This window comes from Dendrobates tinctorius, unplaced genomic scaffold, assembly GCF_039654945.1.
Source record: "Dendrobates tinctorius isolate UK_male_01 unplaced genomic scaffold, ASM3965494v1 ptg000184l, whole genome shotgun sequence".
Lineage (NCBI taxonomy): Eukaryota > Metazoa > Chordata > Amphibia > Anura > Dendrobatidae > Dendrobates > Dendrobates tinctorius.
In genome coordinates, this window is record NW_027361851.1 from 18822513 (window position 1) to 18965644 (window position 143132).

Sequence of the window (143132 nt, forward strand, 5' to 3'; positions counted from 1 at the left end):
ACCGCTCGCCTTAGACAGCTTCGATATGCAATTGGAACTTAACTCCTTCCATGCTAGTCAGCAGAAATGTTACCATTCCTTGTGATTAAAAACTTGTCACACCACCCCAAAAAAGTCAATAAATAACATTTTTTATATGCGTACTTTTCGTCTGCATTAATTTTTAAACCTCCATTTATTTTATTTGGATATTAGAAATGTTAGATTTCTCACAAATGCGGTGATGCACCACATTTCTTCAGAAACTACTGTTTGGCCACACAGCAGGGCTTTGAAAGGAAGAGCCCTATTTGGGTTTTGCAATGCAGATTTTGCAGGAATACCTTGCAGATGAAATTTGCAGAGTACCAAAACAGCAGAAAACCTCCCAAAGTGACCACATTTTAGAAATTATTTTGCACAATGAGTTAATCAACACCTGCAATTACTATTGTCAGCCTATAGGTGTTTTCACTCTGAACCATCCAGCATTGCAAGTATGCCAGTTTAGTGCCCAGCTTTTGCTTGCAGAGACAAGCAACCCATACATTTTTAAGTGGGCTCTACTCACTGGAGCAATGTCAAATATGTAGATACTTTGTCTCACCATTAAAGTAGAAACCTCCTATATTTCAAATTAAAGATGACGGACCTGTGTTCAACTTGTGTTTTTTGCCTTTTTGACTTTGTCCACAGCATATTTTTTAAGGACATTTGTCTCAGTAATGCCTCAGTGTTTCAAAGTCAAACAAGCTGACTATAATCATTCAGCTAGTGTCTGATAAGTGCTGTCTGTTTCAGCTATCAGGTTACCTTTTAATCCTCTTACAGCTAAGTCAATCTGAAATAAAACAAAATAGAGGAAAAATTACTAAAAAACATTCATGTGTTCAAAAGGAAAAAGTTACCGTTTCTCAAATTTTTAACATTTTGTTTTCTGTAGATAGTTAAGATTTTTAGGCCTTTTGATCATGATCAGTCCATGTACTTTGTTTAATATCTCCTTAAAATGTAAACGGTGAAGAAAAAGCATTTTGCCGAAACCCGGGATTGGACCAGGGACCTTTAGATCTTCAGTCTAACGCTCTCCCAACTGAGATATTTCTGCCATATCTATACATTTTCTCGGGGGTTTGACACTCTGCAAATGTCAAGTGTCATACCTGGAGGGATATATTATAATTTTTCATTTGACTGTTTTTTGAAGCATGATTTCTATTTGAAACGCCTTCCATTTTGCTGTACATATTTAATAACATTCATTAACTATTTGTGAATGAGTAGAAAAAGACAGCAATTTTGCCATTGAATTTTTACATTTTCAGTTTGTCTCCATGCACCAGTATAATTCTGACCCTGTGCTTCTAGAATAGGTCATGGTCGCACATAAAACACAATTTGCATGCATAATGTTACATCAAGTTTTATTTTTTATGAGATGCAAACAATTGGAGCAAAAAAGAGACAAAAATTTAGAGAAAATATTTTATTGATTGTTAAAAGTGAGACCATTTGTCCCAAAATGTGCTGAAACATGTCAGAAGGACATGGGCATTTCACATTTTTTAAACTATGATTACCTACTTGTTAAGTTTTTGTTAATTAAGTATCATTATGGTCTATTGATGTATGAGGTGAAAACTATGAAAGTAGACTTACCAGCAAATCCGTTTCTAGATATATTTCATGACAGCACTGTAGAAGGTTGATTCCCTACCCTAATAGGGACAGAGAACACAAAGAGGTGAAATAGTCCCTCCTCATTGACTGTCCAAAGGATTTTTCTAGTGCCAAAAGAACAACAGACATATGCACAAAAAATCTGTTTGATGTTCCTAGAGTTCTTTTTTGAGAGGACAAATTCAGATTCACTACAAAGACTCTCAGGAAATTTTTCAAAACCACATTACATGAAGATAAAGTTTCTTGAAATTAAATGTTGATTTCAGAAGTGGGATTTGAACCCACGCCTCCAGGGGAAACTGCAACCTAAACGCAGCGCCTTAGACCACTCGGCCATCCTGACTTCGAAATGCAATTGGAACTTAACTCCTTCCATGCTAGTCAGCAGAAATGTTACCATTCCTTGTGATTAAAAACTTGTCACACCACCCCAAAAAAGTCAATAAATAACATTTTTTATATGCGTACTTTTCGTCTGCATTAATTTTTAAACCTCCATTTATTTTGTTTGGATATTAGAAATGTTAGATTTCTCACAAATGCGGTGATGCACCACATTTCTTCAGAAACTACTGTTTGGCCACACAGCAGGGCTTTGAAAGGAAGAGCCCTATTTGGGTTTTGCAATGCAGATTTTGCAGGAATACCTTGCAGATGAAATTTGCAGAGTACCAAAACAGCAGAAAACCTCCCAAAGTGACCACATTTTAGAAATTATTTTGCACAATGAGTTAATCAACACCTGCAATTACTATTGTCAGCCTATAGGTGTTTTCACTCTGAACCATCCAGCATTGCAAGTATGCCAGTTTAGTGCCCAGCTTTTGCTTGCAGAGACAAGCAACCCATACATTTTTAAGTGGGCTCTACTCACTGGAGCAATGTCAAATATGTAGATGCTTTGTCTCACCATTAAAGTAGAAACCTCCTATATTTCAAATTAAAGATGACGGACCTGTGTGGAGCTTGTGTTTTTTGCCTTTTTGACTTTGTCCACAGCATATTTTTTAAGGACATTTGTCTCAGTAATGCCTCAGTGTTTCAAAGTCAAACAAGCTGACTATAATCATTCAGCTAGTGTCTGATAAGTGCTGTCTGTTTCAGCTATCAGGTTACCTTTTAATCCTCTTACAGCTAAGTCAATCTGAAATAAAACAAAATAGAGGAAAAATTACTAAAAAACATTCATGTGTTCAAAAGGAAAAAGTTACCGTTTCTCAAATTTTTAACATTTTGTTTTCTGTAGATAGTTAAGATTTTTAGGCCTTTTGATCATGATCAGTCCATGTGCTTTGTTTAATATCTCCTTAAAATGTAAACGGTGAAGAAAAAGCATTTTGCCGAAACCCGGGATTAGACCAGGGACCTTTAGATCTTCAGTCTAACGCTCTCCCAACTTTGCTATTTCGGCCATATCTATACATTTTCTGGGGGGTTTGACACTCTGCAAATGTCAAGTGTCACACCTGGAGGGATATATTATAATTTTTCATTTGACTGTTTTTTGAAGCATGATTTCTATTTGAAACGCCTTCCATTTTGCTGTACATATTTAATAACATTCATTAACTATTTGTGAATGAGTAGAAAAAGACAGCAATTTTGCCATTGAATTTTTACATTTTCAGTTTGTCTCCATGCACCAGTATAATTCTGACCCTGTGCTTCTAGAATAGGTCATGGTCGCACATAAAACACAATTTGCATGCATAATGTTACATCAAGTTTTATTTTTTATGAGATGCAAACAATTGGAGCAAAAAAGAGACAAAAATTTAGAGAAAATATTTTATTGATTGTTAAAAGTGAGACCATTTGTCCCAAAATGTGCTGAAACATGTCAGAATGACATGGGCATTTCACATTTTTTAAACTATGATTACCTACTTGTTAAGTTTTTGTTTATTAAATATCGTTATGGTCTATTGATGTATGAGGTGAAAACTATGAAAGTAGACTTACCAGCAAATCCGTTTCTAGATATATTTCATGACAGCACTGTAGAAGGTTGATTCCCTACCCTAATAGGGACAGAGAACACAAAGAGGTGAAATAGTCCCTCCTCATTGACTGTCCAAAGGATTTTTCTAGTGCCAAAAGAACAACAGACATATGGACAAAAATCTGTTTGATGTTCCTAGAGTTCTTTTTTGAGAGGACAAATTCAGATTCACTCCAAAGACTCTCAGGAAATTTTTCAAAACCACATTACATGAAGATAAAATTTCTTGAAATTAAATGTTGATGTCAGAAGTGGGATTTGAACCCACGCCTCCAGGGGAAACTGCAACCTAAACGCAGCGCCTTAGACCACTCTGCCATCTTGACTTCGATATGCAATTGGAACTTAACTCCTTCCATGCTAGTCAGCAGAAATGTTACCATTCCTTGTGATTAAAAACTTGTCACACCACCCCAAAAAAGTCAATAAATAACATTTTTTATATGCGTACTTTTCGTCTGCATTAATTTTTAAACCTCCATTTATTTTTTTTGAATATTAGGAATGTTAGATTTCTCACAAATGCGGTGATGCACCACATTTCTTCAGAAACTACTGTTTGGCCACACAGCAGGGCTTTGAAAGGAAGAGCCCTATTTGGGTTTTGCAATGCAGATTTTGCAGGAATACCTTGCAGATGAAATTTGCAGAGTACCAAAACAGCAGAAAACCTCCCAAAGTGACCACATTTTAGAAATTATTTTGCACAATGAGTTAATCAACACCTGCAATTACTATTGTCAGCCTATAGGTGTTTTCACTCTGAACCATCCAGCATTGCAAGTATGCCAGTTTAGTGCCCAGTAGTGTTGAGCATTCCGATACCGCAAGTATCGGGTATCGGCCGATACTTGCTGTATCGGAATTCCGATACCGACTTCCGATATTTTTTCAATATCGGAATTCGGCATCGGAATCGGAAGTTCAGTTGATTGACGGCCTGACGTCATCATGATGCGCGGTGTGTGCGCATCATGATGCGCCGTCATTTCGGGCCTTCCGGGGGTCTCTGCCGGCCTGCCGGGGGGCTGTGCCGGCCTGCCGGGGGGCTGTGTGGACTGCCCGGGGTCTGTACCGGCCTGCCGGGGGGCTGTGCCGGCCTGCCGGGGGGCTGTGCACCCTGTGGGGGTCTGTACCGGCCTGCCGGGGGGCTGTGCCGGCCTGCCGGGGGGCTGTGCTGATGTCCGGGGGTCTGTGCAAGCATCGTCCGATGGGACTACAAGTCCCATCGGGCGATGCCTGCTACCATGACAGTGATTGACACATTAGCCAATGATGGGACAGTAGTAGTCCCATCATCCGGCTAATGTGTTAAATGTTAAAAAAAAAAAAAAAATACTACATGCATGCTACATACATACTACATGCATGCTACATATATACTACATGCATGCTACATATATACTACATACATACTACATACATGCTACATACATACTGCATGCTACATACATACTACATACATACTACATACATACTACATGCATGCTACATACATACTACATGCATGCTACATATATACTACATACATACTACATACATACTACATACATACTACATGCATGCTACATACATACTACATGCATGCTACATATATACTACATACATACTACATACATGCTACATACATACTGCATGCTACATACATACTACATACATACTACATACATACTACATATATACTACATACATACTACATACATGCTACATACATACTGCATGCTACATACATACTACATACATACATACTACATACATACTACATACATGCTACATACTGCATGCTACATACATACTACATACATACTACATGCATGCTACATACATACTACATATATACTACATACATGCTACATACATACTGCATGCTACATACATACTACATACATACTACATGCATACTACATATATACTACATACATACTACATACATGCTGCATGCTACATATATACTACATGCTACATACATACTACATGCATGCTACATACATACTACATATATACTACATGCATGCTACATACATACTACATACTACATATATACTACATACATACTACATATATACTACATACATACTGCATGCTACATACATGCTACATACATACTACATACATACTACATACATACTACATGCATGCTACATGCATGCTACATGCATGCTACATACATACTACATGCATGCTACATACATACCACATACATACTACATACATACAATACATTCATACAATACATACATAGACATACAGTACATATAACATAGAGTAACATACTTACCAATACTTGTCACATTGTTCCCCGAAGCCATTGTCTATTCCGGGATAAATATTAACATAACAAACCACAAAAATACTCACCCACGATCCGAAGCAGTCCACGAGTGTGTCCCACGACGATCTTGGGTAGAGAACTGCAGCATCAGATGATGCTGCCGTTCTCTACGGGCTGTAGGAATCCAATGACGGAAGGTAGGTATCCTTCCGCACTGTATTCCTCCGCCACTTAAAAAAAAAAAGTCCCTAGTCTCACTTTATGCCATTGCTGTGTGGGAATTTCCCACACAGCAATGGCATAAAGTGAGACTAGGGACTTTTTTTTTTTTAAGTGGCGGAGGAATACAGTGCGGAAGGATACCTACCTTCCGTCATTGGATTCCTACAGCCCGTAGAGAACGGCAGCATCATCTGATGCTGCAGTTCTCTACCCAAGATCGTCGTGGGACACACTCGTGGACTGCTTCGGATCGTGGGTGAGTATTTTTGTGGTTTGTTATGTTAATATTTATCCCGGAATAGACAATGGCTTCGGGGAACAATGTGACAAGTATTGGTAAGTATGTTACTCTATGTTATATGTACTGTATGTCTATGTATGTATTGTATGAATGTATTGTATGTATGTAGTATATATGTGGTATGTATGTAGCATGTAGTATGTATGTGGTATGTATGTAGCATGCATGTAGTATGTATGTAGCATGCATGTAGTATGTATGTAGTATGTATGTAGTATGTATGTAGTATATATGTAGTATGTAGTATGAATGTAGTATATATGTAGTATGTATGTAGCATGTAGCATGCATGTAGTATATATGTAGTATGTATGTAGTATGTATGTAGCATGCATGTAGTATATATGTAGTATGTAGCATGTAGTATGTATGTAGCATGCATGTAGTATGTAGCATGTAGTATGTATGTAGCATGCATGTAGTATATATGTAGTATGTATGTAGTATGTATGTAGCATGCATGTAGTATGTATGTAGCATGTAGTATGTAGCATGCATGTAGTATATATGTAGTATGTAGCATGTAGTATGTATGTAGCATGCATGTAGTATATATGTGTTATGTATGTAGCATGTAGCATGCATGTAGTATGTATGTAGTATATATGTGGTATGTATGTAGCATGCAGTATGTATGTAGCATGCATGTAGTATATATGTAGTATGTATGTTGCATGTAGTATTTATGTAGTATGAATGTAGCATGTATGTAGTATGTAGTATGAATGTAGCATGTATGTAGTATGCATGTTGTATGTATGTAGCATGTAATTTTTTTTTTTTTTTTTTTTTTTACATTTAACACATTAGCCGGATGATGGGACTACTACTGTCCCATCATTGGCTAATGTGTCAATCACTGTCATGGTAGCAGGCATCGCCCGATGGGACTTGTAGTCCCATCGGACGATGCCTGCACAGACCCCCGGAGCCTGCACAGCCCCCCGGCAGGCCGGCACAGCCCCCCGGCAGGCCGGCACAGCCCCCCCGGAGCCTGCACAGCCCCCCGGCAGGCCGGCACAGCCCCCCGGCAGGCCGGCACAGCCCCCCGGAGCCTGCACAGACCACCGGCAGGCCGGCACAGACCACCGGAGCCTGCACAGACCCCCTGGCAGGCCGGCACAGCCCCCCGAAAGGCCCGTACAGACCCCAGAGAGGCTGTACAAGGGCAGGAAAGGGTTTTTCTTATTCCGATACCGGAAGTCCCATAGACTTGAATGGGACTTCCGGTATCGGAATCGGCGATACCGATACTTTTTTTAAAGATCGGCCGATACCATCCGATACGATACTTTGAAGTATCGGACGGTATCGCTCAACTCTAGTGCCCAGCTTTTGCTTGCAGAGACAAGCAACCCATACATTTTTAAGTGGGCTCTACTCACTGGAGCAATGTCAAATATGTAGATGCTTTGTCTCACCATTAAAGTAGAAACCTCCTATATTTCAAATTAAAGATGACGGACCTGTGTGGAGCTTGTGTTTTTTGCCTTTTTGACTTTGTCCACAGTATATTTTTTAAGGACATTTGTCTCAGTAATGCCTCAGTGTTTCAAAGTCAAACAAGCTGACTAATCATTCAGCTAGTGTCTGATAAGTGCTGTCTGTTTCAGCTATCAGGTTACCTTTTAATCCTCTTACAGCTAAGTCAATCTGAAATAAAACAAAATAGAGGAAAAATTACTAAAAAACATTCATGTGTTCAAAAGGAAAAAGTTACCGTTTCTCAAATTTTTAACATTTTGTTTTCTGTAGATAGTTAAGATTTTTAGGCCTTTTGATCATGATCAGTCCATGTGCTTTGTTTAATATCTCCTTAAAATGTAAACGGTGAAGAAAAAGCATTTTGCCGAAACCCGGGATTGGACCAGGGACCTTTAGATCTTCAGTCTAACGCTCTCCCAACTGAGCTATTTCGGCCATATCTATACATTTTCTGGGGGGTTTGACACTCTGCAAATGTCAAGTGTCACACCTGGAGGGATATATTATAATTTTTCATTTGACTGTTTTTTGAAGCATGATTTCTATTTGAAACGCCTTCCATTTTGCTGTACATATTTAATAACATTCATTAACTATTTGTGAATGAGTAGAAAAAGACAGCAATTTTGCCATTGAATTTTTACATTTTCAGTTTGTCTCCATGCACCAGTATAATTCTGACCCTGTGCTTCTAGAATAGGTCATGGTCGCACATAAAACACAATTTGCATGCATAATGTTACATCAAGTTTTATTTTTTATGAGATGCAAACAATTGGAGCAAAAAAGAGACAAAAATTTAGAGAAAATATTTTATTGATTGTTAAAAGTGAGACCATTTGTCCCAAAATGTGCTGAAACATGTCAGAATGACATGGGCATTTCACATTTTTTAAACTATGATTACCTACTTGTTAAGTTTTTGTTTATTAAATATCGTTATGGTCTATTGATGTATGAGGTGAAAACTATGAAAGTAGACTTACCAGCAAATCCGTTTCTAGATATATTTCATGACAGCACTGTAGAAGGTTGATTCCCTACCCTAATAGGGACAGAGAACACAAAGAGGTGAAATAGTCCCTCCTCATTGACTGTCCAAAGGATTTTTCTAGTGCCAAAAGAACAACAGACATATGCACAAAAAATCTGTTTGATGTTCCTAGAGTTCTTTTTTGAGAGGACAAATTCAGATTCACTCCAAAGACTCTCAGGAAATTTTTCAAAACCACATTACATGATGATAAAGTTTCTTGAAATTAAATGTTGATGTCAGAAGTGGGATTTGAACCCACGCCTCCAGGGGAAACTGCAACCTAAACGCAGCGCCTTAGACCACTCGGCCATCTTGACTTCGATATGCAATTGGAACTTAACTCCTTCCATGCTAGTCAGCAGAAATGTTACCATTCCTTGTGATTAAAAACTTGTCACACCACCCCAAAAAAGTCAATAAATAACATTTTTTATATGCGTACTTTTCGTCTGCATTAATTTTTAAACCTCCATTTATTTTGTTTGGATATTAGAAATGTTAGATTTCTCACAAATGCGGTGATGCACCACATTTTTTCAGAAACTACTGTTTGGCCACACAGCAGGGCTTTGAAAGGAAGAGCCCTATTTGGGTTTTGCAATGCAGATTTTGCAGGAATACCTTGCAGATGAAATTTGCAGAGTACCAAAACAGCAGAAAACCTCCCAAAGTGACCACATTTTAGAAATTATTTTGCACAATGAGTTAATCAACACCTGCAATTACTATTGTCAGCCTATAGGTGTTTTCACTCTGAACCATCCAGCATTGCAAGTATGCCAGTTTAGTGCCCAGCTTTTGCTTGCAGAGACAAGCAACCCATACATTTTTAAGTGGGCTCTACTCACTGGAGCAATGTCAAATATGTAGATGCTTTGTCTCACCATTAAAGTAGAAACCTCCTATATTTCAAATTAAAGATGACGGACCTGTGTGGAGCTTGTGTTTTTTGCCTTTTTGACTTTGTCCACAGCATATTTTTTAAGGACATTTGTCTCAGTAATGCCTCAGTGTTTCAAAGTCAAACAAGCTGACTATAATCATTCAGCTAGTGTCTGATAAGTGCTGTCTGTTTCAGCTATCAGGTTACCTTTTAATCCTCTTACAGCTAAGTCAATCTGAAATAAAACAAAATAGAGGAAAAATTACTAAAAAACATTCATGTGTTCAAAAGGAAAAAGTTACCGTTTCTCAAATTTTTAACATTTTGTTTTCTGTAGATAGTTAAGATTTTTAGGCCTTTTGATCATGATCAGTCCATGTGCTTTGTTTAATATCTCCTTAAAATGTAAACGGTGAAGAAAAAGCATTTTGCCGAAACCCGGGATTGGACTAGGGACCTTTAGATCTTCAGTCTAACGCTCTCCCAACTGAGCTATTTCGGCCATATCTATACATTTTCTGGGGGGTTTGACACTCTGCAAATGTCAAGTGTCACACCTGGAGGGATATATTATAATTTTTCATTTGACTGTTTTTTGAAGCATGATTTCTATTTGAAACGCCTTCCATTTTGCTGTACATATTTAATAACATTCATTAACTATTTGTGAATGAGTAGAAAAAGACAGCAATTTTGCCATTGAATTTTTACATTTTCAGTTTGTCTCCATGCACCAGTATAATTCTGACCCTGTGCTTCTAGAATAGGTCATGGTCGCACATAAAACACAATTTGCATGCATAATGTTACATCAAGTTTTATTTTTTATGAGATGCAAACAATTGGAGCAAAAAAGAGACAAAAATTTAGAGAAAATATTTTATTGATTGTTAAAAGTGAGACCATTTGTCCCAAAATGTGCTGAAACATGTCAGAATGACATGGGCATTTCACATTTTTTAAACTATGATTACCTACTTGTTAAGTTTTTGTTTATTAAATATCGTTATGGTCTATTGATGTGTGAGGTGAAAACTATGAAAGTAGACTTACCAGCAAATCCGTTTCTAGATATATTTCATGACAGCACTGTAGAAGGTTGATTCCCTACCCTAATAGGGACAGAGAACACAAAGAGGTGAAATAGTCCCTCCTCATTGACTGTCCAAAGGATTTTTCTAGTGCCAAAAGAACAACAGACATATGCACAAAAAATCTGTTTGATGTTCCTAGAGTTCTTTTTTGAGAGGACAAATTCAGATTCACTCCAAAGACTCTCAGGAAATTTTTCAAAACCACATTACATGAAGATAAAGTTTCTTGAAATTAAATGTTGATGTCAGAAGTGGGATTTGAACCCACGCCTCCAGGGGAAACTGCAACCTAAACGCAGCGCCTTAGACCACTCGGCCATCTTGACTTTGATATGCAATTGGAACTTAACTCCTTCCATGCTAGTCAGCAGAAATGTTACCATTCCTTGTGATTAAAAACTTGTCACACCACCCCAAAAAAGTCAATAAATAACATTTTTTATATGCGTACTTTTCGTCTGCATTAATTTTTAAACCTCCATTTATTTTGTTTGGATATTAGAAATGTTAGATTTCTCACAAATGCGGTGATGCACCACATTTCTTCAGAAACTACTGTTTGGCCACACAGCAGGGCTTTGAAAGGAAGAGCCCTATTTGGGTTTTGCAATGCAGATTTTGCAGGAATACCTTGCAGATGAAATTTGCAGAGTACCAAAACAGCAGAAAACCTCCCAAAGTGACCACATTTTAGAAATTATTTTGCACAATGAGTTAATCAACACCTGCAATTACTATTGTCAGCCTATAGGTGTTTTCACTCTGAACCATCCAGCATTGCAAGTATGCCAGTTTAGTGCCCAGCTTTTGCTTGCAGAGACAAGCAACCCATACATTTTTAAGTGGGCTCTACTCACTGGAGCAATGTCAAATATGTAGATGCTTTGTCTCACCATTAAAGTAGAAACCTCCTATATTTCAAATTAAAGATGACGGACCTGTGTGGAGCTTGTGTTTTTTGCCTTTTTGACTTTGTCCACAGCATATTTTTTAAGGACATTTGTCTCAGTAATGCCTCAGTGTTTCAAAGTCAAACAAGCTGACTATAATCATTCAGCTAGTGTCTGATAAGTGCTGTCTGTTTCAGCTATCAGGTTACCTTTTAATCCTCTTACAGCTAAGTCAATCTGAAATAAAACAAAATAGAGGAAAAATTACTAAAAAACATTCATGTGTTCAAAAGGAAAAAGTTACCGTTTCTCAAATTTTTAACATTTTGTTTTCTGTAGATAGTTAAGATTTTTAGGCCTTTTGATCATGATCAGTCCATGTGCTTTGTTTAATATCTCCTTAAAATGTAAGCGGTGAAGAAAAAGCATTTTGCCGAAACCCGGGATTGGACTAGGGACCTTTAGATCTTCAGTCTAACGCTCTCCCAACTGAGATATTTCGGCCATATCTATACATTTTCTGGGGGGTTTGACACTCTGCAAATGTCAAGTGTCACACCTGGAGGGATATATTATAATTTTTCATTTGACTGTTTTTTGAAGCATGATTTCTATTTGAAACGCCTTCCATTTTGCTGTACATATTTAATAACATTCATTAACTATTTGTGAATGAGTAGAAAAAGACAGCAATTTTGCCATTGAATTTTTACATTTTCAGTTTGTCTCCATGCACCAGTATAATTCTGACCCTGTGCTTCTAGAATAGGTCATGGTCGCACATAAAACACAATTTGCATGCATAATGTTACATCAAGTTTTATTTTTTATGAGATGCAAACAATTGGAGCAAAAAAGAGACAAAAATTTAGAGAAAATATTTTATTGATTGTTAAAAGTGAGACCATTTGTCCCAAAATGTGCTGAAACATGTCAGAATGACATGGGCATTTCACATTTTTTAAACTATGATTACCTACTTGTTAAGTTTTTGTTTATTAAGTATCGTTATGGTCTATTGATGTATGAGGTGAAAACTATGAAAGTAGACTTACCAGCAAATCCGTTTCTAGATATATTTCATGACAGCGCTGTAGAAGGTTGATTCCCTACCCTAATAGGGACAGAGAACACAAAGAGGTGAAATAGTCCCTCCTCATTGACTGTCCAAAGGATTTTTCTAGTGCCAAAAGAACAACAGACATATGCACAAAAAATCTGTTTGATGTTCCTAGAGTTCTTTTTTGAGAGGACAAATTCAGATTCACTCCAAAGACTCTCAGGAAATTTTTCTAAACCACATTACTAAGTTTTGTTTGACCTCATCTAATCAATAAATGAAGATAAAGTTTCTTGAAATTAAATATTGATGTCAGAAGTGGGATTTGAACCCACGCCTCCAGGGGAGACTGCGACCTGAACGCAGCGCCTTAGAACGCTCGGTATTAGACCGCTCGCCTTAGACAGCTTCGATATGCAATTGGAACTTAACTCCTTCCATGCTAGTCAGCAGAAATGTTACCATTCCTTGTGATTAAAAACTTGTCACACCACCCCAAAAAAGTCAATAAATAACATTTTTTATATGCGTACTTTTCGTCTGCATTAATTTTTAAACCTCCATTTATTTTGTTTGGATATTAGAAATGTTAGATTTCTCACAAATGCGGTGATGCACCACATTTCTTCAGAAACTACTGTTTGGCCACACAGCAGGGCTTTGAAAGGAAGAGCCCTATTTGGGTTTTGCAATGCAGATTTTGCAGGAATACCTTGCAGATGAAATTTGCAGAGTACCAAAACAGCAGAAAACCTCCCAAAGTGACCACATTTTAGAAATTATTTTGCACAATGAGTTAATCAACACCTGCAATTACTATTGTCAGCCTATAGGTGTTTTCACTCTGAACCATCCAGCATTGCAAGTATGCCAGTTTAGTGCCCAGCTTTTGCTTGCAGAGACAAGCAACCCATACATTTTTAAGTGGGCTCTACTCACTGGAGCAATGTCAAATATGTAGATACTTTGTCTCACCATTAAAGTAGAAACCTCCTATATTTCAAATTAAAGATGACGGACCTGTGTTCAACTTGTGTTTTTTGCCTTTTTGACTTTGTCCACAGCATATTTTTTAAGGACATTTGTCTCAGTAATGCCTCAGTGTTTCAAAGTCAAACAAGCTGACTATAATCATTCAGCTAGTGTCTGATAAGTGCTGTCTGTTTCAGCTATCAGGTTACCTTTTAATCCTCTTACAGCTAAGTCAATCTGAAATAAAACAAAATAGAGGAAAAATTACTAAAAAACATTCATGTGTTCAAAAGGAAAAAGTTACCGTTTCTCAAATTTTTAACATTTTGTTTTCTGTAGATAGTTAAGATTTTTAGGCCTTTTGATCATGATCAGTCCATGTACTTTGTTTAATATCTCCTTAAAATGTAAACGGTGAAGAAAAAGCATTTTGCCGAAACCCGGGATTGGACCAGGGACCTTTAGATCTTCAGTCTAACGCTCTCCCAACTGAGATATTTCTGCCATATCTATACATTTTCTCGGGGGTTTGACACTCTGCAAATGTCAAGTGTCATACCTGGAGGGATATATTATAATTTTTCATTTGACTGTTTTTTGAAGCATGATTTCTATTTGAAACGCCTTCCATTTTGCTGTACATATTTAATAACATTCATTAACTATTTGTGAATGAGTAGAAAAAGACAGCAATTTTGCCATTGAATTTTTACATTTTCAGTTTGTCTCCATGCACCAGTATAATTCTGACCCTGTGCTTCTAGAATAGGTCATGGTCGCACATAAAACACAATTTGCATGCATAATGTTACATCAAGTTTTATTTTTTATGAGATGCAAACAATTGGAGCAAAAAAGAGACAAAAATTTAGAGAAAATATTTTATTGATTGTTAAAAGTGAGACCATTTGTCCCAAAATGTGCTGAAACATGTCAGAAGGACATGGGCATTTCACATTTTTTAAACTATGATTACCTACTTGTTAAGTTTTTGTTAATTAAGTATCATTATGGTCTATTGATGTATGAGGTGAAAACTATGAAAGTAGACTTACCAGCAAATCCGTTTCTAGATATATTTCATGACAGCACTGTAGAAGGTTGATTCCCTACCCTAATAGGGACAGAGAACACAAAGAGGTGAAATAGTCCCTCCTCATTGACTGTCCAAAGGATTTTTCTAGTGCCAAAAGAACAACAGACATATGCACAAAAAATCTGTTTGATGTTCCTAGAGTTCTTTTTTGAGAGGACAAATTCAGATTCACTACAAAGACTCTCAGGAAATTTTTCAAAACCACATTACATGAAGATAAAGTTTCTTGAAATTAAATGTTGATTTCAGAAGTGGGATTTGAACCCACGCCTCCAGGGGAAACTGCAACCTAAACGCAGCGCCTTAGACCACTCGGCCATCCTGACTTCGAAATGCAATTGGAACTTAACTCCTTCCATGCTAGTCAGCAGAAATGTTACCATTCCTTGTGATTAAAAACTTGTCACACCACCCCAAAAAAGTCAATAAATAACATTTTTTATATGCGTACTTTTCGTCTGCATTAATTTTTAAACCTCCATTTATTTTGTTTGGATATTAGAAATGTTAGATTTCTCACAAATGCGGTGATGCACCACATTTCTTCAGAAACTACTGTTTGGCCACACAGCAGGGCTTTGAAAGGAAGAGCCCTATTTGGGTTTTGCAATGCAGATTTTGCAGGAATACCTTGCAGATGAAATTTGCAGAGTACCAAAACAGCAGAAAACCTCCCAAAGTGACCACATTTTAGAAATTATTTTGCACAATGAGTTAATCAACACCTGCAATTACTATTGTCAGCCTATAGGTGTTTTCACTCTGAACCATCCAGCATTGCAAGTATGCCAGTTTAGTGCCCAGCTTTTGCTTGCAGAGACAAGCAACCCATACATTTTTAAGTGGGCTCTACTCACTGGAGCAATGTCAAATATGTAGATGCTTTGTCTCACCATTAAAGTAGAAACCTCCTATATTTCAAATTAAAGATGACGGACCTGTGTGGAGCTTGTGTTTTTTGCCTTTTTGACTTTGTCCACAGCATATTTTTTAAGGACATTTGTCTCAGTAATGCCTCAGTGTTTCAAAGTCAAACAAGCTGACTATAATCATTCAGCTAGTGTCTGATAAGTGCTGTCTGTTTCAGCTATCAGGTTACCTTTTAATCCTCTTACAGCTAAGTCAATCTGAAATAAAACAAAATAGAGGAAAAATTACTAAAAAACATTCATGTGTTCAAAAGGAAAAAGTTACCGTTTCTCAAATTTTTAACATTTTGTTTTCTGTAGATAGTTAAGATTTTTAGGCCTTTTGATCATGATCAGTCCATGTGCTTTGTTTAATATCTCCTTAAAATGTAAACGGTGAAGAAAAAGCATTTTGCCGAAACCCGGGATTAGACCAGGGACCTTTAGATCTTCAGTCTAACGCTCTCCCAACTTTGCTATTTCGGCCATATCTATACATTTTCTGGGGGTTTGACACTCTGCAAATGTCAAGTGTCACACCTGGAGGGATATATTATAATTTTTCATTTGACTGTTTTTTGAAGCATGATTTCTATTTGAAACGCCTTCCATTTTGCTGTACATATTTAATAACATTCATTAACTATTTGTGAATGAGTAGAAAAAGACAGCAATTTTGCCATTGAATTTTTACATTTTCAGTTTGTCTCCATGCACCAGTATAATTCTGACCCTGTGCTTCTAGAATAGGTCATGGTCGCACATAAAACACAATTTGCATGCATAATGTTACATCAAGTTTTATTTTTTATGAGATGCAAACAATTGGAGCAAAAAAGAGACAAAAATTTAGAGAAAATATTTTATTGATTGTTAAAAGTGAGACCATTTGTCCCAAAATGTGCTGAAACATGTCAGAATGACATGGGCATTTCACATTTTTTAAACTATGATTACCTACTTGTTAAGTTTTTGTTTATTAAATATCGTTATGGTCTATTGATGTATGAGGTGAAAACTATGAAAGTAGACTTACCAGCAAATCCGTTTCTAGATATATTTCATGACAGCACTGTAGAAGGTTGATTCCCTACCCTAATAGGGACAGAGAACACAAAGAGGTGAAATAGTCCCTCCTCATTGACTGTCCAAAGGATTTTTCTAGTGCCAAAAGAACAACAGACATATGGACAAAAATCTGTTTGATGTTCCTAGAGTTCTTTTTTGAGAGGACAAATTCAGATTCACTCCAAAGACTCTCAGGAAATTTTTCAAAACCACATTACATGAAGATAAAATTTCTTGAAATTAAATGTTGATGTCAGAAGTGGGATTTGAACCCACGCCTCCAGGGGAAACTGCAACCTAAACGCAGCGCCTTAGACCACTCTGCCATCTTGACTTCGATATGCAATTGGAACTTAACTCCTTCCATGCTAGTCAGCAGAAATGTTACCATTCCTTGTGATTAAAAACTTGTCACACCACCCCAAAAAAGTCAATAAATAACATTTTTTATATGCGTACTTTTCGTCTGCATTAATTTTTAAACCTCCATTTATTTTGTTTGGATATTAGAAATGTTAGATTTCTCACAAATGCGGTGATGCACCACATTTCTTCAGAAACTACTGTTTGGCCACACAGCAGGGCTTTGAAAGGAAGAGCCCTATTTGGGTTTTGCAATGCAGATTTTGCAGGAATACCTTGCAGATGAAATTTGCAGAGTACCAAAACAGCAGAAAACCTCCCAAAGTGACCACATTTTAGAAATTATTTTGCACAATGAGTTAATCAACACCTGCAATTACTATTGTCAGCCTATAGGTGTTTTCACTCTGAACCATCCAGCATTGCAAGTATGCCAGTTTAGTGCCCAGCTTTTGCTTGCAGAGACAAGCAACCCATACATTTTTAAGTGGGCTCTACTCACTGGAGCAATGTCAAATATGTAGATGCTTTGTCTCACCATTAAAGTAGAAACCTCCTATATTTCAAATTAAAGATGACGGACCTGTGTGGAGCTTGTGTTTTTTGCCTTTTTGACTTTGTCCACAGTATATTTTTTAAGGACATTTGTCTCAGTAATGCCTCAGTGTTTCAAAGTCAAACAAGCTGACTAATCATTCAGCTAGTGTCTGATAAGTGCTGTCTGTTTCAGCTATCAGGTTACCTTTTAATCCTCTTACAGCTAAGTCAATCTGAAATAAAACAAAATAGAGGAAAAATTACTAAAAAACATTCATGTGTTCAAAAGGAAAAAGTTACCGTTTCTCAAATTTTTAACATTTTGTTTTCTGTAGATAGTTAAGATTTTTAGGCCTTTTGATCATGATCAGTCCATGTGCTTTGTTTAATATCTCCTTAAAATGTAAACGGTGAAGAAAAAGCATTTTGCCGAAACCCGGGATTGGACCAGGGACCTTTAGATCTTCAGTCTAACGCTCTCCCAACTGAGATATTTCGGCCATATCTATACATTTTCTGGGGGGTTTGACACTCTGCAAATGTCAAGTGTCACACCTGGAGGGATATATTATAATTTTTCATTTGACTGTTTTTTGAAGCATGATTTCTATTTGAAACGCCTTCCATTTTGCTGTACATATTTAATAACATTCATTAACTATTTGTGAATGAGTAGAAAAAGACAGCAATTTTGCCATTGAATTTTTACATTTTCAGTTTGTCTCCATGCACCAGTATAATTCTGACCCTGTGCTTCTAGAATAGGTCATGGTCGCACATAAAACACAATTTGCATGCATAATGTTACATCAAGTTTTATTTTTTATGAGATGCAAACAATTGGAGCAAAAAAGAGACAAAAATTTAGAGAAAATATTTTATTGATTGTTAAAAGTGAGACCATTTGTCCCAAAATGTGCTGAAACATGTCAGAATGACATGGGCATTTCACATTTTTTAAACTATGATTACCTACTTGTTAAGTTTTTGTTTATTAAATATCGTTATGGTCTATTGATGTGTGAGGTGAAAACTATGAAAGTAGACTTACCAGCAAATCCGTTTCTAGATATATTTCATGACAGCACTGTAGAAGGTTGATTCCCTACCCTAATAGGGACAGAGAACACAAAGAGGTGAAATAGTCCCTCCTCATTGACTGTCCAAAGGATTTTTCTAGTGCCAAAAGAACAACAGACATATGCACAAAAAATCTGTTTGATGTTCCTAGAGTTCTTTTTTGAGAGGACAAATTCAGATTCACTCCAAAGACTCTCAGTAAATTTTTCAAAACCACATTACATGAAGATAAAGTTTCTTGAAATTAAATGTTGATGTCAGAAGTGGGATTTGAACCCACGCCTCCAGGGGAAACTGCAACCTAAACGCAGCGCCTTAGACCACTCGGCCATCTTGACTTCGATATGCAATTGGAACTTAACTCCTTCCATGCTAGTCAGCAGAAATGTTACCATTCCTTGTGATTAAAAACTTGTCACACCACCCCAAAAAAGTCAATAAATAACATTTTTTATATGCGTACTTTTCGTCTGCATTAATTTTTAAACCTCCATTTATTTTGTTTGGATATTAGAAATGTTAGATTTCTCACAAATGCGGTGATGCACCACATTTCTTCAGAAACTACTGTTTGGCCACACAGCAGGGCTTTGAAAGGAAGAGCCCTATTTGGGTTTTGCAATGCAGATTTTGCAGGAATACCTTGCAGATGAAATTTGCAGAGTACCAAAACAGCAGAAAACCTCCCAAAGTGACCACATTTTAGAAATTATTTTGCACAATGAGTTAATCAACACCTGCAATTACTATTGTCAGCCTATAGGTGTTTTCACTCTGAACCATCCAGCATTGCAAGTATGCCAGTTTAGTGCCCAGCTTTTGCTTGCAGAGACAAGCAACCCATACATTTTTAAGTGGGCTCTACTCACTGGAGCAATGTCAAATATGTAGATGCTTTGTCTCACCATTAAAGTAGAAACCTCCTATATTTCAAATTAAAGATGACGGACCTGTGTGGAGCTTGTGTTTTTTGCCTTTTTGACTTTGTCCACAGCATATTTTTTAAGGACATTTGTCTCAGTAATGCCTCAGTGTTTCAAAGTCAAACAAGCTGACTATAATCATTCAGCTAGTGTCTGATAAGTGCTGTCTGTTTCAGCTATCAGGTTACCTTTTAATCCTCTTACAGCTAAGTCAATCTGAAATAAAACAAAATAGAGGAAAAATTACTAAAAAACATTCATGTGTTCAAAAGGAAAAAGTTACCGTTTCTCAAATTTTTAACATTTTGTTTTCTGTAGATAGTTAAGATTTTTAGGCCTTTTGATCATGATCAGTCCATGTGCTTTGTTTAATATCTCCTTAAAATGTAAGCGGTGAAGAAAAAGCATTTTGCCGAAACCCGGGATTGGACTAGGGACCTTTAGATCTTCAGTCTAACGCTCTCCCAACTGAGCTATTTCGGCCATATCTATACATTTTCTGGGGGGTTTGACACTCTGCAAATGTCAAGTGTCACACCTGGAGGGATATATTATAATTTTTCATTTGACTGTTTTTTGAAGCATGATTTCTATTTGAAACGCCTTCCATTTTGCTGTACATATTTAATAACATTCATTAACTATTTGTGAATGAGTAGAAAAAGACAGCAATTTTGCCATTGAATTTTTACATTTTCAGTTTGTCTCCATGCACCAGTATAATTCTGACCCTGTGCTTCTAGAATAGGTCATGGTCGCACATAAAACACAATTTGCATGCATAATGTTACATCAAGTTTTATTTTTTATGAGATGCAAACAATTGGAGCAAAAAAGAGACAAAAATTTAGAGAAAATATTTTATTGATTGTTAAAAGTGAGACCATTTGTCCCAAAATGTGCTGAAACATGTCAGAATGACATGGGCATTTCACATTTTTTAAACTATGATTACCTACTTGTTAAGTTTTTGTTTATTAAATATCGTTATGGTCTATTGATGTGTGAGGTGAAAACTATGAAAGTAGACTTACCAGCAAATCCGTTTCTAGATATATTTCATGACAGCACTGTAGAAGGTTGATTCCCTACCCTAATAGGGACAGAGAACACAAAGAGGTGAAATAGTCCCTCCTCATTGACTGTCCAAAGGATTTTTCTAGTGCCAAAAGAACAACAGACATATGCACAAAAAATCTGTTTGATGTTCCTAGAGTTCTTTTTTGAGAGGACAAATTCAGATTCACTCCAAAGACTCTCAGGAAATTTTTCAAAACCACATTACATGAAGATAAAGTTTCTTGAAATTAAATGTTGATGTCAGAAGTGGGATTTGAACCCACGCCTCCAGGGGAAACTGCAACCTAAACGCAGCGCCTTAGACCACTCGGCCATCTTGACTTCGATATGCAATTGGAACTTAACTCCTTCCATGCTAGTCAGCAGAAATGTTACCATTCCTTGTGATTAAAAACTTGTCACACCACCCCAAAAAAGTCAATAAATAACATTTTTTATATGCGTACTTTTCGTCTGCATTAATTTTTAAACCTCCATTTATTTTGTTTGGATATTAGAAATGTTAGATTTCTCACAAATGCGGTGATGCACCACATTTCTTCAGAAACTACTGTTTGGCCACACAGCAGGGCTTTGAAAGGAAGAGCCCTATTTGGGTTTTGCAATGCAGATTTTGCAGGAATACCTTGCAGATGAAATTTGCAGAGTACCAAAACAGCAGAAAACCTCCCAAAGTGACCACATTTTAGAAATTATTTTGCACAATGAGTTAATCAACACCTGCAATTACTATTGTCAGCCTATAGGTGTTTTCACTCTGAACCATCCAGCATTGCAAGTATGCCAGTTTAGTGCCCAGCTTTTGCTTGCAGAGACAAGCAACCCATACATTTTTAAGTGGGCTCTACTCACTGGAGCAATGTCAAATATGTAGATGCTTTGTCTCACCATTAAAGTAGAAACCTCCTATATTTCAAATTAAAGATGACGGACCTGTGTGGAGCTTGTGTTTTTTGCCTTTTTGACTTTGTCCACAGCATATTTTTTAAGGACATTTGTCTCAGTAATGCCTCAGTGTTTCAAAGTCAAACAAGCTGACTATAATCATTCAGCTAGTGTCTGATAAGTGCTGTCTGTTTCAGCTATCAGGTTACCTTTTAATCCTCTTACAGCTAAGTCAATCTGAAATAAAACAAAATAGAGGAAAAATTACTAAAAAACATTCATGTGTTCAAAAGGAAAAAGTTACCGTTTCTCAAATTTTTAACATTTTGTTTTCTGTAGATAGTTAAGATTTTTAGGCCTTTTGATCATGATCAGTCCATGTGCTTTGTTTAATATCTCCTTAAAATGTAAGCGGTGAAGAAAAAGCATTTTGCCGAAACCCGGGATTGGACTAGGGACCTTTAGATCTTCAGTCTAACGCTCTCCCAACTGAGCTATTTCGGCCATATCTATACATTTTCTGGGGGGTTTGACACTCTGCAAATGTCAAGTGTCACACCTGGAGGGATATATTATAATTTTTCATTTGACTGTTTTTTGAAGCATGATTTCTATTTGAAACGCCTTCCATTTTGCTGTACATATTTAATAACATTCATTAACTATTTGTGAATGAGTAGAAAAAGACAGCAATTTTGCCATTGAATTTTTACATTTTCAGTTTGTCTCCATGCACCAGTATAATTCTGACCCTGTGCTTCTAGAATAGGTCATGGTCGCACATAAAACACAATTTGCATGCATAATGTTACATCAAGTTTTATTTTTTATGAGATGCAAACAATTGGAGCAAAAAAGAGACAAAAATTTAGAGAAAATATTTTATTGATTGTTAAAAGTGAGACCATTTGTCCCAAAATGTGCTGAAACATGTCAGAATGACATGGGCATTTCACATTTTTTAAACTATGATTACCTACTTGTTAAGTTTTTGTTTATTAAGTATCGTTATGGTCTATTGATGTATGAGGTGAAAACTATGAAAGTAGACTTACCAGCAAATCCGTTTCTAGATATATTTCATGACAGCGCTGTAGAAGGTTGATTCCCTACCCTAATAGGGACAGAGAACACAAAGAGGTGAAATAGTCCCTCCTCATTGACTGTCCAAAGGATTTTTCTAGTGCCAAAAGAACAACAGACATATGCACAAAAAATCTGTTTGATGTTCCTAGAGTTCTTTTTTGAGAGGACAAATTCAGATTCACTCCAAAGACTCTCAGGAAATTTTTCTAAACCACATTACTAAGTTTTGTTTGACCTCATCTAATCAATAAATGAAGATAAAGTTTCTTGAAATTAAATATTGATGTCAGAAGTGGGATTTGAACCCACGCCTCCAGGGGAGACTGCGACCTGAACGCAGCGCCTTAGAACGCTCGGTATTAGACCGCTCGCCTTAGACAGCTTCGATATGCAATTGGAACTTAACTCCTTCCATGCTAGTCAGCAGAAATGTTACCATTCCTTGTGATTAAAAACTTGTCACACCACCCCAAAAAAGTCAATAAATAACATTTTTTATATGCGTACTTTTCGTCTGCATTAATTTTTAAACCTCCATTTATTTTGTTTGGATATTAGAAATGTTAGATTTCTCACAAATGCGGTGATGCACCACATTTCTTCAGAAACTACTGTTTGGCCACACAGCAGGGCTTTGAAAGGAAGAGCCCTATTTGGGTTTTGCAATGCAGATTTTGCAGGAATACCTTGCAGATGAAATTTGCAGAGTACCAAAACAGCAGAAAACCTCCCAAAGTGACCACATTTTAGAAATTATTTTGCACAATGAGTTAATCAACACCTGCAATTACTATTGTCAGCCTATAGGTGTTTTCACTCTGAACCATCCAGCATTGCAAGTATGCCAGTTTAGTGCCCAGCTTTTGCTTGCAGAGACAAGCAACCCATACATTTTTAAGTGGGCTCTACTCACTGGAGCAATGTCAAATATGTAGATGCTTTGTCTCACCATTAAAGTAGAAACCTCCTATATTTCAAATTAAAGATGACGGACCTGTGTGGAGCTTGTGTTTTTTGCCTTTTTGACTTTGTCCACAGCATATTTTTTAAGGACATTTGTCTCAGTAATGCCTCAGTGTTTCAAAGTCAAACAAGCTGACTATAATCATTCAGCTAGTGTCTGATAAGTGCTGTCTGTTTCAGCTATCAGGTTACCTTTTAATCCTCTTACAGCTAAGTCAATCTGAAATAAAACAAAATAGAGGAAAAATTACTAAAAAACATTCATGTGTTCAAAAGGAAAAAGTTACCGTTTCTCAAATTTTTAACATTTTGTTTTCTGTAGATAGTTAAGATTTTTAGGCCTTTTGATCATGATCAGTCCATGTGCTTTGTTTAATATCTCCTTAAAATGCAAACGGTGAAGAAAAAGCATTTTGCCGAAACCCGGGACCTTTAGATCTTCAGTCTAACGCTCTCCCAACTTTGCTATTTCGGCCATATCTATACATTTTCTGGGGGGTTTGACACTCTGCAAATGTCAAGTGTCACACCTGGAGGGATATATTATAATTTTTCATTTGACTGTTTTTTGAAGCATGATTTCTATTTGAAACGCCTTCCATTTTGCTGTACATATTTAATAACATTCATTAACTATTTGTGAATGAGTAGAAAAAGACAGCAATTTTGCCATTGAATTTTTACATTTTCAGTTTGTCTCCATGCACCAGTATAATTCTGACCCTGTGCTTCTAGAATAGGTCATGGTCGCACATAAAACACAATTTGCATGCATAATGTTACATCAAGTTTTATTTTTTATGAGATGCAAACAATTGGAGCAAAAAAGAGACAAAAATTTAGAGAAAATATTTTATTGATTGTTAAAAGTGAGACCATTTGTCCCAAAATGTGCTGAAACATGTCAGAATGACATGGGCATTTCACATTTTTTAAACTATGATTACCTACTTGTTAAGTTTTTGTTTATTAAATATCGTTATGGTCTATTGATTTATGAGGTGAAAACTATGAAAGTAGACTTACCAGCAAATCCGTTTCTAGATATATTTCATGACAGCACTGTAGAAGGTTGATTCCCTACCCTAATAGGGACAGAGAACACAAAGAGGTGAAATAGTCCCTCCTCATTGACTGTCCAAAGGATTTTTCTAGTGCCAAAAGAACAACAGACATATGGACAAAAATCTGTTTGATGTTCCTAGAGTTCTTTTTTGAGAGGACAAATTCAGATTCACTCCAAAGACTCTCAGGAAATTTTTCAAAACCACATTACATGAAGATAAAATTTCTTGAAATTAAATGTTGATGTCAGAAGTGGGATTTGAACCCACGCCTCCAGGGGAAACTGCAACCTAAACGCAGCGCCTTAGACCACTCTGCCATCTTGACTTCGATATGTAATTGGAACTTAACTCCTTCCATGCTAGTCAGCAGAAATGTTACCATTCCTTGTGATTAAAAACTTGTCACACCACCCCAAAAAAGTCAATAAATAACATTTTTTATATGCGTACTTTTCGTCTGCATTAATTTTTAAACCTCCATTTATTTTGTTTGGATATTAGAAATGTTAGATTTCTCACAAATGCGGTGATGCACCACATTTCTTCAGAAACTACTGTTTGGCCACACAGCAGGGCTTTGAAAGGAAGAGCCCTATTTGGGTTTTGCAATGCAGATTTTGCAGGAATACCTTGCAGATGAAATTTGCAGAGTACCAAAACAGCAGAAAACCTCCCAAAGTGACCACATTTTAGAAATTATTTTGCACAATGAGTTAATCAACACCTGCAATTACTATTGTCAGCCTATAGGTGTTTTCACTCTGAACCATCCAGCATTGCAAGTATGCCAGTTTAGTGCCCAGCTTTTGCTTGCAGAGACAAGCAACCCATACATTTTTAAGTGGGCTCTACTCACTGGAGCAATGTCAAATATGTAGATGCTTTGTCTCACCATTAAAGTAGAAACCTCCTATATTTCAAATTAAAGATGACGGACCTGTGTGGAGCTTGTGTTTTTTGCCTTTTTGACTTTGTCCACAGCATATTTTTTAAGGACATTTGTCTCAGTAATGCCTCAGTGTTTCAAAGTCAAACAAGCTGACTATAATCATTCAGCTAGTGTCTGATAAGTGCTGTCTGTTTCAGCTATCAGGTTACCTTTTAATCCTCTTACAGCTAAGTCAATCTGAAATAAAACAAAATAGAGGAAAAATTACTAAAAAACATTCATGTGTTCAAAAGGAAAAAGTTACCGTTTCTCAAATTTTTAACATTTTGTTTTCTGTAGATAGTTAAGATTTTTAGGCCTTTTGATCATGATCAGTCCATGTGCTTTGTTTAATATCTCCTTAAAATGTAAACGGTGAAGAAAAAGCATTTTGCCGAAACCCGGGACCTTTAGATCTTCAGTCTAACGCTCTCCCAACTTTGCTATTTCGGCCATATCTATACATTTTCTGGGGGGTTTGACACTCTGCAAATGTCAAGTGTCACACCTGGAGGGATATATTATAATTTTTCATTTGACTGTTTTTTGAAGCATGATTTCTATTTGAAACGCCTTCCATTTTGCTGTACATATTTAATAACATTCATTAACTATTTGTGAATGAGTAGAAAAAGACAGCAATTTTGCCATTGAATTTTTACATTTTCAGTTTGTCTCCATGCACCAGTATAATTCTGACCCTGTGCTTCTAGAATAGGTCATGGTCGCACATAAAACACAATTTGCATGCATAATGTTACATCAAGTTTTATTTTTTATGAGATGCAAACAATTGGAGCAAAAAAGAGACAAAAATTTAGAGAAAATATTTTATTGATTGTTAAAAGTGAGACCATTTGTCCCAAAATGTGCTGAAACATGTCAGAATGACATGGGCATTTCACATTTTTTAAACTATGATTACCTACTTGTTAAGTTTTTGTTTATTAAATATCGTTATGGTCTATTGATGTATGAGGTGAAAACTATGAAAGTAGACTTACCAGCAAATCCGTTTCTAGATATATTTCATGACAGCACTGTAGAAGGTTGATTCCCTACCCTAATAGGGACAGAGAACACAAAGAGGTGAAATAGTCCCTCCTCATTGACTGTCCAAAGGATTTTTCTAGTGCCAAAAGAACAACAGACATATGGACAAAAATCTGTTTGATGTTCCTAGAGTTCTTTTTTGAGAGGACAAATTCAGATTCACTCCAAAGACTCTCAGGAAATTTTTCAAAACCACATTACATGAAGATAAAATTTCTTGAAATTAAATGTTGATGTCAGAAGTGGGATTTGAACCCACGCCTCCAGGGGAAACTGCAACCTAAACGCAGCGCCTTAGACCACTCTGCCATCTTGACTTCGATATGTAATTGGAACTTAACTCCTTCCATGCTAGTCAGCAGAAATGTTACCATTCCTTGTGATTAAAAACTTGTCACACCACCCCAAAAAAGTCAATAAATAACATTTTTTATATGCGTACTTTTCGTCTGCATTAATTTTTAAACCTCCATTTATTTTGTTTGGATATTAGAAATGTTAGATTTCTCACAAATGCGGTGATGCACCACATTTCTTCAGAAACTACTGTTTGGCCACACAGCAGGGCTTTGAAAGGAAGAGCCCTATTTGGGTTTTGCAATGCAGATTTTGCAGGAATACCTTGCAGATGAAATTTGCAGAGTACCAAAACAGCAGAAAACCTCCCAAAGTGACCACATTTTAGAAATTATTTTGCACAATGAGTTAATCAACACCTGCAATTACTATTGTCAGCCTATAGGTGTTTTCACTCTGAACCATCCAGCATTGCAAGTATGCCAGTTTAGTGCCCAGCTTTTGCTTGCAGAGACAAGCAACCCATACATTTTTAAGTGGGCTCTACTCACTGGAGCAATGTCAAATATGTAGATGCTTTGTCTCACCATTAAAGTAGAAACCTCCTATATTTCAAATTAAAGATGACGGACCTGTGTGGAGCTTGTGTTTTTTGCCTTTTTGACTTTGTCCACAGTATATTTTTTAAGGACATTTGTCTCAGTAATGCCTCAGTGTTTCAAAGTCAAACAAGCTGACTAATCATTCAGCTAGTGTCTGATAAGTGCTGTCTGTTTCTGCTATCAGGTTACCTTTTAATCCTCTTACAGCTAAGTCAATCTGAAATAAAACAAAATAGAGGAAAAATTACTAAAAAACATTCATGTGTTCAAAAGGAAAAAGTTACCGTTTCTCAAATTTTTAACATTTTGTTTTCTGTAGATAGTTAAGATTTTTAGGCCTTTTGATCATGATCAGTCCATGTGCTTTGTTTAATATCTCCTTAAAATGTAAACGGTGAAGAAAAAGCATTTTGCCGAAACCCGGGATTGGACCAGGGACCTTTAGATCTTCAGTCTAACGCTCTCCCAACTGAGCTATTTCGGCCATATCTATACATTTTCTGGGGGGTTTGACACTCTGCAAATGTCAAGTGTCACACCTGGAGGGATATATTATAATTTTTCATTTGACTGTTTTTTGAAGCATGATTTCTATTTGAAACGCCTTCCATTTTGCTGTACATATTTAATAACATTCATTAACTATTTGTGAATGAGTAGAAAAAGACAGCAATTTTGCCATTGAATTTTTACATTTTCAGTTTGTCTCCATGCACCAGTATAATTCTGACCCTGTGCTTCTAGAATAGGTCATGGTCGCACATAAAACACAATTTGCATGCATAATGTTACATCAAGTTTTATTTTTTATGAGATGCAAACAATTGGAGCAAAAAAGAGACAAAAATTTAGAGAAAATATTTTATTGATTGTTAAAAGTGAGACCATTTGTCCCAAAATGTGCTGAAACATGTCAGAATGACATGGGCATTTCACATTTTTTAAACTATGATTACCTACTTGTTAAGTTTTTGTTTATTAAATATCGTTATGGTCTATTGATGTATGAGGTGAAAACTATGAAAGTAGACTTACCAGCAAATCCGTTTCTAGATATATTTCATGACAGCACTGTAGAAGGTTGATTCCCTACCCTAATAGGGACAGAGAACACAAAGAGGTGAAATAGTCCCTCCTCATTGACTGTCCAAAGGATTTTTCTAGTGCCAAAAGAACAACAGACATATGCACAAAAAATCTGTTTGATGTTCCTAGAGTTCTTTTTTGAGAGGACAAATTCAGATTCACTCCAAAGACTCTAAGGAAATTTTTCAAAACCACATTACATGATGATAAAGTTTCTTGAAATTAAATGTTGATGTCAGAAGTGGGATTTGAACCCACGCCTCCAGGGGAAACTGCAACCTAAACGCAGCGCCTTAGACCACTCGGCCATCTTGACTTCGATATGCAATTGGAACTTAACTCCTTCCATGCTAGTCAGCAGAAATGTTACCATTCCTTGTGATTAAAAACTTGTCACACCACCCCAAAAAAGTCAATAAATAACATTTTTTATATGCGTACTTTTCGTCTGCATTAATTTTTAAACCTCCATTTATTTTGTTTGGATATTAGAAATGTTAGATTTCTCACAAATGCGGTGATGCACCACATTTCTTCAGAAACTACTGTTTGGCCACACAGCAGGGCTTTGAAAGGAAGAGCCCTATTTGGGTTTTGCAATGCAGATTTTGCAGGAATACCTTGCAGATGAAATTTGCAGAGTACCAAAACAGCAGAAAACCTCCCAAAGTGACCACATTTTAGAAATTATTTTGCACAATGAGTTAATCAACACCTGCAATTACTATTGTCAGCCTATAGGTGTTTTCACTCTGAACCATCCAGCATTGCAAGTATGCCAGTTTAGTGCCCAGCTTTTGCTTGCAGAGACAAGCAACCCATACATTTTTAAGTGGGCTCTACTCACTGGAGCAATGTCAAATATGTAGATGCTTTGTCTCACCATTAAAGTAGAAACCTCCTATATTTCAAATTAAAGATGACGGACCTGTGTGGAGCTTGTGTTTTTTGCCTTTTTGACTTTGTCCACAGCATATTTTTTAAGGACATTTGTCTCAGTAATGCCTCAGTGTTTCAAAGTCAAACAAGCTGACTATAATCATTCAGCTAGTGTCTGATAAGTGCTGTCTGTTTCAGCTATCAGGTTACCTTTTAATCCTCTTACAGCTAAGTCAATCTGAAATAAAACAAAATAGAGGAAAAATTACTAAAAAACATTCATGTGTTCAAAAGGAAAAAGTTACCGTTTCTCAAATTTTTAACATTTTGTTTTCTGTAGATAGTTAAGATTTTTAGGCCTTTTGATCATGATCAGTCCATGTGCTTTGTTTAATATCTCCTTAAAATGTAAACGGTGAAGAAAAAGCATTTTGCCGAAACCCGGGATTGGACCAGGGACCTTTAGATCTTCAGTCTAACGCTCTCCCAACTGAGCTATTTCGGCCATATCTATACATTTTCTGGGGGGTTTGACACTCTGCAAATGTCAAGTGTCACACCTGGAGGGATATATTATAATTTTTCATTTGACTGTTTTTTGAAGCATGATTTCTATTTGAAACGCCTTCCATTTTGCTGTACATATTTAATAACATTCATTAACTATTTGTGAATGAGTAGAAAAAGACAGCAATTTTGCCATTGAATTTTTACATTTTCAGTTTGTCTCCATGCACCAGTATAATTCTGACCCTGTGCTTCTAGAATAGGTCATGGTCGCACATAAAACACAATTTGCATGCATAATGTTACATCAAGTTTTATTTTTTATGAGATGCAAACAATTGGAGCAAAAAAGAGACAAAAATTTAGAGAAAATATTTTATTGATTGTTAAAAGTGAGACCATTTGTCCCAAAATGTGCTGAAACATGTCAGAAGGACATGGGCATTTCACATTTTTTAAACTATGATTACCTACTTGTTAAGTTTTTGTTAATTAAGTATCGTTATGGTCTATTGATGTATGAGGTGAAAACTATGAAAGTAGACTTACCAGCAAATCCGTTTCTAGATATATTTCATGACAGCACTGTAGAAGGTTGATTCCCTACCCTAATAGGGACAGAGAACACAAAGAGGTGAAATAGTCCCTCCTCATTGACTGTCCAAAGGATTTTTCTAGTGCCAAAAGAACAACAGACATATGCACAAAATAACCTGTTTGATGTTCCTAGAGTTCTTTTTTGAGAGGACAAATTCAGATTCACTCCAAAGACTCTCAGGAAATTTTTCAAAACCACATTACTAAGTTTTGTTTGACCTCATCTAATCAATAAATGAAGATAAAGTTTCTTGAAATTAAATGTTGATGTCAGAAGTGGGATTTGAACCCACGCCTCCAGGGAAGACTGCGACCTGAACGCAGCGCCTTAGACCGCTCGGCCATCCTGACTTCGATATGCAATTGGAACTTAACTCCTTCCATGCTAGTCAGCAGAAATGTTACCATCCCTTGTGATTAAAAACTTGTCACACCACCCCAAAAAAGTCAATAAATAACATTTTTTATATGCGTACTTTTCGTCTGCATTAATTTTTAAACCTCCATTTATTTTGTTTGGATATTAGAAATGTTAGATTTCTCACAAATGCGGTGATGCACCACATTTCTTCAGAAACTACTGTTTGGCCACACAGCAGGGCTTTGAAAGGAAGAGCCCTATTTGGGTTTTGCAATGCAGATTTTGCAGGAATACCTTGCAGATGAAATTTGCAGAGTACCAAAACAGCAGAAAACCTCCCAAAGTGACCACATTTTAGAAATTATTTTGCACAATGAGTTAATCAACACCTGCAATTACTATTGTCAGCCTATAGGTGTTTTCACTCTGAACCATCCAGCATTGCAAGTATGCCAGTTTAGTGCCCAGCTTTTGCTTGCAGAGACAAGCAACCCATACATTTTTAAGTGGGCTCTACTCACTGGAGCAATGTCAAATATGTAGATGCTTTGTCTCACCATTAAAGTAGAAACCTCCTATATTTCAAATTAAAGATGACGGACCTGTGTGGAGCTTGTGTTTTTTGCCTTTTTGACTTTGTCCACAGCATATTTTTTAAGGACATTTGTCTCAGTAATGCCTCAGTGTTTCAAAGTCAAACAAGCTGACTATAATCATTCAGCTAGTGTCTGATAAGTGCTGTCTGTTTCAGCTATCAGGTTACCTTTTAATCCTCTTACAGCTAAGTCAATCTGAAATAAAACAAAATAGAGGAAAAATTACTAAAAAACATTCATGTGTTCAAAAGGAAAAAGTTACCGTTTCTCAAATTTTTAACATTTTGTTTTCTGTAGATAGTTAAGATTTTTAGGCCTTTTGATCATGATCAGTCCATGTGCTTTGTTTAATATCTCCTTAAAATGCAAACGGTGAAGAAAAAGCATTTTGCCGAAACCCGGGACCTTTAGATCTTCAGTCTAACGCTCTCCCAACTTTGCTATTTCGGCCATATCTATACATTTTCTGGGGGGTTTGACACTCTGCAAATGTCAAGTGTCACACCTGGAGGGATATATTATAATTTTTCATTTGACTGTTTTTTGAAGCATGATTTCTATTTGAAACGCCTTCCATTTTGCTGTACATATTTAATAACATTCATTAACTATTTGTGAATGAGTAGAAAAAGACAGCAATTTTGCCATTGAATTTTTACATTTTCAGTTTGTCTCCATGCACCAGTATAATTCTGACCCTGTGCTTCTAGAATAGGTCATGGTCGCACATAAAACACAATTTGCATGCATAATGTTACATCAAGTTTTATTTTTTATGAGATGCAAACAATTGGAGCAAAAAAGAGACAAAAATTTAGAGAAAATATTTTATTGATTGTTAAAAGTGAGACCATTTGTCCCAAAATGTGCTGAAACATGTCAGAATGACATGGGCATTTCACATTTTTTAAACTATGATTACCTACTTGTTAAGTTTTTGTTTATTAAATATCGTTATGGTCTATTGATTTATGAGGTGAAAACTATGAAAGTAGACTTACCAGCAAATCCGTTTCTAGATATATTTCATGACAGCACTGTAGAAGGTTGATTCCCTACCCTAATAGGGACAGAGAACACAAAGAGGTGAAATAGTCCCTCCTCATTGACTGTCCAAAGGATTTTTCTAGTGCCAAAAGAACAACAGACATATGGACAAAAATCTGTTTGATGTTCCTAGAGTTCTTTTTTGAGAGGACAAATTCAGATTCACTCCAAAGACTCTCAGGAAATTTTTCAAAACCACATTACATGAAGATAAAATTTCTTGAAATTAAATGTTGATGTCAGAAGTGGGATTTGAACCCACGCCTCCAGGGGAAACTGCAACCTAAACGCAGCGCCTTAGACCACTCTGCCATCTTGACTTCGATATGTAATTGGAACTTAACTCCTTCCATGCTAGTCAGCAGAAATGTTACCATTCCTTGTGATTAAAAACTTGTCACACCACCCCAAAAAAGTCAATAAATAACATTTTTTATATGCGTACTTTTCGTCTGCATTAATTTTTAAACCTCCATTTATTTTGTTTGGATATTAGAAATGTTAGATTTCTCACAAATGCGGTGATGCACCACATTTCTTCAGAAACTACTGTTTGGCCACACAGCAGGGCTTTGAAAGGAAGAGCCCTATTTGGGTTTTGCAATGCAGATTTTGCAGGAATACCTTGCAGATGAAATTTGCAGAGTACCAAAACAGCAGAAAACCTCCCAAAGTGACCACATTTTAGAAATTATTTTGCACAATGAGTTAATCAACACCTGCAATTACTATTGTCAGCCTATAGGTGTTTTCACTCTGAACCATCCAGCATTGCAAGTATGCCAGTTTAGTGCCCAGCTTTTGCTTGCAGAGACAAGCAACCCATACATTTTTAAGTGGGCTCTACTCACTGGAGCAATGTCAAATATGTAGATGCTTTGTCTCACCATTAAAGTAGAAACCTCCTATATTTCAAATTAAAGATGACGGACCTGTGTGGAGCTTGTGTTTTTTGCCTTTTTGACTTTGTCCACAGCATATTTTTTAAGGACATTTGTCTCAGTAATGCCTCAGTGTTTCAAAGTCAAACAAGCTGACTATAATCATTCAGCTAGTGTCTGATAAGTGCTGTCTGTTTCAGCTATCAGGTTACCTTTTAATCCTCTTACAGCTAAGTCAATCTGAAATAAAACAAAATAGAGGAAAAATTACTAAAAAACATTCATGTGTTCAAAAGGAAAAAGTTACCGTTTCTCAAATTTTTAACATTTTGTTTTCTGTAGATAGTTAAGATTTTTAGGCCTTTTGATCATGATCAGTCCATGTGCTTTGTTTAATATCTCCTTAAAATGTAAACGGTGAAGAAAAAGCATTTTGCCGAAACCCGGGACCTTTAGATCTTCAGTCTAACGCTCTCCCAACTTTGCTATTTCGGCCATATCTATACATTTTCTGGGGGGTTTGACACTCTGCAAATGTCAAGTGTCACACCTGGAGGGATATATTATAATTTTTCATTTGACTGTTTTTTGAAGCATGATTTCTATTTGAAACGCCTTCCATTTTGCTGTACATATTTAATAACATTCATTAACTATTTGTGAATGAGTAGAAAAAGACAGCAATTTTGCCATTGAATTTTTACATTTTCAGTTTGTCTCCATGCACCAGTATAATTCTGACCCTGTGCTTCTAGAATAGGTCATGGTCGCACATAAAACACAATTTGCATGCATAATGTTACATCAAGTTTTATTTTTTATGAGATGCAAACAATTGGAGCAAAAAAGAGACAAAAATTTAGAGAAAATATTTTATTGATTGTTAAAAGTGAGACCATTTGTCCCAAAATGTGCTGAAACATGTCAGAATGACATGGGCATTTCACATTTTTTAAACTATGATTACCTACTTGTTAAGTTTTTGTTTATTAAATATCGTTATGGTCTATTGATGTATGAGGTGAAAACTATGAAAGTAGACTTACCAGCAAATCCGTTTCTAGATATATTTCATGACAGCACTGTAGAAGGTTGATTCCCTACCCTAATAGGGACAGAGAACACAAAGAGGTGAAATAGTCCCTCCTCATTGACTGTCCAAAGGATTTTTCTAGTGCCAAAAGAACAACAGACATATGGACAAAAATCTGTTTGATGTTCCTAGAGTTCTTTTTTGAGAGGACAAATTCAGATTCACTCCAAAGACTCTCAGGAAATTTTTCAAAACCACATTACATGAAGATAAAATTTCTTGAAATTAAATGTTGATGTCAGAAGTGGGATTTGAACCCACGCCTCCAGGGGAAACTGCAACCTAAACGCAGCGCCTTAGACCACTCTGCCATCTTGACTTCGATATGTAATTGGAACTTAACTCCTTCCATGCTAGTCAGCAGAAATGTTACCATTCCTTGTGATTAAAAACTTGTCACACCACCCCAAAAAAGTCAATAAATAACATTTTTTATATGCGTACTTTTCGTCTGCATTAATTTTTAAACCTCCATTTATTTTGTTTGGATATTAGAAATGTTAGATTTCTCACAAATGCGGTGATGCACCACATTTCTTCAGAAACTACTGTTTGGCCACACAGCAGGGCTTTGAAAGGAAGAGCCCTATTTGGGTTTTGCAATGCAGATTTTGCAGGAATACCTTGCAGATGAAATTTGCAGAGTACCAAAACAGCAGAAAACCTCCCAAAGTGACCACATTTTAGAAATTATTTTGCACAATGAGTTAATCAACACCTGCAATTACTATTGTCAGCCTATAGGTGTTTTCACTCTGAACCATCCAGCATTGCAAGTATGCCAGTTTAGTGCCCAGCTTTTGCTTGCAGAGACAAGCAACCCATACATTTTTAAGTGGGCTCTACTCACTGGAGCAATGTCAAATATGTAGATGCTTTGTCTCACCATTAAAGTAGAAACCTCCTATATTTCAAATTAAAGATGACGGACCTGTGTGGAGCTTGTGTTTTTTGCCTTTTTGACTTTGTCCACAGTATATTTTTTAAGGACATTTGTCTCAGTAATGCCTCAGTGTTTCAAAGTCAAACAAGCTGACTAATCATTCAGCTAGTGTCTGATAAGTGCTGTCTGTTTCTGCTATCAGGTTACCTTTTAATCCTCTTACAGCTAAGTCAATCTGAAATAAAACAAAATAGAGGAAAAATTACTAAAAAACATTCATGTGTTCAAAAGGAAAAAGTTACCGTTTCTCAAATTTTTAACATTTTGTTTTCTGTAGATAGTTAAGATTTTTAGGCCTTTTGATCATGATCAGTCCATGTGCTTTGTTTAATATCTCCTTAAAATGTAAACGGTGAAGAAAAAGCATTTTGCCGAAACCCGGGATTGGACCAGGGACCTTTAGATCTTCAGTCTAACGCTCTCCCAACTGAGCTATTTCGGCCATATCTATACATTTTCTGGGGGGTTTGACACTCTGCAAATGTCAAGTGTCACACCTGGAGGGATATATTATAATTTTTCATTTGACTGTTTTTTGAAGCATGATTTCTATTTGAAACGCCTTCCATTTTGCTGTACATATTTAATAACATTCATTAACTATTTGTGAATGAGTAGAAAAAGACAGCAATTTTGCCATTGAATTTTTACATTTTCAGTTTGTCTCCATGCACCAGTATAATTCTGACCCTGTGCTTCTAGAATAGGTCATGGTCGCACATAAAACACAATTTGCATGCATAATGTTACATCAAGTTTTATTTTTTATGAGATGCAAACAATTGGAGCAAAAAAGAGACAAAAATTTAGAGAAAATATTTTATTGATTGTTAAAAGTGAGACCATTTGTCCCAAAATGTGCTGAAACATGTCAGAATGACATGGGCATTTCACATTTTTTAAACTATGATTACCTACTTGTTAAGTTTTTGTTTATTAAATATCGTTATGGTCTATTGATGTATGAGGTGAAAACTATGAAAGTAGACTTACCAGCAAATCCGTTTCTAGATATATTTCATGACAGCACTGTAGAAGGTTGATTCCCTACCCTAATAGGGACAGAGAACACAAAGAGGTGAAATAGTCCCTCCTCATTGACTGTCCAAAGGATTTTTCTAGTGCCAAAAGAACAACAGACATATGCACAAAAAATCTGTTTGATGTTCCTAGAGTTCTTTTTTGAGAGGACAAATTCAGATTCACTCCAAAGACTCTAAGGAAATTTTTCAAAACCACATTACATGATGATAAAGTTTCTTGAAATTAAATGTTGATGTCAGAAGTGGGATTTGAACCCACGCCTCCAGGGGAAACTGCAACCTAAACGCAGCGCCTTAGACCACTCGGCCATCTTGACTTCGATATGCAATTGGAACTTAACTCCTTCCATGCTAGTCAGCAGAAATGTTACCATTCCTTGTGATTAAAAACTTGTCACACCACCCCAAAAAAGTCAATAAATAACATTTTTTATATGCGTACTTTTCGTCTGCATTAATTTTTAAACCTCCATTTATTTTGTTTGGATATTAGAAATGTTAGATTTCTCACAAATGCGGTGATGCACCACATTTCTTCAGAAACTACTGTTTGGCCACACAGCAGGGCTTTGAAAGGAAGAGCCCTATTTGGGTTTTGCAATGCAGATTTTGCAGGAATACCTTGCAGATGAAATTTGCAGAGTACCAAAACAGCAGAAAACCTCCCAAAGTGACCACATTTTAGAAATTATTTTGCACAATGAGTTAATCAACACCTGCAATTACTATTGTCAGCCTATAGGTGTTTTCACTCTGAACCATCCAGCATTGCAAGTATGCCAGTTTAGTGCCCAGCTTTTGCTTGCAGAGACAAGCAACCCATACATTTTTAAGTGGGCTCTACTCACTGGAGCAATGTCAAATATGTAGATGCTTTGTCTCACCATTAAAGTAGAAACCTCCTATATTTCAAATTAAAGATGACGGACCTGTGTGGAGCTTGTGTTTTTTGCCTTTTTGACTTTGTCCACAGCATATTTTTTAAGGACATTTGTCTCAGTAATGCCTCAGTGTTTCAAAGTCAAACAAGCTGACTATAATCATTCAGCTAGTGTCTGATAAGTGCTGTCTGTTTCAGCTATCAGGTTACCTTTTAATCCTCTTACAGCTAAGTCAATCTGAAATAAAACAAAATAGAGGAAAAATTACTAAAAAACATTCATGTGTTCAAAAGGAAAAAGTTACCGTTTCTCAAATTTTTAACATTTTGTTTTCTGTAGATAGTTAAGATTTTTAGGCCTTTTGATCATGATCAGTCCATGTGCTTTGTTTAATATCTCCTTAAAATGTAAACGGTGAAGAAAAAGCATTTTGCCGAAACCCGGGATTGGACCAGGGACCTTTAGATCTTCAGTCTAACGCTCTCCCAACTGAGCTATTTCGGCCATATCTATACATTTTCTGGGGGGTTTGACACTCTGCAAATGTCAAGTGTCACACCTGGAGGGATATATTATAATTTTTCATTTGACTGTTTTTTGAAGCATGATTTCTATTTGAAACGCCTTCCATTTTGCTGTACATATTTAATAACATTCATTAACTATTTGTGAATGAGTAGAAAAAGACAGCAATTTTGCCATTGAATTTTTACATTTTCAGTTTGTCTCCATGCACCAGTATAATTCTGACCCTGTGCTTCTAGAATAGGTCATGGTCGCACATAAAACACAATTTGCATGCATAATGTTACATCAAGTTTTATTTTTTATGAGATGCAAACAATTGGAGCAAAAAAGAGACAAAAATTTAGAGAAAATATTTTATTGATTGTTAAAAGTGAGACCATTTGTCCCAAAATGTGCTGAAACATGTCAGAAGGACATGGGCATTTCACATTTTTTAAACTATGATTACCTACTTGTTAAGTTTTTGTTAATTAAGTATCGTTATGGTCTATTGATGTATGAGGTGAAAACTATGAAAGTAGACTTACCAGCAAATCCGTTTCTAGATATATTTCATGACAGCACTGTAGAAGGTTGATTCCCTACCCTAATAGGGACAGAGAACACAAAGAGGTGAAATAGTCCCTCCTCATTGACTGTCCAAAGGATTTTTCTAGTGCCAAAAGAACAACAGACATATGCACAAAATAACCTGTTTGATGTTCCTAGAGTTCTTTTTTGAGAGGACAAATTCAGATTCACTCCAAAGACTCTCAGGAAATTTTTCAAAACCACATTACTAAGTTTTGTTTGACCTCATCTAATCAATAAATGAAGATAAAGTTTCTTGAAATTAAATGTTGATGTCAGAAGTGGGATTTGAACCCACGCCTCCAGGGAAGACTGCGACCTGAACGCAGCGCCTTAGACCGCTCGGCCATCCTGACTTCGATATGCAATTGGAACTTAACTCCTTCCATGCTAGTCAGCAGAAATGTTACCATCCCTTGTGATTAAAAACTTGTCACACCACCCCAAAAAAGTCAATAAATAACATTTTTTATATGCGTACTTTTCGTCTGCATTAATTTTTAAACCTCCATTTATTTTGTTTGGATATTAGAAATGTTAGATTTCTCACAAATGCGGTGATGCACCACATTTCTTCAGAAACTACTGTTTGGCCACACAGCAGGGCTTTGAAAGGAAGAGCCCTATTTGGGTTTTGCAATGCAGATTTTGCAGGAATACCTTGCAGATGAAATTTGCAGAGTACCAAAACAGCAGAAAACCTCCCAAAGTGACCACATTTTAGAAATTATTTTGCACAATGAGTTAATCAACACCTGCAATTACTATTGTCAGCCTATAGGTGTTTTCACTCTGAACCATCCAGCATTGCAAGTATGCCAGTTTAGTGCCCAGCTTTTGCTTGCAGAGACAAGCAACCCATACATTTTTAAGTGGGCTCTACTCACTGGAGCAATGTCAAATATGTAGATGCTTTGTCTCACCATTAAAGTAGAAACCTCCTATATTTCAAATTAAAGATGATGGACCTGTGTGGAGCTTGTGTTTTTTGCCTTTTTGACTTTGTCCACAGCATATTTTTTAAGGACATTTGTCTCAGTAATGCCTCAGTGTTTCAAAGTCAAACAAGCTGACTATAATCATTCAGCTAGTGTCTGATAAGTGCTGTCTGTTTCAGCTATCAGGTTACCTTTTAATCCTCTTACAGCTAAGTCAATCTGAAATAAAACAAAATAGAGGAAAAATTACTAAAAAACATTCATGTGTTCAAAAGGAAAAAGTTACCGTTTCTCAAATTTTTAACATTTTGTTTTCTGTAGATAGTTAAGATTTTTAGGCCTTTTGATCATGATCAGTCCATGTGCTTTGTTTAATATCTCCTTAAAATGTAAACGGTGAAGAAAAAGCATTTTGCCGAAACCCGGGATTGGACCAGGGACCTTTAGATCTTCATTCTAACGCTCTCCCAACTGAGCTATTTCGGCCATATCTATACATTTGCTGGGGGGTTTGACACTCTGCAAATGTCAAGTGTCACACCTGGAGGGATATATTATAATTTTTCATTTGACTGTTTTTTGAAGCATGATTTCTATTTGAAACGCCTTCCATTTTGCTGTACATATTTAATAACATTCATTAACTATTTGTGAATGAGTAGAAAAAGACAGCAATTTTGCCATTGAATTTTTACATTTTCAGTTTGTCTCCATGCACCAGTATAATTCTGACCCTGTGCTTCTAGAATAGGTCATGGTCGCACATAAAACACAATTTGCATGCATAATGTTACATCAAGTTTTATTTTTTATGAGATGCAAACAATTGGAGCAAAAAAGAGACAAAAATTTAGAGAAAATATTTTATTGATTGTTAAAAGTGAGACCATTTGTCCCAAAATGTGCTGAAACATGTCAGAAGGACATGGGCATTTCACATTTTTTAAACTATGATTACCTACTTGTTAAGTTTTTGTTAATTAAGTATCGTTATGGTCTATTGATGTATGAGGTGAAAACTATGAAAGTAGACTTACCAGCAAATCCGTTTCTAGATATATTTCATGACAGCACTGTAGAAGGTTGATTCCCTACCCTAATAGGGACAGAGAACACAAAGAGGTGAAATAGTCCCTCCTCATTGACTGTCCAAAGGATTTTTCTAGTGCCAAAAGAACAACAGACATATGCACAAAAAAATCTGTTTGATGTTCCTAGAGTTCTTTTTTGAGAGGACAAATTCAGATTCACTCCAAAGACTCTCAGGAAATTTTTCAAAACCACATTACTAAGTTTTGTTTGACCTCATCTAATCAATAAATGAAGATAAAGTTTCTTGAAATTAAATGTTGATGTCAGAAGTGGGATTTGAACCCACGCCTCCAGGGAAGACTGCGACCTGAACGCAGCGCCTTAGACCGCTCGGCCATCCTGACTTCGATATGCAATTGGAACTTAACTCCTTCCATGCTAGTCAGCAGAAATGTTACCATCCCTTGTGATTAAAAACTTGTCACACCACCCCAAAAAAGTCAATAAATAACATTTTTTATATGCGTACTTTTCGTCTGCATTAATTTTTAAACCTCCATTTATTTTGTTTGGATATTAGAAATGTTAGATTTCTCACAAATGCGGTGATGCACCACATTTCTTCAGAAACTACTGTTTGGCCACACAGCAGGGCTTTGAAAGGAAGAGCCCTATTTGGGTTTTGCAATGCAGATTTTGCAGGAATACCTTGCAGATGAAATTTGCAGAGTACCAAAACAGCAGAAAACCTCCCAAAGTGACCACATTTTAGAAATTATTTTGCACAATGAGTTAATCAACACCTGCAATTACTATTGTCAGCCTATAGGTGTTTTCACTCTGAACCATCCAGCATTGCAAGTATGCCAGTTTAGTGCCCAGCTTTTGCTTGCAGAGACAAGCAACCCATACATTTTTAAGTGGGCTCTACTCACTGGAGCAATGTCAAATATGTAGATGCTTTGTCTCACCATTAAAGTAGAAACCTCCTATATTTCAAATTAAAGATGATGGACCTGTGTGGAGCTTGTGTTTTTTGCCTTTTTGACTTTGTCCACAGCATATTTTTTAAGGACATTTGTCTCAGTAATGCCTCAGTGTTTCAAAGTCAAACAAGCTGACTATAATCATTCAGCTAGTGTCTGATAAGTGCTGTCTGTTTCAGCTATCAGGTTACCTTTTAATCCTCTTACAGCTAAGTCAATCTGAAATAAAACAAAATAGAGGAAAAATTACTAAAAAACATTCATGTGTTCAAAAGGAAAAAGTTACCGTTTCTCAAATTTTTAACATTTTGTTTTCTGTAGATAGTTAAGATTTTTAGGCCTTTTGATCATGATCAGTCCATGTGCTTTGTTTAATATCTCCTTAAAATGTAAACGGTGAAGAAAAAGCATTTTGCCGAAACCCGGGATTGGACCAGGGACCTTTAGATCTTCAGTCTAACGCTCTCCCAACTGAGCTATTTCGGCCATATCTATACATTTTCTGGGGGGTTTGACACTCTGCAAATGTCAAGTGTCACACCTGGAGGGATATATTATAATTTTTCATTTGACTGTTTTTTGAAGCATGATTTCTATTTGAAACGCCTTCCATTTTGCTGTACATATTTAATAACATTCATTAACTATTTGTGAATGAGTAGAAAAAGACAGCAATTTTGCCATTGAATTTTTACATTTTCAGTTTGTCTCCATGCACCAGTATAATTCTGACCCTGTGCTTCTAGAATAGGTCATGGTCGCACATAAAACACAATTTGCATGCATAATGTTACATCAAGTTTTATTTTTTATGAGATGCAAACAATTGGAGCAAAAAAGAGACAAAAATTTAGAGAAAATATTTTATTGATTGTTAAAAGTGAGACCATTTGTCCCAAAATGTGCTGAAACATGTCAGAAGGACATGGGCATTTCACATTTTTTAAACTATGATTACCTACTTGTTAAGTTTTTGTTAATTAAGTATCGTTATGGTCTATTGATGTATGAGGTGAAAACTATGAAAGTAGACTTACCAGCAAATCCGTTTCTAGATATATTTCATGACAGCACTTTAGAAGGTTGATTCCCTACCCTAATAGGGACAGAGAACACAAAGAGGTGAAATAGTCCCTCCTCATTGACTGTCCAAAGGATTTTTCTAGTGCCAAAAGAACAACAGACATATGCACAAAAAAACCTGTTTGATGTTCCTAGAGTTCTTTTTTGAGAGGACAAATTCAGATTCACTCCAAAGACTCTCAGGAAATTTTTCAAAACCACATTACTAAGTTTTGTTTGACCTCATCTAATCAATAAATGAAGATAAAGTTTCTTGAAATTAAATGTTGATGTCAGAAGTGGGATTTGAACCCACGCCTCCAGGCAAGACTGCGAACTGAACGCAGCGCCTTAGACCGCTCGGCCATCCTGACTTAGATATGCAATTGGAACTTAACTCCTTCCATGCTAGTCAGCAGAAATGTTACCATCCCTTGTGATTAAAAACTTGTCACACCACCCCAAAAAAGTCAATAAATAACATTTTTTATATGCGTACTTTTCGTCTGCATTAATTTTTAAACCTCCATTTATTTTGTTTGGATATTAGAAATGTTAGATTTCTCACAAATGCGGTGATGCACCACATTTCTTCAGAAACTACTGTTTGGCCACACAGCAGGGCTTTGAAAGGAAGAGCCCTATTTGGGTTTTGCAATGCAGATTTTGCAGGAATACCTTGCAGATGAAATTTGCAGAGTACCAAAACAGCAGAAAACCTCCCAAAGTGACCACATTTTAGAAATTATTTTGCACAATGAGTTAATCAACACCTGCAATTACTATTGTCAGCCTATAGGTGTTTTCACTCTGAACCATCCAGCATTGCAAGTATGCCAGTTTAGTGCCCAGCTTTTGCTTGCAGAGACAAGCAACCCATACATTTTTAAGTGGGCTCTACTCACTGGAGCAATGTCAAATAGGTAGATGCTTTGTCTCACCATTAAAGTAGAAACCTCCTATATTTCAAATTAAAGATGACGGACCTGTGTGGAGCTTGTGTTTTTTGCCTTTTTGACTTTGTCCACAGCATATTTTTTAAGGACATTTGTCTCAGTAATGCCTCAGTGTTTCAAAGTCAAACAAGCTGACTATAATCATTCAGCTAGTGTCTGATAAGTGCTGTCTGTTTCAGCTATCAGGTTACCTTTTAATCCTCTTACAGCTAAGTCAATCTGAAATAAAACAAAATAGAGGAAAAATTACTAAAAAACATTCATGTGTTCAAAAGGAAAAAGTTACCGTTTCTCAAATTTTTAACATTTTGTTTTCTGTAGATAGTTAAGATTTTTAGGCCTTTTGATCATGATCAGTCCATGTGCTTTGTTTAATATCTCCTTAAAATGTAAACGGTGAAGAAAAAGCATTTTGCCGAAACCCGGGATTGGACCAGGGACCTTTAGATCTTCAGTCTAACGCTCTCCCAACTGAGCTATTTCGGCCATATCTATACATTTTCTGGGGGGTTTGACACTCTGCAAATGTCAAGTGTCACACCTGGAGGGATATATTATAATTTTTCATTTGACTGTTTTTTGAAGCATGATTTCTATTTGAAACGCCTTCCATTTTGCTGTACATATTTAATAACATTCATTAACTATTTGTGAATGAGTAGAAAAAGACAGCAATTTTGCCATTGAATTTTTACATTTTCAGTTTGTCTCCATGCACCAGTATAATTCTGACCCTGTGCTTCTAGAATAGGTCATGGTCGCACATAAAACACAATTTGCATGCATAATGTTACATCAAGTTTTATTTTTTATGAGATGCAAACAATTGGAGCAAAAAAGAGACAAAAATTTAGAGAAAATATTTTATTGATTGTTAAAAGTGAGACCATTTGTCCCAAAATGTGCTGAAACATGTCAGAAGGACATGGGCATTTCACATTTTTTAAACTATGATTACCTACTTGTTAAGTTTTTGTTAATTAAGTATCGTTATGGTCTATTGATGTATGAGGTGAAAACTATGAAAGTAGACTTACCAGCAAATCCGTTTCTAGATATATTTCATGACAGCACTGTAGAAGGTTGATTCCCTACCCTAATAGGGACAGAGAACACAAAGAGGTGAAATAGTCCCTCCTCATTGACTGTCCAAAGGATTTTTCTAGTGCCAAAAGAACAACAGACATATGCACAAAAAAACCTGTTTGATGTTCCTAGAGTTCTTTTTTGAGAGGACAAATTCAGATTCACTCCAAAGACTCTCAGGAAATTTTTCAAAACCACATTACTAAGTTTTGTTTGACCTCATCTAATCAATAAATGAAGATAAAGTTTCTTGAAATTAAATGTTGATGTCAGAAGTGGGATTTGAACCCACGCCTCCAGGGAAGACTGCGACCTGAACGCAGCGCCTTAGACCGCTCTGCCATCCTGACTTCGATATGCAATTGGAACTTAACTCCTTCCATGCTAGTCAGCAGAAATGTTACCATCCCTTGTGATTAAAAACTTGTCACACCACCCCAAAAAAGTCAATAAATAACATTTTTTATATGCGTACTTTTCGTCTGCATTAATTTTTAAACCTCCATTTATTTTGTTTGGATATTAGAAATGTTAGATTTCTCACAAATGCGGTGATGCACCACATTTCTTCAGAAACTACTGTTTGGCCACACAGCAGGGCTTTGAAAGGAAGAGCCCTATTTGGGTTTTGCAATGCAGATTTTGCAGGAATACCTTGCAGATGAAATTTGCAGAGTACCAAAACAGCAGAAAACCTCCCAAAGTGACCACATTTTAGAAATTATTTTGCACAATGAGTTAATCAACACCTGCAATTACTATTGTCAGCCTATAGGTGTTTTCACTCTGAACCATCCAGCATTGCAAGTATGCCAGTTTAGTGCCCAGCTTTTGCTTGCAGAGACAAGCAACCCATACATTTTTAAGTGGGCTCTACTCACTGGAGCAATGTCAAATATGTAGATGCTTTGTCTCACCATTAAAGTAGAAACCTCCTATATTTCAAATTAAAGATGACGGACCTGTGTGGAGCTTGTGTTTTTTGCCTTTTTGACTTTGTCCACAGCATATTTTTTAAGGACATTTGTCTCAGTAATGCCTCAGTGTTTCAAAGTCAAACAAGCTGACTATAATCATTCAGCTAGTGTCTGATAAGTGCTGTCTGTTTCAGCTATCAGGTTACCTTTTAATCCTCTTACAGCTAAGTCAATCTGAAATAAAACAAAATAGAGGAAAAATTACTAAAAAACATTCATGTGTTCAAAAGGAAAAAGTTACCGTTTCTCAAATTTTTAACATTTTGTTTTCTGTAGATAGTTAAGATTTTTAGGCCTTTTGATCATGATCAGTCCATGTGCTTTGTTTAATATCTCCTTAAAATGTAAACGGTGAAGAAAAAGCATTTTGCCGAAACCCGGGATTGGACCAGGGACCTTTAGATCTTCAGTCTAACGCTCTCCCAACTGAGCTATTTCGGCCATATCTATACATTTTCTGGGGGGTTTGACACTCTGCAAATGTCAAGTGTCACACCTGGAGGGATATATTATAATTTTTCATTTGACTGTTTTTTGAAGCATGATTTCTATTTGAAACGCCTTCCATTTTGCTGTACATATTTAATAACATTCATTAACTATTTGTGAATGAGTAGAAAAAGACAGCAATTTTGCCATTGAATTTTTACATTTTCAGTTTGTCTCCATGCACCAGTATAATTCTGACCCTGTGCTTCTAGAATAGGTCATGGTCGCACATAAAACACAATTTGCATGCATAATGTTACATCAAGTTTTATTTTTTATGAGATGCAAACAATTGGAGCAAAAAAGAGACAAAAATTTAGAGAAAATATTTTATTGATTGTTAAAAGTGAGACCATTTGTCCCAAAATGTGCTGAAACATGTCAGAAGGACATGGGCATTTCACATTTTTTAAACTATGATTACCTACTTGTTAAGTTTTTGTTAATTAAGTATCGTTATGGTCTATTGATGTATGAGGTGAAAACTATGAAAGTAGACTTACCAGCAAATCCGTTTCTAGATATATTTCATGACAGCACTGTAGAAGGTTGATTCCCTACCCTAATAGGGACAGAGAACACAAAGAGGTGAAATAGTCCCTCCTCATTGACTGTCCAAAGGATTTTTCTAGTGCCAAAAGAACAACAGACATATGCACAAAAAAACCTGTTTGATGTTCCTAGAGTTCTTTTTTGAGAGGACAAATTCAGATTCACTCCAAAGACTCTCAGGAAATTTTTCAAAACCACATTACTAAGTTTTGTTTGACCTCATCTAATCAATAAATGAAGATAAAGTTTCTTGAAATTAAATGTTGATGTCAGAAGTGGGATTTGAACCCACGCCTCCAGGGAAGACTGCGACCTGAACGCAGCGCCTTAGACCGCTCAGCCATCCTGACTTCGATATGCAATTGGAACTTAACTCCTTCCATGCTAGTCAGCAGAAATGTTACCATCCCTTGTGATTAAAAACTTGTCACACCACCCCAAAAAAGTCAATAAATAACATTTTTTATATGCGTACTTTTCGTCTGCATTAATTTTTAAACCTCCATTTATTTTGTTTGGATATTAGAAATGTTAGATTTCTCACAAATGCGGTGATGCACCACATTTCTTCAGAAACTACTGTTTGGCCACACAGCAGGGCTTTGAAAGGAAGAGCCCTATTTGGGTTTTGCAATGCAGATTTTGCAGGAATACCTTGCAGATGAAATTTGCAGAGTACCAAAACAGCAGAAAACCTCCCAAAGTGACCACATTTTAGAAATTATTTTGCACAATGAGTTAATCAACACCTGCAATTACTATTGTCAGCCTATAGGTGTTTTCACTCTGAACCATCCAGCATTGCAAGTATGCCAGTTTAGTGCCCAGCTTTTGCTTGCAGAGACAAGCAACCCATACATTTTTAAGTGGGCTCTACTCACTGGAGCAATGTCAAATAGGTAGATGCTTTGTCTCACCATTAAAGTAGAAACCTCCTATATTTCAAATTAAAGATGACGGACCTGTGTGGAGCTTGTGTTTTTTGCCTTTTTGACTTTGTCCACAGCATATTTTTTAAGGACATTTGTCTCAGTAATGCCTCAGTGTTTCAAAGTCAAACAAGCTGACTATAATCATTCAGCTAGTGTCTGATAAGTGCTGTCTGTTTCAGCTATCAGGTTACCTTTTAATCCTCTTACAGCTAAGTCAATCTGAAATAAAACAAAATAGAGGAAAAATTACTAAAAAACATTCATGTGTTCAAAAGGAAAAAGTTACCGTTTCTCAAATTTTTAACATTTTGTTTTCTGTAGATAGTTAAGATTTTTAGGCCTTTTGATCATGATCAGTCCATGTGCTTTGTTTAATATCTCCTTAAAATGTAAACGGTGAAGAAAAAGCATTTTGCCGAAACCCGGGATTGGACCAGGGACCTTTAGATCTTCAGTCTAACGCTCTCCCAACTGAGCTATTTCGGCCATATCTATACATTTTCTGGGGGGTTTGACACTCTGCAAATGTCAAGTGTCACACCTGGAGGGATATATTATAATTTTTCATTTGACTGTTTTTTGAAGCATGATTTCTATTTGAAACGCCTTCCATTTTGCTGTACATATTTAATAACATTCATTAACTATTTGTGAATGAGTAGAAAAAGACAGCAATTTTGCCATTGAATTTTTACATTTTCAGTTTGTCTCCATGCACCAGTATAATTCTGACCCTGTGCTTCTAGAATAGGTCATGGTCGCACATAAAACACAATTTGCATGCATAATGTTACATCAAGTTTTATTTTTTATGAGATGCAAACAATTGGAGCAAAAAAGAGACAAAAATTTAGAGAAAATATTTTATTGATTGTTAAAAGTGAGACCATTTGTCCCAAAATGTGCTGAAACATGTCAGAAGGACATGGGCATTTCACATTTTTTAAACTATGATTACCTACTTGTTAAGTTTTTGTTAATTAAGTATCGTTATGGTCTATTGATGTATGAGGTGAAAACTATGAAAGTAGACTTACCAGCAAATCCGTTTCTAGATATATTTCATGACAGCACTTTAGAAGGTTGATTCCCTACCCTAATAGGGACAGAGAACACAAAGAGGTGAAATAGTCCCTCCTCATTGACTGTCCAAAGGATTTTTCTAGTGCCAAAAGAACAACAGACATATGCACAAAAAAACCTGTTTGATGTTCCTAGAGTTCTTTTTTGAGAGGACAAATTCAGATTCACTCCAAAGACTCTCAGGAAATTTTTCAAAACCACATTACTAAGTTTTGTTTGACCTCATCTAATCAATAAATGAAGATAAAGTTTCTTGAAATTAAATGTTGATGTCAGAAGTGGGATTTGAACCCACGCCTCCAGGGAAGACTGCGAACTGAACGCAGCGCCTTAGACCGCTCGGCCATACTGACTACGATTTGCAATGGGAACTTAACTCCTTCCATGCTAGTCAGCAGAAATGTTACCATCCCTTGTGATTAAAAACTTGTCACACCACCCCAAAAAAGTCAATAAATAACATTTTTTATATGCGTACTTTTCATCTGCATTAATTTTTAAACCTCCATTTATTTTGTTTGGATATTAGAAATGTTAGATTTCTCACAAATGCGGTGATGCACCACATTTCTTCAGAAACTACTGTTTGGCCACACAGCAGGGCTTTGAAAGGAAGAGCCCTATTTGGGTTTTGCAATGCAGATTTTGCAGGAATACCTTGCAGATGAAATTTGCAGAGTACCAAAACAGCAGAAAACCTCCCAAAGTGACCACATTTTAGAAATTATTTTGCACAATGAGTTAATCAACACCTGCAATTACTATTGTCAGCCTATAGGTGTTTTCACTCTGAACCATCCAGCATTGCAAGTATGCCAGTTTAGTGCCCAGCTTTTGCTTGCAGAGACAAGCAACCCATACATTTTTAAGTGGGCTCTACTCACTGGAGCAATGTCAAATAGGTAGATGCTTTGTCTCACCATTAAAGTAGAAACCTCCTATATTTCAAATTAAAGATGACGGACCTGTGTGGAGCTTGTGTTTTTTGCCTTTTTGACTTTGTCCACAGCATATTTTTTAAGGACATTTGTCTCAGTAATGCCTCAGTGTTTCAAAGTCAAACAAGCTGACTATAATCATTCAGCTAGTGTCTGATAAGTGCTGTCTGTTTCAGCTATCAGGTTACCTTTTAATCCTCTTACAGCTAAGTCAATCTGAAATAAAACAAAATAGAGGAAAAATTACTAAAAAACATTCATGTGTTCAAAAGGAAAAAGTTACCGTTTCTCAAATTTTTAACATTTTGTTTTCTGTAGATAGTTAAGATTTTTAGGCCTTTTGATCATGATCACTCCATGTGCTTTGTTTAATATCTCCTTAAAATGTAAACGGTGAAGAAAAAGCATTTTGCCGAAACCCGGGATTGGACCAGGGACCTTTAGATCTTCAGTCTAACGCTCTCCCAACTGAGCTATTTCGGCCATAGCTATACATTTTCTGGGGGGTTTGACACTCTGCAAATGTCAAGTATCACACCTGGAGGGATATATTATAATTTTTCATTTGACTGTTTTTTGAAGCATGATTTCTATTTGAAACGCCTTCCATTTTGCTGTACATATTTAATAACATTCATTAACTATTTGTGAATGAGTAGAAAAAGACAGCAATTTTGCCATTGAATTTTTACATTTTCAGTTTGTCTCCATGCACCAGTATAATTCTGACCCTGTGCTTCTAGAATAGGTCATGGTCGCACATAAAACACAATTTGCATGCATAATGTTACATTAAGTTTTATTTTTTATGAGATGCAAACAATTGGAGCAAAAAAGAGACAAAAATTTAGAGAAAATATTTTATTGATTGTTAAAAGTGAGACCATTTGTCCCAAAATGTGCTGAAACATGTCAGAAGGACATGGGCATTTCACATTTTTTAAACTATGATTACCTACTTGTTAAGTTTTTGTTAATTAAGTATCGTTATGGTCTATTGATGTATGAGGTGAAAACTATGAAAGTAGACTTACCAGCAAATCCGTTTCTAGATATATTTCATGACAGCACTTTAGAAGGTTGATTCCCTACCCTAATAGGGACAGAGAACACAAAGAGGTGAAATAGTCCCTCCTCATTGACTGTCCAAAGGATTTTTCTAGTGCCAAAAGAACAACAGACATATGCACAAAAAAACCTGTTTGATGTTCCTAGAGTTCTTTTTTGAGAGGACAAATTCAGATTCACTCCAAAGACTCTCAGGAAATTTTTCAAAACCACATTACTAAGTTTTGTTTGACCTCATCTAATCAATAAATGAAGATAAAGTTTCTTGAAATTAAATGTTGATGTCAGAAGTGGGATTTGAACCCACGCCTCCAGGGAAGACTGCGAACTGAACGCAGCGCCTTAGACCGCTCGGCCATACTGACTACGATATGCAATGGGAACTTAACTCCTTCCATGCTAGTCAGCAGAAATGTTACCATCCCTTGTGATTAAAAACTTGTCACACCACCCCAAAAAAGTCAATAAATAACATTTTTTATATGCGTACTTTTCATCTGCATTAATTTTTAAACCTCCATTTATTTTGTTTGGATATTAGAAATGTTAGATTTCTCACAAATGCGGTGATGCACCACATTTCTTCAGAAACTACTGTTTGGCCACACAGCAGGGCTTTGAAAGGAAGAGCCCTATTTGGGTTTTGCAATGCAGATTTTGCAGGAATACCTTGCAGATGAAATTTGCAGAGTACCAAAACAGCAGAAAACCTCCCAAAGTGACCACATTTTAGAAATTATTTTGCACAATGAGTTAATCAACACCTGCAATTACTATTGTCAGCCTATAGGTGTTTTCACTCTGAACCATCCAGCATTGCAAGTATGCCAGTTTAGTGCCCAGCTTTTGCTTGCAGAGACAAGCAACCCATACATTTTTAAGTGGGCTCTACTCACTGGAGCAATGTCAAATAGGTAGATGCTTTGTCTCACCATTAAAGTAGAAACCTCCTATATTTCAAATTAAAGATGACGGACCTGTGTGGAGCTTGTGTTTTTTGCCTTTTTGACTTTGTCCACAGCATATTTTTTAAGGACATTTGTCTCAGTAATGCCTCAGTGTTTCAAAGTCAAACAAGCTGACTATAATCATTCAGCTAGTGTCTGATAAGTGCTGTCTGTTTCAGCTATCAGGTTACCTTTTAATCCTCTTACAGCTAAGTCAATCTGAAATAAAACAAAATAGAGGAAAAATTACTAAAAAACATTCATGTGTTCAAAAGGAAAAAGTTACCGTTTCTCAAATTTTTAACATTTTGTTTTCTGTAGATAGTTAAGATTTTTAGGCCTTTTGATCATGATCACTCCATGTGCTTTGTTTAATATCTCCTTAAAATGTAAACGGTGAAGAAAAAGCATTTTGCCGAAACCCGGGATTGGACCAGGGACCTTTAGATCTTCAGTCTAACGCTCTCCCAACTGAGCTATTTCGGCCATAGCTATACATTTTCTGGGGGGTTTGACACTCTGCAAATGTCAAGTATCACACCTGGAGGGATATATTATAATTTTTCATTTGACTGTTTTTTGAAGCATGATTTCTATTTGAAACGCCTTCCATTTTGCTGTACATATTTAATAACATTCATTAACTATTTGTGAATGAGTAGAAAAAGACAGCAATTTTGCCATTGAATTTTTACATTTTCAGTTTGTCTCCATGCACCAGTATAATTCTGACCCTGTGCTTCTAGAATAGGTCATGGTCGCACATAAAACACAATTTGCATGCATAATGTTACATTAAGTTTTATTTTTTATGAGATGCAAACAATTGGAGCAAAAAAGAGACAAAAATTTAGAGAAAATATTTTATTGATTGTTAAAAGTGAGACCATTTGTCCCAAAATGTGCTGAAACATGTCAGAAGGACATGGGCATTTCACATTTTTTAAACTATGATTACCTACTTGTTAAGTTTTTGTTAATTAAGTATCGTTATGGTCTATTGATGTATGAGGTGAAAACTATGAAAGTAGACTTACCAGCAAATCCGTTTCTAGATATATTTCATGACAGCACTTTAGAAGGTTGATTCCCTACCCTAATAGGGACAGAGAACACAAAGAGGTGAAATAGTCCCTCCTCATTGACTGTCCAAAGGATTTTTCTAGTGCCAAAAGAACAACAGACATATGCACAAAAAAACCTGTTTGATGTTCCTAGAGTTCTTTTTTGAGAGGACAAATTCAGATTCACTCCAAAGACTCTCAGGAAATTTTTCAAAACCACATTACTAAGTTTTGTTTGACCTCATCTAATCAATAAATGAAGATAAAGTTTCTTGAAATTAAATGTTGATGTCAGAAGTGGGATTTGAACCCACGCCTCCAGGGAAGACTGCGAACTGAACGCAGCGCCTTAGACCGCTCGGCCATCCTGACTTCGATATGCAATTGGAACTTAACTCCTTCCATGCTAGTCAGCAGAAATGTTACCATCCCTTGTGATTAAAAACTTGTCACACCACCCCAAAAAAGTCAATAAATAACATTTTTTATATGCGTACTTTTCATCTGCATTAATTTTTAAACCTCCATTTATTTTGTTTGGATATTAGAAATGTTAGATTTCTCACAAATGCGGTGATGCACCACATTTCTTCAGAAACTACTGTTTGGCCACACAGCAGGGCTTTGAAAGGAAGAGCTCTATTTGGGTTTTGCAATGCAGATTTTGCAGGAATACCTTGCAGATGAAATTTGCAGAGTACCAAAACAGCAGAAAACCTCCCAAAGTGACCACATTTTAGAAATTATTTTGCACAATGAGTTAATCAACACCTGCAATTACTATTGTCAGCCTATAGGTGTTTTCACTCTGAACCATCCAGCATTGCAAGTATGCCAGTTTAGTGCCCAGCTTTTGCTTGCAGAGACAAGCAACCCATACATTTTTAAGTGGGCTCTACTCACTGGAGCAATGTCAAATATGTAGATGCTTTGTCTCACCATTAAAGTAGAAACCTCCTATATTTCAAATTAAAGATGATGGACCTGTGTGGAGCTTGTGTTTTTTGCCTTTTTGACTTTGTCCACAGCATATTTTTTAAGGACATTTGTCTCAGTAATGCCTCAGTGTTTCAAAGTCAAACAAGCTGACTATAATCATTCAGCTAGTGTCTGATAAGTGCTGTCTGTTTCAGCTATCAGGTTACCTTTTAATCCTCTTACAGCTAAGTCAATCTGAAATAAAACAAAATAGAGGAAAAATTACTAAAAAACATTCATGTGTTCAAAAGGAAAAAGTTACCGTTTCTCAAATTTTTAACATTTTGTTTTCTGTAGATAGTTAAGATTTTTAGGCCTTTTGATCATGATCACTCCATGTGCTTTGTTTAATATCTCCTTAAAATGTAAACGGTGAAGAAAAAGCATTTTGCCGAAACCCGGGATTGGACCAGGGACCTTTAGATCTTCAGTCTAACGCTCTCCCAACTGAGCTATTTCGGCCATATCTATACATTTTCTGGGGGGTTTGACACTCTGCAAATGTCAAGTGTCACACCTGGAGGGATATATTATAATTTTTCATTTGACTGTTTTTTGAAGCATGATTTCTATTTGAAACGCCTTCCATTTTGCTGTACATATTTAATAACATTCATTAACTATTTGTGAATGAGTAGAAAAAGACAGCAATTTTGCCATTGAATTTTTACATTTTCAGTTTGTCTCCATGCACCAGTATAATTCTGACCCTGTGCTTCTAGAATAGGTCATGGTCGCACATAAAACACAATTTGCATGCATAATGTTACATCAAGTTTTATTTTTTATGAGATGCAAACAATTGGAGCAAAAAAGAGACAAAAATTTAGAGAAAATATTTTATTGATTGTTAAAAGTGAGACCATTTGTCCCAAAATGTGCTGAAACATGTCAGAAGGACATGGGCATTTCACATTTTTTAAACTATGATTACCTACTTGTTAAGTTTTTGTTAATTAAGTATCGTTATGGTCTATTGATGTATGAGGTGAAAACTATGAAAGTAGACTTACCAGCAAATCCGTTTCTAGATATATTTCATGACAGCACTTTAGAAGGTTGATTCCCTACCCTAATAGGGACAGAGAACACAAAGAGGTGAAATAGTCCCTCCTCATTGACTGTCCAAAGGATTTTTCTAGTGCCAAAAGAACAACAGACATATGCACAAAAAAACCTGTTTGATGTTCCTAGAGTTCTTTTTTGAGAGGACAAATTCAGATTCACTCCAAAGACTCTCAGGAAATTTTTCAAAACCACATTACTAAGTTTTGTTTGACCTCATCTAATCAATAAATGAAGATAAAGTTTCTTGAAATTAAATGTTGATATCAGAAGTGGGATTTGAACCCACGCCTCCAGGGGAGACTGCGACCTGAACGCAGCGCCTTAGACCGCTCGGTATTAGACCGCTTGCCTTAGACTGCTTCGATATGCAATTGGAACTTAACTCCTTCCATGCTAGTCAGCAGAAATGTTACCATTCCTTGTGATTACAAACTTTTCACACCACCCCAAAAAAGTCAATAAATAACATTTTTTATATGCGTACTTTTCGTCTGCATTAATTTTTAAACCTCCATTTATTTTGTTTGGATATTAGAAATGTTAGATTTCTCACAAATACGGTGATGCACCACATTTCTTCAGAAACTACTGTTTGGCCACACAGCAGGGCTTTGAAAGGAAGAGCCCTATTTGGGTTTTGCAATGCAGATTTTGCAGGAATACCTTGCAGATGAAATTTGCAGAGTACCAAAACAGCAGAAAACCTCCCAAAGTGACCACATTTTAGAAATTATTTTGCACAATGAGTTAATCAACACCTGCAATTACTATTGTCAGCCTATAGGTGTTTTCACTCTGAACCATCCAGCATTGCAAGTATGCCAGTTTAGTGCCCAGCTTTTGCTTGCAGAGACAAGCAACCCATACATTTTTAAGTGGGCTCTACTCACTGGAGCAATGTCAAATATGTAGATGCTTTGTCTCACCATTAAAGTAGAAACCTCCTATATTTCAAATTAAAGATGATGGACCTGTGTGGAGCTTGTGTTTTTTGCCTTTTTGACTTTGTCCACAGCATATTTTTTAAGGACATTTGTCTCAGTAATGCCTCAGTGTTTCAAAGTCAAACAAGCTGACTATAATCATTCAGCTAGTGTCTGATAAGTGCTGTCTGTTTCAGCTATCAGGTTACCTTTTAATCCTCTTACAGCTAAGTCAATCTGAAATAAAACAAAATAGAGGAAAAATTACTAAAAAACATTCATGTGTTCAAAAGGAAAAAGTTACCGTTTCTCAAATTTTTAACATTTTGTTTTCTGTAGATAGTTAAGATTTTTAGGCCTTTTGATCATGATCAGTCCATGTGCTTTGTTTAATATCTCCTTAAAATGTAAACGGTGAAGAAAAAGCATTTTGCCGAAACCCGGGATTGGACCAGGGACCTTTAGATCTTCAGTCTAACGCTCTCCCAACTGAGCTATTTCGGCCATATCTATACATTTTCTGGGGGGTTTGACACTCTGCAAATGTCAAGTGTCACACCTGGAGGGATATATTATAATTTTTCATTTGACTGTTTTTTGAAGCATGATTTCTATTTGAAACGCCTTCCATTTTGCTGTACATATTTAATAACATTCATTAACTATTTGTGAATGAGTAGAAAAAGACAGCAATTTTGCCATTGAATTTTTACATTTTCAGTTTGTCTCCATGCACCAGTATAATTCTGACCCTGTGCTTCTAGAATAGGTCATGGTCGCACATAAAACACAATTTGCATGCATAATGTTACATCAAGTTTTATTTTTTATGAGATGCAAACAATTGGAGCAAAAAAGAGACAAAAATTTAGAGAAAATATTTTATTGATTGTTAAAAGTGAGACCATTTGTCCCAAAATGTGCTGAAACATGTCAGAAGGACATGGGCATTTCACATTTTTTAAACTATGATTACCTACTTGTTAAGTTTTTGTTAATTAAGTATCGTTATGGTCTATTGATGTATGAGGTGAAAACTATGAAAGTAGACTTACCAGCAAATCCGTTTCTAGATATATTTCATGACAGCACTTTAGAAGGTTGATTCCCTACCCTAATAGGGACAGAGAACACAAAGAGGTGAAATAGTCCCTCCTCATTGACTGTCCAAAGGATTTTTCTAGTGCCAAAAGAACAACAGACATATGCACAAAAAAACCTGTTTGATGTTCCTAGAGTTCTTTTTTGAGAGGACAAATTCAGATTCACTCCAAAGACTCTCAGGAAATTTTTCAAAACCACATTACTAAGTTTTGTTTGACCTCATCTAATCAATAAATGAAGATAAAGTTTCTTGAAATTAAATGTTGATATCAGAAGTGGGATTTGAACCCACGCCTCCAGGGGAGACTGCGACCTGAACGCAGCGCCTTAGACCGCTCGGTATTAGACCGCTTGCCTTAGACTGCTTCGATATGCAATTGGAACTTAACTCCTTCCATGCTAGTCAGCAGAAATGTTACCATTCCTTGTGATTACAAACTTTTCACACCACCCCAAAAAAGTCAATAAATAACATTTTTTATATGCGTACTTTTCGTCTGCATTAATTTTTAAACCTCCATTTATTTTGTTTGGATATTAGAAATGTTAGATTTCTCACAAATACGGTGATGCACCACATTTCTTCAGAAACTACTGTTTGGCCACACAGCAGGGCTTTGAAAGGAAGAGCCCTATTTGGGTTTTGCAATGCAGATTTTGCAGGAATACCTTGCAGATGAAATTTGCAGAGTACCAAAACAGCAGAAAACCTCCCAAAGTGACCACATTTTAGAAATTATTTTGCACAATGAGTTAATCAACACCTGCAATTACTATTGTCAGCCTATAGGTGTTTTCACTCTGAACCATCCAGCATTGCAAGTATGCCAGTTTAGTGCCCAGCTTTTGCTTGCAGAGACAAGCAACCCATACATTTTTAAGTGGGCTCTACTCACTGGAGCAATGTCAAATATGTAGATGCTTTGTCTCACCATTAAAGTAGAAACCTCCTATATTTCAAATTAAAGATGATGGACCTGTGTGGAGCTTGTGTTTTTTGCCTTTTTGACTTTGTCCACAGCATATTTTTTAAGGACATTTGTCTCAGTAATGCCTCAGTGTTTCAAAGTCAAACAAGCTGACTATAATCATTCAGCTAGTGTCTGATAAGTGCTGTCTGTTTCAGCTATCAGGTTACCTTTTAATCCTCTTACAGCTAAGTCAATCTGAAATAAAACAAAATAGAGGAAAAATTACTAAAAAACATTCATGTGTTCAAAAGGAAAAAGTTACCGTTTCTCAAATTTTTAACATTTTGTTTTCTGTAGATAGTTAAGATTTTTAGGCCTTTTGATCATGATCAGTCCATGTGCTTTGTTTAATATCTCCTTAAAATGTAAACGGTGAAGAAAAAGCATTTTGCCGAAACCCGGGATTGGACCAGGGACCTTTAGATCTTCAGTCTAACGCTCTCCCAACTGAGCTATTTCGGCCATATCTATACATTTTCTGGGGGGTTTGACACTCTGCAAATGTCAAGTGTCACACCTGGAGGGATATATTATAATTTTTCATTTGACTGTTTTTTGAAGCATGATTTCTATTTGAAACGCCTTCCATTTTGCTGTACATATTTAATAACATTCATTAACTATTTGTGAATGAGTAGAAAAAGACAGCAATTTTGCCATTGAATTTTTACATTTTCAGTTTGTCTCCATGCACCAGTATAATTCTGACCCTGTGCTTCTAGAATAGGTCATGGTCGCACATAAAACACAATTTGCATGCATAATGTTACATCAAGTTTTATTTTTTATGAGATGCAAACAATTGGAGCAAAAAAGAGACAAAAATTTAGAGAAAATATTTTATTGATTGTTAAAAGTGAGACCTTTTGTCCCAAAATGTGCTGAAACATGTCAGAATGACATTGGCATTTCACATTTTTTAAACTATGATTACCTACTTGTTAAGTTTTTGTTTATTAAATATCGTTATGGTCTATTGATGTATGAGGTGAAAACTATGAAAGTAGACTTACCAGCAAATCCGTTTCTAGATATATTTCATGACAGCACTGTAGAAGGTTGATTCCCTACCCTAATAGGGACAGAGAACACAAAGAGGTGAAATAGTCCCTCCTCATTGACTGTCCAAAGGATTTTTCTAGTGCCAAAAGAACAACAGACATATGCACAAAAAATCTGTTTGATGTTCCTAGAGTTCTTTTTTGAGAGGACAAATTCAGATTCACTCCAAAGACTCTCAGGAAATTTTTCAAAACCACATTACATGAAGATAAAGTTTCTTGAAATTAAATGTTGATGTCAGAAGTGGGATTTGAACCCACGCCTCCAGGGGAAACTGCAACCTAAACGCAGTGCCTTACACCACTCGGCCATCTTGACTTCGATATGCAATTGGAACTTAACTCCTTCCATGCTAGTCAGCAGAAATGTTACCATCCCTTGTGATTAAAAACTTGTCACACCACCCCAAAAAAGTCAATAAATAACATTTTTTATATGCGTACTTTTCATCTGCATTAATTTTTAAACCTCCATTTATTTTGTTTGGATATTAGAAATGTTAGATTTCTCACAAATGCGGTGATGCACCACATTTCTTCAGAAACTACTGTTTGGCCACACAGCAGGGCTTTGAAAGGAAGAGCTCTATTTGGGTTTTGCAATGCAGATTTTGCAGGAATACCTTGCAGATGAAATTTGCAGAGTACCAAAACAGCAGAAAACCTCCCAAAGTGACCACATTTTAGAAATTATTTTGCACAATGAGTTAATCAACACCTGCAATTACTATTGTCAGCCTATAGGTGTTTTCACTCTGAACCATCCAGCATTGCAAGTATGCCAGTTTAGTGCCCAGCTTTTGCTTGCAGAGACAAGCAACCCATACATTTTTAAGTGGGCTCTACTCACTGGAGCAATGTCAAATATGTAGATGCTTTGTCTCACCATTAAAGTAGAAACCTCCTATATTTCAAATTAAAGATGATGGACCTGTGTGGAGCTTGTGTTTTTTGCCTTTTTGACTTTGTCCACAGCATATTTTTTAAGGACATTTGTCTCAGTAATGCCTCAGTGTTTCAAAGTCAAACAAGCTGACTATAATCATTCAGCTAGTGTCTGATAAGTGCTGTCTGTTTCAGCTATCAGGTTACCTTTTAATCCTCTTACAGCTAAGTCAATCTGAAATAAAACAAAATAGAGGAAAAATTACTAAAAAACATTCATGTGTTCAAAAGGAAAAAGTTACCGTTTCTCAAATTTTTAACATTTTGTTTTCTGTAGATAGTTAAGATTTTTAGGCCTTTTGATCATGATCACTCCATGTGCTTTGTTTAATATCTCCTTAAAATGTAAACGGTGAAGAAAAAGCATTTTGCCGAAACCCGGGATTGGACCAGGGACCTTTAGATCTTCAGTCTAACGCTCTCCCAACTGAGCTATTTCGGCCATATCTATACATTTTCTGGGGGGTTTGACACTCTGCAAATGTCAAGTGTCACACCTGGAGGGATATATTATAATTTTTCATTTGACTGTTTTTTGAAGCATGATTTCTATTTGAAACGCCTTCCATTTTGCTGTACATATTTAATAACATTCATTAACTATTTGTGAATGAGTAGAAAAAGACAGCAATTTTGCCATTGAATTTTTACATTTTCAGTTTGTCTCCATGCACCAGTATAATTCTGACCCTGTGCTTCTAGAATAGGTCATGGTCGCACATAAAACACAATTTGCATGCATAATGTTACATCAAGTTTTATTTTTTATGAGATGCAAACAATTGGAGCAAAAAAGAGACAAAAATTTAGAGAAAATATTTTATTGATTGTTAAAAGTGAGACCATTTGTCCCAAAATGTGCTGAAACATGTCAGAAGGACATGGGCATTTCACATTTTTTAAACTATGATTACCTACTTGTTAAGTTTTTGTTAATTAAGTATCGTTATGGTCTATTGATGTATGAGGTGAAAACTATGAAAGTAGACTTACCAGCAAATCCGTTTCTAGATATATTTCATGACAGCACTTTAGAAGGTTGATTCCCTACCCTAATAGGGACAGAGAACACAAAGAGGTGAAATAGTCCCTCCTCATTGACTGTCCAAAGGATTTTTCTAGTGCCAAAAGAACAACAGACATATGCACAAAAAAACCTGTTTGATGTTCCTAGAGTTCTTTTTTGAGAGGACAAATTCAGATTCACTCCAAAGACTCTCAGGAAATTTTTCAAAACCACATTACTAAGTTTTGTTTGACCTCATCTAATCAATAAATGAAGATAAAGTTTCTTGAAATTAAATGTTGATATCAGAAGTGGGATTTGAACCCACGCCTCCAGTGGAGACTGCGACCTGAACGCAGCGCCTTAGACCGCTCGGTATTAGACCGCTTGCCTTAGACTGCTTCGATATGCAATTGGAACTTAACTCCTTCCATGCTAGTCAGCAGAAATGTTACCATTCCTTGTGATTACAAACTTTTCACACCACCCCAAAAAAGTCAATAAATAACATTTTTTATATGCGTACTTTTCGTCTGCATTAATTTTTAAACCTCCATTTATTTTGTTTGGATATTAGAAATGTTAGATTTCTCACAAATACGGTGATGCACCACATTTCTTCAGAAACTACTGTTTGGCCACACAGCAGGGCTTTGAAAGGAAGAGCCCTATTTGGGTTTTGCAATGCAGATTTTGCAGGAATACCTTGCAGATGAAATTTGCAGAGTACCAAAACAGCAGAAAACCTCCCAAAGTGACCACATTTTAGAAATTATTTTGCACAATGAGTTAATCAACACCTGCAATTACTATTGTCAGCCTATAGGTGTTTTCACTCTGAACCATCCAGCATTGCAAGTATGCCAGTTTAGTGCCCAGCTTTTGCTTGCAGAGACAAGCAACCCATACATTTTTAAGTGGGCTCTACTCACTGGAGCAATGTCAAATATGTAGATGCTTTGTCTCACCATTAAAGTAGAAACCTCCTATATTTCAAATTAAAGATGATGGACCTGTGTGGAGCTTGTGTTTTTTGCCTTTTTGACTTTGTCCACAGCATATTTTTTAAGGACATTTGTCTCAGTAATGCCTCAGTGTTTCAAAGTCAAACAAGCTGACTATAATCATTCAGCTAGTGTCTGATAAGTGCTGTCTGTTTCAGCTTTCAGGTTACCTTTTAATCCTCTTACAGCTAAGTCAATCTGAAATAAAACAAAATAGAGGAAAAATTACTAAAAAACATTCATGTGTTCAAAAGGAAAAAGTTACCGTTTCTCAAATTTTTAACATTTTGTTTTCTGTAGATAGTTAAGATTTTTAGGCCTTTTGATCATGATCAGTCCATGTGCTTTGTTTAATATCTCCTTAAAATGTAAACGGTGAAGAAAAAGCATTTTGCCGAAACCCGGGATTGGACCAGGGACCTTTAGATCTTCAGTCTAACGCTCTCCCAACTGAGCTATTTCGGCCATATCTATACATTTGCTGGGGGGTTTGACACTCTGCAAATGTCAAGTGTCACACCTGGAGGGATATATTATAATTTTTCATTTGACTGTTTTTTGAAGCATGATTTCTATTTGAAACGCCTTCCATTTTGCTGTACATATTTAATAACATTCATTAACTATTTGTGAATGAGTAGAAAAAGACAGCAATTTTGCCATTGAATTTTTACATTTTCAGTTTGTCTCCATGCACCAGTATAATTCTGACCCTGTGCTTCTAGAATAGGTCATGGTCGCACATAAAACACAATTTGCATGCATAATGTTACATCAAGTTTTATTTTTTATGAGATGCAAACAATTGGAGCAAAAAAGAGACAAAAATTTAGAGAAAATATTTTATTGATTGTTAAAAGTGAGACCATTTGTCCCAAAATGTGCTGAAACATGTCAGAATGACATTGGCATTTCACATTTTTTAAACTATGATTACCTACTTGTTAAGTTTTTGTTTATTAAATATCGTTATGGTCTATTGATGTATGAGGTGAAAACTATGAAAGTAGACTTACCAGCAAATCCGTTTCTAGATATATTTCATGACAGCACTGTAGAAGGTTGATTCCCTACCCTAATAGGGACAGAGAACACAAAGAGGTGAAATAGTCCCTCCTCATTGACTGTCCAAAGGATTTTTCTAGTGCCAAAAGAACAACAGACATATGCACAAAAAATCTGTTTGATGTTCCTAGAGTTCTTTTTTGAGAGGACAAATTCAGATTCACTCCAAAGACTCTCAGGAAATTTTTCAAAACCACATTACATGAAGATAAAGTTTCTTGAAATTAAATGTTGATGTCAGAAGTGGGATTTGAACCCACGCCTCCAGGGGAAACTGCAACCTAAACGCAGTGCCTTACACCACTCGGCCATCTTGACTTCGATATGCAATTGGAACTTAACTCCTTCCATGCTAGTCAGCAGAAATGTTACCATTCCTTGTGATTAAAAACTTGTCACACCACCCCAAAAAAGTCAATAAATAACATTTTTTATATGCGTACTTTTCGTCTGCATTAATTTTTAAACCTCCATTTATTTTGTTTGGATATTAGAAATGTTAGATTTCTCACAAATGCGGTGATGCACCACATTTCTTCAGAAACTACTGTTTGGCCACACAGCAGGGCTTTGAAAGGAAGAGCCCTATTTGGGTTTTGCAATGCAGATTTTGCAGGAATACCTTGCAGATGAAATTTGCAGAGTACCAAAACAGCAGAAAACCTCCCAAAGTGACCACAGTTTAGAAATTATTTTGCACAATGAGTTAATCAACACCTGCAATTACTATTGTCAGCCTATAGGTGTTTTCACTCTGAACCATCCAGCATTGCAAGTATGCCAGTTTAGTGCCCAGCTTTTGCTTGCAGAGACAAGCAACCCATACATTTTTAAGTGGGCTCTACTCACTGGAGCAATGTCAAATATGTAGATGCTTTGTCTCACCATTAAAGTAGAAACCTCCTATATTTCAAATTAAAGATGACGGACCTGTGTTCAGCTTGTGTTTTTTGCCTTTTTGACTTTGTCCACAGCATATTTTTTAAGGACATTTGTCTCAGTAATGCCTCAGTGTTTCAAAGTCAAACAAGCTGACTATAATCATTCAGCTAGTGTCTGATAAGTGCTGTCTGTTTCAGCTATCAGGTTACCTTTTAATCCTCTTACAGCTAAGTCAATCTGAAATAAAACAAAATAGAGGAAAAATTACTAAAAAACATTCATGTGTTCAAAAGGAAAAAGTTACCGTTTCTCAAATTTTTAACATTTTGTTTTCTGTAGATAGTTAAGATTTTTAGGCCTTTTGATCATGATCAGTCCATGTGCTTTGTTTAATATCTCCTTAAAATGTAAACGGTGAAGAAAAAGCATTTTGCCGAAACCCGGGATTGGACCAGGGACCTTTAGATTTTCAGTCTAACGCTCTCCCAACTGAGCTATTTCGGCCATATCTATACATTTTCTGGGGGGTTTGACACTCTGCAAATGTCAAGTGTCACACCTGGAGGGATATATTATAATTTTTCATTTGACTGTTTTTTGAAGCATGATTTCTATTTGAAACGCCTTCCATTTTGCTGTACATATTTAATAACATTCATTAACTATTTGTGAATGAGTAGAAAAAGACAGCAATTTTGCCATTGAATTTTTACATTTTCAGTTTGTCTCCATGCACCAGTATAATTCTGACCCTGTGCTTCTAGAATAGGTCATGGTCGCACATAAAACACAATTTGCATGCATAATGTTACATCAAGTTTTATTTTTTATGAGATGCAAACAATTGGAGCAAAAAAGAGACAAAAATTTAGAGAAAATATTTTATTGATTGTTAAAAGTGAGACCATTTGTCCCAAAATGTGCTGAAACATGTCAGAATGACATGGGCATTTCACATTTTTTAAACTATGATTACCTACTTGTTAAGTTTTTGTTTATTAAGTATCGTTATGGTCTATTGATGTATGAGGTGAAAACTATGAAAGTAGACTTACCAGCAAATCCGTTTCTAGATATATTTCATGACAGCACTGTAGAAGGTTGATTCCCTACCCTAATAGGGACAGAGAACACAAAGAGGTGAAATAGTCACTCCTCATTGACTGTCCAAAGGATTTTTCTAGTGCCAAAAGAACAACAGACATATGCACAAAAAATCTGTTTGATGTTCCTAGAGTTCTTTTTTGAGAGGACAAATTCAGATTCACTCCAAAGACTCTCAGGAAATTTTGCAAAACCACATTACTAAGTTTTGTTTGACCTCATCTAATCAATAAATGAAGATAAAGTTTCTTGAAATTAAATGTCAGAAGTGGGATTTGAACCCACGCCTCGAGGGGAGACTGCGACCTGAACGCAGCACCTTAGACCGCTCGGTATTAGACCGCTCGCCTTAGACCGCTTGCCTTAGACCGCTTCGATATGCAATTGGAACTTAACTCCTTCCATGCTAGTCAGCAGAAATGTTACCATTCCTTGTGATTAAAAACTTGTCACACCACCCCAAAAAAGTCAATAAATAACATTTTTTATATGCGTACTTTTCGTCTGCATTAATTTTTAAACCTCCATTTATTTTGTTTGGATATTAGAAATGTTAGATTTCTCACAATTGCGGTGATGCACCACATTTCTTCAGAAACTACTGTTTGGCCACACAGCAGGGCTTTGAAAGGAAGAGCCCTATTTGGGTTTTGCAATGCAGATTTTGCAGGAATACCTTGCAGATGAAATTTGCAGAGTACCAAAACAGCAGAAAACCTCCCAAAGTGACCACATTTTAGAAATTATTTTGCACAATGAGTTAATCAACACCTGCAATTACTATTGTCAGCCTATAGGTGTTTTCACTCTGAACCATCCAGCATTGCAAGTGATGATTCTGTCACACTAAGGTGCGACCCGTCTTAATTGTCTGTGGCCGAATTGTAGCTTTGGCACAAGGTATACGTATACTCGAGGAAAGAATACACAAGACAAGAGGGTATCGTGTCAGTATGATTCTTCTCTGTCTTTAATCAAACGTGTACAGCTTTTATAACAGAATTTGAGCTACATCATCAGTTACATCATGGACATATTTCCAGTTACTATTTGCTTTTCTCAGGTCGCTACACAATCATTATGTACACTTCTGGGTTACCGTTTACTGCTCCCACATTGCTAAACAATACTTATATACACAAGTATTGTTTTCTAGCTTGGCTTACCCTGGTCCACCCAGTTTATTCAATATTTGGTGAAGCTTAGGTGAATGATACCATACAGAAACAACTCTAAGAAAATATAAGAAAATATAAGAAAATCAGAAGTATCTTAAAGCAACATGATCCCAATATCCAGCAAAGCGTCCATATAGTGATACAGTTTTGATTCTTGTATATATTCATGTGCCATATATTCTTCCCTTAACAGTCCCTCCTTTGGAGATATGCAAAATCAAAATCCTAATCTCGTCGAACCTATCGATCTGTCCTCCCAGCCTACCTATCTCAACATTGCTGGAACCTAACTAACTAATCTTCACCGTATATACGAGACGACCCATCTCTAGTAGATGGACCCCCTCCTAACGGACTTTGCACAGGAGGAAGTCAGATCCTGGACTTTCCCTCATTGGCTTGCTTCAAGCAGGCATATTCCGGAGGTGGTGCTTGCATGTTTTCATTGGGACATCTTTCATACAGGGGATCTTCAAAATCGGCATGCATGGTCATCACTGTGGTTTCCATAGTTTTCATCATCATTTTCTTAAGGCATGGCACTATGCAGCATAGAATTAAAGAAAATATGATCAAAGGACATAAAATAACTTTTGCAAACTTAATGGGTCAATAATTGCCTTCATGGCATCCCCAGTGTATTTTATAAACCGTTGTTGATTATTGTATAAATAGTTTATCTGCTTTGCATTCTTATTTGCGGGGATGGTGGGTTTAAACACAACTATTGTCTCGTTCTCGACTTTGAATTTGTCAGGTGCTCCCTGTGTGCCCCCACTGGTATCTATGCTTCTTAGCCAAAATTTACCTTTTGTGTCACCATTTTCCCTCCCAAGTTTAGTACTTGAGCCTAGTACATATAACCCTTGCTCATACTCTGAAGGGTTGTCAATAGTAAGGTACAGAACTATGCATCCCTCCTTGGGGCAGTGAGTGGCAGTGACAGGGAGTATTGAATCTGGAAGGCCACTCTGACCCTTAAAATGGGCTTTGGACAGGGTCATGCGACTTAATAGGCTTATTCCCCATTTGTCCCTTCGCTGTAGGGCCTGGGCTGGTTGATGTCTCCAGTCACTTTCACCAGTGTGCCACCCAACAAGAGACTAATCCTCCCAGTTTGAACCTTCCCCTATTTCAGCAGTAGTGACACAGATGAATTGTGTATTAAACCTGATATGAAACTGTGCCATGGGGCCTGGACATTCTTATTGTGAGACAGTAGTCAAATTGATATGTTACTCTTGGGGTGGAGACATTATACCAGAAAGTCAGTATGCCCTTCTCATGAGTGACTACCCCTTGGTGATTGACTACCCCTTGAGCTAGGAGAAGGATAAGTGCCAGATGGATGAAGAGTGGCAGCCGCTACTGGACTCTGGATCCGGCATCTCCTTGCAGTGGGAAGCGAGGACCCATGGACTGCTGCGATAATTGACAGGACTTGGAACAGGCTGTCATCTCTAGGTTCAAGGGTACGTCTGTTGAACCTCTTGGTGATGAGGACTCAGTCACCGGGCAGGATCTGGTGGGCTCCTATGTCCTCAGGATCTGGGATGGATGAAAAGACTCGAAAATGCATTTTAGTCACATGTTTTTAAACTTAGTCTACATATAGGCAATTATACTTGTGCGTGTATGTGACCCAAGGGAAAGACTAAACTCTTATGCTATGACCCCTGTTTCCTGTATAGCATCAAGTATGTAAAGTTTTGTTCGAGGCCTTAAATTTTCCTTGTTCATCCTTAGGTGTATTTCATCCTGTATAACTTCATCTTAGGTCCATTTCTTCTTTTCTTCCTTGGATACTTGTTTCTGGAGTGTTATTCCTTTTCCTCTGTTTCCGTGTCAACCGGTATTACTGCTGCTTCTTTTGCTGTTACTTCAGCTAGCCTGTTGCCCACTGCTTCCCTTGAAGTGTCTCCAGTGTGTGTGCTTTTACTTTTACCACCGCAACTCTTCCTGGCATCAACAAGGACTCCATTAATTCTTGCATGGCTTTGTGGTGTCTGACTGGCGTTCCGTTAGCCGTGATGAAGTCTCTTTCTCTCCAGATTGATCTTGATAGCTTCATGTTGAGTGGACCTCTCATATGCTTCTGTCAAGGCCTGCAGTCCTTTTGGATATAGGCAGTGGTTTTGCTGGCAGCAAGTTACTTCTGTGGCTACTGCTATACCAGTGTGCGAACGGCCTTCTTGGTCTGCATACCTTGGTCTATCCACAATGAGCATCAGGTCAGGATCTTCCAGGTGTTCTCTTGCCTCATGACAGCAAGACAATCGCGTTCAGCCATTTCAGAGTCGACTACCTCTTCCACTAATGTGTCAGAGATGTGGTTTTCATCCTCCATCTTCCTCCCCCCTTTGGCAGAGGTAGAAGAGTAGCTGAATTATGGACAGCACATCTGGAGATGGTGATGTCCGGGAGCAGAGTAGGGCATTGCAGACAGGTGCTTTGGGCCAGGATCTTCAACTGGTGACCCATAAAAATATCAGAAGCTTTGTCCAGCACAGGTGGGTTGCAAACACGGTTCTCATGCAAGTTGGGACTCCACGAGCCACTTGGTCAAGTCTTGGAGAGTAGAAGCCAGGAGGGCATTGTCTTCCTCCGTGAAGCTGTGTTAGGACTCCATTTACATGGTCAGGCTTCTTCATGACAAACAGACAAAACAGTTCGGTATAGCCTGGCAGTCCTAGAGCTGTGAAAATGTGATTGCAATTTAGTATATAAAACACACTGATTACCTTCTTGGAAAGTCTTGAAATAATTATAAAAAGGTTGCATGTGTAGAAGAGCAGTATTGGCTTGGCTGTCTTCAGTCAGGGGAAGAGGTCATCCATATATATTGTAAAACGAAGTGGCTGTGGGATGTATCCTCTTCCAGGGCTCCAGGACCGTGGTCATGGCTCGGGTGAACATAGAGAGGCTATACTGTGCCCCTTGAGGCATCATAGTCCAAATATATTGCTGGCCCTCATGTGAAAACAAACAGGTACTGGCTTGCAGCATGTAGAAATAAACTGAAGAAAGCATTGGCCAGGTCAATCACCGTAAACCATAGAAAAATAAATAGAATTGATAAAAAAAAACATAGTGTGTGGATTTGGTACCATAGATGTGTTCAGTACTATAACTTCATTGACAGCACATAAGTCATGTAAATTATCCATAACTTCATAGAAATAATTGCAAATTATGAAATGGAGGGTGAAATAGGATGAATATTGCAATTTCCTTGGCAGCAGGGCTACTGGCTTCGGCCCCACCTTTACAAACTGGATTTTCAGCCTGCCAATATTGAGTCTGGGATCAGTGCCATTAGTTCAACGCCCACATGATCTACAGATGTGTCCTGTAAAAAAAAAAAAAAAAAAAAGACTACATACTTCTTCAGCAAGTAGATCAATGTCCCTGATCAATCTTCTGATTGCATCGGGACCCACCAGGAATTTGAGAGGAGTATCCTCAACCTCTGTCTGGGTGAGAGATGTTGTTTCTCTACTGTATTTTTGTGGGGGGGGCGAGCTGTTTACTAGGGTATCTGTCTCCTGGCATTTCCAGGAGTCCTTGCATGTAGTAGATTGTGTATAAAAGTATGAGCTTTGAGGCTTAAAAGATGATGATGATAATTATGTCCCCTCACCATATAACGATAAATACTGTAGATTATCAGTCTGAGCTATTTATTTCCTGTCTCCTCCGGTTCTGTTTACTTATATACCTCCATGTCATATTCATCTTTTTCTTCATTATTCTTTTCATAAATTACATTAATTAATAAAACTATAATGGATGCTGGACAGGATGTAGCACAAGACGTGCCGTCTATGTAAATAGTTGGAAAGAAGGTACGGCTCTTTGGGTTGGTCATCTGACAGTCAGAACAAGTCTCACGATATTCTGCATTCTGCGTTTGACAGCTGGCACACGTCCAGTCATCGGGAATGTATATAGATGTATAAATGAATGTAATGCAGATATTGCAACTGACATCTTCCTGTGTAAATATTTGTTTTGCACAAAATTCAGCAATCTTGTTATATTCCTCTCCTCATGCCTTTTTTCCTAACTTCCTCTGCCATCTTATAAAATGCTTCAGGGTCCTGTAACACCTCATAATACCTGAGGCTGGGACGCTGCTCTCCACTCATTAACACATTCTTCTATCCCTTCTTATCTAATGCTCCTCCCCTCATGATCAGAGGGTTTCTTAACGTACATTTTCTTTCTCACTCCACTATGGGTCATATCTGTCTTATAGATATTGACTGACTGCTCCCACCCATTCTATCATCTGAATTCTGAGTATATCTGAAAAACATATGTATGTGGGCGTCTTGAAACAAATTCTCACGGGGTTATGAACAGTTGGATATGTGACTGTAAAAGCTGTATGTACTCCTTATGTCCGAGTAAAGGGGTCTTCAGTGAACATAGTGATGTCTAGCTATCTTGAACACAGTAATATAGGGAATTAACCAACAACTAACACCAGAGTATTTCACAAATCTTGTGTATCCAGAAACTGCGTAGTATAAAAATACCTTATAAATTGTTAAAATTTCTGTTTCCTCAAAACTTTCGCTCTAAAACCTTTCAAAGAAAACCATCTCATAGAGAAATGTAGTGACATTAGTAAAACAATAACTAAAAAGTAACAATAGACCTCGGATCTCACAGAGATATCTGTACAAATCAAGCAATTACCATTCAAGTAATTCTCTTTCTACCTGAACCAACTAACCTTATAATTATAGTATGCAGAACAAAACCAGTTTATCCAATTCTCTAATTTCACAACATATATATGTATACACACATAGAATGCATTCAAAAATTTTAACCACATGCTAGTACGCCTCCTGCAAATTATACACACTACAAAAGACAAAAGACAATGAATTTAAAACTGGTACTGACATCAAATACTGCGAATCCTTGACACCAAAACAATTCGCAATTTACCTATCCATATGCCAGCCTGATTTGTAGAGGTGAAAAATCTACACCTGGGCAAACCATACTTTTCAGGGAGAGAGCAATCACTCAGTCACATCAACACGATAATTGAAATTACCCTTCCACCCATATAACTTATGAACCTATGCTGCAGCTAAAACACCATCATCTTAGCCAGATGATGTCCGGTGGGAAACCCGCAAGAAGTTACCAACCACTTAGAGGTTGGAAAATCACTGAGAGTAATCAAGCCCCTACTCCCACTTGCCCACTGGGAGAGACACAGTTCAGACTTCTGCGATCATCGGTCAAGCCGAGAGCAGGACCGGAACCAGAGTGACAGAGAATTTGCTCAGTACGTCTCCCTATCTATATTTTTTTCCTTTTCAGGCTGGCTGAGGTAACAATCACGTATGCAAACAACCAAAACAGCAAAGCAGAGAGGCAAAGCAGATAAGGCAGACAATTAAACTTTTAGATTACCGTAATTATAAATATGCTTGAAGGGTTACTGTGTGTATACTATAAAACAACTTATTACATTTTATATTTTATATCCTCCGGACTGAATACAGATAATGTAGCGTGATTATTAAACACTTTGCATTCAGGAAATGCAGCTGAAATAGCAGTCTAACCAGTATGGCAGTATATTCAATATGAGAGCTGCGGACAGGCGTGTCACAACAATGCATCAATACTTCAAACATAAAAAAAAACTATTATGAATGTATTCCTTATCCCTTTCACTGTTCTTTTGTTACCAAGGCAACTAGGGCTGGGCTTTTTGTCACTTTAGGTATAGTAAATAGTGGTAATCACTTCTAGATAGGTGGTTGATATTTCAGCAGAGGGGGAAAAATTAGTAATCACCTCTTTCCTTAAAAATGTATATACCGTGTCATTCACGTCACCGGGCCCAGTTTATACCGTGGGCGTATGGCCGGACGTGAGCACCTATATGTATATATCTGATATATATATATAACTTCTTCGACCATCTAAGGTCGGAACCAGGGTGATAACTCAGTGGAAACAGCCCCTTTGCACTCTGCTCTGTATGCTTCTAGTAGCCCTAGTGCAGTATGAAATAGTTTTTATCAGATACTAGATGGATTCTAGATACACCCTCCGAATTGGTTAGACCGGATAATACACACAGACAATTAAGGAATTATATACCTGACCGGGTCCGTAGGCTCAGGACTTTCAAACGTGGTCAGTTTAAGGGTTCAGAGAAGACAGCCAACTATCTTCTCCCAGCCGGACGTGAATACAGAAGGTTAGGTAAGATGATATATTTTCTCACCAGGTCTCGAGCTGCAGTCTCGTCCCGCTGGAAAGACGTCCGTCCTGGGGGGAGATTTTGTTGCGGCTGTGATCATCTGGTATCGTCCTTCGATATGCAATTGGAACTTAACTCCTTCCATGCTAGTCAGCAGAAATGTTACCATTCCTTGTGATTAAAAACTTGTCACACCACCCCAAAAAAGTCAATAAATAACATTTTTTATATGCGTACTTTTCGTCTGCATTAATTTTTAAACCTCCATTTATTTTGTTTGGATATTAGAAATGTTAGATTTCTCACAAATGCGGTGATGCACCACATTTCTTCAGAAACTACTGTTTGGCCACACAGCAGGGCTTTGAAAGGAAGAGCCCTATTTGGGTTTTGCAATGCAGATTTTGCAGGAATACCTTGCAGATGAAATTTGCAGAGTACCAAAACAGCAGAAAACCTCCCAAAGTGATCACATTTTAGAAATTATTTTGCACAATGAGTTAATCAACACCTGCAATTACTATTGTCAGCCTATAGGTGTTTTCACTCTGAACCATCCAGCATTGCAAGTATGCCAGTTTAGTGCCCAGCTTTTGCTTGCAGAGACAAGCAACCCATACATTTTTAAGTGGGCTCTACTCACTGGAGCAATGTCAAATATGTAGATGCTTTGTCTCACCATTAAAGTAGAAACCTCCTATATTTCAAATTAAAGATGACGGACCTGTGTTCAGCTTGTGTTTTTTGCCTTTTTGACTTTGTCCACAGCATATATTTTAAGGACATTTGTCTCAGTAATGCCTCAGTGTTTCAAAGTCAAACAAGCTGACTATAATCATTCAGCTAGTGTCTGATAAGTGCTGTCTGTTTCAGCTATCAGGTTACCTTTTAATCCTCTTACAGCTAAGTCAATCTGAAATAAAACAAAATAGAGGAAAAATTACTAAAAAACATTCATGTGTTCAAAAGGAAAAAGTTACCGTTTCTCAAATTTTTAACATTTTGTTTTCTGTAGATAGTTAAGATTTTTAGGCCTTTTGATCATTATCAGTCCATGTGCTTTGTTTAATATCTCCTTAAAATGTAAACGGTGAAGAAAAAGCATTTTGCCGAAACCCGGGACCTTTAGATCTTCAGTCTAACGCTCTCCCAAATGAGCTATTTCGGCCATATCTATACATTTTCTGGGGGGTTTGACACTCTGCAAATGTCAAGTGTCACACCTGGAGGGATATATTATAATTTTTCATTTGACTGTTTTTTGAAGCATGATTTCTATTTGAAACGCCTTCCATTTTGCTGTACATATTTAATAACATTCATTAACTATTTGTGAATGAGTAGAAAAAGACAGCAATTTTGCCATTGAATTTTTACATTTTCAGTTTGTCTCCATGCACCAGTATAATTCTGACCCTGTGCTTCTAGAATAGGTCATGGTCGCACATAAAACACAATTTGCATGCATAATGTTACATCAAGTTTTATTTTTTATGAGATGCAAACAATTGGAGCAAAAAAGAGACAAAAATTTAGAGAAAATATTTTATTGATTGTTAAAAGTGAGACCATTTGTCCCAAAATGTGCTGAAACATGTCAGAATGACATGGGCATTTCACATTTTTTAAACTATGATTACCTACTTGTTAAGTTTTTGTTTATTAAGTATCGTTATGGTCTATTGATGTATGAGGTGAAAACTATGAAAGTAGACTTACCAGCAAATCCGTTTCTAGATATATTTCATGACAGCACTGTAGAAGGTTGATTCCCTACCCTAATAGGGACAGAGAACACAAAGAGGTGAAATAGTCCCTCCTCATTGACTGTCCAAAGGATTTTTCTAGTGCCAAAAGAACAACAGACATATGCACAAAAAATCTGTTTGATGTTCCTAGAGTTCTTTTTTGAGAGGACAAATTCAGATTCACTCCAAAGACTCTCAGGAAATTTTTCAAAACCACATTACTAAGTTTTGTTTGACCTCATCTAATCAATAAATGAAGATAAAGTTTCTTGAAATTAAATGTTGATGTCAGAAGTGGGATTTGAACCCACGCCTCCAGGGGAGACTGCTACCTGAACGCAGCGCCTTAGACCGCTCGGTATTAGACCGCTCGCCTTAGACCGCTTCAATATGCAATTGGAACTTAACTCCTTCCATGCTAGTCAGCAGAAATGTTACCATTCCTTGTGATTAAAAACGTCACACCACCCCAAAAAAGTCAATAAATAACATTTTTTATATGCGTACTTTTCGTCTGCATTAATTTTTAAACCTCCATTTATTTTGTTTGGATATTAGAAATGTTAGATTTCTCACAAATGCGGTGATGCACCACATTTCTTCAGAAACTACTGTTTGGCCACACAGCAGGGCTTTGAAAGGAAGAGCCCTATTTGGGTTTTGCAATGCAGATTTTGCAGGAATACCTTGCAGATGAAATTTGCAGAGTACCAAAACAGCAGAAAACCTCCCAAAGTGACCACATTTTAGAAATTATTTTGCACAATGAGTTAATCAACACCTGCAATTACTATTGTCAGCCTATAGGTGTTTTCACTCTGAACCATCCAGCATTGCAAGTATGCCAGTTTAGTGCCCAGCTTTTGCTTGCAGAGACAAGCAACCCATACATTTTTAAGTGGGCTCTACTCACTGGAGCAATGTCAAGTATGTAGATGCTTTGTCTCACCATTAAAGTAGAAACCTCCTATATTTCAAATTAAAGATGACGGACCTGTGTTCAGCTTGTGTTTTTTGCCTTTTTGACTTTGTCCACAGCATATTTTTTAAGGACATTTGTCTCAGTAATGCCTCAGTGTTTCAAAGTCAAACAAGCTGACTATAATCATTCAGCTAATGTCTGATAAGTGCTGTCTGTTTCAGCTATCAGGTTACCTTTTAATCCTCTTACAGCTAAGTCAATCTGAAATAAAACAAAATAGAGGAAAAATTACTAAAAAACATTCATGTGTTCAAAAGGAAAAAGTTACCGTTTCTCAAATTTTTAACATTTTGTTTTCTGTAGATAGTTAAGATTTTTAGGCCTTTTGATCATGATCAGTCCATGTGCTTTGTTTAATATCTCCTTAAAATGTAAACGGTGAAGAAAAAGCATTTTGCCAAAACCCGGGATTGGACCAGGGACCTTTAGATCTTCAGTCTAACGCTCTCCCAACTGAGCTATTTCTGCCTTATCTATACATTTTCTGGGGGGTTTGACACTCTGCAAATGTCAAGTGTCACACCTGGAGGGATATATTATAATTTTTCATTTGACTGTTTTTTGAAGCATGATTTCTATTTGAAACGCCTTCCATTTTGCTGTACATATTTAATAACATTCATTAACTATTTGTGAATGAGTAGAAAAAGACAGCAATTTTGCCATTGAATTTTTACATTTTCAGTTTGTCTCCATGCACCAGTATAATTCTGACCCTGTGCTTCTAGAATAGGTCATGGTCGCACATAAAACACAATTTGCATGCATAATGTTACATCAAGTTTTATTTTTTATGAGATGCAAACAATTGGAGCTAAAAAGAAACAAAAATTTAGAGAAAATATTTTATTGATTGTTAATGTTAAAAGTGAGAAAATTTGTCCCAAAATGTGCTGAAACATGTCAGAATGACATGGGCATTTCACATTTTTTAAACTATGATTACCTACTTGTTAAGTTTTTGTTTATTAAGTATCGTTATGGTCTATTGATGTATGAGGTGAAAACTATGAAAGTAGACTTACCAGCAAATCCGTTTCTAGATATATTTCATGACAGCACTGTAGAAGGTTGATTCCCTACCCTAATAGGGACAGAGAACACAAAGAGGTGAAATAGTCCCTCCTCATTGACTGTCCAAAGGATTTTTCTAGTGCCAAAAGAACAACAGACATATGCACAAAAAATCTGTTTGATGTTCCTAGAGTTCTTTTTTGAGAGGACAAATTCAGATTCACTCCAAAGACTCTCAGGAAATTTTTCAAAACCACATTACTAAGTTTTGTTTGACCTCATCTAATCAATAAATGAAGATAAAGTTTCTTGATATTAAATGTTGATGTCAGAAGTGGGATTTGAACCCACGCCTCCAGGGGAGACTGCGACCTGAACGCATCGCCTTAGACCGCTCGGTATTAGACCGCTCGCCTTAGACTGCTTCGATATGCAATTGGAACTTAACTCCTTCCATGCTAGTCAGCAGAAATGTTACCATTCCTTGTGATTAAAAACTTGTCACACCACCCCAAAAAAGTCAATAAATAACATTTTTTATATGCGTACTTTTCGTCTGCATTAATTTTTAAACCTCCATTTATTTTGTTTGGATATTAGAAATGTTAGATTTCTCATAAATGCGGTGATGCACCACATTTCTTCAGAAACTACTGTTTGGCCACACAGCAGGGCTTTGAAAGGAAGAGACCTATTTGGGTTTTGCAATGCAGATTTTGCAGGAATACCTTGCAGATGAAATTTGCAGAGTACCAAAACAGCAGAAAACCTCCCAAAGTGACCACATTTTAGAAATTATTTGCACAATGAGTTAATCAACACCTGCAATTACTATTGTCAGCCTATAGGTGTTTTCACTCTGAACCATCCAGCATTGCAAGTATGCCAGTTTAGTGCCCAGCTTTTGCTTGCAGAGACAAGCAACCCATACATTTTTAAGTGGGCTCTACTCACTGGAGCAATGTCAAATATGTAGATGCTTTGTCTCACCATTAAAGTAGAAACCTCCTATATTTCAAATTAAAGATGACGGACCTGTGTTCAGCTTGTGTTTTTTGCCTTTTTGACTTTGTCCACAGCATATTTTTTAAGGACATTTGTCTCAGTAATGCCTCAGTGTTTCAAAGTCAAACAAGCTGACTATAATCATTCAGCTAGTGTCTGATAAGTGCTGTCTGTTTCAGCTATCAGGTTACCTTTTAATCCTCTTACAGCTAAGTCAATCTGAAATAAAACAAAATAGAGGAAAAATTACTAAAAAACATTCATGTGTTCAAAAGGAAAAAGTTACCGTTTCTCAAATTTTTAACATTTTGTTTTCTGTAGATAGTTAAGATTTTTAGGCCTTTTGATCATGATCAGTCCATGTGCTTTGTTTAATATCTCCTTAAAATGTAAACGGTGAAGAAAAAGCATTTTGCCGAAACCCGGGATTGGACCAGGGACCTTTAGATCTTCAGCCTAACGCTCTCCCAACTGAGCTATTTCTGCCATATCTGTACATTTTCTGGGGGGTTTGACACTCTGCAAATGTCAAGTGTCACACCTGGAGGGATATATTATAATTTTTCATTTGACTGTTTTTTGAAGCATGATTTCTATTTGAAACGCCTTCCATTTTGCTGTACATATTTAATAACATTCATTAACTATTTGTGAATGAGTTGAAAAAGACAGCAATTTTGCCATTGAATTTTTACATTTTCAGTTTGTCTCCATGCACCAGTATAATTCTGACCCTGTGCTTCTAGAATAGGTCATGGTCGCACATAAAACACAATTTGCATGCATAATGTTACATCAAGTTTTATTTTTTATGAGATGCAAACAATTGGAGCAAAAAAGAGACAAAAATTTAGAGAAAATATTTTATTGATTGTTAAAAGTGAGACCATTTGTCCCAAAATGTGCTGAAACATGTCAGAATGACATGGGCATTTCACATTTTTTAAACTATGATTACCTACTTGTTAAGTTTTTGTTTATTAAGTATCGTTATGGTCTATTGATGTATGAGGTGAAAACTATGAAAGTAGACTTACCAGCAAATCCGTTTCTAGATATATTTCATGACAGCACTGTAGAAGGTTGATTCCCTACCCTAATAGGGACAGAGAACACAAAGAGGTGAAATAGTCCCTCCTCATTGACTGTCCAAAGGATTTTTCTAGTGCCAAAAGAACAACAGACATATGCACAAAAAATCTGTTTGATGTTCCTAGAGTTCTTTTTTGAGAGGACAAATTCAGATTCACTCCAAAGACTCTCAGGAAATTTTTCAAAACCACATTACTAAGTTTTGTTTGACCTCATCTAATCAATAAATGAAGATAAAGTTTCTTGAAATTAAATGTCAGAAGTGGGATTTGAACCCACGCCTCGAGGGGAGACTGCGACCTGAACACAGCACCTTAGACCACTCGGTGTTAGACCGCTCGCCTTAGACCGCTTCGATATGCAATTGGAACTTAACTCCTTCCATGCTAGTCAGCAGAAATGTTACCATTCCTTGTGATTAAAAACTTGTCACACCACCCCAAAAAAGTCAATAAATAACATTTTTTATATGCGTACTTTTCGTCTGCATTAATTTTTAAACCTCCATTTATTTTGTTTGGATATTAGAAATGTTAGATTTCTCACAAATGCGGTGATGCACCACATTTCTTCAGAAACTACTGTTTGGCCACACAGCAGGGCTTTGAAAGGAAGAGCCCTATTTGGGTTTTGCAATGCAGATTTTGCAGGAATACCTTGCAGATGAAATTTGCAGAGTACCAAAACAGCAGAAAACCTCCCAAAGTGATCACATTTTAGAAATTATTTTGCACAATGAGTTAATCAACACCTGCAATTACTATTGTCAGCCTATAGGTGTTTTCACTCTGAACCATCCAGCATTGCAAGTATGCCAGTTTAGTGCCCAGCTTTTGCTTGCAGAGACAAGCAACCCATACATTTTTAAGTGGGCTCTACTCACTGGAGCAATGTCAAATATGTAGATGCTTTGTCTCACCATTAAAGTAGAAACCTCCTATATTTCAAATTAAAGATGACGGACCTGTGTGGAGCTTGTGTTTTTTGCCTTTTTGACTTTGTCCACAGCATATTTTTTAAGGACATTTGTCTCAGTAATGCCTCAGTGTTTCAAAGTCAAACAAGCTGACTATAATCATTCAGCTAGTGTCTGATAAGTGCTGTCTGTTTCAGCTATCAGGTTACCTTTTAATCCTCTTACAGCTAAGTCAATCTGAAATAAAACAAAATAGAGGAAAAATTACTAAAAAACATTCATGTGTTCAAAAGGAAAAAGTTACTGTTTCTCAAATTTTTAACATTTTGTTTTCTGTAGATAGTTAAGATTTTTAGGCATTTTGATCATGATCAGTCCATGTGCTTTGTTTAATATCTCCTTAGAATGTAAACGGTGAAGAAAAAGCATTTTGCCGAAACCCGGGATTGGACTAGGGACCTTTAGATCTTCAGTCTAACGCTCTCCCAACTGAGATATTTCGGCCATATCTACACATTTTCTGGGGGGTTTGACACTCTGCAAATGTCAAGTGTCACACCTGGAGGGATATATTATAATTTTTCAATTGACTGTTTTTTGAAGCATGATTTCTATTTGAAACGCCTTCCATTTTGCTGTACATATTTAATAACATTCATTGACTATTTGTGAATGAGTAGAAAAAGACAGCAATTTTGCCATTGAATTTTTACATTTTCAGTTTGTCTCCATGCACCAGTATAATTCTGACCCTGTGCTTCTAGAATAGGTCATGGTCGCACATAAAACACAATTTGCATGCATAATGTTACATCAAGTTTTATTTTTTATGAGATGCAAACAATTTGAGCAAAAAAGAGACAACAATTTAGAGAAAATATTTTATTGATTGTTAAAAGTGAGACCATTTGTCCCAAAATTTGCTGAAACATGTCAGAATGACATGGGCATTTCACATTTTTTAAACTATGATTACCTACTTGTTAAGTTTTTGTTTATTAAGTATCGTTATGGTCTATTGATGTATGAGGTGAAAACTATGAAAGTAGACTTACCAGCAAATCCGTTTCTAGATATATTTCATGACAGCACTGTAGAAGGTTGATTCCCTACCCTAATAGGGACAGAGAACACAAAGAGGTGAAATAGTCCCTCCTCATTGACTGTCCAAAGGATTTTTCTAGTGCCAAAAGAACAACAGACATATGCACAAAAAATCTGTTTGATGTTCCTAGAGTTCTTTTTTGAGAGGACAAATTCAGATTCACTCCAAAGACTCTCAGGAAATTTTTCAAAACCACATTACATGCCTCCAGGGGAGACTGCGACCTGAACGCAGCGCCTTAGACCGCTCGGCCATCCTGACTTCGATATGCAATTGGAACTTAACTCCTTCCATGCTAGTCAGCAGAAATGTTACCATTCCTTGTGATTAAAAACTTGTCACACCACCCCAAAAAAGTCAATAAATAACATTTTTTATATGCGTACTTTTCGTCTGCATTAATTTTTAAACCTCCATTTATTTTGTTTGGATATTAGAAATGTTAGATTTCTCACAAATGCGGTGATGCACATCTCCTTAAAATGTAAATGGTGAAGAAAAAGCATTTTGCCGAAACCCGGGACCTTTAGATCTTCAGTCTAACGCTCTCCCAACTGAGCTATTTCGGCCATATCTATACATTTTCTGGGGGGTTTGACACTCTGCAAATGTCAAGTGTCACACCTGGAGGGATATATTATAATTTTTCATTTGACTGTTTTTTGAAGCATGATTTCTATTTGAAACGCCTTCCATTTTGCTGTACATATTTAATAACATTCATTAACTATTTGTGAATGAGTAGAAAAAGACAGCAATTTTGCCATTGAATTTTTACATTTTCAGTTTGTCTCCATGCACCAGTATAATTCTGACCCTGTGCTTCTAGAATAGGTCATGGTCGCACATAAAACACAATTTGCATGCATAATGTTACATCAAGTTTTATTTTTTATGAGATGCAAACAATTGGAGCAAAAAAGAGACAAAAATTTAGAGAAAATATTTTATTGATTGTTAAAAGTGAGACCATTTGTCCCAAAATGTGCTGAAACATGTCAGAATGACATGGGCATTTCACATTTTTTAAACTATGATTACCTACTTGTTAAGTTTTTGTTTATTAAGTATCGTTATGGTCTATTGATGTATGAGGTGAAAACTATGAAAGTAGACTTACCAGCAAATCCGTTTCTAGATATATTTCATGACAGCACTGTAGAAGGTTGATTCCCTACCCTAATAGGGACAGAGAACACAAAGAGGTGAAATAGTCCCTCCTCATTGACTGTCCAAAGGATTTTTCTAGTGCCAAAAGAACAACAGACATATGCACAAAAAATGTGTTTGATGTTACTAGAGTTCTTTTTTGAGAAGACAAATTGAGATTCACTCCAAAGACTCTCAGGAAATTTTTCAAAACCACATTACTAAGTTTTGTTTGACCTCATCTAATCAATAAATGAAGATAAAGTTTCTTGAAATTAAATGTTGATGTCAGAAGTGTGATTTGAACCCACGCCTCCAGGGGAGACTGCGACCTGAACGCTGCGCCTTAGACCGCTCGGCCATCCTGACTTTGATATGCAATTGGAACTTAACTCCTTCCATGCTAGTCAGCAGAAATGTTACCATTCCTTGTGATTACAAACTTGTCACACCACCCCAAAAAAGTCAATAAATAACATTTTTTATATGCGTACTTTTCGTCTGCATTAATTTTTAAACCTCCATTTATTTTGTTTGGATATTAGAAATGTTAGATTTCTCACAAATACGGTGATGCACCACATTTCTTCAGAAACTACTGTTTGGCCACACAGCAGGGCTTTGAAAGGAAGAGCCCTATTTGGGTTTTGCAATGCAGATTTTGCAGGAATACCTTGCAGATGAAATTTGCAGAGTACCAAAACAGCAGAAAACCTCCCAAAGTGACCACATTTTAGAAATTATTTTGCACAATGAGTTAATCAACACCTGCAATTACTATTGTCAGCCTATAGGTGTTTTCACTCTGAACCATCCAGCATTGCAAGTATGCCAGTTTAGTGCCCAGCTTTTGCTTGCAGAGACAAGCAACCCATACATTTTTAAGTGGGCTCTACTCACTGGAGCAATGTCAAATATGTAGATGCTTTGTCTCACCATTAAAGTAGAAACCTCCTATATTTCAAATTAAAGATGACGGACCTGTGTGGAGCTTGTGTTTTTTTGCCTTTTTGACTTTGTCCACAGCTATTTTTTAAGGACATTTGTCTCAGTAATGCCTCAGTGTTTCAAAGTCAAACAAGCTGACTATAATCATTCAGCTAGTGTCTGATAAGTGCTGTCTGTTTCAGCTATCAGGTTACCTTTTAATCCTCTTACAGCTAAGTCAATCTGAAATAAAACAAAATAGAGGAAAAATTACTAAAAAACATTCATGTGTTCAAAAGGAAAAAGTTACCGTTTCTCAAATTTTTAACATTTTGTTTTCTGTAGATAGTTAAGATTTTTAGGCCTTTTGATCATGATCAGTCCATGTGCTTTGTTTAATATCTCCTTAAAATGTAAACGGTGAAGAAAAAGCATTTTGCCGAAACCCGGGATTGGACCAGGGACCTTTAGATCTTCAGTCTAACGCTCTCCCAACTGAGCTATTTCGGCCATATCTATACATTTTCTGGGGGGTTTGACACTCTGCAAATGTCAAGTGTCACACCTGGAGGGATATATTATAATTTTTCATTTGACTGTTTTTTGAAGCATGATTTCTATTTGAAACGCCTTCCATTTTGCTGTACATATTTAATAACATTCATTAACTATTTGTGAATGAGTAGAAAAAGACAGCAATTTTGCCATTGAATTTTTACATTTTCAGTTTGTCTCCACGCACCAGTATAATTCTGACCCTGTGCTTCTAGAATAGGTCATGGTCGCACATAAAACACAATTTGCATGCATAATGTTACATCAAGTTTTATTTTTTATGAGATGCAAACAATTGGAGCAAAAAAGAGACAAAAATTTAGAGAAAATATTTTATTGATTGTTAAAAGTGAGACCATTTGTCCCAAAATGTGCTGAAACATGTCAGAATGACATGGGCATTTCACATTTTTTAAACTATGATTACCTACTTGTTAAGTTTTTGTTTATTAAGTATCGTTATGGTCTATTGATGTATGAGGTGAAAACTATGAAAGTAGACTTACCAGCAAATCCGTTTCTAGATATATTTCATGACAGCACTGTAGAAGGTTGATTCCCTACCCTAATAGGGACAGAGAACACAAAGAGGTGAAATAGTCCCTCCTCATTGACTGTCCAAAGGATTTTTCTAGTGCCAAAAGAACAACAGACATATGCACAAAAAATCTGTTTGATGTTCCTAGAGTTCTTTTTTGAGAGGACAAATTCAGATTCACTCCAAAGACTCTCAGGAAATTTTTCAAAACCACATTACTAAGTTTTGTTTGACCTCATCTAATCAATAAATGAAGATAAAGTTTCTTGAAATTAAATGTTGATGTCAGAAGTGGGATTTGAACCCACGCCTCCAGGAGACTGCGACCTGAACGCTGCGCCTTAGACCGCTCAGCCATCCTGACTTCGATATGCAATTGGAACTTAACTTCTTCCATGCTAGTCAGCAGAAATGTTACCATTCCTTGTGATTACAAACTTGTCACACCACCCCAAAAAAGTCAATAAATAACATTTTTTATATGCGTACTTTTCGTCTGCATTAATTTTTAAACCTCCATTTATTTTGTTTGGATATTAGAAATGTTAGATTTCTCACAAATACGGTGATGCACCACATTTCTTCAGAAACTACTGTTTGGCCACACAGCAGGGCTTTGAAAGGAAGAGCCCTATTTGGGTTTTGCAATGCAGATTTTGCAGGAATACCTTGCAGATGAAATTTGCAGAGTACCAAAACAGCAGAAAACCTCCCAAAGTGACCACATTTTAGAAATTATTTTGCACAATGAGTTAATCAACACCTGCAATTACTATTGTCAGCCTATAGGTGTTTTCACTCTGAACCATCCAGCATTGCAAGTATGCCAGTTTAGTGCCCAGCTTTTGCTTGCAGAGGCAAGCAACCCATACATTTTTAAGTGGGCTCTACTCACTGGAGCAATGTCAAATATGTAGATGCTTTGTCTCACCATTAAAGTAGAAACCTCCTATATTTCAAATTAAAGATGACGGACCTGTGTGGAGCTTGTGTTTTTTGCCTTTTTGACTTTGTCCACAGCTATTTTTTAAGGACATTTGTCTCAGTAATGCCTCAGTGTTTCAAAGTCAAACAAGCTGACTATAATCATTCAGCTAGTGTCTGATAAGTGCTGTCTGTTTCAGCTATCAGGTTACCTTTTAATCCTCTTACAGCTAAGTCAATCTGAAATAAAACAAAATAGAGGAAAAATTACTAAAAAACATTCATGTGTTCAAAAGGAAAAAGTTACCGTTTCTCAAATTTTTAACATTTTGTTTTCTGTAGATAGTTAAGATTTTTAGGCCTTTTGATCATGATCAGTCCATGTGCTTTGTTTAATATCTCCTTAAAATGTAAACGGTGAAGAAAAAGCATTTTGCCGAAACCCGGGATTGGACCATGGACCTTTAGATCTTCAGTCTAACGCTCTCCCAACTGAGCTATTTCGGCCATATCTATACATTTTCAGGGGGGTTTGACACTCTGCAAATGTCAAGTGTCACACCTGGAGGGATATATTATAATTTTTCATTTGACTGTTTTTTGAAGCATGATTTCTATTTGAAACGCCTTCCATTTTGCTGTACATATTTAATAACATTCATTAACTATTTGTGAATGAGTAGAAAAAGACAGCAATTTTGCCATTGAATTTTTACATTTTCAGTTTGTCTCCACGCACCAGTATAATTCTGACCCTGTGCTTCTAGAATAGGTCATGGTCGCACATAAAACACAATTTGCATGCATAATGTTACATCAAGTTTTATTTTTTATGAGATGCAAACAATTGGAGCAAAAAAGAGACAAAAATTTAGAGAAAATATTTTATTGATTGTTAAAAGTGAGACCATTTGTCCCAAAATGTGCTGAAACATGTCAGAATGACATGGGCATTTCACATTTTTTAAACTATGATTACCAACTTGTTAAGTTTTTGTTTATTAAGTATCGTTATGGTCTATTGATGTATGAGGTGAAAACTATGAAAGTAGACTTACCAGCAAATCCGTTTCTAGATATATTTCATGACAGCACTGTAGAAGGTTGATTCCCTACCCTAATAGGGACAGAGAACACAAAGAGGTGAAATAGTCCCTCCTCATTGACTGTCCAAAGGATTTTTCTAGTGCCAAAAGAACAACAGACATATGCACAAAAAATCTGTTTGATGTTCCTAGAGTTCTTTTTTGAGAGGACAAATTCAGATTCACTCCAAAGACTCTCAGGAAATTTTTCAAAACCACATTACATGAAGATAAAGTTACTTGAAATTAAATGTTGATGTCAGAAGTGGGATTTGAACCCACGCCTCCAGGGGAGACTGCGACCTGAACACAGCACCTTAGACCGCTCAGCCATCCTGACTTGGATATGCAATTGGAACTTAACTCCTTCCATGCTAGTCAGCAGAAATGTTACCATTCCTTGTGATTACAAACTTGTCACACCACCCCAAAAAAGTCAATAAATAACATTTTTTATATGCGTACTTTTCGTCTGCATTAATTTTTAAACCTCCATTTATTTTGTTTGGATATTAGAAATGTTAGATTTCTCACAAATACGGTGATGCACCACATTTCTTCAGAAACTACTGTTTGGCCACACAGCAGGGCTTTGAAAGGAAGAGCCCTATTTGGGTTTTGCAATGCAGATTTTGCAGGAATACCTTGCAGATGAAATTTGCAGAGTACCAAAACAGCAGAAAACCTCCCAAAGTGACCACATTTTAGAAATTATTTTGCACAATGAGTTAATCAACACCTGCAATTACTATTGTCAGCCTATAGGTGTTTTCACTCTGAACCATCCAGCATTGCAAGTATGCCAGTTTAGTGCCCAGCTTTTGCTTGCAGAGGCAAGCAACCCATACATTTTTAAGTGGGCTCTACTCACTGGAGCAATGTCAAATATGTAGATGCTTTGTCTCACCATTAAAGTAGAAACCTCCTATATTTCAAATTAAAGATGACGGACCTGTGTGGAGCTTGTGTTTTTTGCCTTTTTGACGTTGTCCACAGCATATTTTTTAAGGACATTTGTCTCAGTAATGCCTCAGTGTTTCAAAGTCAAACAAGCTGACTATAATCATTCAGCTAGTGTCTGATAAGTGCTGTCTGTTTCAGCTATCAGGTTACCTTTTAATCCTCTTACAGCTAAGTCAATCTGAAATAAAACAAAATAGAGGAAAAATTACTAAAAAACATTCATGTGTTCAAAAGGAAAAAGTTACCGTTTCTCAAATTTTTAACATTTTGTTTTCTGTAGATAGTTAAGATTTTTAGGCCTTTTGATCATGATCAGTCCATGTGCTTTGTTTAATATCTCCTTAAAATGTAAACGGTGAAGAAAAAGCATTTTGCCGAAACCCGGGATTGGACCAGGGACCTTTAGATCTTCAGTCTAACGCTCTCCCAACTGAGATATTTCAGCCATATCTATACATTTTCTGGGGGGTTTGACACTCTGCAAATGTCAAGTGTCACACCTGGAGGGATATATTATAATTTTTCATTTGACTGTTTTTTGAAGCATGATTTCTATTTGAAACGCCTTCCATTTTGCTGTACATATTTAATAACATTCATTAACTATTTGTGAATGAGTAGAAAAAGACAGCAATTTTGCCATTGAATTTTTACATTTTCAGTTTGTCTCCACGCACCAGTATAATTCTGACCCTGTGCTTCTAGAATAGGTCATGGTCACACATAAAACACAATTTGCATGCATAATGTTACATCAAGTTTTATTTTTTATGAGATGCAAACAATTGGAGCAAAAAAGAGACAAAAATTTAGAGAAAATATTTTATTGATTGTTAAAAGTGAGACCATTTGTCCCAAAATGTGGTGAAACATGTCAGAATGACATGGGCATTTCACATTTTTTAAACTATGATTACCAACTTGTTAAGTTTTTGTTTATTAAGTATCGTTATGGTCTATTGATGTATGAGGTGAAAACTATGAAAGTAGACTTACCAGCAAATCCGTTTCTAGATATATTTCATGACAGCACTGTAGAAGGTTGATTCCCTACCCTAATAGGGACAGAGAACACAAAGAGGTGAAATAGTCCCTCCTCATTGACTGTCCAAAGGATTTTTCTAGTGCCAAAAGAACAACAGACATATGCACAAAAAATCTGTTTGATGTTCCTAGAGTTCTTTTTTGAGAGGACAAATTCAGATTCACTCCAAAGACTCTCAGGAAATTTTTCAAAACCACATCACTAAGTTTTGTTTGACCTCATCTAATCAATAAATGAAGATAAAGTTTCTTGAAATTAAATGTTGATGTCAGAAGTGGGATTTGAACCCACGCCTCCAGGGGAGACTGCGACCTGAACGCTGCGCCTTAGACCGCTCGGCCATCCTGACTTCGATATGCAATTGGAACTTAACTCCTTCCATGCTAGTCAGCAGAAATGTTACCATTCCTTGTGATTACAAACTTGTCACACCACCCCAAAAAAGTCAATAAATAACATTTTTTATATGCGTACTTTTCGTCTGCATTAATTTTTAAACCTCCATTTATTTTGTTTGGATATTAGAAATGTTAGATTTCTCACAAATACGGTGATGCACCACATTTCTTCAGAAACTACTGTTTGGCCACACAGCAGGGCTTTGAAAGGAAGAGCCCTATTTGGGTTTTGCAATGCAGATTTTGCAGGAATACCTTGCAGATGAAATTTGCAGAGTACCAAAACAGCAGAAAACCTCCCAAAGTGACCACATTTTAGAAATTATTTTGCACAATGAGTTAATCAACACCTGCAATTACTATTGTCAGCCTATAGGTGTTTTCACTCTGAACCATCCAGCATTGCAAGTATGCCAGTTTAGTGCCCAGCTTTTGCTTGCAGAGGCAAGCAACCCATACATTTTTAAGTGGGCTCTACTCACTGGAGCAATGTCAAATATGTAGATGCTTTGTCTCACCATTAAAGTAGAAACCTCCTATATTTCAAATTAAAGATGACGGACCTGTGTGGAGCTTGTGTTTTTTTGCCTTTTTGACTTTGTCCACAGCTATTTTTTAAGGACATTTGTCTCAGTAATGCCTCAGTGTTTCAAAGTCAAACAAGCTGACTATAATCATTCAGCTAGTGTCTGATAAGTGCTGTCTGTTTCAGCTATCAGGTTACCTTTTAATCCTCTTACAGCTAAGTCAATCTGAAATAAAACAAAATAGAGGAAAAATTACTAAAAAACATTCATGTGTTCAAAAGGAAAAAGTTACCGTTTCTCAAATTTTTAACATTTTGTTTTCTGTAGATAGTTAAGATTTTTAGGCCTTTTGATCATGATCAGTCCATGTGCTTTGTTTAATATCTCCTTAAAATGTAAACGGTGAAGAAAAAGCATTTTGCCGAAACCCGGGATTGGACCAGGGACCTTTAGATCTTCAGTCTAACGCTCTCCCAACTGAGCTATTTCGGCCATATCTATACATTTTCAGGGGGGTTTGACACTCTGCAAATGTCAAGTGTCACACCTGGAGGGATATATTATAATTTTTCATTTGACTGTTTTTTGAAGCATGATTTCTATTTGAAACGCCTTCCATTTTGCTGTACATATTTAATAACATTCATTAACTATTTGTGAATGAGTAGAAAAAGACAGCAATTTTGCCATTGAATTTTTACATTTTCAGTTTGTCTCCACGCACCAGTATAATTCTGACCCTGTGCTTCTAGAATAGGTCATGGTCGCACATAAAACACAATTTGCATGCATAATGTTACATCAAGTTTTATTTTTTATGAGATGCAAACAATTGGAGCAAAAAAGAGACAAAAATTTAGAGAAAATATTTTATTGATTGTTAAAAGTGAGACCATTTGTCCCAAAATGTGCTGAAACATGTCAGAATGACATGGGCATTTCACATTTTTTAAACTATGATTACCTACTTGTTAAGTTTTTGTTTATTAAGTATCGTTATGGTCTATTGATGTATGAGGTGAAAACTATGAAAGTAGACTTACCAGCAAATCCGTTTCTAGATATATTTCATGACAGCACTGTAGAAGGTTGATTCCCTACCCTAATAGGGACAGAGAACACAAAGAGGTGAAATAGTCCCTCCTCATTGACTGTCCAAAGGATTTTTCTAGTGCCAAAAGAACAACAGACATATGCACAAAAAATCTGTTTGATGTTCCTAGAGTTCTTTTTTGAGAGGACAAATTCAGATTCACTCCAAAGACTCTCAGGAAATTTTTCAAAACCACATTACATGAAGATAAAGTTACTTGAAATTAAATGTTGATGTCAGAAGTGGGATTTGAACCCACGCCTCCAGGGGAGACTGCGACCTGAACGCAGCGCCTTAGACAGCTCGGCCATCCTGACTTGGATATGCAATTGGAGCTTAACTCCTTCCATGCTAGTCAGCAGAAATGTTACCATTCCTTGTGATTACAAACTTGTCACACCACCCCAAAAAAGTCAATAAATAACATTTTTTATATGCGTACTTTTCGTCTGCATTAATTTTTAAACCTCCATTTATTTTGTTTGGATATTAGAAATGTTAGATTTCTCACAAATACGGTGATGCACCACATTTCTTCAGAAACTACTGTTTGGCCACACAGCAGGGCTTTGAAAGGAAGAGCCCTATTTGGGTTTTGCAATGCAGATTTTGCAGGAATACCTTGCAGATGAAATTTGCAGAGTACCAAAACAGCAGAAAACCTCCCAAAGTGACCACATTTTAGAAATTATTTTGCACAATGAGTTAATCAACACCTGCAATTACTATTGTCAGCCTATAGGTGTTTTCACTCTGAACCATCCAGCATTGCAAGTATGCCAGTTTAGTGCCCAGCTTTTGCTTGCAGAGGCAAGCAACCCATACATTTTTAAGTGGGCTCTACTCACTGGAGCAATGTCAAATATGTAGATGCTTTGTCTCACCATTAAAGTAGAAACCTCCTATATTTCAAATTAAAGATGACGGACCTGTGTGGAGCTTGTGTTTTTTGCCTTTTTGACGTTGTCCACAGCATATTTTTTAAGGACATTTGTCTCAGTAATGCCTCAGTGTTTCAAAGTCAAACAAGCTGACTATAATCATTCAGCTAGTGTCTGATAAGTGCTGTCTGTTTCAGCTATCAGGTTACCTTTTAATCCTCTTACAGCTAAGTCAATCTGAAATAAAACAAAATAGAGGAAAAATTACTAAAAAACATTCATGTGTTCAAAAGGAAAAAGTTACCGTTTCTCAAATTTTTAACATTTTGTTTTCTGTAGATAGTTAAGATTTTTAGGCCTTTTGATCATGATCAGTCCATGTGCTTTGTTTAATATCTCCTTAAAATGTAAACGGTGAAGAAAAAGCATTTTGCCGAAACCCGGGATTGGACCAGGGACCTTTAGATCTTCAGTCTAACGCTCTCCCAACTGAGCTATTTCAGCCATATCTATACATTTTCTGGGGGGTTTGACACTCTGCAAATGTCAAGTGTCACACCTGGAGGGATATATTATAATTTTTCATTTGACTGTTTTTTGAAGCATGATTTCTATTTGAAACGCCTTCCATTTTGCTGTACATATTTAATAACATTCATTAACTATTTGTGAATGAGTAGAAAAAGACAGCAATTTTGCCATTGAATTTTTACATTTTCAGTTTGTCTCCATGCACCAGTATAATTCTGACCCTGTGCTTCTAGAATAGGTCATGGTCACACATAAAACACAATTTGCATGCATAATGTTACATCAAGTTTTATTTTTTATGAGATGCAAACAATTGGAGCAAAAAAGAGACAAAAATTTAGAGAAAATATTTTATTGATTGTTAAAAGTGAGACCATTTGTCCCAAAATGTGCTGAAACATGTCAGAATGACATGGGCATTTCACATTTTTTAAACTATGATTACCAACTTGTTAAGTTTTTGTTTATTAAGTATCGTTATGGTCTATTGATGTATGAGGTGAAAACTATGAAAGTAGACTTACCAGCAAATCCGTTTCTAGATATATTTCATGACAGCACTGTAGAAGGTTGATTCCCTACCCTAATAGGGACAGAGAACACAAAGAGGTGAAATAGTCCCTCCTCATTGACTGTCCAAAGGATTTTTCTAGTGCCAAAAGAACAACAGACATATGCACAAAAAATCTGTTTGATGTTCCTAGAGTTCTTTTTTGAGAGGACAAATTCAGATTCACTCCAAAGACTCTCAGGAAATTTTTCAAAACCACATTACATGAAGATAAAGTTACTTGAAATTAAATGTTGATGTCAGAAGTGGGATTTGAACCCACGCCTCCAGGGGAGACTGCGACCTGAACGCAGCGCCTTAGACCGCTCGGCCATCCTGACTTCGATATGCAATTGGAACTTAACTCCTTCCATGCTAGTCAGCAGAAATGTTACCATTCCTTGTGATTACAAACTTGTCACACCACCCCAAAAAAGTCAATAAATAACATTTTTTATATGCGTACTTTTCGTCTGCATTAATTTTTAAACCTCCATTTATTTTGTTTGGATATTAGAAATGTTAGATTTCTCACAAATACGGTGATGCACCACATTTCTTCAGAAACTACTGTTTGGCCACACAGCAGGGCTTTGAAAGGAAGAGCCCTATTTGGGTTTTGCAATGCAGATTTTGCAGGAATACCTTGCAGATGAAATTTGCAGAGTACCAAAACAGCAGAAAACCTCCCAAAGTGACCACATTTTAGAAATTATTTTGCACAATGAGTTAATCAACACCTGCAATTACTATTGTCAGCCTATAGGTGTTTTCACTCTGAACCATCCAGCATTGCAAGTATGCCAGTTTAGTGCCCAGCTTTTGCTTGCAGAGGCAAGCAACCCATACATTTTTAAGTGGGCTCTACTCACTGGAGCAATGTCAAATATGTAGATGCTTTGTCTCACCATTAAAGTAGAAACCTCCTATATTTCAAATTAAAGATGACGGACCTGTGTTCAGCTTGTGTTTTTTGCCTTTTTGACTTTGTCCACAGCTATTTTTTAAGGACAGTAATGCCTCAGTGTTTCAAAGTCAAACAAGCTGACTATAATCATTCAGCTAGTGTCTGATAAGTGCTGTCTGTTTCAGCTATCAGGTTACCTTTTAATCCTCTTACAGCTAAGTCAATCTGAAATAAAACAAAATAGAGGAAAAATTACTAAAAAACATTCATGTGTTCAAAAGGAAAAAGTTACCGTTTCTCAAATTTTTAACATTTTGTTTTCTGTAGATAGTTAAGATTTTTAGGCCTTTTGATCATGATCAGTCCATGTGCTTTGTTTAATATCTCCTTAAAATGTAAATGGTGAAGAAAAAGCATTTTGCCGAAACCCGGGACCTTTAGATCTTCAGTCTAACGCTCTCCCAACTGAGCTATTTCGGCCATATCTATACATTTTCTGGGGGGTTTGACACTCTGCAAATGTCAAGTGTCACACCTGGAGGGATATATTATAATTTTTCATTTGACTGTTTTTTGAAGCATGATTTCTATTTGAAACGCCTTCCATTTTGCTGTACATATTTAATAACATTCATTAACTATTTGTGAATGAGTAGAAAAAGACAGCAATTTTGCCATTGAATTTTTACATTTTCAGTTTGTTTCCACGCACCAGTATAATTCTGACCCTGTGCTTCTAGAATAGGTCATGGTCGCACATAAAACACAATTTGCATGCATAATGTTACATCAAGTTTTATTTTTTATGAGATGCAAACAATTGGAGCAAAAAAGAGACAAAAATTTAGAGAAAATATTTTATTGATTGTTAAAAGTGAGACCATTTGTCCCAAAATGTGCTGAAACATGTCAGAATGACATGGGCATTTCACATTTTTTAAACTATGATTACCAACTTGTTAAGTTTTTGTTTATTAAGTATCGTTATGGTCTATTGATGTATGAGGTGAAAACTATGAAAGTAGACTTACCAGCAAATCCGTTTCTAGATATATTTCATGACAGCACTGTAGAAGGTTGATTCCCTACCCTAATAGGGACAGAGAACACAAAGAGGTGAAATAGTCCCTCCTCATTGACTGTCCAAAGGATTTTTCTAGTGCCAAAAGAACAACAGACATATGCACAAAAAATCTGTTTGATGTTCCTAGAGTTCTTTTTTGAGAGGACAAATTCAGATTCACTCCAAAGACTCTCAGGAAATTTTTCAAAACCACATTACATGAAGATAAAGTTACTTGAAATTAAATGTTGATGTCAGAAGTGGGATTTGAACCCACGCCTCCAGGGGAGACTGCGACCTGAACGCAGCGCCTTAGACCGCTCGGCCATCCTGACTTTGATATGCAATTGGAACTTAACTCCTTCCATGCTAGTCAGCAGAAATGTTACCATTCGTTGTGATTACAAACTTGTCACACCACCCCAAAAAAGTCAATAAATAACATTTTTTATATGCGTACTTTTCGTCTGCATTAATTTTTAAACCTCCATTTATTTTGTTTGGATATTAGAAATGTTAGATTTCTCACAAATACGGTGATGCACCACATTTCTTCAGAAACTACTGTTTGGCCACACAGCAGGGCTTTGAAAGGAAGAGCCCTATTTGGGTTTTGCAATGCAGATTTTGCAGGAATACCTTGCAGATGAAATTTGCAGAGTACCAAAACAGCAGAAAACCTCCCAAAGTGACCACATTTTAGAAATTATTTTGCACAATGAGTTAATCAACACCTGCAATTACTATTGTCAGGCTATAGGTGTTTTCACTCTGAACCATCCAGCATTGCAAGTATGCCAGTTTAGTGCCCAGCTTTTGCTTGCAGAGGCAAGCAACCCATACATTTTTAAGTGGGCTCTACTCACTGGAGCAATGTCAAATATGTAGATGCTTTGTCTCACCATTAAAGTAGAAACCTCCTATATTTCAAATTAAAGATGACGGACCTGTGTGGAGCTTGTGTTTTTTGCCTTTTTGACGTTGTCCACAGCATATTTTTTAAGGACATTTGTCTCAGTAATGCCTCAGTGTTTCAAAGTCAAACAAGCTGACTATAATCATTCAGCTAGTGTCTGATAAGTGCTGTCTGTTTCAGCCATCAGGTTACCTTTTAATCCTCTTACAGCTAAGTCAATCTGAAATAAAACAAAATAGAGGAAAAATTACTAAAAAACATTCATGTGTTCAAAAGGAAAAAGTTACCGTTTCTCAAATTTTTAACATTTTGTTTTCTGTAGATAGTTAAGATTTTTAGGCCTTTTGATCATGATCAGTCCATGTGCTTTGTTTAATATCTCCTTAAAATGTAAACGGTGAAGAAAAAGCATTTTGCCGAAACCCGGGATTGGACCAGGGACCTTTAGATCTTCAGTCTAACGCTCTCCCAACTGAGATATTTCAGCCATATCTATACATTTTCTGGGGGGTTTGACACTCTGCAAATGTCAAGTGTCACACCTGGAGGGATATATTATAATTTTTCATTTGACTGTTTTTTGAAGCATGATTTCTATTTGAAACGCCTTCCATTTTGCTGTACATATTTAATAACATTCATTAACTATTTGTGAATGAGTAGAAAAAGACAGCAATTTTGCCATTGAATTTTTACATTTTCAGTTTGTCTCCATGCACCAGTATAATTCTGACCCTGTGCTTCTAGAATAGGTCATGGTCACACATAAAACACAATTTGCATGCATAATGTTACATCAAGTTTTATTTTTTATGAGATGCAAACAATTGGAGCAAAAAAGAGACAAAAATTTAGAGAAAATATTTTATTGATTGTTAAAAGTGAGACCATTTGTCCCAAAATGTGCTGAAACATGTCAGAATGACATGGGCATTTCACATTTTTTAAACTATGATTACCAACTTGTTAAGTTTTTGTTTATTAAGTATCGTTATGGTCTATTGATGTATGAGGTGAAAACTATGAAAGTAGACTTACCAGCAAATCCGTTTCTAGATATATTTCATGACAGCACTGTAGAAGGTTGATTCCCTACCCTAATAGGGACAGAGAACACAAAGAGGTGAAATAGTCCCTCCTCATTGACTGTCCAAAGGATTTTTCTAGTGCCAAAAGAACAACAGACATATGCTCAAAAAATCTGTTTGATGTTCCTAGAGTTCTTTTTTGAGAGGACAAATTCAGATTCACTCCAAAGACTCTCAGGAAATTTTTCAAAACCACATTACATGAAGATAAAGTTACTTGAAATTAAATGTTGATGTCAGAAGTGGGATTTGAACCCACGCCTCCAGGGGAGACTGCGACCTGAACGCAGCGCCTTAGACCGCTCGGCCATCCTGACTTTGATATGCAATTGGAACTTAACTCCTTCCATGCTAGTCAGCAGAAATGTTACCATTCCTTGTGATTACAAACTTGTCACACCACCCCAAAAAAGTCAATAAATAACATTTTTTATATGCGTACTTTTCGTCTGCATTAATTTTTAAACCTCCATTTATTTTGTTTGCATATTAGAAATGTTAGATTTCTCACAAATACGGTGATGCACCACATTTCTTCAGAAACTACTGTTTGGCCACACAGCAGGGCTTTGAAAGGAAGAGCCCTATTTGGGTTTTGCAATGCAGATTTTGCAGGAATACCTTGCAGATGAAATTTGCAGAGTACCAAAACAGCAGAAAACCTCCCAAAGTGACCACATTTTAGAAATTATTTTGCACAATGAGTTAATCAACACCTGCAATTACTATTGTCAGCCTATAGGTGTTTTCACTCTGAACCATCCAGCATTGCAAGTATGCCAGTTTAGTGCCCAGCTTTTGCTTGCAGAGGCAAGCAACCCATACATTTTTAAGTGGGCTCTACTCACTGGAGCAATGTCAAATATGTAGATGCTTTGTCTCACCATTAAAGTAGAAACCTCCTATATTTCAAATTAAAGATGACGGACCTGTGTGGAGCTTGTGTTTTTTGCCTTTTTGACGTTGTCCACAGCATATTTTTTAAGGACATTTGTCTCAGTAATGCCTCAGTGTTTCAAAGTCAAACAAGCTGACTATAATCATTCAGCTAGTGTCTGATAAGTGCTGTCTGTTTCAGCTATCAGGTTACCTTTTAATCCTCTTACAGCTAAGTCAATCTGAAATAAAACAAAATAGAGGAAAAATTACTAAAAAACATTCATGTGTTCAAAAGGAAAAAGTTACCGTTTCTCAAATTTTTAACATTTTGTTTTCTGTAGATAGTTAAGATTTTTAGGCCTTTTGATCATGATCAGTCCATGTGCTTTGTTTAATAACTCCTTAAAATGTAAACGGTGAAGAAAAAGCATTTTGCCGAAACCCGGGATTGGACCAGGGACCTTTAGATCTTCAGTCTAACGCTCTCCCAACTGAGCTATTTCAGCCATATCTATACAATTTCTGGGGGGTTTGACACTCTGCAAATGTCAAGTGTCACACCTGGAGGGATATATTATAATTTTTCATTTGACTGTTTTTTGAAGCATGATTTCTATTTGAAACGCCTTCCATTTTGCTGTACATATTTAATAACATTCATTAACTATTTGTGAATGAGTAGAAAAAGACAGCAATTTTGCCATTGAATTTTTACATTTTCAGTTTGTCTCCACGCACCAGTATAATTCTGACCCTGTGCTTCTAGAATAGGTCATGGTCACACATAAAACACAATTTGCATGCATAATGTTACATCAAGTTTTATTTTTTATGAGATGCAAACAATTGGAGCAAAAAAGAGACAAAAATTTAGAGAAAATATTTTATTGATTGTTAAAAGTGAGACCATTTGTCCCAAAATGTGCTGAAACATGTCAGAATGACATGGGCATTTCACATTTTTTAAACTATGATTACCAACTTGTTAAGTTTTTGTTTATTAAGTATCGTTATGGTCTATTGATGTATGAGGTGAAAACTATGAAAGTAGACTTACCAGCAAATCCGTTTCTAGATATATTTCATGACAGCACTGTAGAAGGTTGATTCCCTACCCTAATAGGGACAGAGAACACAAAGAGGTGAAATAGTCCCTCCTCATTGACTGTCCAAAGGATTTTTCTAGTGCCAAAAGAACAACAGACATATGCACAAAAAATCTGTTTGATGTTCCTAGAGTTCTTTTTTGAGAGGACAAATTCAGATTCACTCCAAAGACTCTCAGGAAATTTTTCAAAACCACATTACTAAGTTTTGTTTGACCTCATCTAATCAATAAATGAAGATAAAGTTTCTTGAAATTAAATGTTGATGTCAGAAGTGGGATTTGAACCCACGCCTCCAGGGGAGACTGCGACCTGAACGCAGCGCCTTAGACCGCTCGGTATTAGACCGCTCGCCTTAGACCGCTTCAATATGCAATTGGAACTTAACTCCTTCCATGCTAGTCAGCAGAAATGTTACCATTCCTTGTGATTAAAAACGTCACACCACCCCAAAAAAGTCAATAAATAACATTTTTTATATGCGTACTTTTCATCTGCATTAATTTTTAAACCTCCATTTATTTTGTTTGGATATTAGAAATGTTAGATTTCTCACAAATGCGGTGATGCACCACATTTCTTCAGAAACTACTGTTTGGCCACACAGCAGGGCTTTGAAAGGAAGAGCCCTATTTGGGTTTTGCAATGCAGATTTTGCAGGAATACCTTGCAGATGAAATTTGCAGAGTACCAAAACAGCAGAAAACCTCCCAAAGTGACCACATTTTAGAAATTATTTTGCACAATGAGTTAATCAACACCTGCAATTACTATTGTCAGCCTATAGGTGTTTTCACTCTGAACCATCCAGCATTGCAAGTATGCCAGTTTAGTGCCCAGCTTTTGCTTGCAGAGACAAGCAACCCATACATTTTTAAGTGGGCTCTACTCACTGGAGCAATGTCAAATATGTAGATGCTTTGTCTCACCATTAAAGTAGAAACCTCCTATATTTCAAATTAAAGATGACGGACCTGTGTTCAGCTTGTGTTTTTTGCCTTTTTGACTTTGTCCACAGCATATTTTTTAAGGACATTTGTCTCAGTAATGCCTCAGTGTTTCAAAGTCAAACAAGCTGACTATAATCATTCAGCTAGTGTCTGATAAGTGCTGTCTGTTTCAGCTATCAGGTTACCTTTTAATCCTCTTACAGCTAAGTCAATCTGAAATAAAACAAAATAGAGGAAAAATTACTAAAAAACATTCATGTGTTCAAAAGGAAAAAGTTACCGTTTCTCAAATTTTTAACATTTTGTTTTCTGTAGATAGTTAAGATTTTTAGGCCTTTTGATCATGATCAGTCCATGTGCTTTGTTTAATATCTCCTTAAAATGTAAATGGTGAAGAAAAAGCATTTTGCCGAAACCCGGGACCTTTAGATCTTCAGTCTAACGCTCTCCCAAATGAGCTATTTCGGCCATATCTATACATTTTCTGGGGGGTTTGACACTCTGCAAATGTCAAGTGTCACACCTGGAGGGATATATTATAATTTTTCATTTGACTGTTTTTTGAAGCATGATTTCTATTTGAAACGCCTTCCATTTTGCTGTACATATTTAATAACATTCATTAACTATTTGTGAATGAGTAGAAAAAGACAGCAATTTTGCCATTGAATTTTTACATTTTCAGTTTGTTTCCACGCACCAGTATAATTCTGACCCTGTGCTTCTAGAATAGGTCATGGTCGCACATAAAACACAATTTGCATGCATAATGTTACATCAAGTTTTATTTTTTATGAGATGCAAACAATTGGAGCAAAAAAGAGACAAAAATTTAGAGAAAATATTTTATTGATTGTTAAAAGTGAGACCATTTGTCCCAAAATGTGCTGAAACATGTCAGAATGACATGGGCATTTCACATTTTTTAAACTATGATTACCAACTTGTTAAGTTTTTGTTTATTAAGTATCGTTATGGTCTATTGATGTATGAGGTGAAAACTATGAAAGTAGACTTAGCAGCAAATCCGTTTCTAGATATATTTCATGACAGCACTGTAGAAGGTTGATTCCCTACCCTAATAGGGACAGAGAACACAAAGAGGTGAAATAGTCCCTCCTCATTGACTGTCCAAAGGATTTTTCTAGTGCCAAAAGAACAACAGACATATGCACAAAAAATCTGTTTGATGTTCCTAGAGTTCTTTTTTGAGAGGACAAATTCAGATTCACTCCAAAGACTCTCAGGAAATTTTTCAAAACCACATTACATGAAGATAAAGTTACTTGAAATTAAATGTTGATGTCAGAAGTGGGATTTGAACCCACGCCTCCAGGGGAGACTGCGACCTGAACGCTGCGCCTTAGACCGCTCGGCCATCCTGACTTCGATATGCAATTGGAACTTAACTCCTTCCATGCTAGTCAGCAGAAATGTTACCATTCCTTGTGATTACAAACTTGTCACACCACCCCAAAAAAGTCAATAAATAACATTTTTTACATTCGTACTTTTCGTCTGCATTAATTTTTAAACCTCCATTTATTTTGTTTGGATATTAGAAATGTTAGATTTCTCACAAATACGGTGATGCACCACATTTCTTCAGAAACTACTGTTTGGCCACACAGCAGGGCTTTGAAAGGAAGAGCCCTATTTGGGTTTTGCAATGCAGATTTTGCAGGAATACCTTGCAGATGAAATTTGCAGAGTACCAAAACAGCAGAAAACCTCCCAAAGTGACCACATTTTAGAAATTATTTTGCACAATGAGTTAATCAACACCTGCAATTACTATTGTCAGCCTATAGGTGTTTTCACTCTGAACCATCCAGCATTGCAAGTATGCCAGTTTAGTGCCCAGCTTTTGCTTGCAGAGGCAAGCAACCCATACATTTTTAAGTGGGCTCTACTCACTGGAGCAATGTCAAATATGTAGATGCTTTGTCTCACCATTAAAGTAGAAACCTCCTATATTTCAAATTAAAGATGACGGACCTGTGTGGAGCTTGTGTTTTTTGCCTTTTTGACGTTGTCCACAGCATATTTTTTAAGGACATTTGTCTCAGTAATGCCTCAGTGTTTCAAAGTCAAACAAGCTGACTATAATCATTCAGCTAGTGTCTGATAAGTGCTGTCTGTTTCAGCTATCAGGTTACCTTTTAATCCTCTTACAGCTAAGTCAATCTGAAATAAAACAAAATAGAGGAAAAATTACTAAAAAACATTCATGTGTTCAAAAGGAAAAAGTTACCGTTTCTCAAATTTTTAACATTTTGTTTTCTGTAGATAGTTAAGATTTTTAGGCCTTTTGATCATGATCAGTCCATGTGCTTTGTTTAATATCTCCTTAAAATGTAAACGGTGAAGAAAAAGCATTTTGCCGAAACCCGGGATTGGACCAGGGACCTTTAGATCTTCAGTCTAACGCTCTCCCAACTGAGCTATTTCAGCCATATCTATACATTTTCTGGGGGGTTTGACACTCTGCAAATGTCAAGTGTCACACCTGGAGGGATATATTATAATTTTTCATTTGACTGATTTTTGAAGCATGATTTCTATTTGAAACGCCTTCCATTTTGCTGTACATATTTAATAACATTCATTAACTATTTGTGAATGAGTAGAAAAAGACAGCAATTTTGCCATTGAATTTTTACATTTTCAGTTTGTCTCCATGCACCAGTATAATTCTGACCCTGTGCTTCTAGAATAGGTCATGGTCACACATAAAACACAATTTGTATGCATAATGTTACATCAAGTTTTATTTTTTATGAGATGCAAACAATTGGAGCAAAAAAGAGACAAAAATTTAGAGAAAATATTTTATTGATTGTTAAAAGTGAGACCATTTGTCCCAAAATGTGCTGAAACATGTCAGAATGACATGGGCATTTCACATTTTTTAAACTATGATTACCAACTTGTTAAGTTTTTGTTTATTAAGTATCGTTATGGTCTATTGATGTATGAGGTGAAAACTATGAAAGTAGACTTACCAGCAAATCCGTTTCTAGATATATTTCATGACAGCACTGTAGAAGGTTGATTCCCTACCCTAATAGGGACAGAGAACACAAAGAGGTGAAATAGTCCCTCCTCATTGACTGTCCAAAGGATTTTTCTAGTGCCAAAAGAACAACAGACATATGCACAAAAAATCTGTTTGATGTTCCTAGAGTTCTTTTTTGAGAGGACAAATTCAGATTCACTCCAAAGACTCTCAGGAAATTTTTCAAAACCACATTACATGAAGATAAAGTTACTTGAAATTAAATGTTGATGTCAGAAGTGGGATTTGAACCCACGCCTCCAGGGGAGACTGCGACCTGAACGCAGCGCCTTAGACCGCTCTGCCATCCTGACTTCGATATGCAATTGGAACTTAACTCCTTCCATGCTAGTCAGCAGAAATGTTACCATTCCTTGTGATTACAAACTTGTCACACCACCCCAAAAAAGTCAATAAATAACATTTTTTACATTCGTACTTTTCGTCTGCATTAATTTTTAAACCTCCATTTATTTTGTTTGGATATTAGAAATGTTAGATTTCTCACAAATACGGTGATGCACCACATTTCTTCAGAAACTACTGTTTGGCCACACAGCAGGGCTTTGAAAGGAAGAGCCCTATTTGGGTTTTGCAATGCAGATTTTGCAGGAATACCTTGCAGATGAAATTTGCAGAGTACCAAAACAGCAGAAAACCTCCCAAAGTGACCACATTTTAGAAATTATTTTGCACAATGAGTTAATCAACACCTGCAATTACTATTGTCAGCCTATAGGTGTTTTCACTCTGAACCATCCAGCATTGCAAGTATGCCAGTTTAGTGCCCAGCTTTTGCTTGCAGAGGCAAGCAACCCATACATTTTTAAGTGGGCTCTACTCACTGGAGCAATGTCAAATATGTAGATGCTTTGTCTCACCATTAAAGTAGAAACCTCCTATATTTCAAATTAAAGATGACGGACCTGTGTGGAGCTTGTGTTTTTTGCCTTTTTGACGTTGTCCACAGCATATTTTTTAAGGACATTTGTCTCAGTAATGCCTCAGTGTTTCAAAGTCAAACAAGCTGACTATAATCATTCAGCTAGTGTCTGATAAGTGCTGTCTGTTTCAGCTATCAGGTTACCTTTTAATCCTCTTACAGCTAAGTCAATCTGAAATAAAACAAAATAGAGGAAAAATTACTAAAAAACATTCATGTGTTCAAAAGGAAAAAGTTACCGTTTCTCAAATTTTTAACATTTTGTTTTCTGTAGATAGTTAAGATTTTTAGGCCTTTTGATCATGATCAGTCCATGTGCTTTGTTTAATATCTCCTTAAAATGTAAACGGTGAAGAAAAAGCATTTTGCCGAAACCCGGGACCTTTAGATCTTCAGTCTAACGCTCTCCCAACTGAGCTATTTCAGCCATATCTATACATTTTCTGGGGGGTTTGACACTCTGCAAATGTCAAGTGTCACACCTGGAGGGATATATTATAATTTTTCATTTGACTGATTTTTGAAGCATGATTTCTATTTGAAACGCCTTCCATTTTGCTGTACATATTTAATAACATTCATTAACTATTTGTGAATGAGTAGAAAAAGACAGCAATTTTGCCATTGAATTTTTACATTTTCAGTTTGTCTCCATGCACCAGTATAATTCTGACCCTGTGCTTCTAGAATAGGTCATGGTCACACATAAAACACAATTTGTATGCATAATGTTACATCAAGTTTTATTTTTTATGAGATGCAAACAATTGGAGCAAAAAAGAGACAAAAATTTAGAGAAAATATTTTATTGATTGTTAAAAGTGAGACCATTTGTCCCAAAATGTGCTGAAACATGTCAGAATGACATGGGCATTTCACATTTTTTAAACTATGATTACCAACTTGTTAAGTTTTTGTTTATTAAGTATCGTTATGGTCTATTGATGTATGAGGTGAAAACTATGAAAGTAGACTTACCAGCAAATCCGTTTCTAGATATATTTCATGACAGCACTGTAGAAGGTTGATTCCCTACCCTAATAGGGACAGAGAACACAAAGAGGTGAAATAGTCCCTCCTCATTGACTGTCCAAAGGATTTTTCTAGTGCCAAAAGAACAACAGACATATGCACAAAAAATCTGTTTGATGTTCCTAGAGTTCTTTTTTGAGAGGACAAATTCAGATTCACTCCAAAGACTCTCAGGAAATTTTTCAAAACCAGATTACATGAAGATAAAGTTACTTGAAATTAAATGTTGATGTCAGAAGTGGGATTTGAACCCACGCCTCCAGGGGAGACTGCGACCTGAACGCAGCGCCTTAGACCGCTCGGCCATCCTGACTTTGATATGCAATTGGAACTTAACTCCTTCCATGCTAGTCAGCAGAAATGTTACCATTCCTTGTGATTACAAACTTGTCACACCACCCCAAAAAAGTCAATAAATAACATTTTTTATATGCGTACTTTTCGTCTTCATTAATTTTTAAACCTCCATTTATTTTGTTTGGATATTAGAAATGTTAGATTTCTCACAAATACGGTGATGCACCACATTTCTTCAGAAACTACTGTTTGGCCACACAGCAGGGCTTTGAAAGGAAGAGCCCTATTTGGGTTTTGCAATGCAGATTTTGCAGGAATACCTTGCAGATGAAATTTGCAGAGTACCAAAACAGCAGAAAACCTCCCAAAGTGACCACATTTTAGAAATTATTTTGCACAATGAGTTAATCAACACCTGCAATTACTATTGTCAGCCTATAGGTGTTTTCACTCTGAAACATCCAGCATTGCAAGTATGCCAGCTTAGTGCCCAGCTTTTGCTTGCAGAGGCAAGCAACCCATACATTTTTAAGTGGGCTCTACTCACTGGAGCAATGTCAAATATGTAGATGCTTTGTCTCACCATTAAAGTAGAAACCTCCTATATTTCAAATTAAAGATGACGGACCTGTGTGGAGCTTGTGTTTTTTGCCTTTTTGACGTTGTCCACAGCATATTTTTTAAGGACATTTGTCTCAGTAATGCCTCAGTGTTTCAAAGTCAAACAAGCTGACTATAATCATTCAGCTAGTGTCTGATAAGTGCTGTCTGTTTCAGCTATCAGGTTACCTTTTAATCCTCTTACAGCTAAGTCAATCTGAAATAAAACAAAATAGAGGAAAAATTACTAAAAAACATTCATGTGTTCAAAAGGAAAAAGTTACCGTTTCTCAAATTTTTAACATTTTGTTTTCTGTAGATAGTTAAGATTTTTAGGCCTTTTGATCATGATCAGTCCATGTGCTTTGTTTAATATCTCCTTAAAATGTAAACGGTGAAGAAAAAGCATTTTGCCGAAACCCGGGATTGGACCAAGGACCTTTAGATCTTCAGTCTAACACTCTCCCAACTGAGCTATTTCTGCCATATCTATACATTTTCTGGGGGGTTTGACACTCTGCAAATGTCAAGTGTCACACAAGGAGGGATATATTATAATTTTTCATTTGACTGTTTTTTGAAGCATGATTTCTATTTGAAACGCCTTCCATTTTGCTGTACATATTTAATAACATTCATTAACTATTTGTGAATGAGTAGAAAAAGACAGCAATTTTGCCATTGAATTTTTACATTTTCAGTTTGTCTCCATGCACCAGTATAATTCTGACCCTGTGCTTCTAGAATAGGTCATGGTCGCACATAAAACACAATTTGCATGCATAATGTTACATCAAGTTTTATTTTTTATGAGATGCAAACAATTGGAGCAAAAAAGAGACAAAAATTTAGAGAAAATATTTTATTGATTGTTAAAAGTGAGACCATTTGTCCCAAAATGTGCTGAAACATGTCAGAATGACATGGGCATTTCACATTTTTTAAACTATGATTACCTACTTGTTAAGTTTTTGTTTATTAAGTATCGTTATGGTCTATTGATGTATGAGGTGAAAACTATGAAAGTAGACTTAGCAGCAAATCCGTTTCTAGATATATTTCATGACAGCACTGTAGAAGGTTGATTCCCTACCCTAATAGGGACAGAGAACACAAAGAGGTGAAATAGTCCCTCCTCATTGACTGTCCAAAGGATTTTTCTAGTGCCAAAAGAACAACAGACATATGCACAAAAAATCTGTTTGATGTTCCTAGAGTTCTTTTTTGAGAGGACAAATTCAGATTCACTCCAAAGACTCTCAGGAAATTTTTCAAAACCACATTACATGAAGATAAAGTTACTTGAAATTAAATGTTGATGTCAGAAGTGGGATTTGAACCCACGCCTCCAGGGGAGACTGCGACCTGAACGCTGCGCCTTAGACCGCTCGGCCATCCTGACTTCGATATGCAATTGGAACTTAACTCCTTCCATGCTAGTCAGCAGAAATGTTACCATTCCTTGTGATTAAAAACTTGTCACACCACCCCAAAAAAGTCAATAAATAACATTTTTTATATGCGTACTTTTCGTCTGCATTAATTTTTAAACCTCCATTTATTTTGTTTGGATATTAGAAATGTTAGATTTCTCACAAATACGGTGATGCACCACATTTCTTCAGAAACTACTGTTTGGCCACACAGCAGGGCTTTGAAAGGAAGAGCCCTATTTGGGTTTTGCAATGCAGATTTTGCAGGAATACCTTGCAGATGAAATTTGCAGAGTACCAAAACAGCAGAAAACCTCCCAAAGTGACCACATTTTAGAAATTATTTTGCACAATGAGTTAATCAACACCTGCAATTACTATTGTCAGCCTATAGGTGTTTTCACTCTGAACCATCCAGCATTGCAAGTATGCCAGTTTAGTGCCCAGCTTTTGCTTGCAGAGACAAGCAACCCATACATTTTTAAGTGGGCTCTACTCACTGGAGCAATGTCAAATATGTAGATGCTTTGTCTCACCATTAAAGTAGAAACCTCCTATATTTCAAATTAAAGATGACGGACCTGTGTGGAGCTTGTGTTTTTTGCCTTTTTGACGTTGTCCACAGCATATTTTTTAAGGACATTTGTCTCAGTAATGCCTCAGTGTTTCAAAGTCAAACAAGCTGACTATAATCATTCAGCTAGTGTCTGATAAGTGCTGTCTGTTTCAGCTATCAGGTTACCTTTTAATCCTCTTACAGCTAAGTCAATCTGAAATAAAACAAAATAGAGGAAAAATTACTAAAAAACATTCATGTGTTCAAAAGGAAAAAGTTACCGTTTCTCAAATTTTTAACATTTTGTTTTCTGTAGATAGTTAAGATTTTTAGGCCTTTTGATCATGATCAGTCCATGTGCTTTGTTTAATATCTCCTTAAAATGTAAACGGTGAAGAAAAAGCATTTTGCCGAAACCCAGGATTGGACCAGGGACCTTTAGATCTTCAGTCTAACGCTCTCCCAACTGAGCTATTTCAGCCATATCTATACATTTTCTGGGGGGTTTGACACTCTGCAAATGTCAAGTGTCACACCTGGAGGGATATATTATAATTTTTCATTTGACTGTTTTTTGAAGCATGATTTCTATTTGAAACGCCTTCCATTTTGCTGTACATATTTAATAACATTCATTAACTATTTGTGAATGAGTAGAAAAAGACAGCAATTTTGCCATTGAATTTTTACATTTTCAGTTTGTCTCCATGCACCAGTATAATTCTGACCCTGTGCTTCTAGAATAGGTCATGGTCACACATAAAACACAATTTGCATGCATAATGTTACATCAAGTTTTATTTTTTATGAGATGCAAACAATTGGAGCAAAAAAGAGACAAAAATTTAGAGAAAATATTTTATTGATTGTTAAAAGTGAGACCATTTGTCCCAAAATGTGCTGAAACATGTCAGAATGACATGGGCATTTCACATTTTTTAAACTATGATTACCTACTTGTTAAGTTTTTGTTAATTAAGTATCGTTATGGTCTATTGATGTATGAGGTGAAAACTATGAAAGTAGACTTACCAGCAAATCCGTTTCTAGATATATTTCATGACAGCACTGTAGAAGGTTGATTCCCTACCCTAATAGGGACAGAGAACACAAAGAGGTGAAATAGTCCCTCCTCATTGACTGTCCAAAGGATTTTTCTAGTGCCAAAAGAACAACAGACATATGCACAAAAAATCTGTTTGATGTTCCTTGAGTTCTTCTTTGAGAGGATAAATTCAGATTCACTCCAAAGACTCTCAGGAAATTTTTCAAAACCACATTACTAAGTTTTGTTTGACCTCATCTAATCAATAAATGAAGATAAAGTTTCTTGAAATTAAATGTTGATGTCAGAAGTGGGATTTGAACCCACGCCTCCAGGGGAGACTGCGACCTGAACGCTGCGCCTTAGACCGCTCGGCCATCCTGACTTCGATATGCAATTGGAACTTTACTCCTTCCATGCTAGTCAGCAGAAATGTTACCATTCCTTGTGATTAAAAACTTGTCACACCACCCCAAAAAAGTCAATAAATAACATTTTTTATATGCGTACTTTTCGTCTGCATTAATTTTTAAACCTCCATTTATTTTGTTTGGATATTAGAAATGTTAGATTTCTCACAAATACGGTGATGCACCACATTTCTTCAGAAACTACTGTTTGGCCACACAGCAGGGCTTTGAAAGGAAGAGCCCTATTTGGGTTTTGCAATGCAGATTTTGCAGGAATACCTTGCAGATGAAATTTGCAGAGTACCAAAACAGCAGAAAACCTCCCAAAGTGACCACATTTTAGAAATTATTTTGCACAATGAGTTAATCAACACCTGCAATTACTATTGTCAGCCTATAGGTGTTTTCACTCTGAACCATCCAGCATTGCAAGTATGCCAGTTTAGTGCCCAGCTTTTGCTTGCAGAGACAAGCAACCCATACATTTTTAAGTGGGCTCTACTCACTGGAGCAATGTCAAATATGTAGATGCTTTGTCTCACCATTAAAGTAGAAACCTCCTATATTTCAAATTAAAGATGACGGACCTGTGTGGAGCTTGTGTTTTTTGCCTTTTTGACGTTGTCCACAGCATATTTTTTAAGGACATTTGTCTCAGTAATGCCTCAGTGTTTCAAAGTCAAACAAGCTGACTATAATCATTCAGCTAGTGTCTGATAAGTGCTGTCTGTTTCAGCTATCAGGTTACCTTTTAATCCTCTTACAGCTAAGTCAATCTGAAATAAAACAAAATAGAGGAAAAATTACTAAAAAACATTCATGTGTTCAAAAGGAAAAAGTTACCGTTTCTCAAATTTTTAACATTTTGTTTTCTGTAGATAGTTAAGATTTTTAGGCCTTTTGATCATGATCAGTCCATGTGCTTTGTTTAATATCTCCTTAAAATGTAAACGGTGAAGAAAAAGCATTTTGCCGAAACCCGGGATTGGACCAGGGACCTTTAGATCTTCAGTCTAACGCTCTCCCAACTGAGCTATTTCAGCCATATCTATACATTTTCTGGGGGGTTTGACACTCTGCAAATGTCAAGTGTCACACCTGGAGGGATATATTATAATTTTTCATTTGACTGTTTTTTGAAGCATGATTTCTATTTGAAACGCCTTCCATTTTGCTGTACATATTTAATAACATTCATTAACTATTTGTGAATGAGTAGAAAAAGACAGCAATTTTGCCATTGAATTTTTACATTTTCAGTTTGTCTCCATGCACCAGTATAATTCTGACCCTGTGCTTCTAGAATAGGTCATGGTCACACATAAAACACAATTTGCATGCATAATGTTACATCAAGTTTTATTTTTTATGAGATGCAAACAATTGGAGCAAAAAAGAGACAAAAATTTAGAGAAAATATTTTATTGATTGTTAAAAGTGAGACCATTTGTCCCAAAATGTGCTGAAACATGTCAGAATGACATGGGCATTTCACATTTTTTAAACTATGATTACCTACTTGTTAAGTTTTTGTTAATTAAGTATCGTTATGGTCTATTGATGTATGAGGTGAAAACTATGAAAGTAGACTTACCAGCAAATCCGTTTCTAGATATATTTCATGACAGCACTGTAGAAGGTTGATTCCCTACCCTAATAGGGACAGAGAACACAAAGAGGTGAAATAGTCCCTCCTCATTGACTGTCCAAAGGATTTTTCTAGTGCCAAAAGAACAACAGACATATGCACAAAAAATCTGTTTGATGTTCCTAGAGTTCTTCTTTGAGAGGATAAATTCAGATTCACTCCAAAGACTCTCAGGAAATTTTTCAAAACCACATTACTAAGTTTTGTTTGACCTCATCTAATCAATAAATGAAGATAAAGTTTCTTGAAATTAAATGTTGATGTCAGAAGTGGGATTTGAACCCACGCCTCCAAGGGAGACTGCGACCTGAACGCTGCGCCTTAGACCACTCGGCCATCCTGACTTCGAAATGCAATTGGAACTTAACTCCTTCCATGCTAGTCAGCAGAAATGTTACCATTCCTTGTGATTACAAACTTGTCACACCACCCCAAAAAAGTCAATAAATAACATTTTTTATATGCGTACTTTTCGTCTGCATTAATTTTTAAACCTCCATTTATTTTGTTTGGATATTAGAAATGTTAGATTTCTCACAAATACGGTGATGCACCACATTTCTTCAGAAACTACTGTTTGGCCACACAGCAGGACTTTGAAAGGAAGAGCCCTATTTGGGTTTTGCAATGCAGATTTTGCAGGAATACCTTGCAGATGAAATTTGCAGAGTACCAAAACAGCAGAAAACCTCCCAAAGTGACCACATTTTAGAAATTATTTTGCACAATGAGTTAATCAACACCTGCAATTACTATTGTCAGCCTATAGGTGTTTTCACTCTGAACCATCCAGCATTGCAAGTATGCCAGTTTAGTGCCCAGCTTTTGCTTGCAGAGGCAAGCAACCCATACATTTTTAAGTGGGCTCTACTCACTGGAGCAATGTCAAATATGTAGATGCTTTGTCTCACCATTAAAGTAGAAACCTCCTATATTTCAAATTAAAGATGACGGACCTGTGTGGAGCTTGTGTTTTTTGCCTTTTTGACTTTGTCCACAGCATATTTTTTAAGGACATTTGTCTCAGTAATGCCTCAGTGTTTCAAAGTCAAACAAGCTGACTATAATCATTCAGCTAGTGTCTGATAAGTGCTGTCTGTTTCAGCTATCAGGTTACCTTTTAATCCTCTTACAGCTAAGTCAATCTGAAATAAAACAAAATAGAGGAAAAATTACTAAAAAACATTCATGTGTTCAAAAGGAAAAAGTTACCGTTTCTCAAATTTTTAACATTTTGTTTTCTGTAGATAGTTAAGATTTTTAGGCCTTTTGATCATGATCAGTCCATGTGCTTTGTTTAATATCTCCTTAAAATGTAAATGGTGAAGAAAAAGCATTTTGCCGAAACCCGGGACCTTTAGATCTTCAGTCTAACGCTCTCCCAACTGAGCTATTTCGTCCATAACTATACATTTTCTGGGGGGTTTGACACTCTGCAAATGTCAAGTGTCACACCTGGAGGGATATATTATAATTTTTCATTTGACTGTTTTTTGAAGCATGATTTCTATTTGAAATGCCTTCCATTTTGCTGTACATATTTAATAACATTCATTAACTATTTGTGAATGAGTAGAAAAAGACAGCAATTTTGCCATTGAATTTTTACATTTTCAGTTTGTCTCCATGCACCAGTATAATTCTGACCCTGTGCTTCTAGAATAGGTCATGGTCGCACATAAAACACAATTTGCATGCATAATGTTACATCAAGTTTTATTTTTTATGAGATGCAAACAATTGGAGCAAAAAAGAGACAAAAATTTAGAGAAAATATTTTATTGATTGTTAAAAGTGAGACCATTTGTCCCAAAATGTGCTGAAACATGTCAGAATGACATGGGCATTTCACATTTTTTAAACTATGATTACCTACTTGTTAAGTTTTTGTTTATTAAGTATCGTTATGGTCTATTGATGTATGAGGTGAAAACTATGAAAGTAGACTTACCAGCAAATCCGTTTCTAGATATATTTCATGACAGCACTGTAGAAGGTTGATTCCCTACCCTAATAGGGACAGAGAACACAAAGAGGTGAAATAGTCCCTCCTCATTGACTGTCCAAAGGATTTTTCTAGTGCCAAAAGAACAACAGACATATGCACAAAAAATCTGTTTGATGTTCCTAGAGTTCTTTTTTGAGAGGACAAATTCAGATTCACTCCAAAGACTCTCAGGAAATTTTGCAAAACCACATTACTAAGTTTTGTTTGACCTCATCTAATCAATAAATGAAGATAAAGTTTCTTGAAATTAAATGTTGATGTCAGAAGTGGGATCTGAACCCACGCCTCCAGGGGAGACTGCGACCTGAACGCTGTGCCTTTGACCGCTCGGCCTTTGACCGCTCGGCCATCCTGACTTCGATATGCAATTGGAACTTAACTCCTTCCATGCTAGTCAGCAGAAATGTTACCATTCCTTGTGATTACAAACTTGTCACACCACCCCAAAAAAGTCAATAAATAACATTTTTTATATGCGTACTTTTCGTCTGCATTAATTTTTAAACCTCCATTTATTTTGTTTGGATATTAGAAATGTTAGATTTCTCACAAATGCGGTGATGCACCACATTTCTTCAGAAACTACTGTTTGGCCACACAGCAGGGCTTTGAAAGGAAGAGCCCTATTTGGGTTTTGCAATGCAGATTTTGCAGGAATACCTTGCAGATGAAATTTGCAGAGTACCAAAACAGCAGAAAACCTCCCAAAGTGACCACATTTTAGAAATTATTTTGCACAATGAGTTAATCAACACCTGCAATTACTATTGTCAGCCTATAGGTGTTTTCACTCTGAACCATCCAGCATTGCAAGTATGCCAGTTTAGTGCCCAGCTTTTGCTTGCAGAGACAAGCAACCCATACATTTTTAAGTGGGCTCTACTCACTGGAGCAATGTCAAATATGTAGATGCTTTGTCTCACCATTAAAGTAGAAACCTCCTATATTTCAAATTAAAGATGACGGACCTGTGTGGAGCTTGTGTTTTTTTGCCTTTTTGACTTTGTCCACAGCATATTTTTTAAGGACATTTGTCTCAGTAATGCCTCAGTGTTTCAAAGTCAAACAAGCTGACTATAATCATTCAGCTAGTGTCTGATAAGTGCTGTCTGTTTCAGCTATCAGGTTACCTTTTAATCCTCTTACAGCTAAGTCAATCTGAAATAAAACAAAATAGAGGAAAAATTACTAAAAAACATTCATGTGTTCAAAAGGAAAAAGTTACCGTTTCTCAAATTTTTAACATTTTGTTTTCTGTAGATAGTTAAGATTTTTAGGCCTTTTGATCATGATCAGTCCATGTGCTTTGTTTAATATCTCCTTAAAATGTAAACGGTGAAGAAAAAGCATTTTGCCGAAACCCGGGATTGGACCAGGGACCTTTAGATCTTCAGTCTAACGCTCTCTCAACTGAGCTATTTCAGCCATATCTATACATTTTCTGGGGGGTTTGACACTCTGCAAATGTCAAGTGTCACACCTGGAGGGATATATTATAATTTTTCATTTGACTGTTTTTTGAAGCATGATTTCTATTTGAAACGCCTTCCATTTTGCTGTACATATTTAATAACATTCATTAACTATTTGTGAATGAGTAGAAAAAGACAGCAATTTTGCCATTGAATTTTTACATTTTCAGTTTGTCTCCATGCACCAGTATAATTCTGACCCTGTGCTTCTAGAATAGGTCATGGTCACACATAAAACACAATTTGCATGCATAATGTTACATCAAGTTTTATTTTTTATGAGATGCAAACAATTGGAGCAAAAAAGAGACAAAAATTTAGAGAAAATATTTTATTGATTGTTAAAAGTGAGACCATTTGTCCCAAAATGTGCTGAAACATGTCAGAATGACATGGGCATTTCACATTTTTTAAACTATGATTACCTACTTGTTAAGTTTTTGTTAATTAAGTATCGTTATGGTCTATTGATGTATGAGGTGAAAACTATGAAAGTAGACTTACCAGCAAATCCGTTTCTAGATATATTTCATGACAGCACTGTAGAAGGTTGATTCCCTACCCTAATAGGGACAGAGAACACAAAGAGGTGAAATAGTCCCTCCTCATTGACTGTCCAAAGGATTTTTCTAGTGCCAAAAGAACAACAGACATATGCACAAAAAATCTGTTTGATGTTCCTAGAGTTCTTCTTTGAGAGGACAAATTCAGATTCACTCCAAAGACTCTCAGGAAATTTTTCAAAACCACATTACTAAGTTTTGTTTGACCTCATCTAATCAATAAATGAAGATAAAGTTTCTTGAAATTAAATGTTGATGTCAGCAGTTGGATTTGAACCCACGCCTCCAGGGGAGACTGCGACCTGAACGCTGCGCCTTAGACCACTCGGCCATCCTGACTTCGATATGCAATTGGAACTTAACTCCTTCCATGCTAGTCAGCAGAAATGTTACCATTCCTTGTGATTACAAACTTGTCACACCACCCCAAAAAAGTCAATAAATAACATTTTTTATATGCGTACTTTTCGTCTGCATTAATTTTTAAACCTCCATTTATTTTGTTTGGATATTAGAAATGTTAGATTTCTCACAAATACGGTGATGCACCACATTTCTTCAGAAACTACTGTTTGGCCACACAGCAGGACTTTGAAAGGAAGAGCCCTATTTGGGTTTTGCAATGCAGATTTTGCAGGAATACCTTGCAGATGAAATTTGCAGAGTACCAAAACAGCAGAAAACCTCCCAAAGTGACCACATTTTAGAAATTATTTTGCACAATGAGTTAATCAACACCTGCAATTACTATTGTCAGCCTATAGGTGTTTTCACTCTGAACCATCCAGCATTGCAAGTATGCCAGTTTAGTGCCCAGCTTTTGCTTGCAGAGGCAAGCAACCCATACATTTTTAAGTGGGCTCTACTCACTGGAGCAATGTCAAATATGTAGATGCTTTGTCTCACCATTAAAGTAGAAACCTCCTATATTTCAAATTAAAGATGACGGACCTGTGTGGAGCTTGTGTTTTTTGCCTTTTTGACTTTGTCCACAGCATATTTTTTAAGAACATTTGTCTCAGTAATGCCTCAGTGTTTCAAAGTCAAACAAGCTGACTATAATCATTCAGCTAGTGTCTGATAAGTGCTGTCTGTTTCAGCTATCAGGTTACCTTTTAATCCTCTTACAGCTAAGTCAATCTGAAATAAAACAAAATAGAGGAAAAATTACTAAAAAACATTCATGTGTTCAAAAGGAAAAAGTTACCGTTTCTCAAATTTTTAACATTTTGTTTTCTGTAGATAGTTAAGATTTTTAGGCCTTTTGATCATGATCAGTCCATGTGCTTTGTTTAATATCTCCTTAAAATGTAAATGGTGAAGAAAAAGCATTTTGCCGAAACCCGGGACCTTTAGATCTTCAGTCTAACGCTCTCCCAACTGAGCTATTTCGGCCATATCTATACATTTTCTGGGGGGTTTGACACTCTGCAAATGTCAAGTGTCACACCTGGAGGGATATATTATAATTTTTCATTTGACTGTTTTTTGAAGCATGATTTCTATTTGAAATGCCTTCCATTTTGCTGTACATATTTAATAACATTCATTAACTATTTGTGAATGAGTAGAAAAAGACAGCAATTTTGCCATTGAATTTTTACATTTTCAGTTTGTCTCCATGCACCAGTATAATTCTGACCCTGTGCTTCTAGAATAGGTCATGGTCGCACATAAAACACAATTTGCATGCATAATGTTACATCAAGTTTTATTTTTTATGAGATGCAAACAATTGGAGCAAAAAAGAGACAAAAATTTAGAGAAAATATTTTATTGATTGTTAAAAGTGAGACCATTTGTCCCAAAATGTGCTGAAACATGTCAGAATGACATGGGCATTTCACATTTTTTAAACTATGATTACCTACTTGTTAAGTTTTTGTTTATTAAGTATCGTTATGGTCTATTGATGTATGAGGTGAAAACTATGAAAGTAGACTTACCAGCAAATCCGTTTCTAGATATATTTCATGACAGCACTGTAGAAGGTTGATTCCCTACCCTAATAGGGACAGAGAACACAAAGAGGTGAAATAGTCCCTCCTCATTGACTGTCCAAAGGATTTTTCTAGTGCCAAAAGAACAACAGACATATGCACAAAAAATCTGTTTGATGTTCCTAGAGTTCTTTTTTGAGAGGACAAATTCAGATTCACTCCAAAGACTCTCAGGAAATTTTTCAAAACCACATTACTAAGTTTTGTTTGACCTCATCTAATCAATAAATGAAGATAAAGTTTCTTGAAATTAAATGTTGATGTCAGAAGTGGGATCTGAACCCACGCCTCCAGGGGAGACTGCGACCTGAACGCTGTGCCTTTGACCGCTCGGCCATCCTGACTTCGATATGCAATTGGAACTTAACTCCTTCCATGCTAGTCAGCAGAAATGTTACCATTCCTTGTGATTACAAACTTGTCACACCACCCCAAAAAAGTCAATAAATAACATTTTTTATATGCGTACTTTTCGTCTGCATTAATTTTTAAACCTCCATTTATTTTGTTTGGATATTAGAAATGTTAGATTTCTCACAAATGCGGTGATGCACCACATTTCTTCAGAAACTACTGTTTGGCCACACAGCAGGGCTTTGAAAGGAAGAGCCCTATTTGGGTTTTGCAATGCAGATTTTGCAGGAATACCTTGCAGATGAAATTTGCAGAGTACCAAAACAGCAGAAAACCTCCCAAAGTGACCACATTTTAGAAATTATTTTGCACAATGAGTTAATCAACACCTGCAATTACTATTGTCAGCCTATAGGTGTTTTCACTCTGAACCATCCAGCATTGCAAGTATGCCAGTTTAGTGCCCAGCTTTTGCTTGCAGAGACAAGCAACCCATACATTTTTAAGTGGGCTCTACTCACTGGAGCAATGTCAAATATGTAGATGCTTTGTCTCACCATTAAAGTAGAAACCTCCTATATTTCAAATTAAAGATGACGGACCTGTGTGGAGCTTGTGTTTTTTTGCCTTTTTGACTTTGTCCACAGCATATTTTTTAAGGACATTTGTCTCAGTAATGCCTCAGTGTTTCAAAGTCAAACAAGCTGACTATAATCATTCAGCTAGTGTCTGATAAGTGCTGTCTGTTTCAGCTATCAGGTTACCTTTTAATCCTCTTACAGCTAAGTCAATCTGAAATAAAACAAAATAGAGGAAAAATTACTAAAAAACATTCATGTGTTCAAAAGGAAAAAGTTACCGTTTCTCAAATTTTTAACATTTTGTTTTCTGTAGATAGTTAAGATTTTTAGGCCTTTTGATCATGATCAGTCCATGTGCTTTGTTTAATATCTCCTTAAAATGTAAACGGTGAAGAAAAAGCATTTTGCCGAAACCTGGGATTGGACCAGGGACCTTTATATCTTCAGTCTTACGCTCTCCCAACTGAGCTATTTCGGCCATATCTATACATTTTCTGGGGGGTTTGACACTCTGCAAATGTCAAGTGTCACACCTGGAGGGATATATTATAATTTTTCATTTGACTGTTTTTTGAAGCATGATTTCTATTTGAAACGCCTTCCATTTTGCTGTACATATTTAATAACATTCATTAACTATTTGTGAATGAGTAGAAAAAGACAGCAATTTTGCCATTGAATTTTTACATTTTCAGTTTGTCTCCATGCACCAGTATAATTCTGACCCTGTGCTTCTAGAATAGGTCATGGTCGCACATAAAACACAATTTGCATGCATAATGTTACATCAAGTTTTATTTTTTATGAGATGCAAACAATTGGAGCAAAAAAGAGACAAAAATTTAGAGAAAATATTTTATTGATTGTTAAAAGTGAGACCATTTGTCCCAAAATGTGCTGAAACATGTCAGAATGACATGGGCATTTCACATTTTTTAAACTATGATTACCTACTTGTTAAGTTTTTGTTTATTAAGTATCGTTATGGTCTATTGATGTATGAGGTGAAAACTATGAAAGTAGACTTACCAGCAAATCCGTTTCTAGATATATTTCATGACAGCACTGTAGAAGGTTGATTCCCTACCCTAATAGGGACAGAGAACACAAAGAGGTGAAATAGTCCCTCCTCATTGACTGTCCAAAGGATTTTTCTAGTGCCAAAAGAACAACAGACATATGCACAAAAAATCTGTTTGATGTTCCTAGAGTTCTTTTTTGAGAGGACAAATTCAGATTCACTCCAAAGACTCTCAGGAAATTTTTCAAAACCACATTACTAAGTTTTGTTTGACCTCATCTAATCAATAAATGAAGATAAAGTTTCTTGAAATTAAATGTTGATGTCAGAAGTGGGATTGGAACCCAAGCCTCCAGGGGAGACTGCGACCTGAACGCAGCGCCTTAGACCGCTCGCCTTAGACCGCTTCGATATGCAATTGGAACTTAACTCCTTCCATGCTAGTCAGCAGAAATGTTACCATTCCTTGTGATTAAAAACTTGTCACACACCCCAAAAAAGTCAATAAATAACATTTTTTATATGCGTACTTTTCGTCTGCATTAATTTTTAAACCTCCATTTATTTTGTTTGGATATTAGAAATGTTAGATTTCTCACAAATGCGGTGATGCACCACATTTCTTCAGAAACTACTGTTTGGCCACACAGCAGGTCTTTGAAAGGAAGAGCCCTATTTGGGTTTTGCAATGCAGATTTTGCAGGAATACCTTGCAGATGAAATTTGCAGAGTACCAAAACAGCAGAAAACCTCCCAAAGTGATCACATTTTAGAAATTATTTTGCACAATGAGTTAATCAACACCTGCAATTACTATTGTCAGCCTATAGGTGCTTTCACTCTGAACCATCCAGCATTGCAAGTATGCCAGTTTAGTGGCCAGCTTTTGCTTGCAGAGACAAGCAACCCATACATTTTTAAGTGGGCTCTACTCACTGGAGCAATGTCAAATATGTAGATGCTTTGTCTCACCATTAAAGTAGAAACCTCCTATATTTCAAATTAAAGATGACGGACCTGTGTTCAGCTTGTGTTTTTTGCCTTTTTGACTTTGTCCACAGCATATTTTTTAAGGACATTTGTCTCAGTAATGCCTCAGTGTTTCAAAGTCAAACAAGCTGACTATAATCATTCAGCTAGTGTCTGATAAGTGCTGTCTGTTTCAGCTATCAGGTTACCTTTTAATCCTCTTACAGCTAAGTCAATCTGAAATAAAACAAAATAGAGGAAAAATTACTAAAAAACATTCATGTGTTCAAAAGGAAAAAGTTACCGTTTCTCAAATTTTTAACATTTTGTTTTCTGTAGATAGTTAAGATTTTTAGGCCTTTTGATCATTATCAGTCCATGTGCTTTGTTTAATATCTCCTTAAAATGTAAACGGTGAAGAAAAAGCATTTTGCCGAAACCCGGGATTGGACCAGGGACCTTTAGATCTTCAGTCTAACGCTCTCCCAACTGAGGTATTTCGGCCATTTCTATACATTTTCTGGGGGGTTTGACACTCTGCAAATGTCAAGTGTCACACCTGGAGGGATATATTATAATTTTTCATTTGACTGTTTTTTGAAGCATGATTTCTATTTGAAACGCCTTCCATTTTGCTGTACATATTTAATAACATTCATTAACTATTTGTGAATGAGTAGAAAAAGACAGCAATTTTGCCATTGAATTTTTACATTTTCAGTTTGTCTCCATGCACCAGTATAATTCTGACCCTGTGCTTCTAGAATAGGTCATGGTCGCACATAAAACACAATTTGCATGCATAATGTTACATCAAGTTTTATTTTTTATGAGATGCAAACAATTGGAGCAAAAAAGAGACAAAAATTTAGAGAAAATATTTTATTGATTGTTAAAAGTGAGACCATTTGTCCCAAAATGTGCTGAAACATGTCAGAATGACATGGGCATTTCACATTTTTTAAACTATGATTACCTACTTGTTAAGTTTTTGTTTATTAAGTATCGTTATGGTCTATTGATGTATGAGGTGAAAACTATGAAAGTAGACTTACCAGCAAATCCGTTTCTAGATATATTTCATGACAGCACTGTAGAAGGTTGATTCCCTACCCTAATAGGGACAGAGAACACAAAGAGGTGAAATAGTCCCTCCTCATTGACTGTCCAAAGGATTTTTCTAGTGCCAAAAGAACAACAGACATATGCACAAAAAATCTGTTTGATGTTCCTAGAGTTCTTTTTTGAGAGGACAAATTCAGATTCACTCCAAAGACTCTCAGGAAATTTTTCAAAACCACATTACTAAGTTTTGTTTGACCTCATCTAATCAATAAATGAAGATAAAGTTTCTTGAAATTAAATGTTGATGTCAGAAGTGGGATTGGAACCCAAGCCTCCAGGGGAGACTGCGACCTGAACGCAGCGCCTTAGACCGCTCGCCTTAGACCGCTTCGATATGCAATTGGAACTTAACTCCTTCCATGCTAGTCAGCAGAAATGTTACCATTCCTTGTGATTAAAAACTTGTCACACACCCCAAAAAAGTCAATAAATAACATTTTTTATATGCGTACTTTTCGTCTGCATTAATTTTTAAACCTCCATTTATTTTGTTTGGATATTAGAAATGTTAGATTTCTCACAAATGCGGTGATGCACCACATTTCTTCAGAAACTACTGTTTGGCCACACAGCAGGTCTTTGAAAGGAAGAGCCCTATTTGGGTTTTGCAATGCAGATTTTGCAGGAATACCTTGCAGATGAAATTTGCAGAGTACCAAAACAGCAGAAAACCTCCCAAAGTGATCACATTTTAGAAATTATTTTGCACAATGAGTTAATCAACACCTGCAATTACTATTGTCAGCCTATAGGTGCTTTCACTCTGAACCATCCAGCATTGCAAGTATGCCAGTTTAGTGGCCAGCTTTTGCTTGCAGAGACAAGCAACCCATACATTTTTAAGTGGGCTCTACTCACTGGAGCAATGTCAAATATGTAGATGCTTTGTCTCACCATTAAAGTAGAAACCTCCTATATTTCAAATTAAAGATGACGGACCTGTGTTCAGCTTGTGTTTTTTGCCTTTTTGACTTTGTCCACAGCATATTTTTTAAGGACATTTGTCTCAGTAATGCCTCAGTGTTTCAAAGTCAAACAAGCTGACTATAATCATTCAGCTAGTGTCTGATAAGTGCTGTCTGTTTCAGCTATCAGGTTACCTTTTAATCCTCTTACAGCTAAGTCAATCTGAAATAAAACAAAATAGAGGAAAAATTACTAAAAAACATTCATGTGTTCAAAAGGAAAAAGTTACCGTTTCTCAAATTTTTAACATTTTGTTTTCTGTAGATAGTTAAGATTTTTAGGCCTTTTGATCATTATCAGTCCATGTGCTTTGTTTAATATCTCCTTAAAATGTAAACGGTGAAGAAAAAGCATTTTGCCGAAACCCGGGATTGGACCAGGGACCTTTAGATCTTCAGTCTAACGCTCTCCCAACTGAGGTATTTCGGCCATTTCTATACATTTTCTGGGGGGTTTGACACTCTGCAAATGTCAAGTGTCACACCTGGAGGGATATATTATAATTTTTCATTTGACTGTTTTTTGAAGCATGATTTCTATTTGAAACGCCTTCCATTTTGCTGTACATATTTAATAACATTCATTAACTATTTGTGAATGAGTAGAAAAAGACAGCAATTTTGCCATTGAATTTTTACATTTTCAGTTTGTCTCCATGCACCAGTATAATTCTGACCCTGTGCTTCTAGAATAGGTCATGGTCGCACATAAAACACAATTTGCATGCATAATGTTACATCAAGTTTTATTTTTTATGAGATGCAAACAATTGGAGCAAAAAAGAGACAAAAATTTAGAGAAAATATTTTATTGATTGTTAAAAGTGAGACCATTTGTCCCAAAATGTGCTGAAACATGTCAGAATGACATGGGCATTTCACATTTTTTAAACTATGATTACCTACTTGTTAAGTTTTTGTTTATTAAGTATCGTTATGGTCTATTGATGTATGAGGTGAAAACTATGAAAGTAGACTTACCAGCAAATCCGTTTCTAGATATATTTCATGACAGCACTGTAGAAGGTTGATTCCCTACCCTAATAGGGACAGAGAACACAAAGAGGTGAAATAGTCCCTCCTCATTGACTGTCCAAAGGATTTTTCTAGTGCCAAAAGAACAACAGACATATGCACAAAAAATCTGTTTGATGTTCCTAGAGTTCTTTTTTGAGAGGACAAATTCAGATTCACTCCAAAGACTCTCAGGAAATTTTTCAAAACCACATTACTAAGTTTTGTTTGACCTCATCTAATCAATAAATGAAGATAAAGTTTCTTGAAATTAAATGTTGATGTCAGAAGTGGGATCTGAACCCACGCCTCCAGGGGAGACTGCGACCTGAACGCTGTGCCTTTGACCGCTCGGCCATCCTGACTTGGATATGCAATTGGAACTTAACTCCTTCCATGCTAGTCAGCAGAAATGTTACCATTCCTTGTGATTACAAACTTGTCACACCACCCCAAAAAAGTCAATAAATAACATTTTTTATATGCGTACTTTTCGTCTGCATTAATTTTTAAACCTCCATTTATTTTGTTTGGATATTAGAAATGTTAGATTTCTCACAAATGCGGTGATGCACCACATTTCTTCAGAAACTACTGTTTGGCCACACAGCAGGGCTTTGAAAGGAAGAGCCCTATTTGGGTTTTGCAATGCAGATTTTGCAGGAATACCTTGCAGATGAAATTTGCAGAGTACCAAAACAGCAGAAAACCTCCCAAAGTGACCACATTTTAGAAATTATTTTGCACAATGAGTTAATCAACACCTGCAATTACTATTGTCAGCCTATAGGTGTTTTCACTCTGAACCATCCAGCATTGCAAGTATGCCAGTTTAGTGCCCAGCTTTTGCTTGCAGAGACAAGCAACCCATACATTTTTAAGTGGGCTCTACTCACTGGAGCAATGTCAAATATGTAGATGCTTTGTCTCACCATTAAAGTAGAAACCTCCTATATTTCAAATTAAAGATGACGGACCTGTGTGGAGCTTGTGTTTTTTTGCCTTTTTGACTTTGTCCACAGCATATTTTTTAAGGACATTTGTCTCAGTAATGCCTCAGTGTTTCAAAGTCAAACAAGCTGACTATAATCATTCAGCTAGTGTCTGATAAGTGCTGTCTGTTTCAGCTATCAGGTTACCTTTTAATCCTCTTACAGCTAAGTCAATCTGAAATAAAACAAAATAGAGGAAAAATTACTAAAAAACATTCATGTGTTCAAAAGGAAAAAGTTACCGTTTCTCAAATTTTTAACATTTTGTTTTCTGTAGATAGTTAAGATTTTTAGGCCTTTTGATCATGATCAGTCCATGTGCTTTGTTTAATATCTCCTTAAAATGTAAACGGTGAAGAAAAAGCATTTTGCCGAAACCCGGGATTGGACCAGGGACCTTTAGATCTTCAGTCTTATGCTCTCCCAACTGAGCTATTTCGGCCATATCTATACATTTTCTGGGGGGTTTGACACTCTGCAAATGTCAAGTGTCACACCTGGAGGGATATATTATAATTTTTCATTTGACTGTTTTTTGAAGCATGATTTCTATTTGAAACGCCTTCCATTTTGCTGTACATATTTAATAACATTCATTAACTATTTGTGAATGAGTAGAAAAAGACAGCAATTTTGCCATTGAATTTTTACATTTTCAGTTTGTCTCCATGCACCAGTATAATTCTGACCCTGTGCTTCTAGAATAGGTCATGGTCGCACATAAAACACAATTTGCATGCATAATGTTACATCAAGTTTTATTTTTTATGAGATGCAAACAATTGGAGCAAAAAAGAGACAAAAATTTAGAGAAAATATTTTATTGATTGTTAAAAGTGAGACCATTTGTCCCAAAATGTGCTGAAACATGTCAGAATGACATGGGCATTTCACATTTTTTAAACTATGATTACCTACTTGTTAAGTTTTTGTTTATTAAGTATCGTTATGGTCTATTGATGTATGAGGTGAAAACTATGAAAGTAGACTTACCAGCAAATCCGTTTCTAGATATATTTCATGACAGCACTGTAGAAGGTTGATTCCCTACCCTAATAGGGACAGAGAACACAAAGAGGTGAAATAGTCCCTCCTCATTGACTGTCCAAAGGATTTTTCTAGTGCCAAAAGAACAACAGACATATGCACAAAAAATCTGTTTGATGTTCCTAGAGTTCTTTTTTGAGAGGACAAATTCAGATTCACTCCAAAGACTCTCAGGAAATTTTTCAAAACCACATTACTAAGTTTTGTTTGACCTCATCTAATCAATAAATGAAGATAAAGTTTCTTGAAATTAAATGTTGATGTCAGAAGTGGGATTTGAACCCACGCCTCCAGGGGAGACTGCGACCTGAACGCAGCACCTTAGACCGCTCGGTATTAGACCGCTCGCCTTAGACTGCTTCGATATGCAATTGGAACTTAACTCCTTCCATGCTAGTCAGCAGAAATGTTACCATTCCTTGTGATTAAAAACTTGTCACACCACCCCAAAAAAGTCAATAAATAACATTTTTTATATGCGTACTTTTCTTTCTGCATTAATTTTTAAACCTCCATTTATTTTGTTTGGATATTAGAAATGTTAGATTTCTCACAAATACGGTGATGCACCACATTTCTTCAGAAACTACTGTTTGGCCACACAGCAGGGCTTTGAAAGGAAGAGCCCTATTTGGGTTTTGCAATGCAGATTTTGCAGGAATACCTTGCAGATGAAATTTGCAGAGTACCAAAACAGCAGAAAACCTCCCAAAGTGACCACATTTTAGAAATTATTTTGCACAATGAGTTAATCAACACCTGCAATTACTATTGTCAGCCTATAGGTGTTTTCACTCTGAACCATCCAGCATTGCAAGTATGCCAGTTTAGTGCCCAGCTTTTGCTTGCAGAGACAAGCAACCCATACATTTTTAAGTGGGCTCTACTCACTGGAGCAATGTCAAATATGTAGATGCTTTGTCTCACCATTAAAGTAGAAACCTCCTATATTTCAAATTAAAGATGACGGACCTGTGTGGAGCTTGTGTTTTTTGCCTTTTTGACTTTGTCCACAGCATATTTTTTAAGGACATTTGTCTCAGTAATGCCTCAGTGTTTCAAAGTCAAACAAGCTGACTATAATCATTCAGCTAGTGTCTGATAAGTGCTGTCTGTTTCAGCTATCAGGTTACCTTTTAATCCTCTTACAGCTAAGTCAATCTGAAATAAAACAAAATAGAGGAAAAATTACTAAAAAACATTCATGTGTTCAAAAGGAAAAAGTTACCGTTTCTCAAATTTTTAACATTTTGTTTTCTGTAGATAGTTAAGATTTTTAGGCCTTTTGATCATGATCAGTCCATGTGCTTTGTTTAATATCTCCTTAAAATGTAAACGGTGAAGAAAAAGCATTTTGCCGAAACCCGGGATTGGACCAGGGACCTTTAGATCTTCAGTCTAACGCTCTCCCAACTGAGCTATTTCGGCCATATCTATACATTTTCTGGGGGGTTTGACACTCTGCAAATGTCAAGTGTCACACCTGGAGGGATATATTATAATTTTTCATTTGACTGTTTTTTGAAGCATGATTTCTATTTGAAACGCCTTCCATTTTGCTGTACATATTTAATAACATTCATTAACTATTTGTGAATGAGTAGAAAAAGACAGCAATTTTGCCATTGAATTTTTACATTTTCAGTTTGTCTCCATGCACCAGTATAATTCTGACCCTGTGCTTCTAGAATAGGTCATGGTCGCACATAAAACACAATTTGCATGCATAATGTTACATCAAGTTTTATTTTTTATGAGATGCAAACAATTGGAGCAAAAAAGAGACAAAAATTTAGAGAAAATATTTTATTGATTGTTAAAAGTGAGACCATTTGTCCCAAAATGTGCTGAAACATGTCAGAATGACATGGGCATTTCACATTTTTTAAACTATGATTACCTACTTGTTAAGTTTTTGTTTATTAAATATCGTTATGGTCTATTGATGTATGAGGTGAAAACTATGAAAGTAGACTTACCAGCAAATCCGTTTCTAGATATATTTCATGACAGCACTGTAGAAGGTTGATTCCCTACCCTAATAGGGACAGAGAACACAAAGAGGTGAAATAGTCCCTCCTCATTGACTGTCCAAAGGATTTTTCTAGTGCCAAAAGAACAACAGACATATGCACAAAAAATCTGTTTGATGTTCCTAGAGTTCTTTTTTGAGAGGACAAATTCAGATTCACTCCAAAGACTCTCAGGAAATTTTTCAAAACCACATTACTAAGTTTTGTTTGACCTCATCTAATCAATAAATGAAGATAAAGTTTCTTGAAATTAAATGTCAGAAGTGGGATTTGAACCCACGCCTCGAGGGGAGACTGCGACCTGAACGCAGCACCTTAGACCGCTCGGTATTAGACCGCTCGCCTTAGACCGCTTGCCTTAGACCGCTTCGATATGCAATTGGAACTTAACTCCTTCCATGCTAGTCAGCAGAAATGTTACCATTCCTTGTGATTAAAAACTTGTCACACCACCCCAAAAAAGTCAATAAATAACATTTTTTATATGCGTACTTTTCGTCTGCATTAATTTTTAAACCTCCATTTATTTTGTTTGGATATTAGAAATGTTAGATTTCTCACAAATGCGGTGATGCACCACATTTCTTCAGAAACTACTGTTTGGCCACACAGCAGGGCTTTGAAAGGAAGAGCCCTATTTGGGTTTTGCAATGCAGATTTTGCAGGAATACCTTGCAGATGAAATTTGCAGAGTACCAAAACAGCAGAAAACCTCCCAAAGTGACCACATTTTAGAAATTATTTTGCACAATGAGTTAATCAACACCTGCAATTACTATTGTCAGCCTATAGGTGTTTTCACTCTGAACCATCCAGCATTGCAAGTGATGATTCTGTCACACTAAGGTGCGACCCGTCTTAATTGTCTGTGGCCGAATTGTAGCTTTGGCACAAGGTATACGTATACTCGAGGAAAGAATACACAAGACAAGAGGGTATCGTGTCAGTATGATTCTTCTCTGTCTTTAATCAAACGTGTACAGCTTTTATAACAGAATTTGAGCTACATCATCAGTTACATCATGGACATATTTCCAGTTACTATTTGCTTTTCTCAGGTCGCTACACAATCATTATGTACACTTCTGGGTTACCGTTTACTGCTCCCACATTGCTAAACAATACTTATATACACAAGTATTGTTTTCTAGCTTGGCTTACCCTGGTCCACCCAGTTTATTCAATATTTGGTGAAGCTTAGGTGAATGATACCATACAGAAACAACTCTAAGAAAATATAAGAAAATATAAGAAAATCAGAAGTATCTTAAAGCAACATGATCCCAATATCCAGCAAAGCGTCCATATAGTGATACAGTTTTGATTCTTGTATATATTCATGTGCCATATATTCTTCCCTTAACAGTCCCTCCTTTGGAGATATGCAAAATCAAAATCCTAATCTCGTCGAACCTATCGATCTGTCCTCCCAGCCTACCTATCTCAACATTGCTGGAACCTAACTAACTAATCTTCACCGTATATACGAGACGACCCATCTCTAGTAGATGGACCCCCTCCTAACGGACTTTGCACAGGAGGAAGTCAGATCCTGGACTTTCCCTCATTGGCTTGCTTCAAGCAGGCATATTCCGGAGGTGGTGCTTGCATGTTTTCATTGGGACATCTTTCATACAGGGGATCTTCAAAATCGGCATGCATGGTCATCACTGTGGTTTCCATAGTTTTCATCATCATTTTCTTAAGGCATGGCACTATGCAGCATAGAATTAAAGAAAATATGATCAAAGGACATAAAATAACTTTTGCAAACTTAATGGGTCAATAATTGCCTTCATGGCATCCCCAGTGTATTTTATAAACCGTTGTTGATTATTGTATAAATAGTTTATCCGCTTTGCATTCTTATTTGCGGGGATGGTGGGTTTAAACACAACTATTGTCTCGTTCTCGACTTTGAATTTGTCAGGTGCTCCCTGTGTGCCCCCACTGGTATCTATGCTTCTTAGCCAAAATTTACCTTTTGTGTCACCATTTTCCCTCCCAAGTTTAGTACTTGAGCCTAGTACATATAACCCTTGCTCATACTCTGAAGGGTTGTCAATAGTAAGGTACAGAACTATGCATCCCTCCTTGGGGCAGTGAGTGGCAGTGACAGGGAGTATTGAATCTGGAAGGCCACTCTGACCCTTAAAATGGGCTTTGGACAGGGTCATGCGACTTAATAGGCTTATTCCCCATTTGTCCCTTCGCTGTAGGGCCTGGGCTGGTTGATGTCTCCAGTCACTTTCACCAGTGTGCCACCCAACAAGAGACTAATCCTCCCAGTTTGAACCTTCCCCTATTTCAGCAGTAGTGACACAGATGAATTGTGTATTAAACCTGATATGAAACTGTGCCATGGGGCCTGGACATTCTTATTGTGAGACAGTAGTCAAATTGATATGTTACTCTTGGGGTGGAGACATTATACCAGAAAGTCAGTATGCCCTTCTCATGAGTGACTACCCCTTGGTGATTGACTACCCCTTGAGCTGGGAGAAGGATAAGTGCCAGAGGGATGAAGAGTGGCAGCCGCTACTGGACTCTGGATCCGGCATCTCCTTGCAGTGGGAAGCGAGGACCCATGGACTGCTGCGATAGTTGACAGGACTTGGAACAGGCTGTCATCTCTAGGTTCAAGGGTACGTCTGTTGAACCTCTTGGTGATGAGGACTCAGTCACCGGGCAGGATCTGGTGGGCTCCTATGTCCTCAGGATCTGGGATGGATGAAAAGACTCGAAAATGCATTTTAGTCACATGTTTTTAAACTTAGTCTACATATAGGCAATTATACTTGTGCGTGTTTGTGACCCAAGGGAAAGACTAAACTCTTATGCTATGACCCCTGTTTCCTGTATAGCATCAAGTATGTAAAGTTTTGTTCGAGGCCTTAAATTTTCCTTGTTCATCCTTAGGTGTATTTCATCCTGTATAACTTCATCTTAGGTCCATTTCTTCTTTTCTTCCTTGGATACTTGTTTCTGGAGTGTTATTCCTTTTCCTCTGTTTCCGTGTCAACCGGTATTACTGCTGCTTCTTTTGCTGTTACTTCAGCTAGCCTGTTGCCCACTGCTTCCCTTGAAGTGTCTCCAGTGTGTGTGCTTTTACTTTTACCACCGCAACTCTTCCTGGCATCAACAAGGACTCCATTAATTCTTGCATGGCTTTGTGGTGTCTGACCGGCGTTCCGTTAGCCGTGATGAAGTCTCTTTCTCTCCAGATTGATCTTGATAGCTTCATGTTGAGTGGACCTCTCGTATGCTTCTGTCAAGGCCTGCAGTCCTTTTGGATATAGGCAGTGGTTTTGCTGGCAGCAAGTTACTTCTGTGGCTACTGCTATACCAGTGTGCGAACGGCCTTCTTGGTCTGCATACCTTGGTCTATCCACAATGAGCATCAGGTCAGGATCTTCCAGGTGTTCTCTTGCCTCATGACAGCAAGACAATCGCGTTCAGCCATTTCAGAGTCGACTACCTCTTCCACTAATGTGTCAGAGATGTGGTTTTCATCCTCCATCTTCCTCCCCCCTTTGGCAGAGGTAGAAGAGTAGCTGAATTATGGACAGCACATCTGGAGATGGTGACGTCCGGGAGCAGAGTAGGGCATTGCAGACAGGTGCTTTGGGCCAGGATCTTCAACTGGTGACCCATAAAAATATCAGAAGCTTTGTCCAGCACAGGTGGGTTGCAAACACGGTTCTCATGCAAGTTGGGACTCCACGAGCCACTTGGTCAAGTCTTGGAGAGTAGAAGCCAGGAGGGCATTGTCTTCCTCCGTGAAGCTGTGTTAGGACTCCATTTACATGGTCAGGCTTCTTCATGACAAACAGACAAAACAGTTCGGTATAGCCTGGCAGTCCTAGAGCTGTGAAAATGTGATTGCAATTTAGTATATAAAACACACTGATTACCTTCTTGGAAAGTCTTGAAATAATTATAAAAAGGTTGCATGTGTAGAAGAGCAGTATTGGCTTGGCTGTCTTCAGTCAGGGGAAGAGGTCATCCATATATATTGTAAAACGAAGTGGCTGTGGGATGTATCCTCTTCCAGGGCTCCAGGACCGTGGTCATGGCTCGGGTGAACATAGAGAGGCTATACTGTGCCCCTTGAGGCATCATAGTCCAAATATATTGCTGGCCCTCATGTGAAAACAAACAGGTACTGGCTTGCAGCATGTAGAAATAAACTGAAGAAAGCATTGGCCAGGTCAATCACCGTAAACCATAGAAAAATAAATAGAATTGATAAAAAAAACATAGTGTGTGGATTTGGTACCATAGATGTGTTCAGTACTATAACTTCATTGACAGCACATACGTCATGTATTATCCATAACTTCATAGAAATAATTGCAAATTATGAAATGGAGGGTGAAATAGGATGAATATTGCAATTTCCTTGGCAGCAGGGCTACTGGCTTCGGCCCCACCTTTACAAACTGGATTTTCAGCCTGCCAATATTGAGTCTGGGATCAGTGCCATTAGTTCAACGCCCACATGATCTACAGATGTGTCCTGTAAAAAAAAAAAAAAAAAAAAAAGACTACATACTTCTTCAGCAAGTAGATCAATGTCCCTGATCAATCTTCTGATTGCATCGGGACCCACCAGGAATTTGAGAGGAGTATCCTCAACCTCTGTCTGGGTGAGAGATGTTGTTTCTCTACTGTATTTTTGTGGGGGGGGGCGAGCTGTTTACTAGGGTATCTGTCTCCTGGCATTTCCAGGAGTCCTTGCATGTAGTAGATTGTGTATAAAAGTATGAGCTTTGAGGCTTAAAAGATGATGATGATAATTATGTCCCCTCACCATATAACGATAAATACTGTAGATTATCAGTCTGAGCTATTTATTTCCTGTCTCCTCCGGTTCTGTTTACTTATATACCTCCATGTCATATTCATCTTTTTCTTCATTATTCTTTTCATAAATTACATTAATTAATAAAACTATAATGGATGCTGGACAGGATGTAGCACAAGACGTGCCGTCTATATAAATAGTTGGAAAGAAGGTACGGCTCTTTGGGTTGGTCATCTGACAGTCAGAACAAGTCTCACGATATTCTGCATTCTGCGTTTGACAGCTGGCACACGTCCAGTCATCGGGAATGTATATAGATGTATAAATGAATGTAATGCAGATATTGCAACTGACATCTTCCTGTGTAAATATTTGTTTTGCACAAAATTCAGCAATCTTGTTATATTCCTCTCCTCATGCCTTTTTTCCTAACTTCCTCTGCCATCTTATAAAATGCTTCAGGGTCCTGTAACACCTCATAATACCTGAGGCTGGGACGCTGCTCTCCACTCATTAACACATTCTTCTATCCCTTCTTATCTAATGCTCCTCCCCTCGTGATCAGAGGGTTTCTTAACGTACATTTTCTTTCTCACTCCACTATGGGTCATATCTGTCTTATAGATATTGACTGACTGCTCCCACCCATTCTATCATCTGAATTCTGAGTATATCTGAAAAACATATGTATGTGGGCGTCTTGAAACAAATTCTCACGGGGTTATGAACAGTTGGATATGTGACTGTAAAAGCTGTATGTACTCCTTATGTCCGAGTAAAGGGGTCTTCAGTGAACATAGTGATGTCTAGCTATCTTGAACACAGTAATATAGGGAATTAACCAACAACTAACACCAGAGTATTTCACAAATCTTGTGTATCCAGAAACTGCGTAGTATAAAAATACCTTATAAATTGTTAAAATTTCTGTTTCCTCAAAACTTTCGCTCTAAAACCTTTCAAAGAAAACCATCTCATAGAGAAATGTAGTGACATTAGTAAAACAATAACTAAAAAGTAACAATAGACCTCGGATCTCACAGAGATATCTGTACAAATCAAGCAATTACCATTCAAGTAATTCTCTTTCTACCTGAACCAACTAACCTTATAATTATAGTATGCAGAACAAAACCAGTTTATCCAATTCTCTAATTTCACAACATATATATGTATACACACATAGAATGCATTCAAAAATTTTAACCACATGCTAGTACGCCTCCTGCAAATTATACACACTACAAAAGACAAAAGACAATGAATTTAAAACTGGTACTGACATCAAATACTGCGAATCCTTGACACCAAAACAATTCGCAATTTACCTATCCATATGCCAGCCTGATTTGTAGAGGTGAAAAATCTACACCTGGGCAAACCATACTTTTCAGGGAGAGAGCAATCACTCAGTCACATCAACACGGTAATTGAAATTACCCTTCCACCCATATAACTTATGAACCTATGCTGCAGCTAAAACACCATCATCTTAGCCAGATGATGTCCGGTGGGAAACCCGCAAGAAGTTACCAACCACTTAGAGATTGGAAAATCACTGAGAGTAGTCAAGCCCCTACTCCCACTTGCCCACTGGGAGAGACACAGTTCAGACTTCTGCGATCATCGGTCAAGCCGAGAGCAGGACCGGAACCAGAGTGACAGAGAATTTGCTCAGTACGTCTCCCTATCTATATTTTTTTCCTTTTCAGGCTGGCTGAGGTAACAATCACGTATGCAAACAACCAAAACAGCAAAGCAGAGAGGCAAAGCAGATAAGGCAGACAATTAAACTTTTAGATTACCGTAATTATAAATATGCTTGAAGGGTTACTGTGTGTATACTATAAAACAACTTATTACATTTTATATTTTATATCCTCCGGACTGAATACAGATAATGTAGCGTGATTATTAAACACTTTGCATTCAGGAAATGCAGCTGAAATAGCAGTCTAACCAGTATGGCAGTATATTCAATATGAGAGCTGCGGACAGGCGTGTCACAACAATGCATCAATACTTCAAACATAAAAAAAAACTATTATGAATGTATTCCTTATCCCTTTCACTGTTCTTTTGTTACCAAGGCAACTAGGGCTGGGCTTTTTGTCACTTTAGGTATAGTAAATAGTGGTAATCACTTCTAGATAGGTGGTTGATATTTCAGCAGAGGGGGAAAAATTAGTAATCACCTCTTTCCTTAAAAATGTATATACCGTGTCATTCACGTCACCGGGCCCAGTTTATACCGTGGGCGTATGGCCGGACGTGAGCACCTATATGTATATATCTGATATATATATATAACTTCTTCGACCGTCTAAGGTCGGAACCAGGGTGATAACTCAGTGGAAACAGCCCCTTTGCACTCTGCTCTGTATGCTTCTAGTAGCCCTAGTGCAGTATGAAATAGTTTTTATCAGATACTAGATGGATTCTAGATACACCCTCCGAATTGGTTAGACCGGATAATACACACAGACAATTAAGGAATTATATACCTGACCGGGTCCGTAGGCTCAGGACTTTCAAACGTGGTCAGTTTAAGGGTTCAGAGAAGACAGCCAACTATCTCCTCCCAGCCGGACGTGAATACAGAAGGTTAGGTAAGATGATATATTTTCTCACCAGGTCTCGAGCTGCAGTCTCGTCCCGCTGGAAAGACGTCCGTCCTGGGGGGAGATTTTGTTGCGGCTGTGATCATCTGGTATCGTCCTTCGATATGCAATTGGAACTTAACTCCTTCCATGCTAGTCAGCAGAAATGTTACCATTCCTTGTGATTAAAAACTTTTCACACCACCCCAAAAAAGTCAATAAATAACATTTTTTATATGCGTACTTTTCGTCTGCATTAATTTTTAAACCTCCATTTATTTTGTTTGGATATTAGAAATGTTAGATTTCTCACAAATGCGGTGATGCACCACATTTCTTCAGAAACTACTGTTTGGCCACACAGCAGGGCTTTGAAAGGAAGAGCCCTATTTGGGTTTTGCAATGCAGATTTTGCAGGAATACCTTGCAGATGAAATTTGCAGAGTACCAAAACAGCAGAAAACCTCCCAAAGTGACCACATTTTAGAAATTATTTTGCACAATGAGTTAATCAACACCTGCAATTACTATTGTCAGCCTATAGGTGTTTTCACTCTGAACCATCCAGCATTGCAAGTATGCCAGTTTAGTGCCCAGCTTTTGCTTGCAGAGGCAAGCAACCCATACATTTTTAAGTGGGCTCTACTCACTGGAGCAATGTCAAATATGTAGATGCTTTGTCTCACCATTAAAGTAGAAACCTCCTATATTTCAAATTAAAGATGACGGACCTGTGTGGAGCTTGTGTTTTTTGCCTTTTTGACGTTGTCCACAGCATATTTTGCTCCAACAATTGGAGCAAAAAAGAGACAAAAATTTAGAGAAAATATTTTATTGATTGTTAAAAGTGAGACCATTTGTCCCAAAATGTGCTGAAACATGTCAGAATGACATGGGCATTTCACATTTTTTAAACTATGATTACCTACTTGTTAAGTTTTTGTTTATTAAGTATCGTTATGGTCTATTGATGTATGAGGTGAAAACTATGAAAGTAGACTTACCAGCAAATCCGTTTCTAGATATATTTCATGACAGCACTGTAGAAGGTTGATTCCCTACCCTAATAGGGACAGAGAACACAAAGAGGTGAAATAGTCCCTCCTCATTGACTGTCCAAAGGATTTTTCTAGTGCCAAAAGAACAACAGACATATGCACAAAAAATCTGTTTGATGTTCCTAGAGTTCTTTTTTGAGAGGACAAATTCAGATTCACTCCAAAGACTCTCAGGAAATTTTTCAAAACCACATTACTAAGTTTTGTTTGACCTCATCTAATCAATAAATGAAGATAAAGTTTCTTGAAATTAAATGTTGATGTCAGAAGTGGGATTTGAACCCACGCCTCCAGGGGAGACTGCGACCTGAACGCAGCGCCTTAGACCGCTCGGTATTAGACAGCTCACCTTAGACCGCTTCAATATGCAATTGGAACTTAACTCCTTCCATGCTAGTCAGCAGAAATGTTACCATTCCTTGTGATTAAAAACGTCACACCACCCCAAAAAAGTCAATAAATAACATTTTTTATATGCGTACTTTTCGTCTGCATTAATTTTTAAACCTCCATTTATTTTGTTTGGATATTAGAAATGTTAGATTTCTCACAAATGCGGTGATGCACCACATTTCTTCAGAAACTACTGTTTGGCCACACAGCAGGGCTTTGAAAGGAAGAGCCCTATTTGGGTTTTGCAATGCAGATTTTGCAGGAATACCTTGCAGATGAAATTTGCAGAGTACCAAAACAGCAGAAAACCTCCCAAAGTGACCACATTTTAGAAATTATTTTGCACAATGAGTTAATCAACACCTGCAATTACTATTGTCAGCCTATAGGTGTTTTCACTCTGAACCATCCAGCATTGCAAGTATGCCAGTTTAGTGCCCAGCTTTTGCTTGCAGAGACAAGCAACCCATACATTTTTAAGTGGGCTCTACTCACTGGAGCAATGTCAAATATGTAGATGCTTTGTCTCACCATTAAAGTAGAAACCTCCTATATTTCAAATTAAAGATGACGGACCTGTGTTCAGCTTGTGTTTTTTGCCTTTTTGACTTTGTCCACAGCATATTTTTTAAGGACATTTGTCTCAGTAATGCCTCAGTGTTTCAAAGTCAAACAAGCTGACTATAATCATTCAGCTAGTGTCTGATAAGTGCTGTCTGTTTCAGCTATCAGGTTACCTTTTAATCCTCTTACAGCTAAGTCAATCTGAAATAAAACAAAATAGAGGAAAAATTACTAAAAAACATTCATGTGTTCAAAAGGAAAAAGTTACCGTTTCTCAAATTTTTAACATTTTGTTTTCTGTAGATAGTTAAGATTTTTAGGCCTTTTGATCATGATCAGTCTATGTGCTTTGATTAATATCTCCTTAAAATGTAAATGGTGAAGAAAAAGCATTTCGCCGAAACCCGGGACCTTTAGATCTTCAGTCTAACGCTCTCCCAACTGAGCTATTTCGGCCATATCTATACATTTTCTGGGGGGTTTGACACTCTGCAAATGTCAAGTGTCACACCTGGAGGGATATATTATAATTTTTCATTTGACTGTTTTTTGAAGCATGATTTCTATTTGAAACGCCTTCCATTTTGCTGTACATATTTAATAACATTCATTAACTATTTGTGAATGAGTAGAAAAAGACAGCAATTTTGCCATTGAATTTTTACATTTTCAGTTTGTTTCCACGCACCAGTATAATTCTGACCCTGTGCTTCTAGAATAGGTCATGGTCGCACATAAAACACAATTTGCATGCATAATGTTACATCAAGTTTTATTTTTTATGAGATGCAAACAATTGGAGCAAAAAAGAGACAAAAATTTAGAGAAAATATTTTATTGATTGTTAAAAGTGAGACCATTTGTCCCAAAATGTGCTGAAACATGTCAGAATGACATGGGCATTTCACATTTTTTAAACTATGATTACCAACTTGTTAAGTTTTTGTTTATTAAGTATCGTTATGGTCTATTGATGTATGAGGTGAAAACTATGAAAGTAGACTTACCAGCAAATCCGTTTCTAGATATATTTCATGACAGCACTGTAGAAGGTTGATTCCCTACCCTAATAGGGACAGAGAACACAAAGAGGTGAAATAGTCCCTCCTCATTGACTGTCCAAAGGATTTTTCTAGTGCCAAAAGAACAACAGACATATGCACAAAAAATCTGTTTGATGTTCCTAGAGTTCTTTTTTGAGAGGACAAATTCAGATTCACTCCAAAGACTCTCAGGAAATTTTTCAAAACCACATTACATGAAGATAAAGTTACTTGAAATTAAATGTTGATGTCAGAAGTGGGATTTGAACCCACGCCTCCAGGGGAGACTGCGACCTGAACGCAGCGCCTTAGACCGCTCTGCCATCCTGACTTCGATATGCAATTGGAACTTAACTCCTTCCATGCTAGTCAGCAGAAATGTTACCATTCCTTGTGATTACAAACTTGTCACACCACCCCAAAAAAGTCAATAAATAACATTTTTTACATTCGTACTTTTCGTCTGCATTAATTTTTAAACCTCCATTTATTTTGTTTGGATATTAGAAATGTTAGATTTCTCACAAATACGGTGATGCACCACATTTCTTCAGAAACTACTGTTTGGCCACACAGCAGGGCTTTGAAAGGAAGAGCCCTATTTGGGTTTTGCAATGCAGATTTTGCAGGAATACCTTGCAGATGAAATTTGCAGAGTACCAAAACAGCAGAAAACCTCCCAAAGTGACCACATTTTAGAAATTATTTTGCACAATGAGTTAATCAACACCTGCAATTACTATTGTCAGCCTATAGGTGTTTTCACTCTGAACCATCCAGCATTGCAAGTATGCCAGTTTAGTGCCCAGCTTTTGCTTGCAGAGGCAAGCAACCCATACATTTTTAAGTGGGCTCTACTCACTGGAGCAATGTCAAATATGTAGATGCTTTGTCTCACCATTAAAGTAGAAACCTCCTATATTTCAAATTAAAGATGACGGACCTGTGTGGAGCTTGTGTTTTTTGCCTTTTTGACGTTGTCCACAGCATATTTTTTAAGGACATTTGTCTCAGTAATGCCTCAGTGTTTCAAAGTCAAACAAGCTGACTATAATCATTCAGCTAGTGTCTGATAAGTGCTGTCTGTTTCAGCTATCAGGTTACCTTTTAATCCTCTTACAGCTAAGTCAATCTGAAATAAAACAAAATAGAGGAAAAATTACTAAAAAACATTCATGTGTTCAAAAGGAAAAAGTTACCGTTTCTCAAATTTTTAACATTTTGTTTTCTGTAGATAGTTAAGATTTTTAGGCCTTTTGATCATGATCAGTCCATGTGCTTTGTTTAATATCTCCTTAAAATGTAAACGGTGAAGAAAAAGCATTTTGCCGAAACCCGGGATTGGACCAGGGACCTTTAGATCTTCAGTCTAACGCTCTCCCAACTGAGCTATTTCAGCCATATCTATACATTTTCTGGGGGGTTTGACACTCTGCAAATGTCAAGTGTCACACCTGGAGGGATATATTATAATTTTTCATTTGACTGATTTTTGAAGCATGATTTCTATTTGAAACGCCTTCCATTTTGCTGTACATATTTAATAACATTCATTAACTATTTGTGAATGAGTAGAAAAAGACAGCAATTTTGCCATTGAATTTTTACATTTTCAGTTTGTCTCCATGCACCAGTATAATTCTGACCCTGTGCTTCTAGAATAGGTCATGGTCACACATAAAACACAATTTGTATGCATAATGTTACATCAAGTTTTATTTTTTATGAGATGCAAACAATTGGAGCAAAAAAGAGACAAAAATTTAGAGAAAATATTTTATTGATTGTTAAAAGTGAGACCATTTGTCCCAAAATGTGCTGAAACATGTCAGAATGACATGGGCATTTCACATTTTTTAAACTATGATTACCAACTTGTTAAGTTTTTGTTTATTAAGTATCATTATGGTCTATTGATGTATGAGGTGAAAACTGTGAAAGTAGACTTACCAGCAAATCCGTTTCTAGATATATTTCATGACAGCACTGTAGAAGGTTGATTCCCTACCCTAATAGGGACAGAGAACACAAAGAGGTGAAATAGTCCCTCCTCATTGACTGTCCAAAGGATTTTTCTAGTGCCAAAAGAACAACAGACATATGCACAAAAAATCTGTTTGATGTTCCTAGAGTTCTTTTTTGAGAGGACAAATTCAGATTCACTCCAAAGACTCTCAGGAAATTTTTCAAAACCACATTACATGAAGATAAAGTTACTTGAAATTAAATGTTGATGTCACAAGTGGGATTTGAACCCACGCCTCCAGGGGAGACTGCGACCTGAACGCTGCGCCTTAGACCACTCGGCCATCCTGACTTCGATATGCAATTGGAACTTAACTCCTTCCATGCTAGTCAGCAGAAATGTTACCATTCCTTGTGATTACAAACTTGTCACACCACCCCAAAAAGTCAATAAATAACATTTTTTATATGCGTACTTTTCGTCTGCATTAATTTTTAAACCTCCATTTATTTTGTTTGGATATTAGAAATGTTAGATTTCTCACAAATACGGTGATGCACCACATTTCTTCAGAAACTACTGTTTGGCCACACAGCAGGGCTTTGAAAGGAAGAGCCCTATTTGGGTTTTGCAATGCAGATTTTGCAGGAATACCTTGCAGATGAAATTTGCAGAGTACCAAAACAGCAGAAAACCTCCCAAAGTGACCACATTTTAGAAATTATTTTGCACAATGAGTTAATCAACACCTGCAATTACTATTGTCAGCCTATAGGTGTTTTCACTCTGAACCATCCAGCATTGCAAGTATGCCAGTTTAGTGCCCAGCTTTTGCTTGCAGAGACAAGCAACCCATACATTTTTAAGTGGGCTCTACTCACTGGAGCAATGTCAAATATGTAGATGCTTTGTCTCACCATTAAAGTAGAAACCTCCTATATTTCAAATTAAAGATGACGGACCTGTGTGGAGCTTGTGTTTTTTGCCTTTTTGACGTTGTCCACAGCATATTTTTTAAGGACATTTGTCTCAGTAATGCCTCAGTGTTTCAAAGTCAAACAAGCTGACTATAATCATTCAGCTAGTGTCTGATAAGTGCTGTCTGTTTCAGCTATCAGGTTACCTTTTAATCCTCTTACAGCTAAGTCAATCTGAAATAAAACAAAATAGAGGAAAAATTACTAAAAAACATTCATGTGTTCAAAAGGAAAAAGTTACCGTTTCTCAAATTTTTAACATTTTGTTTTCTGTAGATAGTTAAGATTTTTAGGCCTTTTGATCATGATCAGTCCATGTGCTTTGTTTAATATCTCCTTAAAATGTAAACGGTGAAGAAAAAGCATTTTGCCGAAACCCGGGATTGGACCAGGGACCTTTAGATCTTCAGTCTAACGCTCTCCCAACTGAGATATTTCAGCCATATCTATACATTTTCTGGGGGGTTTGACACTCTGCAAATGTCAAGTGTCACACCTGGAGGGATATATTATAATTTTTCATTTGACTGTTTTTTGAAGCATGATTTCTATTTGAATCGCCTTCCATTTTGCTGTACATATTTAATAACATTCATTAACTATTTGTGAATGAGTAGAAAAAGACAGCAATTTTGCCATTGAATTTTTACATTTTCAGTTTGTCTCCATGCACCAGTATAATTCTGACCCTGTGCTTCTAGAATACGTCATGGTCACACATAAAAAACAATTTGCATGCATAATGTTACATCAAGTTTTATTTTTTATGAGATGCAAACAATTGGAGCAAAAAAGAGACAAAAATTTAGAGAAAATATTTTATTGATTGTTAAAAGTGAGACCATTTGTCCCAAAATGTGCTGAAACATGTCAGAATGACATGGGCATTTCACATTTTTTAAACTATGATTACCTACTTGTTAAGTTTTTGTTAATTAAGTATCGTTATGGTCTATTGATGTATGAGGTGAAAACTATGAAAGTAGACTTACCAGCAAATCCGTTTCTAGATATATTTCATGACAGCACTGTAGAAGGTTGATTCCCTACCCTAATAGGGACAGAGAACACAAAGAGGTGAAATAGTCCCTCCTCATTGATTGTCCAAAGGATTTTTCTAGTGCCAAAAGAACAACAGACATATGCACAAAAAATCTGTTTGATGTTCCTAGAGTTCTTCTTTGAGAGGACAAATTCAGATTCACTCCAAAGACTCTCAGGAAATTTTTCAAAACCACATTACTAAGTTTTGTTTGACTTCATCTAATCAATAAATGAAGATAAAGTTTCTTGAAATTAAATGTTGATGTCAGAAGTGGGATTTGAACCCACGCCTCCAGGGGAGACTGCGACCTGAACGCTGCGCCTTAGACCACTCGGCCATCCTGACTTCGATATGCAATTGGAACTTAACTCCTTCCATGCTAGTCAGCAGAAATGTTACCATTCCTTGTGATTACAAACTTGTCACACCACCCCAAAAAAGTCAATAAATAACATTTTTTATATGCGTACTTTTCGTCTGCATTAATTTTTAAACCTCCATTTATTTTGTTTGGATATTAGAAATGTTAGATTTCTCACAAATACGGTGATGCACCACATTTCTTCAGAAACTACTGTTTGGCCACACAGCAGGACTTTGAAAGGAAGAGCCCTATTTGGGTTTTGCAATGCAGATTTTGCAGGAATACCTTGCAGATGAAATTTGCAGAGTACCAAAACAGCAGAAAACCTCCCAAAGTGACCACATTTTAGAAATTATTTTGCACAATGAGTTAATCAACACCTGCAATTACTATTGTCAGCCTATAGGTGTTTTCACTCTGAACCATCCAGCATTGCAAGTATGCCAGTTTAGTGCCCAGCTTTTGCTTGCAGAGGCAAGCAACCCATACATTTTTAAGTGGGCTCTACTCACTGGAGCAATGTCAAATATGTAGATGCTTTGTCTCACCATTAAAGTAGAAACCTCCTATATTTCAAATTAAAGATGACGGACCTGTGTGGAGCTTGTGTTTTTTGCCTTTTTGACTTTGTCCACAGCATATTTTTTAAGGACATTTGTCTCAGTAATGCCTCAGTGTTTCAAAGTCAAACAAGCTGACTATAATCATTCAGCTAGTGTCTGATAAGTGCTGTCTGTTTCAGCTATCAGGTTACCTTTTAATCCTCTTACAGCTAAGTCAATCTGAAATAAAACAAAATAGAGGAAAAATTACTAAAAAACATTCATGTGTTCAAAAGGAAAAAGTTACCGTTTCTCAAATTTTTAACATTTTGTTTTCTGTAGATAGTTAAGATTTTTAGGACTTTTGATCATGATCAGTCCATGTGCTTTGTTTAATATCTCCTTAAAATGTAAATGGTGAAGAAAAAGCATTTTGCCGAAACCCGGGACCTTTAGATCTTCAGTCTAACGCTCTCCCAACTGAGCTATTTCGGCCATATCTATACATTTTCTGGGGGGTTTGACACTCTGCAAATGTCAAGTGTCACACCTGGAGGGATATATTATAATTTTTCATTTGACTGTTTTTTGAAGCATGATTTCTATTTGAAATGCCTTCCATTTTGCTGTACATATTTAATAACATTCATTAACTATTTGTGAATGAGTAGAAAAAGACAGCAATTTTGCCATTGAATTTTTACATTTTCAGTTTGTCTCCATGCACCAGTATAATTCTGACCCTGTGCTTCTAGAATAGGTCATGGTCGCACATAAAACACAATTTGCATGCATAATGTTACATCAAGTTTTATTTTTTATGAGATGCAAACAATTGGAGCAAAAAAGAGACAAAAATTTAGAGAAAATATTTTATTGATTGTTAAAAGTGAGACCATTTGTCCCAAAATGTGCTGAAACATGTCAGAATGACATGGGCATTTCACATTTTTTAAACTATGATTACCTACTTGTTAAGTTTTTGTTTATTAAGTATCGTTATGGTCTATTGATGTATGAGGTGAAAACTATGAAAGTAGACTTACCAGCAAATCCGTTTCTAGATATATTTCATGACAGCACTGTAGAAGGTTGATTCCCTACCCTAATAGGCACAGAGAACACAAAGAGGTGAAATAGTCCCTCCTCATTGACTGTCCAAAGGATTTTTCTAGTGCCAAAAGAACAACAGACATATGCACAAAAAATCTGTTTGATGTTCCTAGAGTTCTTTTTTGAGAGGACAAATTCAGATTCACTCCAAAGACTCTCAGGAAATTTTTCAAAACCACATTACTAAGTTTTGTTTGACCTCATCTAATCAATAAATGAAGATAAAGTTTCTTGAAATTAAATGTTGATGTCAGAAGTGGGATCTGAACCCACGCCTCCAGGGGAGACTGCGACCTGAACGCTGTGCCTTTGACCGCTCGGCCTTTGACCGCTCGGCCATCCTGACTTCGATATGCAATTGGAACTTAACTCCTTCCATGCTAGTCAGCAGAAATGTTACCATTCCTTGTGATTACAAACTTGTCACACCACCCCAAAAAAGTCAATAAATAACATTTTTTATATGCGTACTTTTCGTCTGCATTAATTTTTAAACCTCCATTTATTTTGTTTGGATATTAGAAATGTTAGATTTCTCACAAATGCGGTGATGCACCACATTTCTTCAGAAACTACTGTTTGGCCACACAGCAGGGCTTTGAAAGGAAGAGCCCTATTTGGGTTTTGCAATGCAGATTTTGCAGGAATACCTTGCAGATGAAATTTGCAGAGTACCAAAACAGCAGAAAACCTCCCAAAGTGACCACATTTTAGAAATTATTTTGCACAATGAGTTAATCAACACCTGCAATTACTATTGTCAGCCTATAGGTGTTTTCACTCTGAACCATCCAGCATTGCAAGTATGCCAGTTTAGTGCCCAGCTTTTGCTTGCAGAGGCAAGCAACCCATACATTTTTAAGTGGGCTCTACTCACTGGAGCAATGTCAAATATGTAGATGCTTTGTCTCACCATTAAAGTAGAAACCTCCTATATTTCAAATTAAAGATGACGGACCTGTGTGGAGCTTGTGTTTTTTTGCCTTTTTGACTTTGTCCACAGCATATTTTTTAAGGACATTTGTCTCAGTAATGCCTCAGTGTTTCAAAGTCAAACAAGCTGACTATAATCATTCAGCTAGTGTCTGAT

The 143132-nt window shown here is 36.6% G+C and overlaps 51 non-coding genes across 51 annotated transcripts; all 51 read right to left on the reverse strand.

Annotated features, from left to right (window-relative positions):
• Positions 1-1922: 1922 nt before the first annotated feature.
• Positions 1923-2005, reverse strand: TRNAL-UAG (transfer RNA leucine (anticodon UAG)). Its single transcript has one exon. It is a non-coding gene; the product is annotated as a tRNA-Leu (tRNA).
• Positions 2006-3907: 1902 nt separating this feature from the next.
• Positions 3908-3990, reverse strand: TRNAL-UAG (transfer RNA leucine (anticodon UAG)). The gene has a single exon. It is a non-coding gene; the product is annotated as a tRNA-Leu (tRNA).
• Positions 3991-8306: 4316 nt separating this feature from the next.
• Positions 8307-8379, reverse strand: TRNAF-GAA (transfer RNA phenylalanine (anticodon GAA)). The gene has a single exon. It is a non-coding gene; the product is annotated as a tRNA-Phe (tRNA).
• Positions 8380-9214: 835 nt separating this feature from the next.
• TRNAL-UAG (transfer RNA leucine (anticodon UAG)) lies at positions 9215-9297 on the reverse strand. The gene has a single exon. It is a non-coding gene; the product is annotated as a tRNA-Leu (tRNA).
• A 1903-nt stretch (positions 9298-11200) lies between these two features.
• TRNAL-UAG (transfer RNA leucine (anticodon UAG)) lies at positions 11201-11283 on the reverse strand. Its single transcript has one exon. It is a non-coding gene; the product is annotated as a tRNA-Leu (tRNA).
• Positions 11284-15218: 3935 nt separating this feature from the next.
• TRNAL-UAG (transfer RNA leucine (anticodon UAG)) lies at positions 15219-15301 on the reverse strand. The gene has a single exon. It is a non-coding gene; the product is annotated as a tRNA-Leu (tRNA).
• A 1901-nt stretch (positions 15302-17202) lies between these two features.
• Positions 17203-17285, reverse strand: TRNAL-UAG (transfer RNA leucine (anticodon UAG)). Its single transcript has one exon. It is a non-coding gene; the product is annotated as a tRNA-Leu (tRNA).
• Positions 17286-19186: 1901 nt separating this feature from the next.
• Positions 19187-19269, reverse strand: TRNAL-UAG (transfer RNA leucine (anticodon UAG)). Its single transcript has one exon. It is a non-coding gene; the product is annotated as a tRNA-Leu (tRNA).
• A 1903-nt stretch (positions 19270-21172) lies between these two features.
• Positions 21173-21255, reverse strand: TRNAL-UAG (transfer RNA leucine (anticodon UAG)). The gene has a single exon. It is a non-coding gene; the product is annotated as a tRNA-Leu (tRNA).
• Positions 21256-25177: 3922 nt separating this feature from the next.
• Positions 25178-25260, reverse strand: TRNAL-UAG (transfer RNA leucine (anticodon UAG)). Its single transcript has one exon. It is a non-coding gene; the product is annotated as a tRNA-Leu (tRNA).
• A 1890-nt stretch (positions 25261-27150) lies between these two features.
• Positions 27151-27233, reverse strand: TRNAL-UAG (transfer RNA leucine (anticodon UAG)). The gene has a single exon. It is a non-coding gene; the product is annotated as a tRNA-Leu (tRNA).
• Positions 27234-28226: 993 nt separating this feature from the next.
• TRNAF-GAA (transfer RNA phenylalanine (anticodon GAA)) lies at positions 28227-28299 on the reverse strand. The gene has a single exon. It is a non-coding gene; the product is annotated as a tRNA-Phe (tRNA).
• Positions 28300-29134: 835 nt separating this feature from the next.
• On the reverse strand, positions 29135-29217 carry TRNAL-UAG (transfer RNA leucine (anticodon UAG)). Its single transcript has one exon. It is a non-coding gene; the product is annotated as a tRNA-Leu (tRNA).
• Positions 29218-30212: 995 nt separating this feature from the next.
• Positions 30213-30285, reverse strand: TRNAF-GAA (transfer RNA phenylalanine (anticodon GAA)). The gene has a single exon. It is a non-coding gene; the product is annotated as a tRNA-Phe (tRNA).
• An 867-nt stretch (positions 30286-31152) lies between these two features.
• TRNAL-CAG (transfer RNA leucine (anticodon CAG)) lies at positions 31153-31235 on the reverse strand. The gene has a single exon. It is a non-coding gene; the product is annotated as a tRNA-Leu (tRNA).
• Positions 31236-33125: 1890 nt separating this feature from the next.
• On the reverse strand, positions 33126-33208 carry TRNAL-UAG (transfer RNA leucine (anticodon UAG)). The gene has a single exon. It is a non-coding gene; the product is annotated as a tRNA-Leu (tRNA).
• Positions 33209-35098: 1890 nt separating this feature from the next.
• Positions 35099-35181, reverse strand: TRNAL-UAG (transfer RNA leucine (anticodon UAG)). Its single transcript has one exon. It is a non-coding gene; the product is annotated as a tRNA-Leu (tRNA).
• A 993-nt stretch (positions 35182-36174) lies between these two features.
• TRNAF-GAA (transfer RNA phenylalanine (anticodon GAA)) lies at positions 36175-36247 on the reverse strand. Its single transcript has one exon. It is a non-coding gene; the product is annotated as a tRNA-Phe (tRNA).
• Positions 36248-37082: 835 nt separating this feature from the next.
• Positions 37083-37165, reverse strand: TRNAL-UAG (transfer RNA leucine (anticodon UAG)). The gene has a single exon. It is a non-coding gene; the product is annotated as a tRNA-Leu (tRNA).
• Positions 37166-38160: 995 nt separating this feature from the next.
• On the reverse strand, positions 38161-38233 carry TRNAF-GAA (transfer RNA phenylalanine (anticodon GAA)). Its single transcript has one exon. It is a non-coding gene; the product is annotated as a tRNA-Phe (tRNA).
• An 867-nt stretch (positions 38234-39100) lies between these two features.
• Positions 39101-39183, reverse strand: TRNAL-CAG (transfer RNA leucine (anticodon CAG)). The gene has a single exon. It is a non-coding gene; the product is annotated as a tRNA-Leu (tRNA).
• Positions 39184-41118: 1935 nt separating this feature from the next.
• Positions 41119-41201, reverse strand: TRNAL-CAG (transfer RNA leucine (anticodon CAG)). The gene has a single exon. It is a non-coding gene; the product is annotated as a tRNA-Leu (tRNA).
• Positions 41202-42196: 995 nt separating this feature from the next.
• Positions 42197-42269, reverse strand: TRNAF-GAA (transfer RNA phenylalanine (anticodon GAA)). Its single transcript has one exon. It is a non-coding gene; the product is annotated as a tRNA-Phe (tRNA).
• A 1945-nt stretch (positions 42270-44214) lies between these two features.
• Positions 44215-44287, reverse strand: TRNAF-GAA (transfer RNA phenylalanine (anticodon GAA)). The gene has a single exon. It is a non-coding gene; the product is annotated as a tRNA-Phe (tRNA).
• An 867-nt stretch (positions 44288-45154) lies between these two features.
• On the reverse strand, positions 45155-45237 carry TRNAL-CAG (transfer RNA leucine (anticodon CAG)). Its single transcript has one exon. It is a non-coding gene; the product is annotated as a tRNA-Leu (tRNA).
• Positions 45238-46232: 995 nt separating this feature from the next.
• TRNAF-GAA (transfer RNA phenylalanine (anticodon GAA)) lies at positions 46233-46305 on the reverse strand. Its single transcript has one exon. It is a non-coding gene; the product is annotated as a tRNA-Phe (tRNA).
• Positions 46306-47172: 867 nt separating this feature from the next.
• On the reverse strand, positions 47173-47255 carry TRNAL-CAG (transfer RNA leucine (anticodon CAG)). Its single transcript has one exon. It is a non-coding gene; the product is annotated as a tRNA-Leu (tRNA).
• A 995-nt stretch (positions 47256-48250) lies between these two features.
• TRNAF-GAA (transfer RNA phenylalanine (anticodon GAA)) lies at positions 48251-48323 on the reverse strand. The gene has a single exon. It is a non-coding gene; the product is annotated as a tRNA-Phe (tRNA).
• Positions 48324-50268: 1945 nt separating this feature from the next.
• Positions 50269-50341, reverse strand: TRNAF-GAA (transfer RNA phenylalanine (anticodon GAA)). Its single transcript has one exon. It is a non-coding gene; the product is annotated as a tRNA-Phe (tRNA).
• A 1945-nt stretch (positions 50342-52286) lies between these two features.
• TRNAF-GAA (transfer RNA phenylalanine (anticodon GAA)) lies at positions 52287-52359 on the reverse strand. The gene has a single exon. It is a non-coding gene; the product is annotated as a tRNA-Phe (tRNA).
• An 867-nt stretch (positions 52360-53226) lies between these two features.
• Positions 53227-53309, reverse strand: TRNAL-CAG (transfer RNA leucine (anticodon CAG)). The gene has a single exon. It is a non-coding gene; the product is annotated as a tRNA-Leu (tRNA).
• Positions 53310-54304: 995 nt separating this feature from the next.
• Positions 54305-54377, reverse strand: TRNAF-GAA (transfer RNA phenylalanine (anticodon GAA)). The gene has a single exon. It is a non-coding gene; the product is annotated as a tRNA-Phe (tRNA).
• Positions 54378-56337: 1960 nt separating this feature from the next.
• Positions 56338-56410, reverse strand: TRNAF-GAA (transfer RNA phenylalanine (anticodon GAA)). Its single transcript has one exon. It is a non-coding gene; the product is annotated as a tRNA-Phe (tRNA).
• Positions 56411-58370: 1960 nt separating this feature from the next.
• Positions 58371-58443, reverse strand: TRNAF-GAA (transfer RNA phenylalanine (anticodon GAA)). The gene has a single exon. It is a non-coding gene; the product is annotated as a tRNA-Phe (tRNA).
• Positions 58444-59278: 835 nt separating this feature from the next.
• On the reverse strand, positions 59279-59361 carry TRNAL-UAG (transfer RNA leucine (anticodon UAG)). Its single transcript has one exon. It is a non-coding gene; the product is annotated as a tRNA-Leu (tRNA).
• A 995-nt stretch (positions 59362-60356) lies between these two features.
• Positions 60357-60429, reverse strand: TRNAF-GAA (transfer RNA phenylalanine (anticodon GAA)). Its single transcript has one exon. It is a non-coding gene; the product is annotated as a tRNA-Phe (tRNA).
• Positions 60430-62389: 1960 nt separating this feature from the next.
• Positions 62390-62462, reverse strand: TRNAF-GAA (transfer RNA phenylalanine (anticodon GAA)). The gene has a single exon. It is a non-coding gene; the product is annotated as a tRNA-Phe (tRNA).
• An 835-nt stretch (positions 62463-63297) lies between these two features.
• TRNAL-UAG (transfer RNA leucine (anticodon UAG)) lies at positions 63298-63380 on the reverse strand. The gene has a single exon. It is a non-coding gene; the product is annotated as a tRNA-Leu (tRNA).
• Positions 63381-64375: 995 nt separating this feature from the next.
• TRNAF-GAA (transfer RNA phenylalanine (anticodon GAA)) lies at positions 64376-64448 on the reverse strand. Its single transcript has one exon. It is a non-coding gene; the product is annotated as a tRNA-Phe (tRNA).
• An 18394-nt stretch (positions 64449-82842) lies between these two features.
• On the reverse strand, positions 82843-82915 carry TRNAF-GAA (transfer RNA phenylalanine (anticodon GAA)). The gene has a single exon. It is a non-coding gene; the product is annotated as a tRNA-Phe (tRNA).
• Positions 82916-85764: 2849 nt separating this feature from the next.
• TRNAL-CAG (transfer RNA leucine (anticodon CAG)) lies at positions 85765-85847 on the reverse strand. Its single transcript has one exon. It is a non-coding gene; the product is annotated as a tRNA-Leu (tRNA).
• A 3012-nt stretch (positions 85848-88859) lies between these two features.
• Positions 88860-88932, reverse strand: TRNAF-GAA (transfer RNA phenylalanine (anticodon GAA)). The gene has a single exon. It is a non-coding gene; the product is annotated as a tRNA-Phe (tRNA).
• Positions 88933-91753: 2821 nt separating this feature from the next.
• Positions 91754-91836, reverse strand: TRNAL-CAG (transfer RNA leucine (anticodon CAG)). Its single transcript has one exon. It is a non-coding gene; the product is annotated as a tRNA-Leu (tRNA).
• Positions 91837-93717: 1881 nt separating this feature from the next.
• Positions 93718-93800, reverse strand: TRNAL-CAG (transfer RNA leucine (anticodon CAG)). The gene has a single exon. It is a non-coding gene; the product is annotated as a tRNA-Leu (tRNA).
• A 1903-nt stretch (positions 93801-95703) lies between these two features.
• On the reverse strand, positions 95704-95786 carry TRNAL-CAG (transfer RNA leucine (anticodon CAG)). Its single transcript has one exon. It is a non-coding gene; the product is annotated as a tRNA-Leu (tRNA).
• A 5907-nt stretch (positions 95787-101693) lies between these two features.
• TRNAL-CAG (transfer RNA leucine (anticodon CAG)) lies at positions 101694-101776 on the reverse strand. Its single transcript has one exon. It is a non-coding gene; the product is annotated as a tRNA-Leu (tRNA).
• A 1891-nt stretch (positions 101777-103667) lies between these two features.
• Positions 103668-103750, reverse strand: TRNAL-CAG (transfer RNA leucine (anticodon CAG)). The gene has a single exon. It is a non-coding gene; the product is annotated as a tRNA-Leu (tRNA).
• A 5937-nt stretch (positions 103751-109687) lies between these two features.
• Positions 109688-109770, reverse strand: TRNAL-CAG (transfer RNA leucine (anticodon CAG)). Its single transcript has one exon. It is a non-coding gene; the product is annotated as a tRNA-Leu (tRNA).
• A 15122-nt stretch (positions 109771-124892) lies between these two features.
• TRNAF-GAA (transfer RNA phenylalanine (anticodon GAA)) lies at positions 124893-124965 on the reverse strand. The gene has a single exon. It is a non-coding gene; the product is annotated as a tRNA-Phe (tRNA).
• An 11318-nt stretch (positions 124966-136283) lies between these two features.
• Positions 136284-136366, reverse strand: TRNAL-CAG (transfer RNA leucine (anticodon CAG)). Its single transcript has one exon. It is a non-coding gene; the product is annotated as a tRNA-Leu (tRNA).
• Positions 136367-140285: 3919 nt separating this feature from the next.
• On the reverse strand, positions 140286-140368 carry TRNAL-CAG (transfer RNA leucine (anticodon CAG)). The gene has a single exon. It is a non-coding gene; the product is annotated as a tRNA-Leu (tRNA).
• Positions 140369-143132: the final 2764 nt, after the last annotated feature.